Genomic DNA, 105,472 nt, shown 5'->3' on the forward strand with positions numbered 1-105,472 from the left:
TGCCTGCTTCTATAAGGTAGGGAATAAAAGGTCAGCTCCCAGTCAGGCCTGCCAAAGTCACCCACAGGGAACTGGAGAGCTGCCTCCCACTTCCATAGGTTAAGGGGTAGGGTGGAATATCAACTTCCCGGTTGGCTCTGCTGAAACTGTGCTGGGGGTTGAGGTTTGGGGAATGCAGTTGTTCCATTAGTGGTTGGTTGGACTAGGAAAGAAGCTGATGAGGTTTTTCGTTGTTGGGCCACACTTTTTTCTATTCTTTGACTAGGGAAAACAGGCTTTCCATGAGTCTTTGTTTTGTCTGTGCCTATTCATGGTGCAGGGCTGCAGAATTCTGTAGTGCCTTGTCCGAAATTTAGGAGGAAATGAGGAAACTAGGGAATTTACCACATGTCATTCCTCAGGCCTTGAGATCCCTAGACAGTCTGACTTCTCTCCACCTTTCAAAGTTTTCCTATGTTTGTTTTTTGTGTTATATCCAGGTTTTTCTGGGAGGGCCTAGGAAAAATGGGACTACTCTATCTTGGTGGAACCAGAAGTCTCAAAAGGCCATTTTTTTTTAATTTTATTTTTTGAGACAGGGTATGGCTCTGTTGCCTAGGCTGGAATGCAGTGTTGTGATTTAGGCTCACTGCAACCTGTACCTCCTGGGCTCAAGCTATCCTTCTACCTCAGCCTCCCAAGTAGCTGGGACCACAGGCACATGCCACCATGCCGTGCTAATTTTTATATTTTTTGTAGAGATGGCATTTCGCCGTGGTGCCCAGGCTGGTCTTGAACTCCTCGGTTCAAGCAATCTGCCCACCTTGGCCTCCCAAACTGCTGGGATTACAGGTGTGAGCCACAGTGCCTGGCCTCAAAAGGCCATTTTTAAATACTTGCTTTAGTTTACTGCCTAGAGTCTCCTCCAGGTTGTCAAAAGCCATGAATCCTGTACTTTATCAATTTACAACCCAAACCTTACCCTGCACAGATGCATAAGACATATAAACAGGCTGAATCAAATACATAAGAAGACTTCCGGTTTCCAGTTCATGTAAGGAGTTTGGAAGTCATCACTCCATTCTAACCACAAGCAAAAACTGAACAAACTCTTCTTAGATTTTGTTTTGTTTTGTTTTGAGACAGGGTCTCTTTTGCCCAAGTTGAGTGCGGGGGCACGATCATGGCTTACTACAGCCTCAACCTCCTGGGCTCAAGTTATCCTCCTGCCTCAGCCTCCCGCGTAGCTGGGACTATAGGTGCACATCACCACGCCTGACTCATTTTTTGTATTTTTTTTGAAGAGGTGTTTTTCACCATGTTGCTGAGGCCGGTATTCTTAGATTCTTTTTTTTTTTTGAGACAGAGTCTCACTGTCGCCCAGGCTGGAGTGCAGTGGCGTGATCTCGGCTCACTGCAGGCTCTGCCCCCCGGGGTTCACGCCATTCTCCTGCCTCAGCCTCCCGAGTAGCTGGGACTATAGGCGCCTGCCACCTCGCCCGGCTAATTTTTTGTATTTTTAGTAGAGACGGGGTTTCACTGTGTTAGCCAGGATGGTCTTGATCTCCTGACCTCGTGATCCGTCCGCCTCGGCCTCCCAAAGTACTGGGATTACAGGCGTGAGCCACCGCGCCCGGCCTCTTAGATTCTTTACAGAAGTGAGGTCACAGGGCAAACTGCTGCCTCCTAAGCTGGAGGGTCAGATAAGCAGATACAGAGAATTGCAACATGCTGGAGCAGAATCTCAGAAACAGAAATCTCTGAGTGAAGCAGTACTCATGAGGAAAACCTAAAAATTGAGGAAATGCTGAGACTCACAGTAGACAAGTCTGAGAGTTAAAAACCCTAGGATGGGGCAGTGGGGTGAGGCTATCAGAAGGTACTCACATTTGTGTGGGTTTTACCTCTTAGAGCTTTGGCAGGTTCTCACAGTGAATATCAGAGAAAAAAATCCATGCTTCTGGAAGGAGAAAGGAAAAAGTTATTTTGAAATATGCCAGAGCATTCAATGATAAAGAAAAAAGTCTTGGAAGAGCCAGAGGAGAAAAGTACCTTACCTATAGAAGAACAAAGATAAGAATTATATCAGGACTTCTCAGAAACTATGCAAGCAAGAAGGGAGTAGAATGAAGTATTTCAAGTGTTGAGAAAAAACCCTCCAAGGTAGAATTCTGTATCCTGTGGAATTATCCTTCAAAAACGAAGGAGAAATAAGCACTTTCTCAGACAAACGAAAATTGAGGGAATTTGTTGCCAGTAGACCTGCCTTGCAAAAAATGTTAAAAGAAGTTCTTCAGAGAGAAGGAAAATGATGTAGGTCAGAAATTCTGATCTACGTGGAGAAAGGAAGAGCAATAGAGAAAGAATAGTTGAAAATAAAGTAAAAAACTGAACTTTTTCTTAGTTGATCTAACAGATAATAGTTTATTCAAAATGATAGCAATGATGTATTGAATGATTATAGTTTATATATAAATGCAAAGAATGACAGCAGTTATATGAGGGACTGGAGGGAATAATGAGGAATATTTCATTATTATAAAGTATTTGCACTACCCATGAAGTGGTACAGTGCTATTTGAAAGTGGACTTGGATTAGTTGTAAATGTGTATTGCAACTTTAGAGCAACTACTAAAAAAAGTTGAAAAAAGAAGTACAATTCATATGCTAAGAAAGGAAAGAGAGAAAGTGAAATCATAGGAGGAAATAATAGCACCCTGCACTTCTAGGGGGCTTCATGGTTTATGAGCACTAAAAAAAAATCATATATATAAAAATATGTGTATATTTTTAAATATATGTGTAATTTAAAAATACATATTTAACAATGTTTACTTCACCTACCTTGCAACATTAATATATATTCTCTCAACAATGTTGCAAGGTAGGTGGAGTAGACTTTGTTATTGAAAACAAAACAAAACAAAACAGAACAATGAAGTTCGGTTAAGGTTCTTACCTAAGGTTAAAAAGTTGGTAAGAGAAAATGTTAACAATTTTTGTGAATTTTAGCCCTGTGCTCCTATTAGCAAACCATGCTACCTAGAATAAATTGTCCTCCTTTATTTTACTGGACATAGCATGCTTAACAAGTAATCATGGAGCATAATTTCACCTTTTGAAGTACAATGACTTACAAGTTATAGAGTCAGAAAGATTTGAATTCAACTTCCAACTCTACCACTTTATCAGCTGTGTAATCTTGGATAAATTACTAATCCCCTCTGTGCCTCAATTTCTTCATCTATAACACAGGGATAATAATCCAAATACTATTTAATTTTAAATTTTATTATTTATTTATTTATTTATTTATTTAGAGACAGAGATTTGCTCTTGTTGCTCAACCTAGGGTGCAATGGCATGATTTTGGCTCACCGCAACCTCTGCCTCTGGGGTTCAAGCAATTCTCCCGCCCCAGGCTCCTGAGTAGCTGGGATGACAGGCATGCGCCACTATGCCCGGCTAATTTTGTATTTTTAGTAGAGACAGGGTTTCTCCATGTTGGTCAAGCTGGTCTCAAACTCCCAACCTCAGGTGATCTGCCAGCCTCGGCCTCCCAAAGTGCTGAGATTACAGGCATGAGCCACCACACCCGCATTATTTACTTTAAAAGGTTGCTTTGAGGACTGAGATAATCACACATTTAAAGCAGAATGCCTAGCATGTTATAAGCACTCAATAAATTGTAGCTATTTATTAAAACCAAAATCAAAAATCAAAAATCCAAACCAAAACAAAAAAACAAACCTCATCGCATTTCCATAATGAGGAAGTAATGATTCAGACTCCAAGCTTTCAAAAACAGGAAAGATGCCTCTGTCTATTCCTGTTTGGTTGTGTTGCACCTCACATGTTACTTAATAAGCCCTGGCATCTCTGTAATTTTAGAACTGGAAGGAACTTAAAGGTCATCTATTCCAAGCTTCTCATTTTATAGATAAAGAATCTGAGGCTGAGAGGGATTGAATGAATTACTTCAAGATTACAGTGCTAGCACTCTTCCTGCTACAGCTGGTAAAGCACACCAACAGTGAGCAGGAAACAAACCTAAGAAAAACATCCAGATTCCAGAAAGGAAAAGACTCAGACAATAAAACCTGAGAGAGCAGGTTTCAAAAGTTATAAATAACCCCCTACAGGCTAAGCACCGAGGTACGAGGGCAGTGCCTACAAACTATACTCAAGGAAGTCTATGAGGTCCTCATGGAAGTCTATGAGGGGGTAATTTAACTGGTAGTCAACCAGACTAGAACTGCCCTGGACTTCATGAGTGGTGAAGGCCACAGTGAGGAGGGCTATGCCACTGAGCAGAGGCTATCTTCTACAAACAGTGGAGCTGAAAGCCGGGGATGGTGGACACAGACGTGCAATACTGTCAATACTGCATATCCAATCCCTAAGAGTCAGTCATAATGGCGAGCAAGTATCATTAATCCAGCCAGCAAACGGGCCCCAAACCACACGGGTGACATAAAAGATGTAGAAAATATTCAGATTAAGACTTTTTGCTAATAGTTGCGCTTTCACCCATTTCTTCAACTGGTCATAGCAGCAATTCCCAGAAATGTCTCAGATAGATATATATATATTTTACTTGAAAATGATAAAAATATGCCAGGCGCAGTGGGTAGCTCATGCCTGTAATCTCAACTACTTAGGAGGCTGAAGCAGAAGAATCGCTTGAGCCCAGGAGTTTGAGACTGCAGTGAGCCATAATTGCACCACTGCACTCTGGCCTGGGTGACACGGCGAGACACTGACTCTTAAAACACAAAACAAAACAAAACAAGATAAAAATTGATTTGTTTAAATGAGAAGAAATGCTATTTTTCGTAATTCAGTATTTCTTTTAATAACATTTTGTCAGTTTACTTTTACTTTTATATTAGTTTTGAGCTAGAGTAGTCAGGAAATTAGTAAATTCTTTGCCAACCTTGCTGATTCATTTTCATTAATAGAATTATAAACGTAGTCTTTCTTACCCTTATCTGAAAGTGTATTTTGCATAACAGCAGAAGGTTTTTAAAAATATAATTTCTCAAATTTAAGAGATGAAATTTTGCCTTTTTCTATCTTATCTCTCTCTGGTTTTAGTCTTCTAAGAATAATTCAAAGTGAAAAGAATATGTATGAGATATGTTGAATAAGCTATAAGCTAGTGTAACAGCTATTAAGCATTTTAAAAAGATGTCAAAAGCAGTTCTAAAAACTTTTTGTTGTTGGAGAAATGTTAAGAGGACAACAAAAGCTGTTTACAAAATAGTAAATACAATGAGAGCTTTCTTTCATAAAAATGTGCATATGAATTTATGTGTATGCACAAAAAAGAAAAAAAATCTGTGGAAATTCACCCCGAATGTTAAAACTGATTTTCTTTTTCTGGGTCTTGGGCTTTCATGGGACTTTTATTTCTGTTTACTTGTTTGTATTTTCTAATTTTCCTACAATTAATATGCATTTTGGCTGAAAGACAAAAGGTTTTCTTTTTCCTTTCTTTTTTTGATGTTTACTTATATTTTAGAGGGTCAAATCTGGAGTGGAGGGGAAGACAAGAGCAAAGTCCAGAATGTCAATTAAAGCTTCTCCAGGCTGAACAGCATGTGGGGGCAGGGGTCCACTTGATACTAAAGTGGGATTGTGTGTGTGTGTGTGTGTGTGTGTGTGTGTGTGTGTGTGAGTTCTTTGTTGTGTGGTGAAAATGCAATTATAGAAAACTAATTTGCATGGCGCGCGGTGGCTCATGCCTGTAATCCCAGCAGTTTCAGAGGCCGAGGCGGGCGGATCACGAGGTCAGGAGATCGAGATCATCCTGGCTAACACAGTAAAACCCCGTCTCTACTAAAAATACAAAAAAAAAAAAAAAATTAGCTGGGCGTGGTGGCGGGCGCCTGTAGTCCCAGCTACTGGGGAGGCTGAGGCAGGAGAATTGCATGAACCCAGGAGGCGGAGCTTGCCGTGAGCTGAGATCGCGCCACTGCACTCCAGCCTGGGCGACAGAGCGAGACTCTATCTCAAAAAAAAAAAAAGAAAAGAAAAAAAAAGAAAACTAATTTGCAGTTGCTCTGAAAACTAAATTTGTTTCCCTGTTGTTTCTAGAGGTGCTTCTTTGACAATTCACAGTTTAGGCTTAAAGCAATTAGGCAATTAGGCACTGTGTAGAAAGGGCCAATACCAAGTAAAGAGGCAACATAAATCTCTGCCCTTACAAGTACTATTTTTCTCTCCCAGTAAACTCTGAAGCCTCTTCTCCTCTAATTTGCGTATTCTTTTTCCTTTAACAAACACTTTTTTTCACGCTGATTAAATCATGGGAGATAAAAAGAAGTCAGCCCTGATCTGAAAACTGATAGTCTAGTTGAGTCAACAAGGCACATGTTGGAAAAGTTAACTAAAAATATGGGGGCAGTATGCAGTAAGGCATGAAATGACTTACACAGAGGTCTTACAGCAGTTAAAGGTAGGGCTGGTAACTACTGTGGTCATGGTCTAGATCAGCACTGTCCAACAAAACTTTCTACAGTGATGGAAATATTTATTTTGCGCTGATTAATACAGTAGCCACCAGCTACATGTGGTTATTTGATATGTGGTTAGTACAATTGGGGAACTAAATTTTATTTTATTTTATTATTATTTTTTTAATTTTATTTTTTATTATTATACTTTAGGTTTTAGGGTACATGTGCACAATGTGCAGGTTTGTTACATATGTATCCATGTGCCATGTTGTTTTGCTGCACCCATTAACTCATCATTTAGCATTAGGTATATCTCCTAATGCTGTCCCTCCCCCCCACCCCAAATTTTAAATTATCTAGTTTATATTTCAATTTAAATAGCTACATGTGGGTCAGGTGCAGTGGCTCACGCCTGTAATCCCAACACTTTGGGAGGCTGAGGCGGGTGGATCATGAGGCCAGGAGTTTGAGACCAGCCAGGCCAATATGGTGAAACCCTGTCTCTACCAAAAATACAAAAATTAGCTGGGCGTAGTGGTGTGCGCCTGTAGTCCCAGCTGCTCAGGAGGCTGAGGTAGGAGAATCACTTGAACCCGGGAGGCGGAGGTTGCAGTCAGCCGAGATCCCACCACTGCACTCCAGCCTTGGTGACAGAGTAAGACTCCATCTCAAAAAAAAAAAAAAAAAAAACCTGCTTGTGGCTGGTGATTATGGTATTGAAGAGTGCAGGCCTAGGTTCTAGAAGGTGTCACTAGTTAAAGTAAGACTTGTCTTGTTACTTCAAGAAAGGGAGGATTCAAAAAACAGAATAAAGAAAAGTGTTCCAGGAGAAGACAAAGTATGAATGAGCTGTACTCAGGTCACACTGAGGGTGGGAAAGTGCTTCATGCCTGGATAGGGGTTTGTGCTGTGTTGCTACACTGGGCAGACCACGTCCTGGAGAGAGGATGTGAAGCTGTACGTAATGAGGAGTCATTGATTATTTGTGATCAGTGGATTATCATGGCTCTTACCTTGTGCCAGGCATTTTGTTGAGTGCCTTAAATAGAATATTTCATACTATAACAACCCTTTGAAGAAGAAGAAAAAAAAAGACTGAGAAAAGGGTGACTGAGCTTATCAAGGAGATCCTTGAAGAAAAGGGAGGAATAAACATAGATTTGTCTAGGTAGTTTGGCAGTGAAAGAAATGAGTGCTTGAGGAGGGTTAAATGAAGGTTCCTCCCCCAAGTAGGTCAAACCCATTTGGGCTGAAAGTAGAAAGGAAGAACCTACTCCAGAGAAAGAGGGGGAAGATCTGGACAGGGGTGAGAGGCAGCCCGCAGGCCCCAGCGGCTGCCTTGGACAGGGAGAAGGGACTCCTGGTCCTTTGGGTATATGAGAATATTCACAAAATGGGTGGTACACAGCAATACTTGGAGAAGAGTGATAGAGGTTGCTGGAGCTAGATTTTTTTTTTTTTTTAATCTCAGTGAAGAATCAGAGACATCTGCCAAGAAAAGAGGGAAGAAAAATGGGGTGGGGAGAAGGGAGATCTGAAATAACATCAGTTGGGGCTGCCCTAATAATGACTACCACCAACTTTATCATGTGGTTATCATGAGCCTATTACGGGTATTTACATATATTCTCCTTTATCTAACAATTTAGTTAAGTATTAATTCCAATTATTTCTCAGTTATACGGAAGTTAAGGCTCAAAAACGTTATCACTTTAATTTAAGAAAAAGAATTGCCTACCACCTCACGCCAGGGGCTGTTCTAGGCAGAAAATTCAGACAGGCAGGGGGCCTGCCTTCATGGTTTTATGTAAGTGGTGCAGACAGAAAAATAAAACATCAGATCATTTCAGAGTTTAAGTGGTGTGGAAATAATAAAATGTGTTATGGTATTAAACGGTGGGGAGGAAGTACATTAGTGTGGTCAGCCAGGGGAGGACCCTGTAAGGGGACAAGTGAGCTGGGAACTTCAGGATGAAAAAGGTAGGAGGAAGAGTCTTCTGGGCCAAGGAAAGGGCAAGTGCAGAGGCCCTGAGGCACGAACTAGCTGGGCTCCTGAAGAAATGCAAAGGTAGTGCAGCCGACGCTGATCAAGGAGGTCTAGGCCAAGGCTGGAGACGCCATAGCAAACTATGGGAAGGATTTACCCGAGGGGGTAAAGCCGATCGGATACGATAGCATAAGGCTTCCTAGGGAGCAAGGGCCAGGCTGCCCGGCTCTCCAGCGCGTGTTCTTTCCACCGGCTAAGCTGCCCGGCACATGGCTCTGGGGCGAAGCCACCGTCAGGAGAGGTTCCAGGCCAAGGGGCCAAAGGGCCACGGCCCGCGGGGGATGGGGACATGACCTCCTGGGTGTCGCAAGCCCGGGGCAGCGCTGACAGCCGGCGCGGGCCTTTCGCGAGCAGCAAGCGGCTCCCCTCACCCGGGCCGGTTCACCCCCGCCTTTAATTCCCATTAGGGACCCCCACCCGACGCAGCACCAGCCCCCGGGCGGCCTGGCTTGGTTTTTCATCCCAGGAGATGGAGCCATTGCCCAAAATTTCGGAATGACGGTACCCCTTTCCCTTAAGAGCGATGAGGAGACGAAATAAATTGGGGTCAGGACGACGACCTATGGAAAACAGCCCTTTCTATTTTTGTCTAGTTTTCCCCCATGGCTTTCCAGAAACTACTCGTTTGTCGGTACGCTCTCCAAGTCACCCCCTCCAACAGCGAGCCCGTTGGTTTGCCCCTCAGCCCGGATTGGCTGAAGGCTTACGCCTCGGCCAGGGATTGGCTTCTTACCACTCCCCGCGCCCATTGGTTGGGGTTCCCCGCTTCTGGGCGGAGTGGTGATGGCCGGTTCCCGCCCCCTTGTTTACGGAGCGCGTAGTTGTAGCGCTCTCCGAGCGCTGGGGCTGTCTCCAAAGTTCCCTATTTAGCTCCTCAGGCCAATTGGGGCCTCGCTCCACCCTCGCCCTCTTCCTCGCACGCCTTCCGTGTGGTACGGCCCACACCATTAGAGCGGCGGCGCGTGTGGGCGCCCGTCTCGTTCCTCCGCCCGTTCTCCCCGGGTCGCACCCCCCACCCCGAGGGTGTACTTGGTACGGCCCGCGCCGCCTCCTTTCCTCGCCCGGGTGGCCATCCCCCTCCCCCCAGTCGGCGGCGCTTGGTGCCGCCCGGGAGAACCAGGTCATCGGTCGGTTCCCGTGAAAACAAAAACAATCGGCCGCGCCGTTGCAGGCACCCGAACGTCGCGAGCGGGGCCTGGGGACGCGGGGCCGAGTGGAGCGAGCGAACGGGAGCAGCGGCGACGCGCCGGGGGCCCAGGGCGCCATGGGGCAGGCGGGCTCCGGCTGCGCGGGGCTCCCCAGGCGCCGCGGCTAGTGCGCCCGCCGCCTCGGCCGCCTCAGCCTCCCGCGCCGCCCGCTTGGGGGACGAGGAGCAGGACGCGGTCTCGGCAGGGCCCGGGCCGAACGGCTGCGGACACCTGGGCGCCGAGAAGCCGAGCGCCGCCGCCTTCGGCATGGATCAGTGCGTGACCGTGGAGCGCGAGCTGGAGAAGGTGCTGCACAAGTTCTCGGGCTACGGGCAGCTGTGCGAGCGCGGCCTGGAGGAGCTCATCGACTACACCGGCGGCCTCAAGCACGAGATCCTGCAGAGCCACGGTAGGGCGGCCCGCGTGGGCGCGCGGGGCAGGGCCCACTGCCCGTGCCCCGGTCCCGGCCCCGCGGCGGGAACCCCTCACCCACCCTAGCGCCTCTGGCCCGGCCCTTGCCTCCCTTGAGGCGCGGAGGCCCCCAGACCTCTGAGACTTTTTCGCCTCTTTTCGTCCGATTTACCTCGAACCTGCCGCGACCTCGCTGCCAATTCAGAAGGAGCGCGAACCACCGGAAACCCGGCCGGGAGCCGCTGGCTCTAGTCTGGATAAACGTGGGTGAGGGGGCCGCCCACCGCACCTGCAAACTGCCGCCCCCGAGTGGGCGCCCCTCGTCCCCCGCCCCCAGCCGGCCCCGGGAGTCTCACGTGGTGCCCGCGGCGCGGTCCTGCGGGCGGTGAGCGAATCGCCTGGGACCCCAGGCTCTGAGTGATGAGGGCAGTGCAGGAAGCTCCCTTTCCCTCTGTGCCGCCCCGAATCCTTGGCCAGGGGACTTCGTTTCTTCGTCTTATTTTGGAAAGTCGAGCGTTATTCTTAGCTGTGGGTTAACAACAGCCGCTCCTGCAACTTCATGATTTGGCTGCTGTGTGGACGGAGCTCTTAACTCCGCAGCGGCTCTGACATGGTTCCTTGGAAACCGGCTCAAACCTTTCTGTTCTCCTAGTGTACCTTCTGATGACACCGAGGAGGAACGGGCGACGTTTGCCCAAGTAAATTGTGCACATGTTGCTAGTTACTTGCTTTGCCTGGCCAAGTCCTTTAAAAAAATTTTTTTTTTTCCTATAGAAGGTGTTTCACCTAGATTTTTTTTTTATTGCCCCAAGCCCTGAGGACAGGTACTTTTAAAGGCTTGGTTTTTTTACACTTTTTTTACACTTTTAAAATCACAGCGATGATTCCTTTTGATCAAGAAGTAAAGGACTTATTTAATGGGTCTTTAATAAGAGGCTGAGGGGGCTTCTTAGCTTGTGGGCTGAACAGAAATTTATGTAAAGGACGGTTTGGTAGCTGGGGGAAGATGCAGATTATTTGTGGCAGGTGAGATGAGGGCAGTGGCGTTAGCTGAGTGTCTCTCTCCTTCATTTTTTCCACACTTTCCCAGATTGCATTTCAGTTGAGGATGGGTGCTGGTCAATGGGAAAGGAGTCTTAACAGCAGCTTCTCATTCTGGACACTGCAGTCATTTTTGAACCCCAGGAAGGAAGCAAATCTGCAGTCATAGTGGATAAAGATATTAATATGGAAAAACCGTATTAATTCTCATAGGAGTTGCAATACTAGTATGGAAAAACGAGCAGACCTTGGTGGCTGCCTGTGAAGGGAAATTTGACTGACCTGGCGATGATGATATAGTTGGTAGATACAGGGAAGTGAAGGTGGAATGGGACAGGAATCCTGGGAAGACTTTGAATTTGGTTTTGGACATGTGAAGTAAAGTTGAAGGGCTTAATGAAGATAGAATCGAGGGCTCTCATATTTACTGGTGGCTGGAGATGCATAGGTCTAAGACTGTTTTCTGATGTCATTTCTAGGAGGACAGTGGAGGGGATCACTTAGATTGCACAGAAGAAAGACTAGGGTCTAACCACAGTCTTGAATTTTCCTTGGTGAATGGAGAGCCAAGGCTAGATAGAGCCAGCAGAAACCGAAAAGGGCGAAGGCTTAGAAAATGAGAGGTTGGTCGGCTTTTATTTGGCTTTTGGGAGTCAGTAACCCTCTGTGCTTGCAGTTTCATAGAATTGCTAAGACAAGCCAGATTACTGGGGGTTAAGAAGAAAAATGTGATGTGAACCGAGGTGTGGGAAATCCAGTACAGCGGTGGGAGGTATTCCCTCTGTGCTCCCGGCCCCGCCAAGGAACCAGTGGAGGAAGAGAATGAAGGGCCTAGACTTGGAGAGGTGGAAGGAACATTTCCTTTTTAGGGACCAGGTCATAGGCAGAGTTTGAGAGGAAAATGATGAAACAGAAAGTACCTTTCTTCCATGAGAGAGGATGTAAGTTGAAGGGGGATGTGATTGTGAGCTTTGTTTTAGAAAATTTAGGGCCAGGCTCAGATGGATAAAATGATGGTGAGGAATTGCTGAGGCAGGAATTTGTTTTTGACTCTTCACTGGGTACTAGGGAACTTTTCTCAGAATTTATGGTTTGAGGGGTATTGGCCACACAGTATGCTATGCTGTTAAAAACAGTCTGACTTGGTGAGTTTGTGTGTTCCTTTTTCAGCCTCCTAATTTTTTCCCTCTTGTCTACCAAATTGCTAGTCTTATATTGGTATTTCTTTGATTTCCTTTAATTCTTCAATAACAGGATTAAGTGACTAAAGGTAGTTATAAAACGTGAAAGAAAATAAATACTACAAGTGCCAGGTCTAGTTTCCCAAATAAAATCTTTCTTCTTTTGGTGTTTTTTTTTGTGTAAAGATAAACATCATGCTTTGGCATCTGGGCTATGGTATTTTTGAAAACGGATGATTTCTAAATTAAAGTTCTCGGCAGGTGATGTGGTAGATATTACATTGAAACTTAAATATACCCTTCTCAAAGGTATTTTACTGAAAACTGAGTTTGGAACTCTATTTTCAAGTTTAAAGGGAGGATTTTTGGGCTTCTGAATATACCTGTCTGGGCAAATGATCCTGATAACCTGAGAGGCTCTAATTGGGACCCCTCTGTCAGGACTTCGGACCTCATTCTCTGAGATTACTTGTGGTAGTAATTGCAAGAATCTGGTATGAATAAAACAGAATTTTTGAGGACTATATAGAACACATCATTGCATCATACTGGTGAATGACTGTTGCAGAAGCTCCTTTAGCCAACCTAAAGGGATTGATTCAGTTTCTGAGGATGAATGTTTTGTGTTTTTTTTTCATCTCTAAAGTTGTGAGCAGACAGCTATATACTAAATGAGCTGTTAGGATAGTTTGTGATGGAAACTGATCATACATAAATAAGAGTTTAGTTAGCCCATTGACAACCCTTTTCTAGTCTCAGCACCCTGATTCCAGATTGTAAATACTGCCTAATTGCTGTCTGGGAGATAGTCCTGCAGTGAGCCCTAAAATTTCTCAGGTGGTCTAAATCGCTTTTAAGTAGGCTGAAATTCTTTTACATGAAATTTCTCTCGTTAATCTTTTTTAAAATGCAAGTTTCTTAATGCACATACCCTTGGAGGAATGAGGATAGTATGGGCTGGTCTCTCATACCTGGTGAATTGGTTTGTGCTCTGCCGTTTAATCCACCTCTAGCCAAATCCATCAGCCTGAGAACAGGAATATCTTTTTTTTTTTTTCTTTTGAATGGGGTTGGACTGGTATCAGGCCTGCAGCAGAGAACAATAATGGAATATAAGGCTCTGAGAGGGAAGTACAGGCTTTGACTTGGTGCCATAGACAGGGAATATTGGTGGTTCAGGGACAACATAGGTGTAATAGAAATATGAAGAGGCACTAAGAACCAGGGAGAATACTGAAGAGCTCTGCCGAGGCCAAGACATTCCTCTCCCTGGAGACTGATTGACTCTAGACTTCTCTTCATGCCTTTGGAATTAGAATCCTTAGGGTTGTAGATAGGAGGGTAGGGAGTGATCCAGAGCCTGCAGTAAGGTGTCCAAGGTAAGAGGAATAGAGATCACAACTTCTGTCATTTAGTTGTGCCAGCCTTTCAGTGAGAGTTTCCCTGTGAGCACGAAGTTTGGTCTAAGATTCATTGTGGTTAATGTAGGCTGGTGGTCATTCCCAGTGTGCCTCGATCTAATTTGTATAGTGCACTGGTGCTTCTAAAACTTCACGCATACACATGTGCACTCTTATTTTTCAGATGGATTCACGATTTTACTTAAGTAGATTTAGGCAATGATATTTGTGTAGTCCTACATGTGGTATGTAGGTATTAGGTATAATAAACTACATGTTAAAATAAATTTGTAACAATTAAAATATTAGTTTACATACTAGCTAAAATTACCATTCGCATCAGTGGTATGGGAGCCGTGCTTTGGATAACTCTGCATTAACAGGGTTAACTACTGTATGGTTAAATTTTGGTGATTTGATTTGTGATTATATGCCTTTTAGCATTTTTTTCCTATTGACAAATTTATATTGTTTCCCATTAGCACCTCTGTGGTGGAAGGGAAAAACAGAAAAGAACTATTTATCATGTTTTGCTGGTGTTCTGAACTCATACTTTGTGAAAGAAAATTAGGCAGAAACAGTTGGTAATGGTTTCAGGACACATTTAAAAGTATACTTGGGAAAATTGCAGTTTTTTGTAAGAGTAAAGGACATGCAGTATTCTTTTCTGATTATTTTTAGACTAACGGAGTTCTAATGTGGTTTCTGAAAGTGACTTTCAAGGAATTTTCTAAATTTAAAATTTATTTATTAATTTTTAGTAGGTCATACATTCAAATGGTATCCATTCAAACAATGAAAAAGATAATCCAGTGAATAGTACATTCAAATGGTATAAACTCAAATGATAAAAAAGGACACCCAGCGAAAAATCTTTCTACTCTTGTTCCTGGACCACTTGGTTGCCCACTTCACAGACATAAATGCGAGTTTCCAGAAAAAAAAATTTTTTGTTGTTTTTTTGAGACAGCCTCCCTCTGTCACCCAGGCTGGAGTGCAGTGGTACGATCTTGGCTCACTGCAACGTCCGCCTCCTGGCTTCAAGCAGTTCTCCTGCCTCAGCCTCCTGAGTAGCTGGGATTACAAGCACCACCTGCCACCACACCTGGCTAATTTTTGTATTTTTAGTAGAGACGGGGTTTCAACACGTGGGTCAGGCTCGTCTTGAACTCCTGACCTCGAGCAGTCCACCCGCCTTGGCCTCCCAAAGTGCAGGGATTACAGGCGAGAGCCACTGCGCCCGACCTCCAGAACAAATTTTAAAAGAATCCAGTGAAATGACAATTTGTCACTTTTCCTTTTTTCTTTAACGTATCGGATATGTATTTCCATTTACTATAATGAAGGCTTAGTGTTATCTCACTTTGCAAGTTGGTAAAGATGTCTTCATCTGTGGGAGTGATCAACGTATACTGTATTAGCACCTAAAACTCCTTTGGTGTGTGTGTACGTTGTGACGTCTAGTAGTAAAACTCATGTAAACCATAACTCCTACCCTTATCTCTTTGGTGAATCAAAGAAACTGTTGAAACTTTGGTTACCAGTTGGAGAACTGCTTTCTTTTTAAGAATGTGAAGGTAACAAATGAGAAGGTAAGCAGGCAAGTAAAACACGAAAAGAAAAAAAAGAAACTTGTGGAGGTCACGTTTTTAACTCATTGCTGTGGTATGATATTGCATCAGTACACAGAAACCAGAGGTTGAGGGTCGCATGTTAGGTATAATCTTCCACTCTAGAATTTGGGTTGTGTATATTAAACATACGTGTTGAAAAGTATGCTTATTTGTATATATGAATGATCTGTGCTTTTTCAGAGCCGACCAGTGTTGAATATATTGTTTTGAATGAAAGTAAATGTATTATATCGGGGGTTGGTAGACTAGTAGCTTGTTTACCCTTTTAGCCTTATTCTTTGGTGTGCATGGAGTAGGCCACATAGCCAGGTTGCCCATTTGTTACCTAGACTTTTGCTAAATACTAACAAGACACTCTTGAGAGAATAGTGACTTTGTTTTGAATACAATTTGATATCTGTTTTTAACATCTAGCCTGGAAAATAGTATATCAGTAGGTCATAGATGAAAGTTTGGGTGGACATTGTTCAAATATTCTAAGAGAAGAACAGACTGGTTCTCAAGTTATTTAGGCCATTTTAGGTGGTAAGAATAAAAAGTCAGTATATTGGTGTTTCCAGTTGGGTTTAGAAGTAGATTTAACTTTGTTAGCCATTTTTTTTCCAGACGTACTCTGGAGATAATTAACTCTTTTTTATTTGGCACCGTATTCATTTAGACTGGCAGGTGACATAATAGTTTTCATTAAAATGGAATTTGTTGATGTATAAATAGGCTGAGATTAGGGCTAGGTTGGCTCCAGGGGCACCAGGAATGTCATCAGGACTGATCTTGTTCTCTTCTGTCAACTGTTGGCTTCATTTTCAGGGGAGTTTTCTTCACATGGGGTAGAGATGACCAATGGAGCTCAAAAGACAGGAACATGGCCATTTTGTTGGAGATACTCCAGGGAGTACCTTTATTATTCCGTTATGGATCCTTTCCTTGAATCAGTAACTGGGACCAGGGAGTGAGGTCTTCTGGCCACCTTGAGCTGTGCTCACCCCCTCAGGAGGTATACGGCCTTATGATACACTGTTCATCAGGTAGAGAAGAGACAGTTCTAGAAAGGAACACTTAAACCCAGACAGAGTAATTTATGTCTATTACAGTGGAACAGCTACATGTTATATCAGTAACATTCTCTGAGATGTTTTCCTGTCTAGCCTCGCCTTCTCAGCTTTTGCCTGGCCTCCTAACTATAATGCTCATATAATTCAAGTAGTGAGTTGTTAGTATGACTTAATCTATAGACTAGAGAATACAACTTGGTTCATGTTCCTCTTGGGAACTTTTTTGAAATTACTTTAATGCTTGACATAGTAAAGTTATTTTCCTAAAGTTATTTTATTTCTAAAGTAGTCTCTAACTCTGGATAATAACATTGGTAAGGAGAAACTTGCCAACACTTCTGTGATACTGTCATACTACAGCTAATAGAGAAGTTTCTGTTGTTTTCATGTCTTAGTCTCTTAGTCTTTAGGATGGTGAAAATGGTATTTTACCAAACTGTTCACTTGGAATATTAAAACTAACTTATTTTTATTTAGGGCCCTGCTTCTTCATCTGTAAGGCTTCCAAAGTCTTTAAAAATGATCCAAAAATGCAGTTTAGGGAGAAAATTGTGGAGGGCCCTGGCTCTGAGCTCTGTGTACTTGGAGACCCATGGTACTTCCAGGAGTTGATGCTCTCTAACTGGCCGTTTCCTTGAAAGCTCTAAGAGTGTCAGACACTTCTGGCCATTCTCTTTAGATTAGATGTTAACCCTTCAAAGAACAAAGATTAGACTGTCTGGCAGGACTCGAGGATTTTGAGAAATGCAGTATGCTTTCACCTTATATGGGTGTGGTGATTGTGTGGCTGAGCTCAAAATGGTTGTTTGGGAATGTCGCTTGGAGAGACCATAGGCTTATATTACCAAGTCTTTCTCCACTTAAGATGGAGGCCTGGATGGTGATTTCTTCTGTTATGGGGGCACAGTGTAGTGTCAGGTTGTGTGTTATTTATGATGAGTTTGTTGTATCTGCAGAATTCATATGGGTTTAATTCATCTTATTGATACATGAAGACATTTAGGAGGAGATGAGGAGAGAATATTTTAAAAGAAACATTATTCATGGCCCTGGTCCTCCAGGAACTTGGAGGCTAATTGAGAAGATGAATCTGTACTTGTGGAGTAGTACCTAAAATTTTGACCCTGGGCCCAGAAGGTCTGGGTTTGAATCCTTGCACTGCCAATTTACTGGTTCTACAATCTTTTTTTTTTTTTTTTTGGAGACAGAGTCTCACTCTTGTCACCTAGGCTGGAATGCAGTGGTGAGTGATCTCAGCTCACTGCAACCTCTGCCTCCTGGGTTCAAGCGATTCTTGTGCTCCCAAGTAGCTGGGATTACAGGTGTGCACAATGCATGGTTAACTTTTGTATTTTTAGTAGTGATGGAGTTTCACCATGTTGGCCAGGCTGATCTTGAACTCCTGGGCTCAAGTAATCCACCTGCCTCAGCGTCCCAAAGTGCTGGGATTACAGGCATGAGCCACCACACCCGGCCTGATCCTACAATCTTGCTTAGCCAGCTTCTCCTTCAGTAAACTGACATCACAGAATTATGAGAGTGAAATAGATAATAGATGTGAACTGGCTTTGAAATTTGTAGAACAGGGTAGACGTGTTATTTATAAAGTCTGTGCCTTAAGAAGTGTTAAGCTTTTTTTTTTTTTTTTTTTTTTTTCGAGGCTGAGTCTCGCTCTGTCACCCAGGCTGGAGTGCAGTGGCATGATCTTGGCTCACTGCAACCTCTGCCTCCCAAGTTCAAGCGATTCCCCTGCCTCAGTCCCCCGAGTAGCTGCGATTACAGGCGCATGCCACCAGGCCTATTTTTTTTATTTTTTTTATTTTAGTAGAGACGAGGTTTTACCACGTTGGCCAGGATGGTCTCGATCTCTTGACCTCGTGATCTGCCCGCCTCAGCCTCCCAAAGTGCTGGGATTATAGGCGTGAGCCACGATGCCCTGCCCCAAGCACTGTTTAATTGAGACATTTTGGGTATTATTTAGGTGTCTTTATTACTGGTTTATGTTAAATACCATTCTGTGTCCAGTGGTCTGCTTAACATTGTAAAGAATGCTTAAAAGGTATAAGAAAGAGTCTTTAAGGAACTTAGAAGTTAGTTGGAGAGACCAGACTCATATTTGAAAGGGGGAAAAAACAAGACCATGGCACAGTGTATAACAGTGCTTCTGGTTAGTACAGACACCAGTGAAGAGAGAGAGCCCTTAGAAAGAACTGCATGGGAGTAGATAGGCATTATTTCAACTGAACTTTAGATCACCTCATCAGTAGTTATTAATCACCATTTATAGGTAAAACTAAGCAAAATCTTCTAGGAGTTACAAAGAACAAGCATTTTCATCCGCTAAGAACTTTGTGTCCAGTTAGGGAGATAAGACTGGCATTTTTTAACAAACACACAAACAAAAGCAGTGCCCTGTAATGCACAGTTATGTATCTAGGCTAAATGCTACATGAGTGATGTGGACAAAAAGAGGTAGGATTTGAGACAAGGAGAGACTCTTTTCACCTATGGGAAGTTTTAGTAGCAGAGATTGAATATGGATAGTAGAAAGAGCAGATGGAGTGCCTGGAGGGGAAGATGGCGAGAACAAAGGTGTAGAGGAGTGAGAGGTGAAGGACCAGATTGCAGGGGAAAGGCGATAAGAGCATTAAAATTAAATTGGAATCAGGTTTTGTAAAGCCATGGCTACCAGGGAAAGTAGTAGACTGGGAAGATACTGAATTACTTGGGGGTGGGGTGGGGACATTTTGAATAGGGAGGGGAGAGGGACAGGATCAGAGACCAGTTGTCAGCAGTATTTAGGTTGGTTTAGAGTTGAGAGTGAGGTTTGACTAGAGGCAAGAAGGTTAGTTAAGGCTGTCAACCTAGATTTGATGAAATAGGGACCTGTCTTTGGGTGCTGGTGGTAGAAATTTAAAGGGACACATGAAAGGGATTTCTGTGGGAAGGAATGACCAGGAGTTGGTGCACAGATGGAGTCTGGCAGAGTAGGAGAAAAGGGCAGGAAAAAACAAAGGCTAATCCAAGGTTTTAAACATGAATGATCGGTAGATCATTATGGAACCAGGTAGAAAATAGGAAGTTTAGGAGAGGGGAAGGTAGAAATCTGAGTTTGATTTTTTTTGTTTTTGGTTTTGTTTTTTTGGGGGATAGGGGAGGGGGGGTCTCACTCTGTTGCCCAGACTGGATTTGCAGTGTCTCGGCTTACCACAATCTCTGCCTCCTGGGTTCAAGTGATTCTTCTGCCTCAGCCTCCCGAATAGCTGGGATTACAGGCATGCGCCACTGCCACCTGGCTAATTTTTGTAGTTTTAGTAGAGATGGGGTTTCACCATGTTGGCCAGGCTGGTCTTGAACTCCTGACCTCAAATGATCCACCCATCTCGGCCTCCCAGAGTGCTGGGATTATAGGCGTGAGCCACTGCACCCAGCGTGAGTTTGATTTTTAAATATGAAATCCAGATTCCAATGCTAGGGGAAACCTAGTGTGGTTCCACCATTCATTTCAGAGATAAATGAGATGCCTAGAGATTAAGTCTTTATATTTGGAATTTGATTTGAAGGGAGTGAACAGGTTCTCTAAAATGTGACTGTCACAGACACATGTTTAAAATTTTGTGCCTGTATCTTTTTTCTTCTCTCTGCAGTTCTTGCCTCATATACTTTGAAGCCTTTTCTGTCTTCTCTATGATAGTCATTGATACTATTCTTTGCTCCAGGAGCACTATTAGTCTGTACCATGTAATTTCGCTCTAAATATTAACTTTATTTCGTTTTTTTTCTTCCTCATTTTTGGTTTTGCAGCACACTGTGCCTCTGATTTGATGCAGTGGTCTTTAATAATCTGGATCAGAACGCGTGTCTGTCAGTCTACCGTTCTCTGAAAGGTCAGGAGTTGAACACCAAATACCATACTTTCTTTTACTTTGCAGATTTACCAGCTACTAATATACTGAAAAAATTTTGTTTTCAGTGTTTACCTCCTCCAGAAAAAAATGAATGTGTTCTATTTGTGCCTTTTCTCCTTCCTCTAAGCAGCTGCTGTGTCCTAGGTGCTGAAGTAGCTCACAAGAATCCCAAAGTTTCAGTGGGCCGCAGTGTATTTTACTACAGACAAAATGAAATAGTCCCTTATTTTTTAAAAATACCAACCTTACCTTTTCAAGTTTCAAGTTTTTCTATTCTAGTACTTCGCAAGGATATCCATGGTCACCTTGTCAGTGACTTTTCTAGAGTCAATCTTAGATCTTTTTATCCTTTATCTACTTTATTCCCATTCTAAATTTCTTAAATCTGTGTAGAAATTCATAACATGGGAAAAGTATCTTGAACATTGCTGACACAGGCCTTCAGCACTCAATAAATGTTAATTGACTCTAAATGTCATAGTTCTCCCTTTTATATTTTTTTCTGTTTTTTCTTGGTTTCATTTTGTATTTTAAGGCATCATGGCTTTTATAAGAGTAGTATATCATAGATTTTCACCCCCACCAGCCTTCTTAGTGATGCCTAATACTCTTTTAGCTTTCTGATTTTAATGTTTTTATTTAAATAGCTAATCTAGAATGAATTCTGGAGTATAGCTCTATGAGGTCTGAGTTTTCATTTAGGTACAGTTAGGTTTGTTTCCTAAATGGATTTCTTCGTATTTATCTCCATCAAAACTTGTGTTCCATTTTGCTTTCCACTTAATTCTAAATTTAAGATCTCTGTCCATCTTATGAAAGTGGAGTTAACTTTTCATAACTCAGAAGAGCTCAAATGCAATACATGTAATATTTATAAACTTGGATATTTTAAATTTTTCCTGCCTACACGATATTCATTAAAATGTCAAGCCAGGTCTTAGTGATTTCTGGGGAATCTTATTTCTCGAAATATTCCAGTCTTAGCTGGTGATATTTTCAACCTTTTTGAAAATCATCACCATAACAATACTTTTTTATATTGTGCCTCCCTATTTTTTTATAGAGTGTTCTCAAGTATGGTGGGTCTCATCTCTCATGTGTTTGACTCGTGGGCAGCATGTATTTCATGGTGTAATTGACACCTTTAAACTGCCTTTTATAGACCAAATTAGAACTTATTATCTCCTGATGGCAGACATTTCGGGCTACAACATGGTGTGCTGCCTACCAACCAGCTGTTTAGTTTTAGCAATGCTATCTTTAACAGTGTGTTTGTGCAGTTGAACCCCCTCCCCCCATCTCATAAAAATAAGTGGCAGACGGAAAATTAAAAGTGCAAATACTGAGTAGGGATGAGAAACATACTTGTCAATATTAATGATATATTTGTCTTGATTGTATTAAGGTGAGCCAAAATAGTGGGCAAATCTTGTCACGGAGCTGGACACGAGACGTGGTTTTTTTGAGCCTTGTGATCAGTAGGGAAGAAAGTAAAACAAATGTGTGTACAAAATGCTAAAACTGTATTGAAGGTGTAACCAAGGTATAACTAGGGATTTTATAGTTTTTAGCTTTGTGCAAACCAGTCACCCTTTTAATATGTAAGTTTGTTCTACCTTCCTATATTCTGACTTAGAATATACTTTTATAGGGTCACATTATATATTAGAGATGTTTCATTGCATCTTTGACAAATGTGGAAATAGTTTTGTAAAAAAGAAACTGTCTCAAACGTGACTTGAGTCAGAGCACAAGCCCATTAATTCCTGGGGTTGGTGGGAGAGGTCGTTATTTGGAAGAGAGAAGGAACTTATAATTGATGCCAGGGGACTCTTTTGTGAGTGTGTCTTATTTGAAAATATGTGTGCATATGTGTGTTTGTATGTTCGTGTTGATCTTGGATACTGTGACCTTGTTGAACTCTCATCTATTCTTGGATTGTGGTTGTGTGTAGATTCTTTGGGATTTTCTACTTAGGCAATAATATTATTGACAGACAGGAACAGTATTATTTCCTAACTTAACTTGGTATTTGCAGAACTTAGGCTGCAGTGTTATTGTGCAGCAGACGCTAAACATTCTGTGAGAGAGTGAGGGATCAGTGAACTGCTGAGTGAAACTGCTGGCAATTTCAGAGGGTGTTGGTAGTACCAGACAGTCTTCAATGCTGGGTTTGAAATTGAGATTATGTAATACATAATTAATTATTTTCATATTCTTTTGGTAACTAGTTACTGAATGTGTAGTATTTGTCAGTTACTATACTAAACGTTGGGGATTGGTCATATTTCCTACTAAAGTTAATTTTATGGGCGTAATGGACAAATAACTACAACAAAGTGTGAAACTCTGATAGGGAAGTATAGGATACTATGGAAACAAACATTTTTCTAATTTATTGTTTCTGTGAAACTAGTGGGCATACATCCTAAAATGGCAAAGCAGTGAGGCTCAAGGGCAGAACTTGAAAATTTTGAGTGTCGTGCTTAAAATCTGTTTATATGATAAAAGGTGCTGTTCTATTTTATTGAAAATTTTAACTTAATAAAGCAACACATGTAGATGGTCTACATATGTTGGTTCTTTGCTTATATTGAACATGCTAATTCTTACACTTGTTTAATCATAAAAGTGACTTTAAAAAGTATTTATGACCCTCCAGTGATGAGTGAGCATTGCGTCAGAGTTGTTTCTTTCAGGCTCACGTATTGGGCCTGGGTTCCGTGGGTTTATTACATTGAAAGACACAGTTAGTGCAGGACTTTTTCCTGGGTGACAAGTGACCACCGCAGTGGCCAACCTGGATGTAGTTATGGTGGAGATGGCTGTCACAGTAATTCCCCAGCTTTTCTTCTAGGAACTGAATCCAGTTTCTTTCACATAAAGGTTCTCCTAGAAGCAGGTTGTGTTTTCATACAGAGAAATCAAAAGAACATTAGAACTCTCCCAGTAGGACTTACAGAAGTTTGGTTGACTGTCAGTCTGATCATTATAGCAATTTTCAAACCTGTTTTAAACCTTTGGCTGCTTTCCACTGAATCCATTTGAAAATGCATTAGTGAACTCTTTCTCTCTTAACAGGGCTTTCCCAGGGTTCTCTTTCAGATTATTCCATTCTGCTTTTCTTGAGTTTCCAAATACCTTATAGAAATTATTTTTCCTTGGAGCATTCTGAGAACTCTCAATTAATTGGCCATAAACTGCTTGTATCTGTCATTCATAAAATTGAAAACCAAAAATTAGAGGAATTTGTAGATGGTAAAGGAAGAAAAGGAGGTAACAAATAGCACCAAACTCCAGATATGTAAGTTACTGCGATTTGAAAATATCAGTGGATTTCAAGGTTGGTGCATGGAAATTCAGTGGTAAATTCTAGGTGACCTCTCTCCTCCAGCTTGGTTTCTCCTTTTTTATTTTTATTATTATTATTTTTGAGACTGAGTCTTGCTCTGTCACCGAGGCTGCAGTGTGGTGGCGCAATCTCAGCTTACTGCAGCCTCTGCCTCCAGGGTTCAAGCTATTCTCTTGCCTCAGCCTCCCTAGTAGCTGGGATTACAGGTGCTCACCACCACGCCCAGCTAATTTTTGTATTTTTAGTAGAGATGGGGTTTCACCATATTGGCCAGGCTGGTCTCAGACTCCTGACCTCAAGTGATCCGCCTGCCTCAGCCTTCCTTAGTGCTGGAATTACAGGCGTGAGCCATCGTACCTGGCACCCTTTTTATTTTTTATATTTTTCCTACCTTGTTGTCTGCTGATTGTAGAAATAAATGTGTCTGGATGGATAGGAGGTATGACTTCTTTTTAAAAACATTTTCTTTATTTCCAAAAGAAATCCAGTACTTATTAACAGTCACTCTCCATTCCCACCCTGCCTCCTCTCACTCCAACTACCATTAATCTATGTCTGTCTCTATAGATTTGTCTATTTTGTACCTTTCATGTAAATGAAATGACACAATATGTGGCCTTTTGTGTCTGGCTTATTGAATACTTAGTGTAGTATTTTCAAGGTTCATCTATGTCATAGTATGTATCAGTACCTCATTTCCTTTAATGACTGGATAATCCATTGTTTATCTGTTCATTCTTTGGAGGTTTGGTTTGTTACCAGTTTTTGTCTTATGAATAATGCTACTGTGAACATTCTAATTCAGGTTTTTGTGTGGACATGTTGTTTTGCGTATATAACTAGGATATAACTAGGAGTGGAATTTCTGGGTCATATGGTAACTGTTTAACGTTCTGAGGAACTGCCAAATTGTTTTCTATGGTGTCTGCACCATTTTATATTCCACTAGCAATGGATAAGGCTTTGAATTTCTCCACATCCTTTCTAACAGTTATTATTGTGTTTTCCTGATAGCCAATCTCGTGGGCATGAAGTAGTATCTCATTGTAGTTTTGATTTTCATCTCATAATGACCAATAATATTGAGCATCTTTGTGCCTTTGTGCCTGTTGGCTATTTGTATATCTTCTTTTGAAAAATGTCTATTCAAATCCTTGACCCTTTTTTTTTTTTTTTTTTTTTGAGTTAGGGTCTTGTTCTTCATCCAGGCTGGAATGCAGTGGCGCAATCGTAGCTCACTGCAGCCTCAACCTCCTGGGCTCAAGGGATCCACTTGGCCTCGGCCTCCCTAGTTGCTAGGACTACAGGCATGAGCCGCTGTGCTCAGCCACATTTTTGTGTTTTTTTTTTTAGAGACAGAGTCTCGCTTTGTTGTCCAGGCTAGTCTCAAACTCCTGGGCTCAAGTGGTTCTCCCACCTTGGCCTCCCAGAGTGCTGGGATTACAGGCATGAACTGTGCCTTGTGCTTTGCCCACTTTTAAATTGCATTGTTTGTCTTGTTTTTGTTGAGCTTGAAGACTTCTTTGTATATTCTGGATACTAGACCCTTATCAGAATGTGATTTGCAAATATTTGCTCCCCTTCTATGAATTGTCTTTTCACTTTATTGATAGTGTTTGCAACACAGAAGTTTTTAATTTTGATGAAGCCCATTTTAATTATTTTTTCTTTGGTTGCTTGTGCTTTTGGTGTCATATCTGAAAAGCCATTGCCTAATTCAAGGTCAGAAATGCATCTGTTTTCTTGTAAGAATTTGATAGTTTCAGCTCTTACATTTAGGTCTTTATTCCATTTGAGTTAATTTTTATTTTTGTTTTTATTTTTTTGAGACAGGGTCTCACTCTGTTGCCCAGGCTGGAGTGTAGTGACATGCTCACGGCTCACTGCAGCCTCAACCTTCTGGGCTCAAGCAGTCCTCCCACCTCAGCCTCCCTAGAAGCTTGGACTATGGGCGTGCACCACCACCCCCTGCTAATTTTTGTATTCTTTGTAGGGATGGAGTTCTGCCATGTTGCCCAAGTTAGTCTCAAACTCCTAGGCTCAAGCAATCCACCCACCTCGGGCTCCCAAAGTGCTTGTATTACAGGCTTGAGCCACTGCATTTGGCTCATTTGAATTAGTTTTTATATATTATATGATTCTTTTGCATGTAGATATCTTGTTGTCTCAGCACCATTTGTTGAATATGGCTCTAACAAAAGCAAAAAAAAAAAAACTATTTTTCCTCACTTTATTTACCATCAATTCAGATACTTACATGTCTTGCACATTTGCGGGCACTATTAATATAAAACCAGAGTATACCATTTATAATAAGGACTTGGTCTTCCCTTGGGGGATTATGTTTAGTAGAGACTGATGATGGTATATATACATGAAATTGTTAAAATGGGTTATAATTAAGTGCTGGGGGAGTAGGGGAGAGATCAGAAGTTACCAGGAATTCAGAAGAGGGAGTGAGTCTGTGGTCAGATGGGTTCATAGAGAAGATAAGGCTATTGAGGTTAGGTGTGCTTTAGGTACAGAAAGATCGGAAATGGCCAGAACAGAGCTACTGAAGCAATCAGATGCTTTTGGTCCAAGAAATCTATGGAACACCTTTTAAACAGATTTTGAAATTTTCTTGAAGTACCAAGTCTTGCCTTAGCCTAAATTATGTTATTAGAAGTTGGAAGCCTAATTGTGTTATTGGAAGTTGGAAACACTTGATAGAAACTTTGTGCAACTGTATTTAGAGATAAGGAAAGCTTTTTTCTTATCTTTTCATTTATCTCAGTAGTTGTCATTGAACCAGACTTAATATAGTCCCTCTTCACAGTTCCCTGTGACCTTCTGGGATTTCTTTTCATAGAATTTTAGAGAAACTATTCTTGTCATCATCACTGATTACTTCCACATTGTAAATCCAGTGGCCAATTCTCAGTCCACATTTTACTTGACCTAGTAGCACATCAACACAGCTGGTTACTCCTTCTTCCTTGACACATTTTCTTCTCTTGGTTTCCCCAACATTATACTTTTCTTGAGTTTCCTCCTCCATCACAGTTAGTGCTTCAGTAGTCTTTGTTAGCCTCCTTTTCCCGTTCTATTTCTTCCCAGCCTCATAAACTTGGAGTTCTCAAGACTCAGTTCTTTTATCACTTCTCTGTGTCTGTACTGACTCCCCTGGTGATTTCATATAGTCCCATGCATTAAGTGTCATACATATATATATATATATATATGTCAGTGACTCACAAATTTGTATCTCCAGCCCTAACATTGCTGTTGAACTCCAGGTTTGTATATCTCACCAACTCCTCCACTTATGCACTGCGGTGCCTACTCAATGTCTCAAACTTAACAAGCCCCAAACTGAACTTTCTCTCTCTCCTCACCCCTCATACATGCTTAGCCTTTATTCTTTTTTGACAGGATGGGGAGTTGAGGTCTCGCTCTGTCACTCAAGCTGGAGTGTAGTGCTGTAGCCCCCTGCAGCCTAGACGTCCCAGGCTCAAGTGATCCTCACACCTCAGCTTCCCAAGTAGCTGGGACCACAGTCGTGTGTCACCATGCCCAGCTAATTTTTGTATGTTTTGTAGAGACAGGGTCTGACTCTGTTGCCCAAGGTTGGTTTCAAACTCCTGTGCTCAAGTGATCCTCCTGCCTTGGCCTCCCGAAGTGCTGACATTGTTTTTGTTTTAATTGAAGACAACTCCATCTTTCTAGTTCACCCAGGCTAGAAATCTTGGAGACATCTGTGAGTCCTTTTCTTCACTCATGTCCAGTCATGAAATCCTGGACTGAGCCAGTGTCATTTCTCATCTGGATTGCTGCCACAGCCTCTTATTTTCCTGCTCAGTTCTGGTACTCCTATTGCCAGTTAGACTGACCATATTGAAATGTTTTATCGGCCAGGCATGGTGGCTCACGCCTGTAATACGAGTACTTTGGGAGGCCGAGGCGGGAGGATTGCTTGAGCACAGAAGTTTGAGACCAGCCTGGGCAACATAATGAAGCTCTGTCTCTGCAAAAAAATACAAAAATTATCCGGTGTGGTGGTGGGCGCCTGTCATCCAAGCTACTTGGGAGGCTGAGGTAGGAGGATTGCTTGAGCACAGGAAGCAAAAGTTGCAGTGAGCCCAGATTGTGCCACTGCACTCCAGTGTGGGCAACAGAGTGAGACCCTGTCTCAAAAAAAAAAAAAAAAAAATGTTTTTTGTGGGTTTTTTTTTGTTGTTAGTTTACATGCCTTCTCTGCTCAAAACCTTGCAGTGGTCCCTTTCAGTCAAAGTAAAAGCATAAGTCTTTACAATGCCAAAGAGATCCTACCAAACCAGGACCATTATCTCTTGGACCTCTTCTTCTATTTTCCTTGGCCAGAAATCCACTTTTGACACACTGGCCTCTTTGTTGTTTGAATAGTCTAGGTGTATTTTTGCAATAGGGCTTTTCTCCCCTCAGCCTGGCATGCTTTCCACAAAGTAGCCAGCCACATGGTAATTCCTTCACTTTTTTCAAGTCTTGGCTCCAGTGTCATCTACTCAGTGAAGCCTACCATGCCAGCACTGTTTTAAAGTTGCGGTTGCTCCACCCACACACACTCCCCATCTCTCTTACCCTGCTTTTTTTCCCCAGGTAACATGTATCATCTTTTGTCTTAGTATATAATTTGCTTATTTTGTGTGTTACCTCTCTTGCCAGAAGTTAAGTTCTTGGGAAGCGATTTTTGGTTATTTTGTTTCACTGCTGTACCTGTCATATATAGTGAGTGCTCAATAAATATTGGTTAAATGAGTGGGCATCCTAGGGGTGTTGTACTCTTGGGCTCCTTGTTCAAATTCTCAGGTTCCATCCCAGACCTATTGAATGAGAAACTCTGGGGATGGGGTCCAGCTACTTTGTTTTAACTTTAAGTGATTCTGATGTAAATTAAAATTCAAGAACCTCTGCTATATAATGTTGGTTAGGATTTCAGAAACCAGGCCTGTTGCTTACAGGTGGGAATATGTAGATAGAGAGATAAATGACAAATACCATAACTGGGGTTGTTTTATCTGTCTCTTTTTCTCCCTTCTCCTTTTTTTCCTGCTATAGGAACAAAATTTGGAGGGAGGTGGCTCAGGGAAAGGATGTAAACTGTAGTAACTTTTGGTTGATCATGTGTGTCAGGGGCCTTCAAAACCACCTTTAGGTTCCAGTGATTCATTAAAAGGAGTCACATAATTCAGCATATAATCATACTCTTAGCTAAAATTTATTACAGCAAAAGGGTGTAAAGCAAAATCACCAAAGGGAAAAGACTCATGGGGCAAAAGTCCAAAGTCCAAAGTTAGGCAGTCCAGAGTTACGCAGTGGGTGCCCTGGTGACCAGCCCCCAATAAAAACCCTGGACACTGAGCTTCTAACGAGCTTCCCTGGTAGGCAACACTTAACTCTTCTCGCAAACCATGGCTGCAGGAATTAAGCATGTTCCGTGTGACTTCACGGGAGAGGACTATTGGAAGCTTTCTCCAAGCCAGGAGAAAGCCAGGTACTCACTGCCTAGCATGTATCAAAATTCTAGATTCCCAGAAGGAAAGCAGATGTTCACCATAAATCACACTGTACAACAGTTTAGGCACAATGAGCCATTCTTTTCAGCTAGGGCAGGGGTCCCCAAACTCCCGGATATGGACCAGTACCCCTCTGTGGCCTGTTAGGAACCAGGATGCACACAGCAGGAGGCAAGCGGCGGTGAACGAGCATTGCCGCCTGAGCTCCACCCGCTGTCAGATCAGTGGCAGCATTAGATTCTCATAGGAGCATGAACCCTGTTGTGAACTGCACATTCGGGGGATCTGGCTCACGTGCTCCTTATGAGAATCTAACTAATGCCTGATCTGAGGTGGAACAGTTTCATCCCGAAACCATTCCCCCCCAGCCCTCGTCCGTGGAAGAAATGTCTTCCACGAAACTGGGCCCTGGTGCCAAAAAGGTTGGGGAACACTGAGTTAGGGAATGATGGGAACACTCCCCAACTCCCAAGTTTCTATATGCCAGCCAAGAGGCGACTTTGTAAGCAGGACTTTCTAAGGGTAGTAGTCTATGACCTGCTGTGTTAACTCCTTTCTGCACATCGTGGTACCCAGGAAAGTTTGTTTTCTTCTACCTCTTTATATGGAATATGAAGCATTTGCACTAAATCATCTCTCTTGAGGAAATTTACTAACAACCAGAACGTTTTGAGATTGACTTGAACAGTGTAACTGGGTTTAATAAGTGAGTTTATTCACTTAGACGTATTTTCTCAAAAATAATACTGCCTTGACAGTATTATTCACAGCCTGTGCTGGTTTTTATAATGATAAAACTGATTGCTTTCACAGTAAAATTTTCTTATTTCCAAAAATAAAAAAATTATATCTTTCTGAGTATCCATTTGAAAAATTACGTCTATGAATGTGACCATCAGCTTCAAAGCAGATACTGATTTTTCTTCACTTTTCTTCCATCTTTCATGGTCCAAAAGGCCCATTAGAAACTTGCCATCTTTGGGTTTGCTTCAGTGAGTAACCAGTCCTTCCTTTGTTTTTTTTATAGGCCAAGATGCTGAATTATCAGGGACACTTTCACTTGTTTTGACACAGTGCTGTAAAAGAATAAAGGATACTGTTCAAAAATTGGCCTCAGACCACAAAGACATCCACAGCAGTGTTTCTCGGGTTGGAAAAGCCATTGATAAGGTATGGTATTGAAAGAAGTGTTTTGTATTTTTTAGCATAATTCTTTTTCTTCTGTCAGTACTTTGATAACTCTAGCTTTCACAAATTACTTTATGCTATTCCTGTCATGCTTGCTTTTGATAACTTTTACAGGTCTAGTTTTACTATGTTATTCTTACGAAAGTTCCTTGTTGCTATTATTTAAAAAATAAAAGCAAAATTAAAACCCTCTGCTTTTATAGCTTTGTTGTTTATCCATTTGCATACAAGACTAGAGCCCCTAGGGTCATGATAAATAAAGTTCCAAAGAAATTTTAACCCAGTATGTGGGAGTTTGTTTACCAGAAGTAACTTTTCCTAATTGGTGAGTAATTCCCTAGCTGTGACTCTGTCTCTGTTATGGGATGATTAGAATAACAGCCTTGTGTCAGTCTCCCCTGCATCATCCTAAGTGTTTTCTTCCTATGGGCGTCCCAGCTACCTTTCAATTTTGCCTTCTGTGTGAATGAGTGAGTGGGTTGGTTGCTAGGCAGTGAGGCTGGTCACTTTTATTTGATGTTTTTTTTCTTGTGACATTTTTTGAGTAAGCCATCTTTGACCTGGTGGTTGACTTATAAGCAGTTATCATTGTTAGTACCAGCTGATTTTATTCATGGAGTTCATAGTCCTATTGGGGCCTAAGAGAAGTAGTTCAAGGTTACTGTGTGATACCTCTGACTGCTTCAGACATTGGGGAGATTGTGACTGGTCAGGGTGTGTCTCTTCACACATCATAAATTTCTGGGAGGGTAGGAAGAACTTTCGAGGAGTGCCCTTTGTAGCAAAGGCATCTTCTAAACAGTCTTATGAGTTACTTAGTCTGTACTCACAAGAGTGATAGTTGTAACAGAGGTAATAGAAGCTCATTGAATCTGGAGAGTGGTTCATGTAACTCATGGGTAGACCTAACTGTTAGAAATTATCCTGTGAAAAGGCTAGGCTTGATGCTGCTTGAGTCAGAACTAAATGCTTCTAAGGCAGTACTGTTCACTGGTAGGTGTGGTATGACAAGACTGTGAGTGGCATGGGCTCAGAGGACTTGTTGTGGTAGTTGTGGCTTACAGAAGTGTTAGTGGTCTTTCAGAGAGTTCTCACCATTCCCATAGTGGTGTGAGGGGTTTGACTTGGCCAGAGAGTCGGAGGGTGGTTTTGGCAGCAGCAGAGTTCCAGCCACGTTATGTCAGTGATGGCAGTCACCAGCAAAGTCTGGGAAGGCAGACTTTGGGGAGATTGTGACTGGGAAGATTGTGGGGAGATTGAGACTTTGGGGAGACTGTGAAATGGCTTTGAGGTTGTGAAGCCTGTTTGGTAACTCCAAGAGAGTAAACACAGTTTTAGAAGTGGGTTTGGCATAAACCCTATCTGGTACTATGGTATTTGAAGTCTTCAGTTGGTTCCTGGAGTGGTTGTTGGTGTGTATGAGCTTAAGAACTGTGGGAGTGGTGGTGGGACACTTTATTTTCTTCCAGCAGCTGTATCCTTCTAGAATGTGATGGGGCACTTTAGAGATGGTCTTAATCACTGTGGGTGAAGAACCCTCAGTTCCTCTAGAGGTACAGTAACTACTGGTGGTGTCTAAGAAGATTCAGATTTTGATGTTGACAGTGACCAAGGCATCCTGGTGATTCTAAATGGCTCAAAGTTCAGAGAGAACCCCAGGAAGTTCCTGGGGACATCTGTGTGACTACCAGGCTGCCTGCAGTTATAACAGAAGGTCAGCATTTGGACAGTAGAACCAAAGGTGCTATGACAGTGAGAAGAGCTAAAGCTTCGAAGGCAGCCAGTCAGAGATTCTTGGAATAAGGGGGGATGGGCTCAGCAACTATAATTCTAGTGTGTGGGCTACTGACCAGGATCTGGAGCAGTTGGGCAAATAATTCACCGATTATGCTTTCTGCAGCTGGTAGGGTGACCATATATGCCATATATGTCCCTGTTTCCTAGTTTATGTTTGTTGTCCTGTCATGATGATCAGAACCTTCTTTTGCTGTTGTCCTGCTTGCTAATGGTGCCTGACTGAGCATGTCTTACTCCAGACCTAGCAGGTCTTTATAGCTATTCATAAGGGTTGTCAGATATTTTGACTAATCTTTAAGGCAAAACATTATCTGGATGTACTTGGTGCCAAAAATGGAAGTATCTTTTTGGAAATGGATATCAAGGGAACACATTTATATTGAATAATCTACATTCTGGCTTATTTGGGCAGGGGGATGTGTTTGAGGTAAAGATTCCTAATTACATATTTTAATGTACTCGTTGCTCTTTTGAGGACTTTTTTTTTTAATGCCCTTGGAAGTTACAAGGACTTTTTCAAGTAATTCTTATACAGTTTCTTTAAAAAAAAGCGGTGTTTTTGTTTGTTTGTTTTTGAGAAGGACTCTTGCTCTTTTGCCCAAGCTGGAGTGCAGTGGCACCATCTCAGCTCACTGCAACTCTGCCTCCCAGGTTCAAGCAATTCACCTGCCTCAGACTCCTGAGTATTGCCCAATCCAAAAAATTGTTTTATGTTCCTGTGAAAGTAGTTTTGGTTCTAGGTGACCTGGATTCTGGATTCTTCTCATCCGTCATATGAAACTGTATTATTTAGTCTGCTGGGCATGGTGGCCCACACTTGTAATCCCAGCACTTTGGGAGGCCGAGGCAGGCGGATCACCTGAGGTCAGGAGTTCGAGACTAGCTTGGCCAACATGGCAAACTCCCATCTCTACTAAAAATACAACAAAAAATTAGGCACATTCCTCTAATCCCAGTTACTCAGGAGACTGAGGCAGGAGAATCGCTTGAACCTGGGAGGTGGAGGTTGCGGTGAGTCGAGATTGCACCACTGCACTCCAGCCTGGGCAGCAGAGCGAGACTCCATCTCAAAAAAAAAAAAAAAATACATACATACTATATTATTTAGCTGACACTGAATAGTGTTTGTGGTACTGTAGTCTGCCACCACAGAGGAAAGCCTGGATCTTTTAACTCAGTTCCCTAATATCTTTCAGTACACACTCTCCCCATATTTTTGGCATCTATTTGGCCTCAGTTGAAGAGGAAGCTGTTTCCCCAATAGAAGTACCTAGACGTTGTGAATGGGCTTCTCACATACATCAGGAATTCCGTGTAGGCTGTTTCACATAAGACTCCATTGACTTGTTAAGTCCTCTAGGAGCTCTTTTAATTTGAACCTGGTAGTTGTGTAAGCTCTGGGCAGCCTGTTGTAAAGGCTGGGTGGACCTGATTGGTGGTGACCAAACAGGATAAAGCTGAATCCAGTGTGGCACAAGGCTTTTAAGAACCACACCAAACAGACCTGAGTAATAAACTGGAATGTCCATCAGCCTGTGAGTACCACTTTATGGACACATGCTCCCACCCTCACAGGGTGAGGACAAAGAAGCCAGTGGCTCCTATATGAGCAGGCTGGTTTTGAGTGAGAAACATTAGTAAATTTTAGTCATGCTCAGTGGTATTTTTCCTTTTATATTTTAATACTTATGTTTTAAAATTCCCTACCTATCATGTCTCTGAAAATGTAAGCAGAATAGAAGTTTCTGGTGGTGGTAGCCAAGATATTGTTTGACTTTTAGTTATTATGAACAGAGTCTCGCTCTGTTGCCTAGGCTGGAGTGCAGTGGCACCATCACAGCTCACTACAGCCTTGACCTCCCTGGGCTTGAGTGGTCCTCCCACCTCAGCATCCAAGTCCCAGCCAAGTAGCTGGGCATACATGCGCTTGCTACCATGCCCAGTTAATTTTTTTCATTTTTGTGTAGAGATGTGGTCTTGCAGTGTTGCCCAGGCTAGTCTTGAACTCCTGGCCTCCCAGTGTTGAGATTATTGGTGTGAGCCACTGTGCCTGGCCCATTATTTATTTTAAATAAATAATATTTGCTCTGTGACAATTTTTTTTTTTTAAGTAAAAATAATGTGTTTGGGCTGTTCTTAATTTCCTCTCCCATTTTTAGATAATCTAGAATTCAGTCCAGTTTAGGGTATTTTATTCAGTATTTTATTTAGTCAAATTGACTTTTAAAGTTTACTTCCTAAGAAAAGTCAATAAAAATGATTATTGCTTTAGACTTCTAGGTATGTGTGCATATATGTTAAATAGTACTAAAGATTTTAATATCTAAAATCTGGTGTGGTATAATTAAAAGCTGACCACATACTACATGTCCTTTATAAGATTGCTGTTTTGTATATGTAAAATAACTGGAAAAATTCTGAGGCTACATGAAAGAAGTTTGCATGGAATAGACACTGCTTATTTTAAAGTAAAGGTAGTTGCTATCTTAAATTTGCCTTGGAAGAATGGGTAAGATTTAGAGCAGCAGAACAGTGAGATGAGATTTTTCCTTGAGGCTGGGAAAGGGCAAAACAGCAACTGAGAATATGCCTGACTCATGTTTAAGATGCTTCAAGATTGACTTGATTAGAGTGACAGCTCCTGTTGGGAATAGGGAAGGGCAAATGATGGAAGGCCTGAGAGGTGTGGATTTGATCAGATGATGAAAGCAGTTGAGGATTTACTTGACCTCATTAAGTAGGATGAAAACAGACTAAGTAGTTAGTCATAGGTAGGAGGATAATAGCTATCACATATTGAGTGTTGACCGTGTTCCAGATACTGAGCTAAGTGCTTTACATACATTTATATCTATCCCATGATGCAGGGACATTATTCCCATTTTATATGTGAGGAAACTGAGACTCAATGATATGAAATAACTTACCCCAGGTATATAATTTGGAAGTAGTGGATCAAGGTTTGGAAAAAGTTTTCACTCAAGAATCTGTTCTTAAACACTGTGCTATACTAGGAAATCACTGAGGCCATTGCAGAGCTGGTAATGTTGAAGGGGAACAATAATAGTTAAAAAAATTTTTAAACCTCATTATCTAAACAGATCTTTTGCCACTGGGTGGAGTATCTACATTGGAGAGGCAAAATGCTGACTGTATTAAGGAGTGAATGGAGTAATGGTATAAAAAAATGACATATAGAATATTTTAAGATAGTTCTGGATGAGCAGTCCAGAACTGCCTTTTATGTAGGTGTGGGGTAAACAAGGTATGTGTATTGGGTAGAGAGGGACAAAAGGACTTAATATCCATTAAACTGTGCTAGCTAATCCAGTCTGCAATTGCATTTAAGTGCTTTTAAATTAATGAATATTAATATCTCTGTATGCTTTTGTGTATTTGTTTTTATTTATATTTTCTAATAAGGATTCTTTTAAATACAGAAGCAGAAGGTTTGGTGGCAACCTGACCCTCAGATTCAGGTTTGGTTAGGTTTGGCCTGGCTCTCAGATTCAGCTACTGTGTATTAAAGGTTTACTGATGGATGGATACTCATAGAGGTTTTCGTGTACATTATTTACCTTAATCTTCACCAAACACTTGTAAGGTCGAGATTATTGTCTCTAGATACAGATGTGAAAACTTAGATTTGTAAGTAACCTGCCTGAAGTCACAGAGTTGGGATTAAAACCCAGATTTTAAGACTTGGAGGAACCTTTCTCAACTGGAGTTCCTTGAGAGAATTCATATGAATTTCTCTCCTTTCCATAGAATGGTAAGAGATACATATCATCCTTGGGACAATTAATAAAATAGCCACAGAAAGGCAGATAACTGATAGTGGAGGGATAGGGATGCAAATGTGACAGAAAGGCCTGGCAGAGTGGTTCGGCACATTACTCCCTCACTTTTTTAAATAAAGCAATAACATAACAGTGTGAATCTACCGTTCTCTTAATGTTGATAACCAAAGAAGAGGTGTAAATACCGTAAGGAGAATAATGGAATGTCTACATCAAAAAATGCATCTACAAAATGCTGATTATGACACACTACCAAGTTTATTTTCCAGCTCTTGGCTTGTAAAGCACTACTATCTGGTATATGCCTAAATATGGATTATTTCGTCATAGGACAGGTGCCTCATTATCAGCTTTACTAGGTATTGTAAAATTTTCCCCTGAAGGGTTTATACCAGTTTACAGCCCTACCAAACACCTGTAACACTTCCTGCTTCCTCATTTCTCACCTATACCTGGTATTATCAGACTTTAAATGTTTAAAGATTAATCAGATGGGTGTGAAGTAGTATCTAGTTGTACTAATTTTGCCTTTCTTTGACCATCTGGAAGGTGGGGCATCTTCTCATGTTTAACATCAGGAATTTCCCATTTGTGCATTTCATGTTCTTCTGTCCATTTTTTCTGTTAAGTTGTCTTTCTTATTGAGAGACGTGTGTTTGTTTCAAACTCTTCTGAATACTAATCTTGTGTGGTTTGTATGTGAAGTAGCTATCGTCTGTTAGTCTGAGGGGAACCAGAATGCAGGTCTTCTTACTCTGTTAAGTATCCTTTGCTGTCTGCCTCTCACTGCTAAACCAGATTAACTGGATGCTTAAAGGGAAATTAATTCTTGATAGGTGCAACAATGGCACATTGTTGGTTCATACACTAATTCTTCTTCAAAGTAGTTGGAGAAGTTTCAAAATACATGTTAATACTATTAGGGAATTGGTACTTAGGAATTAAATACTGAGTTTTATATATATATTGTGACCACTGTCTGCTCAGTCATTATAATTTTATAAAATATATTTGAGAAACGAATTGGTTTTTGACGGTAAACAGTGAAAGCCATTTCTGATTGATTTATGTGTTCATGATACGGCCACAGAGGTAGGGTGGCGTGTTTAGATCTCACATTTTCATAATGATGTTGTATCAAAGTTATTTACTCCTCTTCTGCCTCAGCTTCTAGATTTAGTATGTCCTGGATTTCTCCTTCCAAGTCAGAACATCCTCTCCGGATGGACACACCCTTGGATGTGTGCTTTTTTGCTTTTGGTTCTTGTTTGGATCCTTTCTTCCCAATTAAGAACAGGATGCCAAAGCTTTTCTTTGCTTAAAAAATATGAAAAGAAAAAGTATAGTAAGACAGAAGATGTTAATTATAGATGGTATTTCTCTTCATTAGCCACCTCTTGGCTGGTTTGCAGTGCTGTGGATTTTCTGGGCAGCCATGCAAACGAGTTTGGTTACCTAGCAACAGAAACTGGAACTAATGCTGGCTCTGATGCAACAGTAAGAACCTGCAGTTATAACAAAAGGAGTTTGACACTGTATTGCATTTCCTCAACCTCTATACATTTTATAATCTTAGCTTTAATTTTTAATGCATGTGACCAGAAAATAAGCTATGGAAGTTTACTTATCTACCTCAGTAGTTTATAATGGAAAATCAGAATGGTAGAAGGGGAGCTCAGAAGTGTCCAGAAAACAATCGAATGCATTGCTCATTCATGCTTCTTTTCCAAGAGCAGCAAATAAGTCATGAGCTTGAATGTAGTTAGATTTTGAGTGTAAAGGTGTTTGACTTTTCTTACCTATGTAGTAGTGACCATAGTAAGCCTTAAGAAAATAGAGATACACATAGGGCATCATTGTAAAACTTTGTAGCAAACCCAAAGAAAATTGTTTAAATATTAGACTTTTTTTGTAATTTTCTAGGTGATGAATATTTACTTTTAATATGTATATTAAGGAAAGAATTCAAGGGATTATTTTGTTTGATCTGAGCAAATACTGTCAGATGGTAGCTTATTAAAATTCTGACCTAATATATATACTACCAGATAAAATTGTTTCAACATGATCTGTGCTTTGAGCTGACCAGCGTGTCTTCCAGCGTTGTTTTATTTTATTTTTCCCTAAGGAATAGGCACTAATTTGTTGTTTGGGGAAAAATCATTAAATGAATAAGCAGAAACCTGAAGGTTGTATTTGGATTTAATGCAGTTGATAAGTTAGGGAGAGAACTTTCTTAATTAATCTCTTGATTCTTTGCTTATACTGTACATTTAGACATTTAGAGAGTTATGGGCAGGTTCCTGAGTTTGTAATAAACTGTCATCTTCAGATCTTTAGAAACCCATTCCTTTATGCATTTGAATGGCCCTTTGGGAAGTAGAATTTGGGAGAGAATAGCACTGATCAGCCTCTGAGCCTCTATTCCAGAAGAGACAGAAAGCAGTACCATCTCCAGTATTCTAGTTGTCATAGACAGCATAAAGATAAAATAATTTACTTAAAAATACTGATGAACTGTTATAAAATTAGCTCTCAACAGGCAGAATCTGATAAATAGAAATTAAACAGGATAATCTTGTACAAGCAGTTGTGGTTCTTCAGTGCTAGGTAACAGTTTTTTCATTATATGCATGGATGCTGTTGCTTTAGCATCTAGGTACTTTGTATTATTTCTTTTTCTTTCTTTTTTTTTTTGAGATGGAGTCTTGCTCTGTCTCTCAGGCTGGAGTGCAATGGCATGATCTAGGCTCACCGCAACCTCTGCCTCCCTGGGTTCAAGCGATTCTCCTTCCTCAGCCTCCCAAGTAGATGGGATCACAGGCACCCGCCACCACGCCCTGCTAATTTTGTATTTTTAGTAGAGACGAGGTTTCACCATGTTGGCCAGGTTGGTCTTGAACTCCCGACTTCAGGTGATCCTTCCACCTCAGCCTCCCAAAGTGCTGGGATTACAGGAGTGAGCCACCATGCCCACCTCGTTATTTCTATTCTTTAGGTTAAATACTTCGCTAAGAAAAATGTCTGTGAAAAGAAAATGAATAAAAATTAAGACTGACAACACTCTTGGTTTTTTTTGTGTTTGTTTTGTCTTGAGTGATTCCAAACCTTAATGTATGTATTCAGTTTTAGGCTACTGTTTTCACATCTAGAAATAGGGTAGATAGCTCTTTTTAGGGAGAAAAATGTGCTTAATTTTGGAGAAAAGCACTCCTGCATTGTGACTGTAAATAGTGGATTGTTTGCAGTTGCTGTTGCTGGTTACTTACTACCTGTTCTTGTACATCATGTAAAATAATTGTGTATTGGTTGGACTGTATATTTAAGCAGTGGTTGACCAGGATTGCAATTTTAGTTAAATCTAAATGGCCTTGTCTAGTTAAGTTTATATATTTTTAAAAAGAAATGCAAAACATTTATTAGGGAGCAATGCCTATGAAAAATAAAGGGTGCTGAAGTGGAATTAGGCTGGGAAAGCTTTCACACTGTGATGTACGTTTGCTCTTCTTTCACTCTTGATGTTTCATGTTCCTTCTGGTGTCATTTTCTTCTGTCTGAAGACTTTAGCAGTGCTTTTAGAGCAAGTCTGATGGCAGTAAATTCAGTTTCTCTCCGTCTGAGAATGTCTTTATTTCATCTTCATTCCTGAAGGATATTTTCATGGGATATAGAATTCTAGGATGACAGTTATTTTCTTTCAGTACTTGACAAATGTCATGCCACTTCTTTCTGGCCTCCATAGTTTCTGTTGAGAAATCTGTAGTCATTTGAATCATGGTTCCCCTGTAAGTAACATGTCACCTTTCTCTGGCTGCCTGCAAGATTTTTTGCTTTATCTTTAGTTTTAACAGTTTAAATGTGAGATGTTTGGGTCAGATTTCTTTTAATTTGTCCATGTTGGAGTTCACTGACTTTCTAGAATCTGTAGATTTATGTCTTTTGCTAAACTTGGGAAATACTCTTCAACTATTTTTTTCTATACCATACTGTTTCTCTTCTCCTAGTATTCTGATGACACACACGCTAGATCTTTTGTAATTTTCCCACAGGTCCCTGAAGCTCTGTTTTGTTTTTTTTTGTTTTTGTTTTTTTTTTTAACTGGTGTTCAGATTGGATGAATTCTATTGATCTTCACTGACTTTTTGCACTGCCACTTTGCTTCTGCTGTTGAAAAATGCATCCAATGAATTTTTTATTTTGGTTACTGTATCGGCTTTTTCCTTGCTAAGTCTCTCCCTTTGTTTCAAGATTGTTTGTATTTTTATAATAACTACTCTAAAGTTTTGGATGGTTCCAGCATCTCTGTCATATTGGCATTGGTGTCTGTTGACCATCTTTTTCCATGTGAGTTGAGATTTTCTTGGTTCTTTGTATGCCAAGTAATTTTGCAGTATCTTGAACATTTTGAATATGTGTTATAGTACTCTGGGTCTTGTTTAAGTTCTGTGGAGAATGTTGGTATTTTTGTTTTAGCTGGCAATCAACCTTGTTGGATTCAGGCCACAAGTTCTAACCAGTCTTTTCTGGGTTGTAGTTTCAATGTTAGTTTTGTTTCTAAAGCCATTACAGTTATTTAGATTTGTCCTGTGTGTGTACCACCTGGTAGCCAATATGGGACCTAGGAATTAGGTCTATTCCCTAGTTCAGTTTTCAAAATCTGTAGTATGCTGTTTAGAGTCAGGACCATGCATGTATAGCTCAAAGGCAAACCCAGAGGTGTACCTAAACCCCTGTCTTAACTACTTGGCCATGCCCCCACAACCACTTTCAGCCTCAATACTGCAGTTGTTGGGATGTGCCATGGATTATTATATTGATAGGCATATGTGTTTTTTCTCCTTTTTTCCCCTCCCATTATAGACAGTGCTGCAGTGAGCATGCTTTTACAGGTCATCATTGCATTCCTCTAAAAATATTGCTGCATATAATGCCTAGGAATCAGTTCATTCGCTTGATTTTATTTTATTCATGGACACCATTATTAAATCTACTTTAAAAAATATTATCTAAAATTATACCTATTTACTCTTCTAGCACGACAAGTTTTAGAAAGGAGCAGTGGAAAAATTCCTTCCTATGGTATGCTATAAATTGCAGTTGGGTACTTATTGGGGTATCTCAGACTGAAACAAAGACCATTTTTTTCCTGTTAAGTGGGGTGAAAATAATCTATTTATGATTCTCTTTCTCTTTTTTTTCCCCAGAATTTTGATTCTGACATTAGCAGTGTGGGAATAGATGGCTGCTGGCAGGCAGACAGCCAAAGGCTTCTCAATGAGGTGATGGTGGAGCACTTCTTTCGACAAGGAATGCTGGATGTAGCTGAGGAGCTCTGTCAGGTAACAGTGTGCCAACTGGGAGGATATGAAAAAGAAACAAGGGAACTCCTTGGAGTTTACAGTATTTGCAGGATGGGGTTTTGAGTCTTCCTCTAGCTATAGATAGATTTTTAATATTTAAATTATCAGAGGTGACCTCATTTTACTAGGCATATTTTGAGGAATTTTTTAAGTGGCAAAAATTATAGTTCTAGAACTTGTTATCCAGATCGTTTTTTTCTTGTTCCCGTCCCAGAAGGTTAGTCCCAGTTCATGAATCAAAGGGCTCAGAAGCGATATTCTTTCTTTATTTCCATTTTTGATAGAGAAGGTTAGTATAGCAGATAAGAGGAAAGGGACAAAAACATTGATGTTTGTTCTTCTGTTCTAGCCCAGCTTAAACGATTTTATCAAATGAATTTCCAACCAAAATTTTTTACTTCGCATTAGCAGCATTTGTCTTTTATTTCTATCACACGAGTTAGAACTCTAGAACAGTTTACAAATACCATGTAGTCATAATAGTAGCAGCTGCCATATATTGAGTGCTTACCTTAAGCCAAGCCCCACCTTTATTCCTTGCTGCAATCCCATGAAGTACAAATTATTGTTTCCATTCTACAGATGAAAAATCTAAGGTCTGGAGAAGTAAGTTGCCCGAGGCCTTAACAGGTTCTTTTTGAAAGAACTGGGATTCAGTTCCTGATTGATGTCTTCACACTCCGTTCTAAGCCACCATGTGCTGTTGCATTTTTGTTTAGAAACATGAAGGACCGAAAGAATTAAATAGTTTAAAATCAGTCTGTAAACCAAACCTCTAATCTAAGCCTTTTCTATTTTAAACAATTCAGATAAATGATAACTCGGTTTTTCTCTGTACCTTACAGGGATTTTGTGTATGTCTCCATGTAATTTCCTGCAGTAAACTGTCATTGAAGATTGTTTGCTTTTAAGTAACAAAAGACCCACAATTACAGTGGCTTAAGCAAAAGTGAAGTTTTTTTCTTGCACAGAAATCGGTAGTAAGACGTCCACAGCATGTTTGGTAGCTCTGCATCGTGAAACTCTTAGGGACTTAGCACCTTGTACCTCTGTTATTCCCAGGGTGTCTCCTGTCTTCAGGGTCCAGGATAGCAGCCACAGCTCCAGCCATACATTTGTATCCCAGGAAGGGGCAGAGTGCATATTTATATTTCACTGGTCAGAACTTAACTTCTTACAAAGCCATACCGAGCTTTATTCTATTTGCTTATGTACCCTGCTGAAATTTGGGGATTCTACTATGGAAAAGAGGGGAAGAATGGTACTAGGGGTCAGTCACAGTCTCTACTATAGGGAATTATCTTTAATGGCTTGCCCCATATTTTACAATCTAGAATATACTTTTACCACTAGCTCCTTACCCTGATTACTGCTAACAAAAGTTCTTTCTTTCTTTCTTTTTTCCAGGAATCTGGTCTTTCTGTAGACCCAAGTCAGAAGGAACCATTTGTGGAGTTAAATAGAATATTAGAGGCATTAAAGGTCAGAGTTCTGAGACCTGCTCTGGAGTGAGTATTGAGTTTGCTTTCTTTTGAGTGCTCTGAGAACTCTCTGTAAGAAAACTCAATCAGAAAACACAGTAGAGATTTTTAGATATATTTGTCTTACCTGTGGTAGACTTCAGAGAAATCAAAGGAGAATTATTTTATTTATTTCGGCTAAGTGAAATATGGGGGGTGTGCAATATGAGAAAATGGTTGGAGCCTATTTCACTTATCAGTTGGTCTGAATTCCCATGAGAGAAAAGGGTTTTCTGTTTCCAGGCTACACCACCACTTTGTGTGGGCTGACATTACAACAAGCACTATTGTTCAGCCAGTGCAAGTTTGATATTTAAGCTTCCATAATGTGCTGGGTTTTGCTGGGTTTTATGCTAGCATTCTAGGTGGTGTGGATGAAGAGAACAAATATTTTTATAAAGGTACTCTATTCTTAATTACTGTGGATTTTGGTAATTGACCATGAACCTCTCATTGATAAGAATTGTCTGAAATTACTGAGTAAGCTATAATAAATATTATTCTAGAGCAGGGTCAGCAAGCTTTTCCATAAAGGACCAAGTAGGAAATATTTTAGGCTTTTCAGTCCACATAAGGTCTCTGTCGCATATTCTTCATTTTATTTTACAACCCTTTAAAAATTAAAAAACCCATTCTTGGCCATCTGCTATACAAAACAGGCAGCAAGCTGTATGTGGCCTGTGCCATAGTTTGCTGGCCCCAGTCCTAAAATTTTTTACTGTGAGGATTACCAGGTTATTTGTAATAAATAGCTCATGAAATAAGGGAAAGAAACTGGATTATAGAAGCAGTGATTTGTTGTGAGGTTATACCTTTGGAATCCTGGTATTTTAAAACCAGAAAAATTAACCATCAGTGTTACGGGGTTAGTTGGGAAGTTGACTTTTATAAATGTACACTTTTTCCCTTAAAATTTAGTTCCACTAACCCATTTAATTCTTCATAGCTTAGATTTTTCTTTCTGATCATTTCTCAGTTCTTTTTCCTTTTTGAGACAGGGTCTCCGTGTCATCCAGGCTGGAGTGCAGTGGCATAATCATGGCTCACTACAGCCCCAACCCCCCAACCTCCCACCTTAGCCTCCCGAGTAGTTGGGACTACAGGACTGTGCCGTTACGCCCAGCTAATTTAAAAAAAAAATTTTTTTTGTAGAGACAGGATCTCACTATGTTACCCAGGCTGGTTTCGAACTCCTGGGCTCAAGCGATTCTCCCACCTCGGCTTCCCAAAGTGCTGGAATTACAGACTTGAGCCACTGTACTCGGCCATTTCTCAGTTCTGAGAAAATTTGTATAGTTCTAAAACCAGCGCAGATGACTAGATAGAAATTCCTGTATAAATTTATATAAAATTCTTGTATAAATTATAATAGATCTCACTTAAGAACTGTACCTCTGTGCAAGATGCATATTACCTTTGTAGAATTTGTTTAAGCAAATTTCAGATTGTGACACATCTGGGAGATAAATTCAACCAAATACCTCTAACACCTCTTAAACAAAATATGGCAACAACTACTTTTTTTTTGTCCCCCCCAGAGAGACAGAGTCTTGCTCTGTGGCCCAGGCTGGAGTGCAGTGGGTTGATCGTAGCTCACTGCACCCTCCCAAACTCCTGGGCTTAAGTAATCCTCCTGCCCCAGCCTCCTGAGTAGCTAAGACTACAGGTGCACACTGCCACACCTGGCTAATTTTTAAACATTTTATAGAGAGAGGATTTCTCTATCTCGCTTAGGCTGGTCTCAAACTGCTGGCCTCAAGTGATCCTCCTGGAGGGTCAGCTGCCCAAAGTACTGGAATTATAGGCATGGGCCAATGTGCCCAAGAAAGCCTACATACATATGAACATGTAATGGGTTTCCCAGTTGTTTTGTAGTGATTAGCAAATAATATTTGGGTTGTTATTCAAGGTAATATTCACTTATCTATGCGTTTCTTATGTTTTTTCATTAAACTTTTTTCATATATGCTAGTCATGTACATACTATGACTATATCTATAGTCACTGGCACATAGTATTTGCTACCCTAGCCTTCAGAGTACTCCAGACTTTTCTCCTAAGACCCTTTTTAACTTTGTGCATATATAAGATATGTTTCTTATTGATAAGCATGTTATGTATATTGATTATTTCTGTAAATTTTGTCTATTATTTGTTTCCTTAAGACAATTCCTCTCAGGCAGAGAGAGGACTTGTTCCGTAAGTAAAAATTTTCTCATTTCATGTTTCTGGGAATAGTGTTTAATATCAGCATGAGGGAATGTAGTGGTAATTATAGTTAACTCTTCTTGAGTGGTTATTATATGCCTAGCTAAAGGCCATTGAGGGCCTAGGGGAATGGTGGTATTGTGGAGAGAAGTGGCAGAACAACACCTGATTACATAGATCTAATCAGGACCTTGCCTGCTCCTGTGTTCCCTGCCCTTGTACCTCTGAGTTTGTACAGATTTTCCCCCTTATCCAGATTTCTTTTATGCCCACCCAGATTGTTTTATTTGCTTTTTGAATTTCTCTTGGTGCCTAGAGTAGTGCTTACCTCATAGTAGGCCCTCAATGAATAACAGTAATCCGCAGGAGAATTTAGAGCAAACTTGTCATCCTCTTTCATGGTGGCAGATAGAAAGCCAAAAATAGTGTTGTGTTAACGAGAGAATAGTAACTTAATACAACAAGGTGGGGGAAATATTAGAAAAAATAGAAACTGTCCTTGTAGCTATGGCATTATTAACATCATATTGAAAGAAAGCACTATCTTTAGGGGAAGCTGCTTGGTTGCCTTCCTAAACGTGTCTCAAATAGTAATACTACCTTGCTGGATTTGCCACAGTCTAGTATCTGACTTTCAGCCTTGCAGACTTGGAAACTTGTTTTTGGTGTCCTTATTTTTTTTTTTTTTTTTTTTTGAGATGGAGTCTCGCTCCATCACCAGGCTGGAGTGCAGTGGCGCGATCTCGGCTCACTGCAACCTCCGCTTCCCAGGTTCAAGCAATTCTCCTGCCTCAGCCTCCCGAGTAGCTGGGATTACAGGCTCGTGCCACCACGCCCAGCTAATTTTTCTATTTTTAGTAGAGATGGGGTTTCACCATGTTGGTCAGGCTGGTCACTATCTCGTGACCTCGTGATCCACCCGCCTCGGCCTCCCAAAGTGCTGTGATTACAGGCATGAGCCACTGCGCCCGGCCCCTTATTTTGTTTTGTTTTCGCTAAGAACAGGCCTTTAAAAAACGATAAAAACCTGAATTGCTAAGCTGCGTGTATAGTTTGGATTATTAGTGGCTGTGAAACTAGCTTGTGGTAGGCAGGTCCATGTGGAAGGCACATGAGCTTGCTAAGCCTAGAGTTGGAATAAGAGGAGATTGTTCTAGAAAATGTTCAAAGTTCTCAGGCTGAAATGTCCTGATGCCATTATCTCCACCATGGAGGTTGTGTTGCAGAGCCTTTGGGCGGTTCAGACTTCATTCACTGACTCCTTTTCTCAAAATTGTCCTTGGCTTGCCTTGGTTGAGTTTTGAGTCAGCATTAAGTATCCCAATAGGTAATAAATAAGAGTACAAAATCAAAAGGCACAACAAAGTAAAAATACAGTGAAAAGTAAATCTCCCCACCTTTGCCTTCTAATCACAGTTACTCTCCAAACAGGCAGCCACCATTAACTGTATTATGTATATGTACATTTTTATGCACAAGTGGTTGCATACTATACACAGTGTTCTGCTTTTTACTTGAAAAATTTTGAAGTATTTGCCTATATCAGAACATTTAGAACTATCTTTTTTTTTTTTTGGTGGCTGCTTAGTGTTCTCTTTTAGGGATTATACCTTAATTTTATTTAACCAGTTCCTATGGATAGACATTTGTAGTTTCCGATCTTTTGCTTTATAAGTGATGCAGCATTGAATATCCATTGCACATTATTTTGAACATGCCTGCTAGATATGTAGGGAACATTTCTAGAATATTGGGTTAAGGTACATTTAAAATTTGGATTGATCTTACCACATTTCTCTCTATAAAGGTTGCCCTGAAATACAACCCTACCACAAAATAGCAAAGATCATTTCACATCCTTGCTGTCACAGCTGATTTTCCTTCCATTAAAAACAAAAACAAAAAACTTTGTGAGCCTGATAACTGATAGGTATGTGTGGTAGGGGAAGAATGACATGTCATATTTTTAGTTTACATTTATCATATGAGTTGAGTTGAGTTGAACCACATCTTTTCTAGATATGTTCACACCTTCACTGTGGCAAAGGCTAAGTCCACTAGACTTCTGGCCTGGGCTAAGTCTTTGACTCTGAGGGCAGTCTTAAGGCAGAAGGGACCAGTGCTGAGATATGTGACCACGTATACCACAAAATCATTTCCATGGGCCTGTGAGAGCGTTTCATCACTGCCTCTGGGGAACTTTGTAACACTTTTTTCAAAGAATTTGCTAATAGCAAAGCCTCAGTAAAATGCCATAACGAAAGCAGCTGGCCGGGCGCAGAGGCTCACACCTGTAATCCCAGCACTTTGGGAGGCCTAGGCGGGTGAATCACCTGAGGTCACGAGTTCAAGACCAGCCTGGCCAACATGGCAAAACCCAGTCTCTACTAAAAATACAAAATTAGCCGGGTGTGGTGGTGCATGCCTGTAATCCCAGCTACTTGGGAGGCTGAGGGAGGAGAATCCCTTGAACTGGGGAGGCGGAGGTTGCAGTGAGCTTAGATTGTGTCTGCATTCCAGCCTGGGTGACAAAGTAATACTCTGTCTCAAAAAAAAAGCAACTGAATGGTTATGAGAAAGGGAAGAGAGATGTTACAGCATTTTTCACAGAAGAGAAAAAAAAATTACTTCAGACCACAGAAGGGTTTAGGTTGGACAGGCCAAGAACAGTATCAGGCAGGCTGCTGAAATATGGGAAGACTCCATCTCCAAAGCTAGCAGATAGGTGGGTATAGAAAGAAGCCACAGGTTTCTTCGTGGTGTGTGTGGCCAGTAGTCCTAAAGATGTGAAGATGCTTGACAGACTTAATAGAAATTCTAGTACCAGTGGGTAAAACAGTTTATAAGCAGGAAATAGTTGTAGAAAATGAAATTGGAGGAAGCAGGCAGAGGTGCCTGATCACAGGGCCTTGACTATCACTGGAAATGAGGGTAACGGTGATTCAGCAATTTCTAGTGTTCCCTCCCTCCCCCGCCACTTTTTTAGTTGAATAGAGGAATAGATAGAGATGGGGTCTCACTATGTTGTCGCCCAGGCTGGTCTTGAACTCTGAGCTCAAGCGGTCCTTCCACCTTGGCCTCCTAAAGTGCTGGGATTACAGGCATGAGCCGCAGTGCCCGGCCTGGTGTCTGTTTTCTTATTACTACTCGTGGCTTCCTGTAGGTGAGTGGTCTCCCTGACTCAGGCACATTTTAATAGCCACATAGAACCACAGAGGAAACAAGGCTCTGATAGATGTGCCGGCCTAACAGAAGGAACAATCAAGGCTTGAACAAGTTGGATTTTTTTCCAGAGGTTCATTTTTTTTCTTTCCTCCCTCACCTTTTGGTCTTAATTTTGAAAAGGCAGAAGAGGAAAGAGTTAATGGATACATTTTAACTCACTCTCTATGCCCTAAGTCTGGTGTAGAAAGCATACCTCTTAAAGAGAAGCTAATTGAAAGTAGAAAGAGGTGCCATTTTTCAGAAGGATACAGAAAAGAAGGAATAGAAAAAAGCCAGAAGAGAAAAAAAAATTGCGTTGATAACACTGTTTTCTATTGTCTATTTTATATTTGTTGCTGGTGAAAGTTTATAGAAATTCCAAGACTGTAGGTATTCCGTAGGAGAAAGAATAGACATTATCTGAATACATCCTCACCAAAGACTTGAGCAGTATTGGAAATAAGTGGGCAATCTGTGACTAGAGAAATTGAGAGTCTTCACAGAAAGAGAAAATTTAAATGGTCCCTGAGAATAAATGTTTAAAAACCTAAGGAGCTAAACTAGCTGGGAGGCTAAACACACATGATAGAAAAGAAAAGGGAGACCTGGGAAAGACACTGTACATGTGCTTGTAAAATGCAGGTCTAGTATTAGGTTTATAAAATATCTTGTTTTTATTTTTGTGGTAGGAAACTAGCAGTAAATAAGGCAATGTCATATTAAGTACTTTAAAAAGATCACTAATCTGTAGAGTTGTGTTGTCCAATATGGTGACCACTCCTGTGTGTAGCTCTTACTAATCTGTGCATTACTGAGAACCTCATATAAAAGGGTGTGTGTGTGTGTGTTTGTGTGTGTGTCTTAAATAGAGTCAGATATGCAATACCATAGTTTGTGTGGTTTCTTAAATAGCATGTGAAAAGGACAGAGACTCACACCAACTCTGAGATGAGTTTAATGGTAGTAGTTCCAGCAATGGACTCAGCCCATAGCTGAAAAATTACCATTTGAAAATATCTAAGAAATGAAACATTGAGTGTTCTTTTCAGTCTCTAAAGCAAAGTTATAGAGTTCCTCACTTTTTTGACTGAACTTTGATTTTTGTCAGGTTTGCCATTCTCTGAATTTTTAAGCATTTGATTCATGTTACTAAGGACATTTCACCAGGTCCACACCTGTGGAGTAAAAATAAATGTCATTAATTCCCCTGGACTTCAGCTTTTACCTCCAAGAGTATAGCCTTAAAGGAAATTAGAAAAAGAGGTTTTTGTAAGCCTTTAAATGCTGTGAAAGGTTATAGTGGAATGTGCTGTGGGATTGGCAAGAGGCTTTTTTTCCCTAGTATTACTAGAAATAGACACCCACCCAGGCTGGCAAAATTGTAAGATGAGAGAGATAAGACTACTAATGCTGTCTGTTAGTTTCCTGAGGGAGAACCACTAACTATGAAGGTAAAATCTTGTATTTATTTTTGGAATGATGTAGAAATTCTAAATATGGAGGTAACTGCGTGCCAAGTCTTTTCACAGGCCTGACAATTAAGATAATTAATGCTAATGTTTCTGCTGGGTAATTGTATACATGTGGATTGCTTCTAAGTTAGTCTTCTTATAAATAATATTGTTTTGGGGTTTGTTGGTGGAAAGGCCCCAAAAGGCTCTTCATCAGAAGAATGTAGTGGCAGTGCACAGAGATCAGTGTAACACTGTTGATCTTACTGTCATTTTTGGGGTCTTCAGTGTTTCTCTAAATGGAGTAATTCCAAAGGTGACAGTGTTCTCGTGGTCCATGCTGGAAATTTGGGATCAGAATTTTTAAAAAAAAAAATATAGAGTTAATAATTTCACTGTGTTTTTAGTTTGCTTGCCCCCCGCCCCACCATCTCTACTAAAAATACAAAATTAGCCAGGCGCGGTGGTGAGCACCTGTAACCCCAGCTACTCGGGAGGCTGAGGCAGAAGAATCACTTGAACCCGGGAGGCAGAGGTTGCAGTGAGCCGAGATCACGCCACTGTACTCCAGCCTGGGCAACGGAATGAGACTTTGTCTCAAAAACAAAAACAAAAACGTGGGGAGGAAGGAAGGGGGAGGGGCAGGGGCAGGAATCATTTTAGTGAGAAATAGAAAACTAATTTTTCTTTGTAATTCTTTAAGATTTATGAGAATGGGCCACAGACACCCTGACTTGCTCAGGTTCTCAAACTTTATGTCTTTCCTCATTATATCAATCTGGAACTTCCTTGTCTTTATAAAGTAACCTCTTACCACTGAGATCTCTGTGTTCTTTCTCTCCTGTTTGTATTCTTTTTTTTTTTTTTTTTTTTGAGACGGAGTTTCACTCTTGTTGCCCAGGCTGGAGTACAATGGCGCAATCTTGGCTCACCACAACCTCCGCCTCCCGGGTTCAAGCAATTCTCCTGCCTCAGCCTCCCGAGTAGATGGGATTACAGGCATGCGCCACTACAGCCGACTAATTTTGTATTTTCGGTAGAGATGGGGTTTCTCCATGTTCATCAGGCTGGCCTCAAACTCCCAGCCTCAGGTGATCCACCCACCTCGGCCTCCCAAAGTGCTGGGATTACAGGCCTGAGCCACTGCACCCAGCCCTTGTATTCTTTACTGAACCTATGGGCGGTCTTTGCGGGTTTCTAACATACATAAATTCGTTTTTACCACAGTTTAGTTAAATAACACCTGGCTGCCAACAACACAGTTCAGATTTCAGTCACCATGATGTATTAACTGTGAACAATTGTATAAAATACGGACTTCTCTGCCAGCTCTTCAGTCTACACATCAGTACATAACAGGTGCATCATGGTCATGACCAGTTCTGTTACTTCGCTCTTGATCGCTGCACATCTACTGTCAGTTACCCTCAGGCAACACCTGTGTGGTTGTGTCACCTCCTTAACTCCCAGGGGTAAACCCACGTGACATTTTACAAAAATGGATAATTGGAAGACGGACTTGGCAACAAGAAAAATCTCTAGAAGTGAAATTGAATGTGATTAGAAAGGTTTGAAAAGGACAACAGCAAGATGAAGCTAGGGCAAGACCTAAGCCTACAGGAAGCTAATGGTACAAAGCATATTGGAAAAGTCCTGTCACTATAAAGACCAGGGTAAAGTCACTTCACCATCTTTTCACTTATATTGCACTAGAATAGAAAGGTGCTTGTGGTTTAGATGGAGCATTTACTTCTACTTTGGATTGAGAGAGAGAAGTGTGTGTGTGTGTGTGTGTGTGTGTGTGTGTGTGTGTGTGTCTCAATCAGTTTGGCTACTATTTGGGCCAAATTGATAATAGTTGCCTTATTGAAAGAAGATGGTAATTACAAGGATATTGAAGAACTTCACTGCCAGGAAAAGATGCTTTTATCATGTTCAGAAGTTGTGAATTGACTAATGTAAAGCTATCTGAAGAAGCTGCTATTGTAAGAATGCTACTGTGAAATTTGTACTCAGATTTCAAGGATTTGTTAAGGCAGATGTTAACGATGATCATCACAGAAGGCAACTCTTGATACCAGAGCTTAGCAAAAGGCATAGAATAGTGAAGAATAGTGAATAGAGTTAAAAATAGATTGACTTTCTTATTAGGAGGCAGCTGCGGAGAGTAACTTTGAATAGAACCTATGCTTATTTGGCCAGTTAACTGTGGCCAGGGAATTGAGGTCAAGAAAATACAAATGTGGGTTTCTGGGTACAATCCTGGAGTCTGTAGAGAGGTCCTATCATGTCAGGTGAGGATTTCACCTTAATTGCTTACATGTGCTTCAATGTTTGGGAGAGTTAAAAATGGGGTGTCTCATCCTTGGTTTAGAAAATGACATTTTGCCCGGGAGGGAGAAGCTTGGAAGTCCCTTGCCTTGTACAATTTAGGCTTAATATAGTATTAAGAAGTTAAATGAGGACAGTATTGTTTCAGAATAGGATGAAAAGAAATATGACTTTTAAGAAATTTGAAAACTTGTATTCTATGAATTTGGGTTTTGTGTTGTCCTCTCCTCCCAGTTCCTTTTTGTAAAGGTATCTACTTACTTTTCTAAATATTTCTTGGCAAGGAGGGGGGAGGAATTAAGCAATGCTAGTTTTTTTCTTATTTCATAGCCTTGTTTACAGCAAAATTTGAAACTGTGCAAACATAAATTTAGTACATTAAAAATTATATTTGTCTAAATAAATGCCTCTCCAGGTTAAGTGGAGTACAGGTGTTTATAGCTTATAAAGCTTAAATTGATAATTCATAACTTTCAGGAAAAGTAATTTATAATTACTCTATAGGCCTGTTCATTTAAAAAAAAGGAAGGTAAGAAATTTTACTTTTACATTAGCTTAAAAAGTTACTACCTTTTAAAGTGTAAAATTAATACATGTTCATTACAGAAAACCTGGAAAATATAGGACAGCGTAGACTGTTATAGAAATCACTGTAATATGGACTGCTGGTCAGCTGGTATTGATTGGTGTGTCTTCCTGGTGGTTTCAGACCCCTGGTGCTGATGTAAGAGTTGGTGCCTTGTTCCGATTAGTCATGGCCCATGGTATAGCAGTTGATAAATAATGCTTGAAATTCCAGAGTCATTACTGCTAAACATTCTGGTGTCTAAAAGTTACTTTTAAAAATATATCACACTTTTGGCCGGGCATGGTGGCTCATGCCTGTAATCCCAGCACTTTGGGAGGCCAAAGCGGGTGGATCACCAGAGGCCAGGGGTTCAACACCAGCCTGACCAACATGGTGAGACCCTGTCTCTACTAAAAATGCAAAAATGAGCCGGGTGCAGTGGTGCATGCTTGTAGTCCCACCTACTCGGGAGGCTGAGGCAGGAGAATGGCTTGAACCTGGGAGGTGAAGGTTGCAGTGAGCCCAACCTGGAAAGAGAGTGAAATCTGTCTCAAAAAAAAAAAAAAATTATATTATATATATATATATATATATATATATTATATATATCATATCATATATGTATCATATCACATATATATATAGATCACACTTTCAAGCTGAGCACGATGGCTCACGCCTGTAATCCCAGCACTTTGGGAGGCCAAGGCGGGAGGATGGCTTGAGTCCAGAAGTTCAAGACCAGCCTGGGCAACATGGTGAAACCTTGTCTCTACAAAAAAAATACAAAACATTAGCTGGGTGCGGTGGCGTGTGCCTGTGGTGACAGCTACTTGGGAGGCTGAGGCGGGAAAATCGCTTGAGCCTGGGAGGTGGAGGTTGCAGTGGTGAGCTGAGACCACACCACTGCACTGCAGCCTGGGCGACGAAAGTGAAACCCTTTCTCAAAAATAAAAATAAAAAATAAAAAAATCACACTTTCCTCCCATTTAACACTATATCATGAACATATTCCTATGAAAATGAGATTTTGTTTTTTTTGTGAATTGTCTATTTATGAATTTTTCCTCTTTTTCTATTGACTTTTTTAAAATTAAAATTTGTAGTTACTCTATTAGCTCCAGTCTTTGACTTTACAAGCCCTTACACATACATCTCATATCAGAAACAGAAAAAAGAAAAATCTTACTGCCTTTCCTTATTTGCTAGTAGGAAAACATACTCATGCTTATATGATTGAAGGGGTGTATAAACTTTTGGAAAGTGATCTAATTTAAATGCACTACTTGGAACTGGAAATCCATAAGGTGCCTGGCAGGTTAGACTGCAAAAAGCACAGTGCTGTTGGTACTGTTGATTGATGTGGGGCATTGACGAAAGACCACTGCCATAAGTACTTTGCTGGTTGACCAGGCACGGAAGCTCACACCTGTAACCGCAGCACTTTGGGAAGCTGAGGCGGGAGGATCACTTGAACCCAGGAGTTCAAAACCAGCCTGGGCAACATAGTGTTTACAAAAACAATTTTTAAAAAAATTAGCCAGGAATGGCAGCATGCACCTGTGGTCCTAGCTACTTCAGAAACTGAGGTAGGAGGATCACTTGAGCCCAAGAGGCTGAGGCTGCAGTGAGCCACATTTACACTACTGCATTGCAGCTTGGGTGACAGAGTGAGACCCTGTCTCAAAAAAAAAAAAAAAAAGTACATTATTGTCAGCAGGTTTACTTGACTTGGTGTTACCACTTGACTGCATAATTTTAGTGCCAGGCAAGGAACCAAGGCTTACAAATTTAGGTAAATATTTCCAAGATCCAGATGATTAATATTTTTAAAAACCACTTTGACTTTGAAGTCAGAGATGCCTCATGATTTGACTGTAAGATGTGAATACATCAGCAAGTTAATTAGAATGTTTATATGCTTGTGCAGCCCTTTCTGGGAAGGTTAGGACCCAGTAAAGTGCAGCTCTGTGAAGTCCAATCCCAATCAGCAAATTCATTATAAATAATTTGAAAGGTTTTACTCTTGTAGTTTATGGAGTTACTGAGATTTTATATTCTTACCCAGTTCAGATTCTAGTGGTCTTTGGTGAATTAGGTTAGGTGGGAAGTATTTGTCTAACTGATGGTCAAATTAAATAATACAATGCTAACAACTTCTATATGTTAATATATTTAGAGAAATAAAGTAATGTTTCCTTATTGCCTTATCGCAAAATTTGATTTTAACAGCTGGCTATATACTTTCCTGCCTTTGCCCTCACCTGACCTGGTAGTTCCAGTTCGAGATTGATTGTTCCAACTGTTCTATAGAAGCCTGAGGGGCTGTATTTTGGCTCATTTAAAATTGAATCTTGTTTTTTCCCTTATTAGAACTGTTTGTACAAATCATTTTGCAGAGTAAGATTTACTGTATGATACTTGTCTAGCTTTATCTTCCTGATCAGATTGAAAGCACCTTGGGGGGAAATAATGGTATTTACTGTTTTTAATCCCAAAGTGAACAAAATTTTGGAACTGTTGAAAGTTTAAAAGTATAGTTCCCGCCGGGCGCGGTGGCTCACGCTTGTAATCCCAGCACTTTGGGAGGCCGAGGCGGGCGGATCACGAGGTCAGGAGATCGAGACCACGGTGAAACCCCGTCTCTACTAAAAATACAAAAAATTAGCCGGGCGTGGTGGCGGGCGCCTGTAGTCCCAGCTACTCGGAGAGGCTGAGGCAGAAGAATGGCGTGAACCCGGGAGGCGGAGCTTGCAGTGAGCCGAGATTGCGCCACTGCACTCCAGCCTGGGTGACAGAGCGAGACTCTGTCTCAAAAAAAAAAAAAAAAAAAAGTATAGTTCCCTTTCAGGATCTTTGATTCATGCTTGTATATATTAGGCCAGTTTTGTAGGAAAAGAGCAGTGGACCTAGGCAATCTGATTGTGAATCTCATGGCTGACACCGCTTCAAAGTGTGGTCCTGTGCAAGTTCAGATGCATCATGTGACACATCAGAGTCATTCTAGTGATTGTCATCTACCTTAATGCTGTTTCTTTCACTGGCTGAAGGGCCTCTGCAGGTGTAGTTATTGGTGGTTACTTTCCTGACAAAAGTCTCAGCCCTAGAGATTGATGTTACCATAGACTTCCACAAGATGGCAGACCAAGCCCCTTTTTTGTTTTACTGGGTTTCAAATAGTTTTTAAGACACCTGGCGTATGCTTTTGGTTATTCTTAAAGTCTTTTTTGCCTTTTCTTTAGGTGGGCAGTGTCAAACCGGGAAATGCTTATAGCTCAAAACAGCTCCTTGGAATTTAAGCTACACAGACTGTATTTTATTAGCTTGTTAATGGGTGGAACCACAAATCAGCGAGAGGCATTACAATATGCTAAAAATTTTCAGCCATTTGCCCTAAATCATCAAAAAGGTGAGTCTGGAGTCAGATGTTATTAATGTTTGAAACAGGGCTATAGCCACCACTGTAACTTAACAGTTCTTAACTAGAGCTAATACATGTTTGCCAGTAAACAGTTGTAGTTGATAATCACTTACAGGAAAAGCTCTGACTGGCTCTAGAACAAAAACAAAAATATTAAAGCTCTTAGAAGTCAGAGATGTTGCAGATTTTGGAATTCCATAATAAACTAAGAGGAGATCTGAGAAAGAGCAAGGTGTGCACTTGCTCTTTTCTTCCCCCACCTGGCTGTGTGCTGCTGCTCTTGCCACAGCAAAGTGTCAGAGAGCCAAGGTGGCAACTGTCAACCCCATGAATCTGTGTAGGAATACATTAACTCTGCAGTCAGAGATAATGTGATGACATAATTGTTACTCCTCTAGGTAATGGTAATTATACTATGCTGTAGGTAAGAATTTAAATTATAAGTTCAGTATTTTCACTACTTTCCTTTTCTTCCCTTTTCTCTCCATGCTGTTTAATTTAGGATGAAGGAAGAAACCAAGCTTAAGGACCGGAATTTTAAAAGACCTGTTAATACATTATTTTAGGCTGTATCAGTATGGGTGGGGGTATTCTTGCTTTTCCCAGCTTATTACTGCAAGCAAACTAATGCTTTCTTGCTGGTGCTTTTTTTAGACATTCAGGTTTTGATGGGAAGCCTTGTGTACCTGAGACAAGGGATTGAGAACTCACCATATGTTCACCTACTTGATGCAAACCAGTGGGCTGATATCTGTGACATCTTTACACGGGATGCTTGTGCCCTCCTGGGGCTCTCCGTGGAGTCCCCTCTCAGTGTCAGGTATGGAAATTGGCCCTGTCTGTTATTGAAGTATGCACTGCATTATCACCTTCCCTTAACTTGTTTGGTTCTTGATGTTTAAAGGCAAAATAACTTTTGTCTTTCTGAAGAAGAGTGCAATTGGTATTTCAAAAGATATCACAATTGGCAATGATGCTGTTTTAGAGAAGCGGTTTTGAAAGTGTGGTGTATGAACCTCACAGGATCCTGAGAGCCTTTTCCACTGTGTTGACATTAGTACAGATGGTCCAGAAACAGTAGTGGACTAAACTGCTAGAGCCTTAGCACAAGTCGGGGCAGTGGTACAAACTCCACAAATACTTGCTGGATTCCTCACCACCACACACTTGCAGTTTAAGAAATGCTAGTTTTACTTAACCACGCCTGTAATCCCAGCATTTTAGGAGGCCTAGGAGGGCGGATCACGAGATCAGGAGTTTGAGACCAGCCTGGCCAACATAGTGAAACCCTGTCTCTACTAAAAACACAAAAAATTAGCCGGACGTGGTGGCGGGTGCCTTTAATCCCAGCTAGTCGGGAGGCCGAGGCAGAAGAATCTCTTGAACCCAGGAGGCGGAGGTTGCTGTGAGCCGAGATTGCAGCATTGCACTCCAGCCCCATGCAACAGTGCGAGACTGTCTCAAAAAAAAAAAAAAAAAAAAAGAATATTTTTGGACTGGTGTGGTGGCTCACATCTGTAATTCCAGCACTTTGAGAGGCTGAGGTGGGGGAATCTCTTGAGACGAGGAATTCGAGACCCACCTGGGCAACACAGCTAGACTCCATTTCTACAAAAAACTTTTTTAAAAAAGGATGTTCTTGGTGAAACATTAAAATTACTAGTTTTATTAAATCTTGACCTTTCAGTACACATCATCTTAATAATTTGTATGACAAAATAGGAAATCCGCATAAAGCACTTCAGTTTCATGTCAAAGTATGGTAATTGTCTTGAGAAAAAGTATGTTGTTTTGAGTTATGAGCTAGCTAGTCACTTTTTTTCATGGCATACTTGTTTTGTTTGTTACTTGTTTTTTTCTTGTGTTTGCTTTTTTGAGATGGAGTCTCCCTCTGTCCCCTGGCTGGAGTGTAGTGGCGCAATCTCAGCTCACTGCAGCCTCCACCTCTTGGATTCAAGCAATTCTCCTGCCTCAGCCTCTGGAGTAGCTGGGATTACAGGTGCCTGCCACCACGCCCAGCTAATTTTTGTATTTTTGGTAGAGACAAGGTTTCATCATGTTGGCCAGGCTGGTCTCGAATTCCTGACCTCAGGCGACCCACCACCTCAGCCTCCCAAGGTGCTGGGTTTATAGGCGTGAGCCACCGCACCAGCCATGGAATAGTTTTTACTTGGAAAAATCATTAACATAGTTACTCACACTCAGGTTTTTGGCAGTCTTTTTTCTTTTTCTTTTTCTTTTTTTTTTTTTTTAAATCTTCTTTCTTAAATTTTTAAGACAGTCTTGCTATGTTGTTCAGGTTGGACTCAAACTCCTGGGCTCAAGTGATTCTCCTGCCTCAGGCTCCTGAGTAGCTGGGAGTACAGTTGTGTGCCACATCACCCAGCCATTTTTTTAAGTGAATGAAGCAAGCCTGTCACATTTGAAGGGTCTTAATTAAGTATGATTTTACGAAAGCATGCATGAGTAAAAGAGTCATTCAAAGTACAAGACAGACAAATGGATTTCAATGTAGCAGGGTACAAAAAGTTTAATGGTAAAGTTTCAGATTCTGCTCTGCAACTAACCTTAGAAAACTTTACTACCTATTTTAGCCAAAACTACGAAAAGTCAGTTTTGGTGTGGTATTAAGGAGGAGTATCCACAGTGATCCAAAGCGATCAAAGTAGTACTACACATATGTGTGAAACAAGGTTTTTTTTTCACTTACCTCAACCAGAAGAACATATCACAATAGATTTAATGCAGAGTAAGCTATAAGAATCCAGTTGTCTTTCTGTTAAGGTAGGCATTCAGGAGAGTTGTGAAAGTGTGCAACAGTGCCACCCTTCTCACAAATATATTTTTGTTTTGGAAACGGTAGTTATTTTTTTATAAGAATGTTTGCAATAATTGCATGGTATTTTATTTTTACATGAACTGATCGGCACCTTTTACGTTTCTCATTTTAATTTCTAATGCATTAAAGATATAATCCACAAAAAGAAAAGCTCTTTGAGATCCTTAATACTTAAGCATATAAAGGGGTCCTGAAACCAAAACATTTTAAGAAACTCTTGTAAGAAAATAACTCTTTTTTAGCTCTTCTATTCATTTAATTCCACAAATGTTTTGCATACCTGCTATGTGCCAGGCACTGTGGGCACCGTGTTGGATATGAAGTTGAATAAGGTGCATTCCACAGGGTGCTCCATCCTAGAGTAGGAGTGGACAGATGCAATTAGCTATAATGTGAGGCGTTGATGCCATCAAGTTCTCTGAGGAAGACTGTGAAGTGGGAATGTACATTCAGAAAGTTTATTGACATCAGCACCTGTGGGAGAATGAAAACAGCAGGATTGGGCAGAGAGGAAAGTTGGACTGTATTAGAGTGGCAACAAGGTCTCTCCCATCCCTGAGGAGCTCTGGAGCTGCTGTGGGCCTGTGGAGTTGTCCCAAATTGGGCCTATAGGGCTGGGCTTTTGTACCCTCACATGGAGCAATTGCTGGATGTGACTGTGGTCAGATGACTCTCTTCAACTGAGAACAGTACTGAAGAGACGGACACAGCTGAGAGTTGGCTGCCAACACTTCCAGATCTGAGAAATGAGTGCTTCCACCCTGGACAGGGGTGATCTGGGGATAAGAGGAACTATGCAGAAAACATGTTTCAGGAGCAAGCATGTCATTTGACTGATAAGCTGAGCCCATTAAATCCAGTTGTTTTGTGCAATATAAAACCTTTTTTGGCACTAATGTAAGATTATTATGAAATTCTTTATATTTTACTTTTTGAAACAGGGTCTCATTCTGTTGCCCAGGTTGGAGTGCAGTGGCACGATCGTGGCTCACTGCAGCCTCAACCTCCTGGCATCCTCCCATCTCAGCCTGCTCAGTAGCTGGGACTCTAGGCACACGCTACCACACCTGGCTAATGGCTAATTTTTATATCTTTTGCAGAGATGGGGGTCTCACTATGTCCCAGGCTGGTCTCAAACTCGCAGACTTAAGTAATCTTCCCACCTTGGCCGCCCAAAGTGCTGCAATTACAGGAGTGAGCCACCACCATCTGCTGTTATGAAATTCTCTGAAAACCTTATTCTCAATTCTATACTTCTTTCCTATGGATTGAAAATGGTATATAAATCAGCACCATCTGCAGACCACATTTTGAGTATCATTGTTCTAATTAGCGTATACCTTGGAGCACATTTTGTAAGAAAAATAAATATGGTGGTATATGGTCTGTAAGGAAGGGAATAGGAAAGGAAGTTATGTCTTGTATATTGCTGAGTGAAGAATTTTGTGCAAGAACATCTCTTTTTCCTTCAAACTCAGATGCTAAAACTACCGTATTTGGAAGAGTAGTAGTTCTTAATTTCTGCTCTTCATTTGAATTAATTGGTTCTCCAAAGTTGCTTTCTTTTTTAAAATGCATGTTTTAAAACTTTATTTTTCTATTTTGTGAGGAAGTAAGCTAAAGTTAAATTACCCTAGCAGATGAGTTTTTTTTTTTTTTTTAACGTCTGCATTCTTTAACTGCATTTACCCCCATATTGGTGAGGTTTATTTAGAAAATTTAGAGTTTTATTTTTTGTTTTGTTTTTTAACTGGGTTTGGTTTTCAGTAACTTCAGGAAATATACCAGTGGGCCTGGGGAAGAAGGGGAGGGAAAACAAGTTATTTTTCTTCTAGTGGAAATGGCTGGATTTACTTTTAGCAGAACAGAAGGCTCTCACCCTGTCCAGTGGCCAGGGTCTGTGGCACACAGAGTCTGGAGAAATTGATGTCTCCTTGGACCAAGCGGCCTGACACCTGGCCTGGCACTGACATTTCTTCTTCTGCTCTCCCAGTTTCTCAGCAGGTTGTGTGGCACTGCCAGCTTTAATTAACATCAAAGCCGTGATTGAACAGAGGCAGTGTACTGGAGTTTGGAACCAGAAAGATGAATTACCTGTGAGTTCCATTTTCTATTGGCTATTTACTTTTACTGCCATTAGAAGAATATGGCGTCTTTAAATGTTCATCTTACCTTTTAACCAGGAAACATTGTAGCCATTTGACAGGAGTTCTTTTATGGATATATAAAAGATTAAACAATACAAATGAGGAACCTAGTACATTTTGGGGACCCTGGAGGAGGAGTATTATAATTTTGACTTGAGGTGCCTTTGAAAGCTGGTGAAGGGAAACATCAGAAGTGGGGAGGGTTGTACATACAGTAGCATGCAGTGTGTTCAGTGCAGTTCACAAACCACTCCTGTGATTGTTTTTCTAATATAAACGCAAATTTAATTGGATTTACTTTTGTCTTAACTATTGGTGTCGATCAGATCATGAGTTTGTTCTGGTTACATTTTCCTAATGCCAATAGAATAAGTATAGAGCTCTTAAAGGTCATAACACTTGCAGTCATCAGTGGGTCTCTAGTACTGTATTTCTACTGCTCTCATAGAAAGACCATGGTTTTAAACATCAGCGCAATCACTTGCCAACTCTAGAACTTCTCTAAGCAGTAGTGTATTCATCTCTAAGACAAGGACCAGCTTTCTCTTTATGGTGCTGCTGAAGGCTAGAGATAACATAAGCATGCTTAGAACAAGACGGGATACATGGTAGGCACTCAAATTGTGGCTGCCATGGTGCAGTTATGATGTGAAGTGGCAAAGGTCATTGTATGTATGTTTCCACCAGGTCTCTGACAGGCACTGAGGCTCTGGCCTGGAATTGTCATTCCTGTCATGATTGTGTCACAGACCCTGAAAAGCTAACATACGCATTTGTTTTTTTGCCCGTTTTATACCACACCTGTACACAGGTTTATTTGCAGTTACCTTGTTCTTCCAGTGGGTAACCCTGTCAGTTGGTTGCCCCAGCTTCTCCTCAAAGATCTTTTCTGATTAAAGGCACAGGTGCAGTCCTGGTCCTGAGTGTGGTCAGGACACAAGTAGCACTCCTGCTCTACTGCTGCTAACTTGAAGAAGTGAAAAGAACTTGAGCCTTCACTTGTTTTGTGGAGGCAGGTGCCTGGCATCTGGCAGTTTCCCATTTATGTTGTAAGCATCTCTGACATGCACTAAGAGCAGACTAAAATCTGAATTCACCTAAAGACTGTGTGTCAAGCCACTAAAGCCATTAGAGGTGGTGATCTGGTCATTGTTTGTCAGACTTGTTTTTACACTTTGTCAGCTTTCTTGAAAATAATCTTGAAGGCTAATTTAACACTTTGAATCACTAAGACTGTCCATCTGAGTCAGAAGAGTGCTATAGAAAGTTACATTCAGGTGAATAGATCTGATCAGTGTTCTTTGCTGCACAGTGTATATTACCATGTGGATGGTTTTGTGAAATGTGACTTCAGCTTTTTTACTTTTTTTTTTTTTTTTTTAACAGATTGAAGTGGACCTTGGTAAAAAGTGCTGGTATCACTCTATATTTGCCTGCCCCATTCTTCGTCAGCAAACAACAGATAACAATCCACCCATGAAATTGGTCTGTGGTCATATTATATCAAGAGATGCCCTGAATAAAATGTTTAATGGTAGCAAGTAAGTGTCTGACTTTTAAAAAACGTTAGCAAATAAATTTTGTTTTGGAACTTGGTAGGAGAATAAGAAGTGATGAGGATTTAAAAAATGTAGCTAGATTTAGAACTAAATAAATTTCTTAACTATTCATCTGGCAAAGTGGGTGGTATCCGAGTTGAGTATTTTTAATTTGTCTATGGATTTGGTGATTAGATATATAAGCATGTCTTTAACTTAACTTTTGGGGTAGGTGATAGATTTTCCCCTTTTCTATACAAATGGTCACATACTAAAAAATGTTCTATACTTTGCTGTTTTCACTTAGTGATGTATCTTGGAGATCTTTTTCTATGCTGCAGAAACAGCCCTCATTATTTTTTTGTTAAAGCTACAGTATATTCTACTGTATAGAAATATGATTGGGTAGCCAGTTCCCTATTGATGAACATTTGTTTCTCTAAACAGTGCTAAGTGAAGGCCGGGCGTGGTGGCTCATGCCTGTAATCCCAGCACTGTGGGAGGCCGAGGCAGGCGGATCACAGGGTCAGGAGATTGAGACCATCCTGGCTAACACGGTGAAATCCTGTCTCTACTAAAAATACAAAAACAAAAATTAGCCAGGTGTGGTGGTGGGCACCTGTAGTCTCAGTTACTCAGGAGGCTGAGGTGGGAGAAGGGCGTGAACCCAGGAGGCGGAGCTTGCAGTGAGCCGAGATCATGCCACTGCGCTCCAGCCTGGGTGACAGAGCAAGACTCCATCTCAAAAAAACAAAAACAAAAAACAAAACAAAACAAAAAAACAGAGTGCTGAATGAATTATCTATACCTAATACATAAATTCGTAGAACTGAAATTGCTGGTTCAAAGGATATATGCATTTGTAATTTATTTTAGTTAGTGAGCTCAGCTTTTTTTTTTTTTTTTTTTTTTTTTTTTTTGAGATTGAGTCTCACTCCATCATTCAGGCTGGAGTGCAGCGGTGCTGTCTTAGCTCACTGCAACCTCTGCCTCCTGGGTTCAAGCAATTTTCATGCCTCAGCTTCCTGAGTAGCTGGAATTACAGATGCACACCACCATGCTTGGTTGATTTTTGTATTTTTAGTAGAGACAGGGTTTCACCATGTTGCTCAGGCTGTTCTCAAACTCCTGAGCTCAAGCGATCCATCCACCTCAGCCTCCCAGGTGTGAGCCACCATGCCTGGCCAAAATTGTTGACCTTAGTTCAGGCTGTACTGGTTTCATGTGTCACTGTGAGGCATGTGGACCATTCTTGGTGTGGGCTTGTAGCTGCCATCACATTTGCTGCCCTTGAATGGATTGTGTGACCAGTACGTTTGAAATTCATTTAAAGACTGATGCAACCTAAACCTTTGGGAAAGATAAATTGAATTTATTTTCGAAACCCCAAAAACAATTTCCAGAAAAGTTACCTTTGTTTTGTTTAAGAAACAATTTAGGATCTGGCATGGGTGGTATGTATTTGTGACCCTTCAAATCTTGGCACTTATGTTAAGGGAAAGCATAGTTCATCCTCAATGCAAAATACAAACAGACTTGTTTTTGTGTGTTCTTATATGTGTGTATGATTGTTAAAGATACTCTATAACTAGATAAAAATTGAATACACAGTACTGAGCCTGCTCCTTCACTCAGTGTTTCCTTCTTTGTCTTTAGATTAAAATGTCCCTACTGTCCAATGGAACAAAGTCCAGGAGATGCCAAACAGATATTTTTCTGAAGAGATAACTTTAGTTTGCAATTTGTAAGTGAAACTGAATCGTGGGTGCATTTCAGAAGAGAACGTTCCATATAATGCAGCTAACCAAGGACTCCTGTGTTTCTATAAGCTAATGCTCCAGAAACTTTGCCAACCTGTTAGTGTACATACACTGAGGGGAGTGCTCCCGGTGAATATTATCATAGGGCTTTATTATATTCTTGGTCTTCATTTCTGATCAAGTAAATACACCAGCAGTTGTCATTCAATGCAGGTTTTTGTACTTAATTATATGGTGATTTTTTTACTTTTTAAGAGCAGAAAAGGAAATTGACCTCCCCGCCATGTGTTTAATATTTCTCCTGCTTTTACTTTTGTCATTTTCTTGATAATCGTAAGCCTTGAGAGTGTTTGTGAAAAAGTTTTATTTCTTGTTATGTATACATAATTAAATGAAAATTCTTCAGAAAAAGTTTGATAAATGGAATTGTGGTTATGAAACTAATTTGCATTTTATTTGCTTAAGAAAGAAAGCTGTGATAGATTCCAGATTTGCTTTTTGATGTTTTCCTCTGCTCCAGCTCCAAGAAGTCAGCACACCTGCATTTTAGCTCTGCATGCAGCCCCAGCAGGCTGCGTGTTTAAGAATTTCATTGTTTAACCGGCTGGTGTGAGAAGTCTTCCGTTAGCATAGAGTGGAAGGAGTACTATTGTTTGGTTGGGGTTTTTTTTTTTTTTTTGCTTTTATTGCCAAGAGGTGCTTGTTTTAAAAGTATGTTTAATAAAATGAAATTCTAAAGTTAGAAGTGTTCTTAAGTTGATATTTGCTCTCTTGGTCTTGGTAGCCCTATTATATCATTGCAGACACAGTGTTGTGCATGTGTGTATTATATATGTGCACCAGCATCAAACATTGTGTATCTGGAAGGAAAGCAGCATGTTCCAGTTCTAAAATGCAGTTACCAGACCCATCACTTTAAATCCTTAAAGTTAGAAGCTAGCAAATTTTCTCTAGTGCAGAACGTTTATTGCTGTTTTTGTGTTTGAATAGTATAATGTTTGATGCCTCTCTTCTGCAAAGTGTATCATCTCATTGACTGTGAATCTGTATATTATTCTAATGGATACAGATAATGATCTTTTCTCTTGTGAGGTATCTTGATTTAATGCACTGTCCAAAAAATAGCCATGTGTAAGAGTCTCTCTGTATGACGAACTACATGGAAAAAACTTCTGTGGACATAATTCTGACCGAAACCCATGCAGTTACTTCAGTATAAGAAGAATGTTACACGGAAATCACCAAATATTTTGCAACTTTATTTCATCTGACATAGAGTGAACATCAATAGGAATACTTTCAAAGAAAATGAAAAAAAGAAAACACAGAAGCAAAGAGAAATGTGGCACTTCACATTTCAAACTACAGATGGACTTGGTTCGAGGGAGGGGGAATCACAGATTTGGTGCTAAGTGAATTAGAAACTGGCAGCGTTTTACAGTAGTACACCAGCCTGGATGTTTTTTCTGAAATGTTTACCTGGGAGAGCTGGGGTTGGTTTGTGAGGAGAAAGAGTACTGTGGAAAACCTCTGCGTGAGTACCATGTGGCCAAGTCTATGTGGATGGCTACTCCGTGCTGTGCGGGTTCACCAGCGCTTGGGATTGGCCCAGCTCGGAGTGCTTGTGTGGTCCAACCTCAGTCTGGCCCCATAGTGACTTTTGCCCCATGATTCTGCTTCACTGTTGGAATCTTCTTTGAAGTTCCCCCTCTCTTTACTAAAGCAGTGAAGGAAGAGAACAGAGACAAACTCTTTGGACTGTGAAAGAGAAGGTAGAGAATTCCAGGCAACGGTCTGACCAAGGGTGTAAACCAGTTTATTATATATATATTTTTCCTTTGAATTAAAACCTAGAGTGTTGTATTTTTGTTTCTTTTTTCTTTTTTTTTTTTTTTTTCCCCTTTTTCTCTTTAGGCCAAGTTTAGCTTATTCTCATCTTTCCACCACCCCAAACACCTACACAACGTTTAGGCTTCCTGTAAGGTTTGAATGAGACAGGTGTACTCTGAAGGCTGGTGGTAAATGTGTTTGATGACCAGACACTTCATACAGTTGGCTCGGGCCACTTCTAAGGACAAAAGCCAGAGCTCAGCTTTATGCCTCTCCCAGTGCTGGGAGCCAAAAAACTGTTGATGGTTTTTTGTGCAGCTCAAGAAAACTTTGAAAAGAACATGCTTTAACTGAAGCATTGGACTCTGCAGCTTTCTATGTAAGGCCTGTGTACTCCCACTGGGCAGGGTGAGGACCAAAAATCTGAAACTGTTGTGAATCTGACATATTACATGGAAATTATATCTTGTGACCGTCTTTAAGTGCATGGACTTAAAATTCATGAGAGACTAAATGTGAGGGAGAGGTGGATTTAAAGAGGCCAGACCTTAACCAAAGATGCTGAGATACAGCATTCTGTCCTCCCTACCCTAGAAACTCCATAAATGCTGTCACAACCCTATCATCACTGATGCTTTCTGCATGTCAGCAGTCCAGGAGGATGCTTTTTGTCTCTCTTTGCCTCCACTTTACAAAAGATAATATGATAGAGGCAACGTTTATAACAGTCACATTTAATTATAATGTACATCAAAGACAGAATTTCAGAATGGTTTCTTAAATTTCCTTGGGAACCATTTCCACATATCAGTTATAGACAAAGGCCATGGGACTATGCTAAACCAATAAAACCTTATTAGCAAATCTTTAGATTCTGACTTAGCCAGAGCATCTGAGTGCTCAAGTACAGTTTTACAGTGGCTAAGGTTGTCTCTTGATCTTTTTTCTCCGTTGTGTGATCACAGATGCTATTTCTGTTTTATTGGTGATTATACAAGACTTCTAATACATAAATGAACGGGTATTGGTGCCTCTTTATTTTAAAAATTTTGAAGAAAAGAGCCACCTCATATTCATAGGGTGTGTATTTTTTGAGTGTGTGAGCATTTAATTGAAAATAAGAAAGTTATGAAGTAAATCTTAACTTTTCTGTAGCAGCTAATGTATACAGAGACACTAAAACCCACACCACATTTTGTGGGAAATGAGGATCCTCTTTTGTCCTCTCCAGGTAGTCTCGTAGGTTATGCAGCTTAAGTTCAGTCTTCTTTATGCTGTGTTTGATTTCCACCTCAGTGGCTTAGCCTTTGGAACAGTGGACACTGCAACAGCCAAGAACTTGGTTATCCACACAAGCTGCTGGTAGACTACATTAGCCCTCTGGTTTTCCAGCTCAACCTCTGATAAAGTGGACTGACAGCCACGCTGCTCAGTCTGTTTAGTCAGCCGACTCAGGTTATTTTCAGGGAAGGCATGGAGGCATAGTTTGGTTAGTTTCATCACTAGGATGTATAAGGTGACGACACAAACCAAATACCTTTCTTTCATCACTTAACTATACGTACTTTATCTCTGGTAACACTAGAATGCTGTGGTCTTGAGGGAATGTTAGCAACGAACGCATAGAAGGTTTGGCGTTTCATAAGCCTGTCTAGCTGTGTCAGGTTTTGTGTGGTACACTGATGTTTATCATAAGCAGGTACAAGCTTCATGAACCGTTCTTAATGAACTATAATTGAATAGATACCAAAAATAGAATGACACATGTATTTTAATAGCAGATGAGGCAGTTTTAGGATGAATTTTCCACTGTTGATTTTACTTCAAGACATAGCAAGAGAAACAAAATTTTGTTTTCGAGACATTTCCGCTACAGTTTCAAGCTGTAGTGGGCATATGCTTCATTTACTTCCAAAGAGGCAAAAGCAGCTGGAATTGGCTTACAGCACATGCTTTGTTTCATGTTATGGGTGAGGACCTACATACACTCTTATTTTAGCAGTCACTTAACCTTCTCCAGCAAGGCAGTTGTGGGGTTCACTAGGATTTAGTGCCTGATCTTTTTTTTGGGAAGGGGCGGGAATGAATGTGTTGGGGCTGGGAGGGAAGCAGAAGAAAATGGGAGCGTGAGTGAGTGTGCATGTGTCTGAAGTTCACCATTGCCCCCACCTGCACCTAGCAAGGAACAGGTGTTTGATGTATTTTGCTCATGACTGCAGTATGCATGTATTTTTTTCCTTCTCTGTGTTTTCTAAACTTACACTAAAGGATTCATCAAATCATCTTGTTCAGATGGCTCAGGATTGTATTTATTTTGCTTACCCCGTGCTCTTGGGTTCTATAGTATTTCTATAATTATGTAACGAGAATAGTGTTGCACTGTAATCTATCATATAGAGCTATATGTATGGAAAATTTTGATCAATTTTTTAAGAAATGTATCCTGTTTGCAAAGGCACAATAAAGTTGCATCTTATAGACTATAGGCAATAAAGCTAACAATAAACCTTATTTAACACAAACCACATCCATATCCTCTGTTCATTTGATTTTGGAAAAAGTCTAGCATATCCAGTAGTTTCAGGGAATTCATTTTAACTTTTAAGAATTCTGATATATTTAATTTATAAATTTCGGACTGATACAATAGAGTTTTGGAAAACTATAAGAAATGCTTTGTTAATGTGTGTATTCCTATGTAAAACACATGGCTTCTCCTGTGTATATTTTTAAAAATTAAAGAAATGCACATTTAAAAAGTGTTTTGTGGAACCAGTCTGTATAAATGTGCCAGGTGTCAAAGATATGAGGGAGGGAGTAGGGAGGTGCTGACTGTGAGAAGAGAAAATTGCTGTCTGCATTTGCTAAGGGTCTGCATGTCAAGAATTTAAGAAAATATCTGTCCCCATCTTAACCCTGTTTCTATGCCACCAACAGTGAGAAGAGAAGGTGACTGGGCAGTGTCCCGAGTTGTTTTTTGTTACTGTTTTGAGACAGACTCTCACTCTATTGCCTGGGCTGGAGTGCAGTAGCCCAATCTCGGCTCACTGCAACCTCCACCTCCTGGGTTCAAGCGATTCCCGTGCCTCAGCCTCCCGGGTAGCTGGGATTACAGGCATATGCCACCATGCCTAGCTAATTTTTATTTTTAGTAGAGACAGTGTTTCACCATGTTGGCCAGGCTGGTCTCGAACTCCCGACCCTCAAGTGATCTGCCCATCTCAGCCTCCCAAAGTGCTGGGATTACAGGCATGAGCCACTGCGCCCGGCTGAGTCCCAAGTTTCTGAGTAGGGATTTGTTTTAATGTTTCCAGGCTGCTGCACCCTCTCGCCCCTCCAGTGCACAGTGGGGACCCTGCCCTGTGTACTGACCAGAGTGGCAGTGAGTGTATGACTGGTAAAGTGGAGCCCAGAAACAGCTTGATGTCCGGGCTGCTGGAGTGGGTGGAACTTGTGCTGTCAGTATTACCAGGGAAGACCAGAAACTGAATTGCCTTGTCCTCTATGGCAGGCCAAGGTGGTAGAGACCAAGCATTTATTTGTACTCCTTTTGTATATTTTTTAAAAGAAAGACTTGGTGTTACCTGAGATTTTAGAATGTTTCTTACCTATGGAAACCCTTGTGGTCCCATCTAGTCAGGTTGCAGCTAGTGGCCCAGGTAGTATAGAAGAGGCCTGGCAGGCCAGGCCAAGGTCTCACCACCTTTCCCTCCAGCATTTGGGCTCCTCAGGACTCAAAGTGTGGTCCATGGACCAGCAGCATCAGCATCACCTGGGAGCCTGTGAGAAACGCAGAATCTCAGGCCTCAGCTCAACCCTGCTGAACCAAAATCTGCATGGTCATGAGAAAACGGGCTTCCCTTATAAGGAGTGTCCTGGATGCTTCCTATTCAGGAAGTATCCTCCCTCTTAAATGCGGCAGGTCAAGATCACACATACTGAACAGAATTTACCCTTGAGGACTAAGGGTAAATCTGTTAGTCATCAAGAAAATTTTAATTTAGTGTGCTTTGAACTCTAGTTCTAATTTTAAAAATCAGTGTATTTCTTGAAGCATGTAGGTAATTGAGGGAGTACTGTATTTGCAGTATGGTAAAAAGCATTTTCCACCCCCTCCACCAAAATGGGGAAGGTGAGCATCAAAGATGAAAAATAATTTTCGTAATGACAAAATAAGGACTAAAAATGCGTCTTTAAACCAAACAGCTTGATGCTTCTCACCCCCCAGCAGGGAAACTTGATAATAAACAATATCCCAGCAGAAGATAGGCTTTCTTTTCTTTTTCCTTCAGCACCTAGTAAGAAGCTTAATAATATAACTCTGTGTACACAAAACTTAGAATTCTGAAACATTTTACAAAACAATATTTAGTGCTACAAATGTGTGATTTTATTTTTAATGCTCACCAAGACTAATTTGATTTTGTGGACTGCTAATGAGCCAGTTTTTAAAACCTTGCATGACGGGACAATGATGCAGTGGTCCACTTATCCACCAAACTTCTTTGAAATCTGTCAATATATCTATGATAGAAAGTACTTAAAAAAAACACTTTCCTTGTAGCAGTAGGGTATTTCATACCTTTGTGTGAGCCTCCTATGCTAGCAAATGTGGCGATACATCTCAATGTTAGAAGGCTTGTATAATCCAGAGCTACTAATTACTGAGCTCTCCTGTGTGTCAGGCAATGTTGCATTTATTTAGCTATACTTCCTTTTGGCTTAGAAAAGTACAAAGTGCTTCATGCTAGACATTGGCATGTAAAGTAGAATCCTTTAATAAAAAGACATGTATTTTAACATGTGGTATGACATCTTAGCAGTCACTCATCTAACAGATTTTTAAAATTCCACTCTGCTGGGCACTGAGATGAAACAGCCTACAAACTGCTGGAAAATACAGAAAAGTAGAGCCAAGGTCCTGTAATGAGGTTAATAACAAGAGGGTGTTGGAAGAGAAAGGAGAGCTGTAATCGTGTGTTTTTAAGGCCCACTCTAGCTACAATGGGATGAAGGGTGGTTGGGGAGGGGATAAGGCTAGAGCCAGGGAGGACAGTAGGTAATTAAGGTCAATGTGAGTATTTATTGAGTATTGGTCTCGGGTACTCTTGGAGGTCTCGGATAGAGTGGTAAATGAGGCAGACTTGTTCTCTAAGTGAGAATCAAGGTCATGAAGGAAATACAGGAAGGCAATGTGCACATCACACAGTGCTCTGAACCTCCCATTATTTAGAGAAGCAGTATGATGTTCTTGTCTCAGGTGATAGTGGGCTTCCTTGCTCTAGCATTTTACCTGTATTCCCACTTCTTTCTTTATCTATGTTTTCTAGAAGGATGAATTTCTAACTTCACCAGTCTCTGTATATTGGTCTCCTACACTGTGTGGGTTGCGTAAAATTCTCCCAAATTCCACTTGGGATTGGCCTTTTTACTCTATTTAAAGACATTTAGTGGCTGGGCACAGTGGCTTATGCCTGTAATCCCAGCACTTTGGGAGGCTGAGGTGGGGGGGACCACTTGAGGTCAGGAGTTCGAGACCAGCCTGGCCAACATGGCGAAACCCTGTCTCTACTAAAAAATACAAAAATTAGCTGGGCACAGTGGTGTGCACCTGTAGTCCCAGCTACTTGGGAGACTGAGGGAGGGGAATTGCATGAACCCGGGAGGTGGAGGTTGCAGTGAGCTGAAACTGGGCTACTGCACTCCAGCCTGGGCAACAGAGCGAGACTCTGTCTCTAAATAAATAAATAAATAAATAAATAAATAAATAAATAAATAATATATAAGACATTTAGCCATCGCTCAAGTGTTGGATCCATTCAAATGAAGGATTCTGGTGTGTCATTTCCCCTCTGAAGTAAAAATGTTTCTTAGAAGACATGTCCTCAGCATTCAAGGCCAAGCTCTCCCCTTCAGAATAGATTAGAAATGCATTTTAGGTTTTCTTTCATTCTTAATTAAGCACAAGACTATGTTGCCTTTAGTTATTTCAGATTAGTGAGCTAATCTGCCCTAAAGAGGAATTTCATGAGACATTAAATTGTCTTGAAAACTTTCAAGGGTAGCTCAGGAAATACGGGGCTGAGGGCCTCTGTCCTTCCTAGGGTGTGCCGTTAGGACTAGGCTTAGTGACAGGTGTGGAGTAGGTAGCGTGGGGTTTGTATGGTGGCTTCATGACCATCAGGGTCCCAGACTCTTTTCTGCTCCATGGCCTTAACATACGACCTCAAATTTACCCTTGTCTAATCCTAGTTGTGTTCCAGGCAGGAAGGAAGAGGAAGTGGGTGGGGAAAGAGCAAACTTCCCCATTGAGATAGCCCCTCTAGGAGTCCTTCCTGGAAGCCCCACCTGGCACCTTATTCACTGTGTATGGCTGCAGGTTGTCTGGGAAACGTGGTCTTTTAGGTGGACACATTACCACCTTTTCAGATTCTAATTGTGTGGTCTTGGGCAAGTGATAGAAACTTCCTACACTTTTGCTTCCTCATCTGCAAAGTAGAATGATAGTAGTTCCTATATCATAGTTTTGATGAGACCTAAATGAGGTACTGACCTATGGTGAACGTTGAATAAACTGGTAGTTTTATTAAGTCAATAAAACATAAATGACATTTGCAGAACACCGTCAGCTAAGGGGGAACAGAAAAGGGGGAAATAGTAACTGGCACTCAGAAGTGAGATGTGTCTGAAGGGATGGAGGGGCCTTCAGTAGGTGCCGAGATGGCAAGATGGTATAGCACACTTTTTTCCTCCTCCGCCTTTCCTCAGCTGCCCAGAGGATGACAGAGCTCCCTTGTAGAATCAATGGCCATAGCCATCAACAGCAGAAGTGGGGTGGTGGCACTCAGGATTCAAGGCTGAGGGGAATTTCAAATGACACAGTGCTGTCAGGGGCTGAGTCTATCTGGGATGGAGCTTTCCTGAGATGTTGTCCTGCCGTGCACTGGGTGCTGAGATCCTGGGGTATATGTAATAACATATATACCGGTCAGAAAGGGCTACCGTTTACCCTTTTGGGGGAAGAATAGAAATGAGAAGAATCAGACTCAAGTAGCTACATTCAGAGTATAATCAATACGACACTGGTTTGGAAAATTCAGTACAAGTTCATTTTTTCAGCATATATTTATTATTTGCTTACCATGTTCCATGAGCTGTTCTAGGCAACTGAGAAAACATGTATAAACTCATGTACTTTGAGGTAGGGACTATTATTAGTTCCATTTTATAAGTGGAGAAACTGAGGGATCAAGACATTAATTCGCTTGCCAGAGAACATGTAGTTAACAAGTAGCAGAGCCAGGAGGCTGGTTTATTTTGTTTTTGTTTGAGACGGTCGTGCTCCATCACGCAGGATGAAGTACAGTGGCACCGTCTTGGCTCACTGAAGCCTCAAACTCCTGAGTAGCTGGGACTACAGCTGTGTGCCACCATACCTGACTAATTTTTTTGTATTTTTTGTAGAAATGGGGTTTCACCATGTTTCCCAGGCTGGTCTCGAACTCTTGGACTCAGTCGATCTGCCTGTCATGGCCTCCCAAAGTACTGGGATTACAGACCTGAGCTGCTGTGCCTGGCGTCAGGAGGCTGGTTTAGAGCCTCTGCGTTTAACCACTATGCTACTGAGGCATCCTTTAGTTCCCTTTGGTGGAGAAATGCTGCTCAACCCTGCTTTTAGGAGCAGCTTAAGTGGTGCTGCCCCCAGGTATTTATAAAATTGCGTGCAGAGAAGTATTTGCACACAGACCCAGGGCAGGAATGGGGGCAGTTTCTGGCTGATAGAAAAGGGAGATTTCTTCCTAACCCACTTGGATAAAGATTCATGGGGAATTTTGAAAGGTAGAATGGGCTCTCTTAAAACCAATTGAAAGCTGGAGAAGGAAAATGACAAATTTCTCTCTGGCTTTTCTCTTCCACAAATAGGATATGTTTTTATTAAATGAATGAATGTTAAATGAACCACACTGAGGCTGGATTCCAGCAGCTGATACCAAGTTTATAGCATAATAGAGGAGTCATTTCTCTCCTTTGTGTTTTTCGGGGTCAAAAAAACCTGTTATGGGCATCTTCCACATAGTAAGAGGGTTTGTAGAACCAATGTCTCAGGCTAGCAAGTGGCAAATAAACATTGTTGGACCCGAGGCTGGCAGGTCTGAACTGTTGGGTACTCCTTCTGCATGTGTAGAATGAACAGGTTGGAGGTCTGTGGTTGTCAGTGATTGCTAAGCCTGAATTCACAGCCCACCACGAGCATGCTTTAGGCCTGCATGGCTTGCAGATTTGTTTTCTATTTTCTTCCTGGTCCAGAGGGCCAACTCTAATGAATGGGTGTTCCTATATTGATATTTTTAATTTCCAAATTATTGTTTACCATTTTACTTGTGGCAAGTGAAATCCTGCTTGTTTTGAGGGTATAAAAAAAATCAGTAAGTATTTGGCCCTCTCCAGAGCCTCCCAAGGGTGGCCCCTCCACCGCTCACCAGCACCAACTTTGAGCTCAAGGTTGAAGAGGAAATGCTGCTTTTGGCAGAAATGCCCTTTTCCTGTTTTTGCCCTGGCACAGATTCTTTGACATTCATTGGTGCTCCAGGGTCAACTTCACAAGTTTCTCCCATGAGAAGGGGAGTGACCTGTTGTGAGATGCTCATCCTTCCCAGGGAATCCAGAGATAGCCCCGAGCCCAGGCCCTGCTTCCACAGGAGGCCTCAAAACCTGGCACCTGCCCTGACTGGGTGTGCTGAGCACCTCCTGCCCTGTCAGCTGGGCTCAGGGAGGAGCGACATGGAGAATTTGTCTCATGGGTAATTTATCAGCTTTCTCTTCTGCTTGCACACATAGGCTACTTCATTTAGGGAACGGAAAGCCACTCTTGCTTTCTGTTCTCTAAAAGTATCTTGGTTTTAAAACTAACGACAGACTTCTGGAGGGCTGATTACATGGGTGTGTTTGCTTTATGATGTCATCGAGCTGTACATTTACAACTTAAGCAATTTTCAGTACAAATATTTTACCTCAACAACAAGATGACTTCGTGATTTATCATGAAAGGAGCATCGTCTCATCTGTTACCAAGAAAGAACAAAAGGAAGAAGGGTGATGCAGGATGAAGCTAATCTGTTTTGATTTATGTGAAAATGGCAGGCTCAGGTGAAGGTGGGGACTGATTCAATAATTTTGCTTTTAGGTTTTTATCCTAAAGAAACAAAGATATATGCAACATTTTAATAGTGTTATAGTAGGAAAAGGTTGGAAACAACTAAATACCAGGTAATAGTTAAATGATGGCACAACCAAAATCGGATGCTGTTTACCCATTAAAGAGGATGCTACAAATGTTTATTCATTAAAGCCACTTATAACAGCATAGTACAATCCCATGGTAAAAAGAAAGACATATTTTACATGTATGTGTAGAAAATAATCAGGAAGAATGTACACCATATTAACAGGAGATTATTCCTAAGGTGAAGAATTCTGAGTGGTTCTTATTTCCTTATCTACCTAAGTTTTTTTCTCTCCAATGGGCAGGCATTGCTTGTACCATACCGTCAGCAAGGAAGTGCGTGTTTGGGACAGCAATTTGGGCTCTCAGCCTCCTTAAGAGAGTCAGGTCTGCCTCATCCCTGTATCTGCTAGTTGAGCAGAGGCCAGGGCTGTGTGAGGGGCTCTCCAAAAATTGTCTTTACAAAGTATAAAAAGTCATCAGTGATCCCAGGAGCATGTTTGTATCTCAAATTCAGAGATTCAAGAAGGCCTTAGTTTAACCTCACTGATGCTCAAATTCTATTTGTAAAGGAGTGGCCTGTCCTCTTTCACGGGCCCCTCTGCAATGCAAAGTCTGGGAGAGCAATTCCGCCTCCACGTAGTGGTTTCACGGAGATTTTCTTTAGAGACAGAGGGATTCATTTTCCAGGGTTAAGCTCACCCCTTCATTTTATTTTAGGTCTATACTATTTTAGGCTTGATTATTAAAAAAAAGTCTGATATTGTTTAGCTACATTATAGAACTCTGCCAAAGGCAGTTCTCTTCTTTAATTCATTACCTCCTCGAGGCTCTGGACACAGTATCCCAGGTATCAAGAAGTACTTGTTCCCTTGCAGTTGGAGACTCAAGCTCCTCACCCTGAGACAGGGGCCTCGGAAAGAAAGACCTGAATGGTGTGGAGCAAAGAGCCGTGAGCTGGGAGACAAGGTCCCTCCAGCTATTGCTCCAACCCTGACTTGCTGTGTGCCTTTGATCAAGCTGTCTCCGAGCTTTAGCCTCCCCCTTTGTAAAATGGGTGGGGGAGAGGTTGAGACGGCATGGGTGCCTCTAGCTCTGTCAGCATGATTCTGAGAACTCTGCGGGTAGCTCTGGCCTGCCCCTTTCCACACCCTAACCCGGTGTGCACACAACAGTATTGTGACCCTTGTGGTGTACTGTAGATTTTACCTAGTTTTTTTCCCGTCAAACACATAAAGAAAAAGTAATCTTTCCCACCCACCCCCACTAAAATAATAATCATGAGAATGAATACATAGGGAGGAAGACTGGAAAAAATGAAAGGGAAGGACTTGCTCCCTCAAAAGGAAGGATCTCAGTTTGAAATAATGTAGTGGCTGTAGCACGGGGTTAGACGTATCTCTCCGAAAGGCTGGGCTTGCCTCCCGATTTGACCACAGGCCTGAAAGAGAGGAAAGCGACCATCATTGCAACATCAGTGCAGCATCCATCCAGCCATGTCCGGCCTCCCAATCCCCCAGCCTTTGAAAGGTCTGAGAACCTGTTCCTGGGGCACCAGCATGGGACTGGGTGAATGACCTCAGCACAGCACCCCTGCTAAATGCCTTACTTGCACCATCTCATGTAATCCTCACAGCAGCCTTAAGGATGGGCACTGAGATTGAGAAGTTAAACTTGCCCAAGGTCACACATCTAGGAGGTGGCTGAGCCAGGATCTAAACGGAGTTAGTCTAGCTTCCTGGAGCCCTTGTCAAGGTCTCCACAGAGGTGTGAGAGTGAGACTGATAGCCAAAGTCGTTAGCTGACCTGATTCTCAGCCCCGGAGGATCACAGGGAGAGAGGAGGATGTGAGCAAATCACCACCATCAGCCAAATGATGTTACGCTAAAAACATGGTTAATTCAGCACCAGGCTAGCACCTTGTAAACATGCTAATTCATCACGAGTGTCATGTCTGCACTCTCAGCCCTCTAAAACCTCTCTGCTCAAGCTGAGCGGCCCGCCATCATCACTGAGTATATTAACTCAGGTGTTGGAATTTCCCAGATGTGTTTAATCTGTATAGCTTTGTATTTTAAGGCAGAACCTTATTCTCAGTTATTCATCTCAAAATGAGAGTTTTCAGAAAAGGGGTGGTTCTTCTGCAAAAGTTTCCAAGTGCACCCTGAATAATAAAAATGCTAAAAACTGGCCAGGCGCAGTGTCTCACGCCTGTAATCCCAGCACTTTGAGAGGCCGAGGTGGGCAGATCACCTGGTCAGGAGATCAAGACCATTCTGGCTAACACGGTGAAACCCCGTCTCTACTAAAAATACAAAAAATTAGCTGGGTATGGTGTCGGGCGCCTGTAGTCCCAGCTACTCAGGAGGCTGAGGCAGGAGAATCGCTTGAACGCAGGAGGCGGAGGTTGCAGTGAGCTGAGATTGTACCACTGCACTCCAGCCTGGGTGACAGAGCAAGATTCCGTCTCCAAAAAATTTTTTGGAGACGGAATCTTGCTCTGTCACCCAGGCTGGAGTGCAGTGGTACAATCTCAGCTCACTGCAACCTCCGCCTCCTGCGTTCAAGCGATTCTCCTGCTCAGCCTCCTGAGTAGCTTGGATTATAGGCATGCACCACAACACCCGGCTCATTTTTAAAGAGTCTTTATTCCCTTGGTATATCACCTGTAACATATGCATTGGAAATTCAGTGCATTTCCATTGCTAAAAATAACAATGTGTAAAGTCCTGAACTTGGATTTCCTCAGAAAAATGTAAAGGAGTACAAAATGCAAACTCCAGGTATAAAATGTAAAATATTTCATCTACTGAAAAGAACTAATGTACATAGTCGGTTATCCTTAACACTTCAGCCTGCAGCCATGGGGAAGGTGTCTGAGCTTTGGATGGAAGTTGCAGCTCCCCGGCAGTATGACCTTGGACAAATCACTAAATGTTCTAAGCCTCAGTTTCCTTATCTGTAAAATGCAGGTAATCATGACTACTTTAAAAGTTGTCATAAAACTTAAAATTAAAAAAAAATCTATAAAGCAAGTAACGTGCATTGTAGACTTTCATCAAATGGTTATTATTATTGATAATCTGAGTTTAATTGTGCCTTTGCCACTTTACTAATCCCTGAGCCGTGAGACGGGACAAGGTTGCTGTGAGGGTTAAAAGAGATGGGGAGTATTACCCCTACCACAGTGCCTGACTAGAGCAGGCACTTGTTAGATGCTACCACGGGGATGCCTCAGCCAACGGGTGAAGAGAGGTTTTTAACAGACGATGTGTGTGTGTGTGTGTGTGCACGCGTGTGTGATCATGGGCTGAAACTGGATGGGGCAGTCACTTGAGCTGCCAGATAGCCAATTGTCCCTGCATCTCATTCTCCTTTTTTCTACTCCAGTCCTTGGCAGCAAACCAAGGTCCTACATGACACACAGAAGTTAGGAACCAAAGCCATTATTTTTTTGGTTCAGCTGATAAAAGATTGGCTCTCCCTCAAAAAACTAGACCAGCCAAGTAGGAAAAAAAATTGTTTTCTTCCGAAAACAACAAAACCCAGATGGAATAATCAGAATAAAGAGGAGTTCAGGTCCTATGAGGAGCTAGGATGAATTGGGGGAATCCCTCAGGTTTTTTTTTTTTGAAGTGCCAGTCCAAATAAGATGGAGATTTACTGGAGTCACACTGCTGTCGGCACCAGCCTAACCCGGGCCTCCTTTTTCTCAAAGACACAGGCCAGATGCCAGCCTTGGTCTCCCTTTGCTCAGGAGCTAGCTGACTCCCTGCTCCAGGACTCCACCGCCATGACCTCTCTCTGGGAAAAGTTCCCACTATTTGCTTCTGGGGAAACCAGGACCCCACCCCAGGGCTGGCCAAGGTGAGCAGGCTGAGAGTTCAAAAGAGACTCACCGGGGACATTTGCAAACACGTCTTCGGTTCCCTGGATAAGGAAAAAGAAGGGAAAAAGTGAGTGCCCCATCCATCAATAGTCCCCAAAGACCGTGTATTTTGTTGTTGTTGTTGCTGTTTTTTGGTTTTACAAAAAATCATTTCAGAACGATCATGGGCTGAAATTGGATGAGGCAAATAGGGAATTGCCTCTACGAATTCTCCTTCCTTTCCCCTATTTCCTTGAGGATTATAACTCTTGAGAGCCGGGTAAGGGCTTCTTATCCATCCTTCGTCTCAAGCATCAATTTAAAAAAAAAAAAAATTGCAACCACAGACGCGGGCGAAAGCGGTGAGCCTGCAGACCTGATCAGGCACCTCCCTTGCATGGGACCCAAAGCAGGGTGGGCGGTTCGCCGGAAGAGGGCCAAGGACGAACCTCAAACTGGTCGTAGTTTTGACTAACCCTCCTGGGCACTTGACCCAGGGCCACAGCAGCCCCCTCCCGGCGGGCGTTTGTCGTGTGTCCAGACATGTGCGCGCGCTGCGGGCTTCGTCGACGGAACACACACGCTGCAGCGGCTCTGGGAACTGGGCTTTGTCTCCCAAAACCTCTCCGAGAGCGCGAGGAGCGGGAAGGGCTTTCTCGCATTCTATCTCCAGGAAAGAAGTGCCTGTACCTGCGGGGCAGCTCGGGAGTCCCAGAAAACTCAACCCCAAGCCCCCCCCCCCCCCCCCCCCGCAAGGTCCGCCTGGAGCTAGCAGAGCCAAGCGCAGGAGCGGGGCCGACTCCTCCCCGCCGCGATTCCTCGGGACTTACTGTGGTTGCAGTAAAGGGTGATAACCAGTGACAGGAGAAGGACCCCACAGGTCCCGGCCAAGGGCGCCCAGATGTAGATATCACAGGCGAAGTCCAGCCCCCTCGTGTGCACTGACGACACCAAAGACGCAGACATTTAGGAGCGGGCCGGGGACCTCCCAACCGCCCCACCGTCCCAGGCACGTCTCTCCGCCTCAGATCTCGGTCTCCCACCACTTGGACAGCCCTTGACCCTCCCTACAGTATCAGGGCTGTCCCTGGCATGGGCTCTCCCCGCGGTCCGTGCCGCCCCCGCCCCGGGCCCCCGCACGCCTCACCTGCGCCCCCCGCCGCTGGCCGGCACGCCTCTGGGCGCAGGGACAGGGGCTGCGACGCGGTGGTGGCCGCCGGTGTGGGTGGTCGCGGCGCTGGCGTCGTGGTGGGCTTCGCTGCAGGAGCAACAGAGCGTGGTTGGGGGCGAGACTGGGGTTATGGACGCGCCCCCGCCCCAGCCCCGGCCTCGCGCACCTTTCCCCACGGGGACGCCTCCCCCCGGTTTTCCTGGGAGAAGGGATGGCAGAGGAGACAGGATGGGGACCCCAGGATGCGCGCGGACCCCTGTGCTCGGGCCTCGGCTCAGCCCGGCGCACGCGGCGCCCAGAGCCCGAGCGCAGGAGCCGGCTCCCCTGCACCTGGCCTTTCTCCCGGGCTGAACCAGCAACCCTGGAGAGCGGGTTGATTGCTGTCCGCATTTTACCCACGAGCAAACGGAGGCGCAGAGAATTTAAGTCATTTGCCCAGAACCACACAAGAATCCGAACTGGAGCCCAGATCGGCCGGACGTAAAAAGCCATCCCCAGTCCCTACTCAGCCGCACGTTAGCCTCAGTTTGCTGTGTCTGTGAAATGGGAACAGCATCTAAATCGCTTCCAGGTGCGCTAACAGGCTTGAAAGTAGGACCCACGTGTGGAAAACAGGTTGAGGGGAATCCCAAGCACCACGCGGAGTGGTGCCGCACCCGGCGCCCGGACCTGGCAGGAAGACCGGCACGAAGTGGCTGAAGTACATGATGGAGTTGCTCAGGGCCGAGCAGAAATAGTAGCCCTCGTTCTCCCGGCGGAAGTCGCTCAGGGTGAGGACGAAGGTGTCCCCCAGCCTCTTGCCCGAGAACCGCTGGGTGTCCAGCCCCTCGGCCGCCTTGGGCTTGTTTTGGGAGAGGTATAGAAGGAAGGTGGGACTGGCGGCGGCGCCGCGCGGCTGGAAGAGCCACGAGCAGCCCGACGTCGGGTTGGACAGCAGCACCTGGCACTTCAGCTCCACTGTCTCGCCCAGGTTCCAGGTCCGATCCAGCGGCGACACCCGGAACTGGCTCGGCCTGGCGGCGTCTGCAGGCGGCAAGCAGCGAGGCTGAGCCCCGAATCCCGCGCCCCCCGTCCCCCGCCCGCCCCATCCCCTGCCTTCCTGGGGGTCTCAAACTCACGGAGCATCAAGGCCAGCGGCAGGAGCAAGGCGGTCACGGGTAAGGACATGACGCGCCCCCCAGGACGCTGCTAGGCTCGAAGCTCGGGCGCGAGGGGAGGCGCGCGGGAGCCGGTGGGGCGCCGAGCGGGGGAAATTGCGCCCTTCGGCCGGCCCGGAGCCTGATTTCGCATTTGGAGGATGTGATGTCACCCGAAGCCCCCGCCGAGAAGAGTCACCCTCCTTTTCGCGGTTGTCGCCTTCCAGCCCAGTGAGGAGGCTGGGGCCCGTGAATAGGGCCGTCGAGGCAGCCTGGCCAGGCAACTAGGGGCAGCTGAAAAGTGCGGGTTTGGGGATAAGGAAAAGGGCTTGGAAATAGTCCTTGGAAATGGTTGTCTTGTGAGAGTGACAGAGTGGGTGAAGGGAGACCAAAGATTTCAAGAAGTGAGGGCGAGAGTAGGCAGGAAAGGAGGGGGAGTGTCCCTTCTTTTGCCTTCACTAAAGAAGTCTCTTGTACTGTCACCTTGGGGCTTTTTGTCGGCAAAATGGGCACTGAGGGCTGAAAAGGAAGAGGAGCTAGCGACCTGCCCGCTTCTCAGGAACTCGCGTAGAGCAGCCCCAGTGTTCACCGAGGAAGGACCCTCTCCCTTCCCCCAGGAGATTTCCATGAGGGCGGCAGCAGCCGAAGCTTTGGGTGGCGGTGTCAGTGCGCTGCTGACCTCATCCTTCCGGCCTTTCATCCAGCGGCTAAACTCACCACACAGCCTCATCTCTTCTTGGAGCCATTGCAACAGCCTCCATACCAGTCTCTCTCCTGACCAGTCCTCCAGCCACGTTGTTACAAAAATTATTCTCACCAAGGGGATCTGACAGCGTCACTCCTGCAGCCTCCCATGGCCTGCATTGCTGGATGGAAACTCAACCCCTAGCTTGGTTGACCAGCCCTTGGGTGCTGGCTCCTCCCAGCCTCCGCACAGCCCCCTGCCCTGCCTTTCCCATACACCTGCAGCTGCAGCTGCAGCTTCACAGGCTTGAAGTCATTCAACCCCTGCGCTCTGTGCTTTCACGTCCTTGCACTTGCGGTCCCTCCTCATGGAATGCTGGTCCGTTTAAGCCCTGGAGGCAGCTCCTGTGCTGTCTCATTTGGACCTCATTTCTTTCACCCCAGCTCTGGGTGCTCTGCAGGGAGGTGTGGGTGACGTGGGTGAATGCTTGGGTGGAGGCGGTTTTCTCTTTTCTATCCCTAACACATGTGTGTCCCCTTCCTTTTTGTTTCTTTAAAAAAAAAAAAAAAAAAAAAAAAAGACTAGAGTCTCGCTGTTTTGCTCAGGCTGGCCTTGGGACTCCCGGGCTCCAGTGATCCTCCCGCCCCAGCCCCCGAGTAGCTGGGACTACAGGCTCATCTTTCCTTTTTGCCTGTTGCTGTCCTGAAACCTTCCAGCTCCAGTGGCATGCCCCCTTCCCATTTCTTCAGGGTTTCTGAGTCTTTCCACTTTGAATCCCATAGTGGCTGCACCTCACATTGCTACTGCTTGATCCTAGAGACAAGACACCTGGCATTCTGTGTTCCATGTGTCTGCCCCACCCATGAGTTCTGCTGGGCGAGGACCATGCCCCAGACTTCATGATGTGTCCTCCATCCCCAGAAACACAGCATGGGCTGAGTTGTGCTTGTTGAACTGCATTCTCCTTGTCCTTGTGAGGTCCAAACTTAAGTGTTGGATGGGTTCTTTGTTGTTGTTGCTATTTTTTGTTTGAGATGGGGTCTGGCTGTGTTGCCCAGGCTGGAGTGCAGTGGCACCATCTCGGCTCAATGCAGCCTCTACCTCCCAGGCTCAAGTGATCCTTCCACCTCAGCCTCCCAAGTAGCTGGGACCACAGGAGTGCACCACCATGCCCGGCTAATTTTTTGTATTTTTGGTAGAGATGGGGTTTCACCATGCTGCCCGGGCTGGTCTCCAATGCCTGAGGTCAAGCGCTCTGCCCCACCTTGGCCTCCAAATTGTTGAGATTACAGGTGTGAGCCACCATATCAGGGCCTGGATGGGCTTTTTTTTTTGTAATTATTTTGATTTCAGTACCTCCTTCCAGCTCCCTCAAAGCATCCAAGATGCTTATTCTAGCATGGAACATGTAACATTTTATATTCAGAATTTTTTTAAAATGTCTTTTAAGTGACAACAGTGCAATATATTCTTGTACAAAAACAAACACGAAGTCCCCTGTCTCAACTCTCCTCACTGTCACCTGCTCCCCACAGAAAACCACTGTTACAGTTGAATGTGTCCCTCAGATATTATCTGTACATAAACAGATGTTTATACATCATCTTAGACACATAGGATTGTATGAGATATATATATTTTTGCAACCTATGTTGTTTCACAGTAGAAGCAGAGCTTTCAGCAGATGAAGATCCACCCCATTCTTATAAATGGGCACATTTTATATGGGTGTTCCATAATTTAATTCTGCTGTTAGTGGTCATTTAGGCAATTTCTCATTATTGCAACACTAGCAAGGCTGTGGTAGATATAATGTATCTGTATCACTGAGGGCTTGCACCAGTACCTGCAGCTTTTTCAAATGGGAGATAAGGGGGTTGGGGAAGAAAACACCTTTACAATGATGGTTATAACTGGCCTATCGATGTATGCATGTGTGTGTGTGCATGGTACATGGGTCCCTCGCTGTGTAGACACAGTGCTGTCCCTCAACTCACATGAATGAGGGAGACAAGGAAGCAATCAAGTCCAGACAGGCCACCAACACATCAGTCCTTGCTGTAGATGGTAGTTTGCCATTTTGCTCAGCACCACCAGCACTGTATCAGGAGTGTCAAATGGCCCTGCTGGCCAAAGGCTACAATCAAGAGGGTGGTAAGGAAGATGGCCAGACACGAAACTGCACTCGTCCAGTAGTGGAAGCATTGAGGGGGCCAGAGTCAACCTCCACATATTTGGATCTTGGGAATCAGGACCCTGAGTATGATGATGGCCAGATTTGGGGGTGTACTGCTTTAAAATGGAGTAGTTCCATCTCAGTCTCGCGGAAATCAGCTTGGGGGCCTTCTAGCCCTGCAGCTCAGAAAAGTGTCAGCCGGGGGGTGGCAGCCCCTTTGTACAGAGCACCATGGGGGTTGGGGGGGGAGGACAAGGCAACATGTCAAACCCATCAAGGAGGCTTTGTGACCCCAATGATATTTTTTGCAGAACGTGGTGGATTTTCGATGTAACCACAATGACATCCGCCTTGCAGTAGGCAGAACAGATGCAATTGCACAAGATCTGGAGAAACTTTCTGTAGACCAGGTGTGCAGAGGGCTGGGTTGGGCCTGTCCATCACTGCCAGGTAAGCTCCCAAACCCCACGCTGTAGCACTCACTTGGGATGGCATGAAGAAATGTGAATGACTGCACTCCTTTAAGGAAGCCCCTTATTTTAAAAAATATCCAGAAGTAGATAAAGATAGTAACCAGTTTCTATACTGATTTAAACTGGTCCATGGAAAAGGAAAATTTTAATGTAGACTAAAGACATATTCAAAATGCAAAACCGGGCAGAGCAGCGGTAGGAAATTCATCAGGGTTCTGTGCCACTGCTTCTAAGACATGAACTGCAGGGACAACTTGGAATCATGGCTGGGAAATTGCCTGCTGTGTCCCCATCGCCAATTCAGGTCTATGGAGATGTTACTGTTCTTGGAAGGAGTTAGCTTGTCCAGAGCTAGAAACTGTAGAGTTATCAAGGACTTTGTTTTATCTTAATTAGAAATACCAATCAATTTGGCCTCATTTCTGTCATCTTTCTTTTCCTCCACCCCGAGTTCCCCAAGTTCATCTAGCTGCTGTCCTTCTTTCCTGGACTTTTGCAATGGCCTCTTAACTTGCCAACCCCATTTCTACTCTGGTCCCTTCTAGTGAAAATCTCATCATGCCAACCCCCTGCTTCAACCTGAAAGGGCTTCCTGGTGTCCCTAGTAGAATGTCAGCGATCCCTAATGTTGCCTGTGAGGCCCTGCACACTTGGTTTCATAGTCTCTGTCCTCTCGCCCGTCACCTTCTTCACTCCTCCTAGGCTCAGCATCTCTCATTTCTCAAGGGGGCCCTAGTCCTTTCCACTTCAGAGACATTAAACATGCTATTCCCTCAGCCAAGAATGTTCTCACCTCTGCTCTCTGCTTACCGACCTCCTCTCCCTTAAGACCCACCTCAAGCATCTCCTTCCTGTGGGGTTCAGCTCCTTCCCCCTCCCACTCCCAGACAGTACAGACCACATCCTTCTCTTCTCTGTGTCACCCGGACCTTGGGTATCTGCAGACTGGAGCACAATGGTTTGTTTGCCTGTCCAGCTTGACAACCAAACCCTTGGTCCCTTGAGGAAGAAGCCTTGTCCCTCTCATGTTTACACCAGGGTGCCAAACAGCAGGCTTGGCACACACTTGAGTGGCACACACTCAAGAAATTCTTGCTCAGTAAAAGCTAAAGGAAGGTAGAAGTAGGGTACAGCAGACCAGAGGAGGCTGAGATAGTTCATTCCAAGTAAGAGTGGTCAGGAAAGGCTTCACACATAGTTGGGTTTGAAGATAAAGGAAGAATTAGGAGAGAGGTTGTTTAGAATAAGGCATTTTATATGTCTGATCAAGATCAGCTGATACAATGCTTTAACACATAGTAATGGTATAGTTAAAAACAAAAGGAAGAGGAGGAAGGGGAGAAGGCAGATGTACTCAAAAGCAAGATAAACATCTTCAAGGATGTAATTGCAGGGCAATGGCTGGAATCAGGGGCTGCCTTGCTGGGATCTGTTCTTAGCAAACCATTCTTGGGCCTGGGTCTTGAGGGTCTGTTCTTAGTGTAGAGGTACCAAGAGTTTGACTCCTTCAGCTAACAGAGTTTCACAGTGCTTTGCCTATAGAGGAAGGCTGGAGCCAGGCTCTCTGCTTGAAACAGGGATTTGGATCTGGGTTTCTCTTGATTGAAAGAGAGCCCACAGCCACCCATGTAAGGCCTAGTTCCGACTGTGGGCCCTGGAAAGTCAGACACTACTTTAAAACACTCAGGAAAAGAGAGAGTAAAGAGAGGAAGAGATTTTCAAAAATTTCTATTCAAGATAACCCTGCACACACACTCAAAATTCAAAGTATACATAAAAAAGACTCAACAAGTGGAATGTGAATTCACTTCCAAAAAGATGCAAATTATTGAACAATTTGAAAAAAGTTTAAAACAAAGAGAACAACAAATGTAGAAAACGCAGAAATTAAAGAAGAACAGTTGAAGATGATAAATACTGAGCATACTAGAAATGAACACTCTACATATTAAACTAGGATATACTCTAGGTTGGACATAGTTGAAGGGATAATTAATGAATTGGAAGCTAGCATTGAGAAATTCACAGAGAATGCAACACAGGGAGATGAAGACAGAAGCAGTTTGAAAAACCTGTTCAGATGTATATTAGCATGGTGAAGTGTTTAACAGGATTTCAGAAAGGGGAGAACAAAGGGAATGTGGAGAAGAAATATGGGAAGAAAGCATGGCTGAAAATTTTTCACAATTAAAGACAAACATTCTCAGATCAAAAATACTTAGTGCCAAGAATAAAAACATATACATCTTTGCACATATCAAAGTGAATTATAAACATCAAGAGTAAAGAGAAGAGGGCATCCCTGGAAGCCAGGATGTTTGAAATATACTTGAGAGAATGCTTGTTGCAGTTTGGATTGGACAGAGAGAGTAAGGAGCTGAACCGTAATGGGGAAAAATATACACATTTTGGTTACACCCTGCATTGACTCTCTGTCATCCCCTCCCTTGGTGCTGACACATGCTTACTGTAAAACTGATCCAATGGTCCCATAGAGTTGATGTTTGTGGTTTCTTTGAATAAACATATAAATTGATCCTTGCAGTCTTAAAACCTGAGAAAGTTCCATTTGTCTTATCTGAGTTCCTTTCTAGAGAAACCAACTATCAGGCCTCCCAGATAGTAGCAACGAGCTGAAACTCACCAGATCACTTATTGTGAACAGTAAGACATCAGACTCTTCACCTGGTATGATGGCCTAACCAACCTCCTGTTTCCTGTTGTCCAACTCCTTTTCCTTACTCCTCCCGACTTCCTGTTTTCCCACACATGGTTACATGTCTTCCCTGCTATATAAACCCCTTAATTTTAGTCAGGTCAGAGGGATGGATTTGAGACTGATCTCCCATCTCCTTGGCCGCAGCACCTGACAAAACTCTTCTTCCTTGGCAATACTTGTCTCAGTGATTGGCTTTCTGCGAGGTGAGCAGAAGGACCTTGATGGATCCCCTGGTGTTTTGGTAACAAAATTGTTGTGGATCTTTAATCTCAATAACACTGAAACAGAAGCATTCTGAATGCAACTGGAGAGCCAGGATTTGAGTTCAGGAGAGGGGCCAGGGCTGGGGATGTAGCCTTGGGAAGGAGGTGATAAATTGTGAGAGTGGGTGTCATTGCAAAGGAAGGTGGTGTGGAAAGAACATACAGAAGAGGATATGGAACCTTCAGGGAAGGCTCACATTGAAGAGCAGGAAATAAAACATTGGCAAGGAATCCAGGTAGTGCAGGAAATTCAGAATGGGGCTTGAGAAGGTGCAAAAACTTCACAGGGGAGGTTTGGGCTATAAGAGAGGCACAGAGAGGACATCAAAGCCTGTGGCAGGTAGAGATTGTAAGCTCATGTCTGTCCCTGACCCACATGAGGATGTCCCACATGTTTGCCATTGGTGGATGATAAGATGAGGAGGACTCATAGGAGAAAGGCCAACAAGCGAGGGTAGGGGCAGCATGGGGAACTGTGGAGGGTAATGTCAGATGAACTGATGTTGACTTCCGAACTTCATTCATTATTCACTCATTTAAATATTTCTGCTCTTCACTTAAAAAAAAAAGTTTTGAAAACATTTTAACATAGAACAATATGCCAAATAATATAAAATGCCCACTCTTTATAAGTTGTTAGCATTTTGTCGCATTTCCTTTGTATGAACATTATAGATAAAATTGTACCCTCCCAAGTACCACCCCACCTGACTTCTCACCAAAAGCTAAATTTGGAGTTTTGTTCATTAATTTTGACAGAAAGATGGTAGGTTTTTAAATTTTTAATTTGTTAACCTTTCCTATGGAGCTGAGAGAGAAGGATGCCGAATGTCCAATGAGTGTGGATTTGTCTATTTCTCCTTTTAATTTAGTTCATATTTTGTCTCCTATATTTTGAAGCTTTGTTATTAGGTGCATACACATTTGGAATTGTGTCTTCTGGATGAATTTACTTTTATCATTATGAAATGTTCATCTTTACCTCTGCCTCTGGTAATACTTTGTTTTGAAGTCTACCTTTTATTCATAAGGAACACAGCTTTCTTTTTTTTTTTTTTTTTGAGATGGAGTTTCCCTCTTGTTGCTCAGGTTGGAGTGCAATGGCATGATCTTGGCTCACCGCAACCTCCTCCTCCCAGGTTCAAGCTATTCTCCTGCCTCAGCCTCCCAAGTAGCTGGGATTACAGGCATGCACCACCAAGTCTGGCTAACTTTGTATTTTTAGTAGAGACAGGATTTCTCCATGTTGGTCAGGCTGGTCTTGAACTCCCAACCTCAGGTGATCCACCCACCTCGGCCTCCCAAAGTGCTGGAATTACAGGCATGAGCCACCGTGCCTGGCCAGAAACACAGCTTTCTTATGCTTCCCGTTTGCATAATGTATCTTTTCCTTTTTCTTTTTTTTTGAGACAGAGTCTAGCTCTGTTGCCCAGGCTGGAGTGCAGTGGTACGATCTCATCTCACTGCAACCTTTGGCTTCAGGGTTCAAGCAATTCTCCTGCCTCAGCCTCCTGAGTAGCTAGGACTACAGGTGTGCGGCACCATGCCCAGCTAATTTTTATATTTTTAGTAGAGATGGGGTTTCACTATGTTGGCCAGGCTGGTTTTGAACTCCTGACCTCAGGCAATCTGCCCACCTCAGTCTTCCAAAGTGCTGGGATTACAGGCATGAACCACTGCGCCCAGCTTGCATAATGTATCTTTTTCTATCCATTTACTTTCAACTTCCCCTTCTGTGTTTTGAAATTTTTACTAGATATGTATACATGTATATATGTATATATATCTATAAATGCTATATAATTTTATTTTCTGAGAGTTTCAAAATACAGAAATGTCATCATATTGTGTGTCTTTGAGCTATGTTGATACATATAGATTTATTTTAAATGCCTTGTGGTGTATTATCCTGTGAATGTGCCACAGTTTCATGTTCGGTGGTTCTTGAACCAGAGTGTTCATCTCTCTGGAGGTATATGGAGGCTGTCCTTGGGGATACACATAATTTTAAGGAAATTGTTTTCCAGATTCTCAACTCCCATTGGTTCTCTTTTCATAAAATGGATCTGCCCAAGAACAAGTCTCTGTGTTTAGGCTTTGAGCTGGTTCTCCATTCTGGCCTATTCTTTCATGATTGTTTTATTTCCCACTTTAAAACTGAAAGGCAAACTTCCCACTCTCCTGTTCCTTACTATGCCCCAGAGGTGGATGCATAATCCTCTGGGCCACCAATAAAAAGACAAATCCAAACATTCTTCATATAATTTCCATCCATTAGAAATTGCCAAAGAATGCATTTCTCCTGAGCAGAGTCCCCAGTATCCAGGTAGAGTCATCTGGGGACCGGGCATGGTGGCTCACGCTTGTAATCCCAGCACTTTGGGAGGCCGAGGCGGGTGGATCACAAAGTCAGGAGATCGAGACCATCCTGGCTAACACGGTGAAACCCTGTCTCTACCAAAAATACAAAAAATTAGCCAGGCGTGGTGGTGGGCGCCTGTAGTCCCAGGTACTCAGGAGGCTGAGGCAGGAGAATGGCATGAACCTGGGAGGCAGAGCTTGCAGTGAGCCAAGATTGCGCCACTGCATTCCAGCCTGGGCGACAGAGCGAGACTCCATCTCAAAAAAAAAGAAGAGTCATCTGGTAGGGGATGCAGGAGGCAGAGTGCCTCACAGCAGAATTTGGGGCCTCATCCCTCTACTCAGCTCTCTATCGTAGAGCTAGAGTTCAGATGTGAGACAGTCATTATGAGGATGCATATTAACATGTTCATTATGATTACAAAAGGAGCCAGACTTCTTTTTTTTTTTTGAACAGAAAGTAAGTATGATTTGTTAATTGGTTTGACATTGAAGACCAGCTTTGCCAATGAGGTTAATGGCAGTATTTTAATTTTCTTGAATCCAATAAGCCAAATCTTTAGCTCCAAGGTTTTGATGAAAATCAAGTTTAGCACTTAAGAAACAGCTTAGAAAAGGGGAAAAAAAAAAAAAAAAAGAAAACAATTTTAACAAGTTTAAAATCTATGATAAGATCAAAGCATTTGGCCAGGTATAGTGGCTCATGCCTGGAATCCCAGCATTTTGGGAGGCCGAAGTGGGCGGATCACAAGGTCAGGAGTTTAAGACCAGCCTGGCCAACATGGTGAAACCCCATCTCTACTAGAAATACAAAGAAAATTTAGCCGGGCATGGTGGCACATGCCTGTAATCCCAGCTACTCAGGAGGCTGAGGCAGGAGAATTGCTTGAACCCGGGAGGCGGAGGTTTCAGTGAGCCGAGATCACACCACTGTACTACAGCCTGGGTGGCAGAGCAAGACTCTGTCTCAGGAAAAAAAAAAAAAAAGATGAAAGCATTATATCACAATATAATTGTGCTGGAATTTGCCTTGAAATTAAATTAAAGTATTTCTAATATCCCAACACTTTCCAAGTTAATTTCAGCAATGTTTTTAGGTGGAGGAAGAATGGTGTCATTGATGGCTACTTGGTAGGCTTCTGTAAAACCTAGTTTATGGCTTCCAAAACCTGAGAAAGTGAATAAATCTAAAGATGGTAACAAATCCATGTGCAGGTCAGTGGTTCCCAAGTCTTGCTTTCAACAAAATTGGAAGAAGGCCTTCTAGATTTGGCAACTATCATGGGTTGAATTGTATCCCCCCAAGTACATTTGTTGAAGTTTTATACTCTAGCATCTCAGAATGTGACCTTATTTGGAGACAAGGTCCTTACAGGGGTAATCAAGTTCAAATGAGGCCATTAGGATGGGTCCTAATCCAATATAACTGGTGTCCTTATGGAAAGGGGCAATCAGGACACACATACGGAGAACATCATCTGAAAACAAGGCAGAGATGGAATGATGTTTCTACAAGCCAAGGAATGCCAAAGATTGCCTGCAACTGACTAGAAGCTAGGTAAGAGGCATGGAACAAATGCCTTCTCTAGCCCTCAGAAGGAACACACCCAGCTGACACCTTGATCCTGAACTTCTAGCTTCTAGCACTGTGAGGCTATAAATTTCTTTTGTTGAAGCCACCTAGTTTGTGGTGCTTTGTTAAAACAGCCCTGGCAAAACAATACAGCAACTAATAGATCATTAAAATTGATTTTTGATGATAGATAACATTGTCTCCCTTCCTTCCTTCCTTCCCTCCTTCCTTCCTTCCTTCCCTCCTTCCCTCTCTCTTTCTCTTTCTCCCTTTCTCTCTCTCTCTCTCTCTTTCTTCCTCAGAGAGAGGGTCTTGCACTTTTGCCCAGGCTGGAGTGCAGTGGAGTCACTGCAGCCTCAACCTCCTGGGTTCAAGCAATCCTCCCACCTCAGCCTCCCAAGCAGCTGGGACTACGGGTGCACACCATCACACCTGGCTAATTTTTTGTAGAGATGAGGGTTCACCATGTTGCCCAGGCTGGTCTTGAACTCCCAGACTCAAGGAATCCATCCATCCACCTTTGCCTCCAAAATGCTGGGATTACAGACATGAGCCACTGCACCTGGTTCATGCTTTTGTCTTTTTGAAAAAAAAAAAAAAAAGGAAAAAGTTAAAAGATTTAGTGATTCTGCTATAACAAAGCCAACTATTTATTTATGGAGACACAATTTCTCAGTACTTACATTGTATGACAAACAAAAACAAAATAAAATTAATGCTGAACTCGTCTCATTCTAGCAATCAATAAATCCTATTATTTTATGGGTTCATTAATTAATCGGACCCCAAAATTCATTTGTGGGGGGTCCATTTTCATTAAGAGCTGAATTTTCCCCCAAAATTATTTTTTAAAAAGCTTTTTTTGAGATAATTGTAGATTGACATGCACATACAAGAAAGGGTACAGAGAATTCCATACCCTTCACCCAGTTTCCCCTAACATTTATATTTATTTATTTATTTATTTTTAGAGACAGAATCTTCTTCTGTTGCCCAGGCTGGAGTGCAGTGGTGTGATCTTGGTCCACTGCAACCTCTGCATTCAAGTGAGTCTCCTGCTTCAGCCTCCCTAGTAGCTGGGATTACAGGCACCCGCCATCATGCCCGGCTAATTTTTGTATTTTTAGTAGAGACGGGATTTTGCCATGTTAGCCAGGCTGGCCTCGAACTCCTGAACTCTAGTGATCTGCCTGCCTCGGCCTCCCAAAGTGCTGGGATTACAGGTGTGAGCCACCATGCCCGGCCAAAGGTTACTTTTAATGTTCATTAATTTTGAAGACTTGCAGTTTATTTATGCTATAAAGGACAATTGTGCACTATTAATAGTCGCAATGATGACATAATCTAAGACTTTTAATATTTAGAAACTTATGGTTGCAGGAAATTAAAAATTCATCTCATAAATATGCTTTTTTGGCAGAGAAGTATGAAATATTGATCAATATGAGGTCCTTAAGCATATGCACCTATTATATTAAACTTTTATGGAGGAAGTAGAATAGAATTCGTAAGTCCATTTGTTTTTACTCTTTATTTTTTTGAGACAGAGTCTCACTCTGCCACCCAGGCTTGACTGCAGTGGCACAATCTCCACTCACTGCAACCTCTGCCTCCTTGGTTCAAGTGATTCTCGTGTCTCAGCCACCCGAGTAGCTGGGATTACAGGTGTGCACCACCACACCCAACTAATTTTTGTATTTTTAGTAGAGATGGGGTTTCACCCTATTGGCCAAGTTGGTCTTGAACTCTTGGCCTCAAGTGATCTGCCTGCCTTGCCTTCCCAAAATACTAGGATTACAGGTGTGAACCATCACGCCTGGCCTAGAATTCATAAGTTTAAGGAGAAAAAGGAGTGACGAAAAATTTCCAAAAGTTAAGAACTTTTTCTTACATTTTAAAAATGAGTGATGCTTGAAATAAAATTGATATATTATTTATGTGCTATTAGAAATAATTAAAAAGAATAAGCCTTTATTTTAAAAATCAACATTTACTTTGGAAATTATATCCTTTATAGTGATGAAAAATGTTTTATGTCAAGTTAAAAGTGAGTAAAGAAGTACATTCATTTTATAACAGCATTTTTCACAATAGCTAAAATGTGGTAGCAACCCAAGTGTTTATTACTAGATGAATAGATAAACAAAATGTGGACTCAGGAATCTCTCTTCTGGGCTCATACCCAAAGGAAATGAAATCACCACCTCACCAAGGTATCTGTACTTGTGTATTTATTGTAGCATTATTCATAATAACCAAGATAGGGAGACAACCTAGACAACCATCAATAGACGAATGGTTAAAGAAATTGTGGTATGGATATATACAAGGGAATTCAGCCTTAAAAAAGGAGGAGATACCATTGCCATAATCTAGACGGGCCTGGAGGACATTATGCTAAATGAAATAAGCCAGACGCAGACAAAAAATATTGCATGATCTTACTTGTATGTGGAATCTTTTATTTATTTATTTTCTTAGACGGAGTCTCACTGTTGCCCAGGCTGGAGTGCAGTGGCGCAATTTTGGCTCACCGCAACCTCTGCCTCCTGGGTTCAAGTAATTCTCCTGCCTCAGCCTCCTGAGTAGCTGAGACTACAGGCACCTACCACCACACCTGGCTAATTGTATTTTTAGTAGAGATGGGGTTTTGCCATGTTGGCCAGGCTGGTCTCAAACTCCTGACCTCAGATGATCCACCTGCCTTGGCCTCCCAAAGTGCTGGGATTACAGGTGTGAGCTATTGTGCTTGGCCTGTAGAATCTTTTAAAAAGTTCAAATATATAGAGAATAAAACAGTGGTTATCAAGATTAGAGTAGGAGAGAGGAAATGGGGAGATGTAGGCCTAAGGATACGAAGTAGCAAACATACAGGATGAACAAGTCAAATAAAGTACAACATGAAGACTATAGTTAATAATAGTGTATTATTCCAGGATTTTTGCTAGATGAGCATAGTTGCTTTTGCTACAGGAGGAAATAAATGGGTAACTAAGTGAGATGATGGATAAATCAATTTGTTTCACTATAGTATCCATTCTACTAAATATGTGTGTCTTATACCATTATGTTGTATATACCTTACATATACACAATAAAATTTATTTAAACAAACAAAATGTGGTATATACACAGAGTGGAATATTATTCAGCCTTAAAAAGGAAGTTCTGACACATGCCACAATATGGATGAATCTTGAGGATATTATGCTAAGTGAATTAAGCCAGTCACAAAAAAAAATACTGTATGATTCTATGTATTTGAGGTATTTAAAGTAGTCAAAATAATAGAGACAGAAAGTAGAATGGTGGTTGGGACAGGCTGGGGAGAGGGAGGACTGGGAGTTATGTTTAACGGTTATAGGGTTTAGTTTTTCTAGATGAAAAGAGTTACAGAGAAGGATGGTGGTGAAGGTTGCACAACAATGTGCATGAACTTAATACCACTGAACTGTACACTTAAAATGTTAAAATGGTAAGATTGTTATGTGTATTTTGCCACAATAAATTAGTATTTGTTTTTTTTTAGAGACAGAGTCTGGCTCTGTCAATCAGGTTGAGTGCATTGGTGTGACAACAGCTCACTGCTGCCTCCAACTCCTGGGCTCAAGCAGTCCTCCTGCCTCAGCCTCCCAAAGTGCTGAGATTACAGGTGTGAGCCATTCACTGTTCCTTGCTAAATCTTTTTTCTTTTTTTTTTTTTTTGAGACAGAGTCTCACTCTGTCACCCAGGCTGGAGTGCAGTGGTGCGATCTTGGCTCACTGCAAGCTCCACCTCCTGGGCTTAAGTGATTTTCCTACTTCAGCTTCCTGAGTAGCTGGAATTACAGGCACGCGCCACCATGCCTGGCTAATTTTTGTATTTGTAGTAGAGACAGAGTTTTGCCATGTTGGCCAGACTGGTCTCGAACTCCTGACTTCAAGTGATCCACCTGCCTAAGCCTTCCTAAGTGTTGGGATTACAGGCATGAGCCACCACACCTGACCTAAATTTTTTTTTTTAATGAGTGAAGGAGTCCCTAGTCTTTCATACTTTGGGGTGACACAAGAACAAGAAAAAGGTTTAATGACAACTGCCACTTTTATTTATTCATTCCTTTGTTGATGTACTTTTCGGCTGGGTTTTGCTGTTATAAGCTAAACTACAATGGACATCCTTGTATACATTCCCTAGAGTCCAAGTACAAGATTTTCTCTAGGGTGTTTTCCTGGAAAAGGAATGACTTGAGTATGGCAACCTTGTGAGAAATGACTGATTCGAAAGATGTGCCCCATAGCTTTTGATACGCTTTTCTCCAAAGTCATGGTTCCAGCCCACACTCGCACCAGCTGTGGAGGAGTTTTCATTTACCCACGAGCTTTGTTATTTCTGGTTTTGTCAGTCTTTTTAATTCTGCCAATCTGATAAGGTGTGATGGTATCTTGTTGTTTAAACCTGACTTCTCTTATTAAGGTTGAGACCGAGCATCTGGCCCCATGTTTGCCGGCTATTCAGCTTTCCTCTTCTGCAGACTGCCTGTTTGTCCACTGCTCTGTTTCAGTAACTTCCATATACCAAGAAGTCTCTGCCTTCCATAACTCACATCACTTAAAATACGAATTTTGTTGATGCTTACAGAACCTGATTTCCTTCCAACCAATTGTGCTCTCCTAATTCCAACAACCAAATGAAGCTTCAACTCTTCTTTTTGTTCAGAGCCCTCCTGAGTCCTGTCCTACTCACAGTAAAGGCTCTGGCAAAATAACTAACTAACTAAATAAATAAATAAATAAATCATGGGGAAAAATACACTGCATCCAAAAAAGGCTCATTTCTTTTTCTTTCTTTCTCTCTCTCTCTTATGTGTATGTGACAATTTGTTATCTTAAAACAGTTTACCCAAAATAGAAACCTTGCAAAGCCAGTGGAAATTTTTCTTTTTGCATAAGATGGTTAATTCTTTTGAGTGCTGGCCTGGGATCCATGAAATAACCTCAACTCGACCATAAAGCTTTTCACTCCCACGTTATGCAAACAGTGACGACCTTGTTGGTGGCAAGCCCCCCGTGTGACTTTCCGAGGGGATCTGAGTGGTGCAAGCTGGAGTATGCAGTGATGGAAACATTGCGAGAGGGAAGGCGACTGTTTCCACCCACTTACCCTCAGAGCATGAGGGCTGGGTGAAGGCTCTCACTCCCGTAGGGGGTGACCCATTTCTAGGACTATAGAAGCAGAGGTGTGGACCTGGAGAGAGGAAAGAAAGACCACGGCAAGGAAAGTCAAGAAGTGGGAGAAGTCAAGGGCTCTCTCCTCCCTTCCTCCTTGTCCTTGGCCTGCAGCAACTCCTCTTTCTCTTTTTGTAGGGACAGACTGGAGAGGATTTCTTAGTATGGTTTGTACCTTCCCAGTAGAGCAGGAAAAAGAGGAACGAGCTGCTCCCTCCACACCTCAGACGCTGAGGTCAACTGCCCTTTGGGCGGGGCACGTTGGCTCACACATGTAATCCCAGCACTTTGGGAGGCCGTGAGGGGAGCATCACTTGAGCCCAGGAGTTGGAGACCGGCCTGGGCAACATAGTGAGGCCCCATCCTTCGGCTTGCACCACGCAAATTCCCTCATAAAGTCACACGGGGAGCTTGCCCCCAGCAAGGTCGTCAGTTTGCAAAACATGGGAGTGAAAAGCTTTATGGTCGAGTGTAGGTTATTTCATGGATCCCAGGCCAGCACGCAAAAGAATTAACCATCTTGTGCAGAAAGAAAATTTTCCACTATTTTTTTTCAAGTTTCTATTTTGGGTAAACCGTTTCAAGATAACAAATTGGAGAGAGAGAGAGAGAGAGAAATGAGCCTTTTTAAGATGCAGTTTATTTTGCCCCATGATGTTTTTGTTTTTGTTTTTACCAGAGCCTTTACTGTGAGTAGGACAGGACTCAGGAGGCCTCTGAACAAAACGAAGCGCTGAAGGTTCATTTGGTTGTTGGAATCAGGAGAGCACAATGGTTGGAAGGAAATCAGGTTCTCTCAAAAAAAAAAAAAAAAAAAAAAGCCAGCGTGCTGGCGAGGGTCCATGGTCCAAGCTACTTGGGAGGCTGAGGTGGGGGGATCGCTTGAGCCCGGAAGTCGAGGCTGTAGTGAGCCGTGACTGCCCCACTGCTCTCCAGCCTGGGCGACAGAGCAAGACCCTGTCTCTTAAACAAAACAAAACAAACAACAACAAAAAAATTCATTTGGGAATGTTTCTGCCCGTGCCCAAAAGTAGAGCCATGCTATAGGATCTTCCCTGTGCCCCACAGTCAGCTTCTTACTTGGAGGGTAGAGAACGGTGCTTCCCCACGCTGCTGTGCAATGGAGAGGAGCTATGTGAAACTGGCGTATGGGTGGGGTTTGCAGGCTTCGTCCGGCTTCATCGCCGGCTGCTGACCCCGCACCAATTCCTGTTCTGCAGGTCCCACCGCAGAGGGGCACGCCAGCCAGGAGGACAGATGAGGGAACACGTGATGCCACGATGGGGGTGCCAGGATGCGGTGGGTGCGGTCGCGGACAGGCGCACGAGGAGCCCAGCGGAGCGCCACCCGGAGCAGGCGCGGAGGAGGGCTGGGGAGGGCCACCAGGGCGACGAGAGCCGGTGTGCCTGAATCAGCCTAAAGGAGACGGAGGAGGAGTGTGGTGGGCGCAGGGGCAGGGAGCTGGGGGAAGGGCGGGGGGCTAGCCCAGGCTGAAGGCAGGCAGGAGCAGGGCCGCGATGTCAGACCAGAAACGGCAGCAGTGTGTTTGGGAACCTAGCACCAACCGCACCGGTGGAGACAGGGTCGGCTGTAGAGGAGGTGGGGCCGGGTCCCAGCTAAGTAAGGCGGTGGATCTTGCGGCCCTTCCATCCTCAGCCGCTCATTCTGCGCAAATCTCGGGGCCAGCGTTGGTGGAGCTGTAAAGCGTCCACCAGAGCCTGGATCCCTCCGCCACCTTTCCCACGAATTCACCTTTCTGTGCACAGCAAGTCCCTGAGCGGAGACGGCCGACACGTTTCCCACTGTTACCCCCGGAAACCGCGGCTCCTGAGGAGGTCAGGGCCTGGGCAGGGGGCAGAGCTCAGCGCGCCGTACTGAGGCAGAAACGGGGTCCAGAGAGGTTGGGGTGGGGGTACACGGAAGGGTCTCCCGAAGGTCCCTGACGCAGGGAGGACAGAGTAGGGATCTAGAATTCGTAGGGAGAAGAGAACTCAGAAAAGATCCGGCCCAGCGCATTTATTTTACAGAGGAAGAAAAAGTGAGGCCCAGGGAGGGTGAGCACTGCAGGTAACTGGAGGCTAGCAGCAGGGACACTTCCTATCTCGCCCGTCACCCGCGTCCAGCAAAATCTGATGCCCTGTCGGCCCAGCAGGGGGCGGTGCTGCTTTAGTTTTGGCCTGGTGGCGGTTGAGCGGAGGAGGGAGCGACTTCGAATTCAGTCTGCACCTGACTGACCTCGAGCAAAAACGAAGCGGGTGCACGTTACCGTCCTCCAGCTGGGAGCCCAGCAGCCTCCATCTTCGCCCCAGCCCCTACAGCCTCGCCCCTGGCTGGGGCTCCAGCTCCCCAGTTTCTCACCCCCACCACCAGGAGCTACCTATCTTATCACAGGCTCACTTAGATTACCATTAGGAGATTACCACTCGGGTGGGGTGGAGGTGCGGCGGAATTCGCATTTTGCAAGGTATCAAAAGAGCGGCTAATTACGGCATTTCTAGACCAAGACACTGGCCAGAGATATTGCGGATAGGCCCCTTAACCTCCCAGCATCTCGCAGTATCTACCAATTAGTGCTGAGCCTCCTGTGCAATGCATCCATCTATAGAAATGGCCAGAATGGGCCGGGCGCGGTGCGCAGTGGCTCACTCCTGTAATCCCAGCATTTGGGGAGGCCGAGGCGGTCGGATCATCTGAGGTCAGGAGTTCGATACCAGCCTGGCCAACATGGCGAAATCCCGTCTTTACTTAAAAAAAAAAAAAAAATTAGCCAGGCGTGATGGCGCAAGCCTGTAGTCCCAGCTATTCGGGAGGCTGAGGCAGAAGAATCGTTTGAACCCTGGAGGCGGAGGTTGCAGCGAGCGGAGATGGAGTCACTGCACTCCAAGCTGGGCGACAGAGCGAGACTCCCATCTCAAAATAAAAAAAATAATAATAATTCTTTAAAAAGAAAGAAATGGGGCTGGGCGCGGTGGCTCACGCCTGTAATCCCAGCACTTTGGGAGGCGATGAGAAGGCTGAATCCGGGGTGGACTTGCATGAGTGAATCCCCCTTTATTCACTCGGGCACTCCGTCAGAAATGGCCAGAATGTCAAAGCTTTAATGCTGGGTAGAAGTTCCCAGGCTTGAGAGTCTCGTTCTCCCAACTCTCCTTCCCTGTCAGAAAGTGCGAAGGGACTGGAATGGAGATCCTGAGCGGTCCTGGGTGCCGGGGCCCCGACCGGGGCTGAGCTGGTCCCCTGGTCGGGACGGCTGGGCAGAGGTGCCGAGGGGCCGCGGGCGGCCCTTCACTGGCTCATTCGCATCCGCAGCCCCTGAAGAAGGCCCTGGGCCCGCAGGGAGGAAGAGGTGAGCACCCGGCAGGAAGGAGATGGGCTTGGGCGCTCGGGGCGTGCCCGGGGGCAGGTGGAGCGTCCGGCCTCTGATGTCCCGCGCAGGACACTGAGGTCGCGGTGCAGAGAAGGGTCGGCGTAAGGATCTGACAGCCTTGCGCGCTAGGGACGGGGAAAGGCTCGCAGCACTAAGGTGCGGGGCGGGGGTGCGGGAGCCAAGGTCCCTCTGAGGTTCTTTTGGCTTATTCACCGATTTCATTCCGCTCTTGGTTTTAGTTTACCTGGAAGGTCCTCTCCTGCGCTGGCTCTGGGGGTGCTTGGAACCAGAGCCCCTTAGTCGAAGCGTGTCCTGCTGTCAGCCACCACCAAGTCCTTTGGCCGAGCCCGTTTCTCTCCTGGTGATGTGAACCCTCGTTTGTTGTTGTTGTTGTTGTTTACTGAAGTCCCGGGCTGATTAGACACAGCAGTGGAAGCTGGGGGTGGCCTGGGCCGTGCATTGAATTTGTGACTTTAGCAAGTCCCTAAATTCCTCTCTGCCTCACTTTTGCTGTCTTTTTTAGGTTAAAAATATTTTGGAGAATAGAAAACAAAACAAAAATAATGGCTTATAGTGCCAATATGGAATTATAATCACTCCTAACATTTTGGTATATTGTTTTGTATTTGCTTCGTTTTTATCTTATGCTTATGTATTTTTAATTTTTTTCCATCACTGTCATCATATTTCCTACTCAGGTCTCCAGCCTGCTTTAAAAATTTTTTAATCGTAAAGTTCCATAAAAATTTTATTTCGGCCAATTTCTTTTATAACACGTTCTTCATGAATCTTATCTGATATCTGCATAATATTCCACTCATACTTTGCCCAATTAATTAGACATTAAGGTCGTGTGTACTTTTTAAATTATGATACAGTAATTTCTAAATAGTGTATAATTTCAATTTTTGTTTCTTAGTTATCATAAGAGTTCTTAAAAGGTGATAACAAATTTTTAAGTGGATATATTTTTTCCCCCTTCCTTGGTTCATAATTTTATTGCTCTGTGGTCTGAGAATGTGGCTGTATTTACGCTTTTTGAAATTGAAGTTTTTGACTGATGGTTGATTTCGTAAATAAGTTTAGGCACAGTTTTGTATAAATGATTGGGCACAAAATTCTTTATATTAGATCAAGCTTTGTAAAATGTATTATCCATATCTGCTATGTCTTTTTAAAATTTTTATCTACTTGATCTAATTTCTGAAAGAGCTGTAAGTTTTTCAAATGTGTTTGTGGATTTACTATTTCCTCTTTATATTTCTTTCTTTTTTTTTTTTTTTTTTTTTTTTTGAGACGGAGTCTTGCTCTGTCGCCCAGGCTGGTGTGCAGTGGCAAGATCTTGGCTCACTGCAGGCTCCACCTCCTGGGTTCACGCCGTTCTCCTGCCTCAGCCTCCCGAGTAGCTGGGGCTACAGGTGCCCACCACCACGCCCGGCTAATTTTTTGTGTTTTTGAGTAGAAACGGGGTTTCACCGTGTTAGCCAGGATGGTCTCAATCTGCTGACCTCGTGATCCGCCCGCCTCGGCCTCCGAGAAAGTGCTGGGATTACAGGCGTGAGCCACCGCGCCCGGCCTCCTCTTTATATTTCTAACAGTTTGTGCATTATATATTTTAAAGTGATGTTATGGAATATAAAAACCACATGACTGTTAAAGTAATAAACAAAGAAACATTTTGGCTTATATATCTTTTTGTGCATTTGAATTATTTTCTTGGTTTGAATTTTTAGAAGGAAATGGCTGTTAAAGGCAAGTTGGCCTTTTAAAGATTTGACAGATGTATACTGTTGGCTGCATCAGAGTTCTTCTTTCACTAACCCCTGGTCAGCCCCAGGAATTAAAAAAAATTACACACACACACACACACACACACACACATGCATATAGTAAGTCTTCACTGTCATCCATAGGTTCTTGGAAACTGCAACTTTAAGCCAAACAACGTGTAATAAAACCATTTTTTCAATCAACATTGAATGAAAAAATACTTTTTGAGGATCTGCTGTATGTTATTTTGCTGAAAATCAGTTTCCAAAAACCTATACATGAAGTCAAGTGAGGACTTAGTATGTGTGGAGTGTGTGTGTGTGTGTGTGTACATGCATCAACATTATTTTGAGAGAAGCAAGAAATGGGACAATTTTTACAATCTCCTTTGATTTTTATTGTGGTTGACGGTTTTTCTGTAGATCTGTAATCACTTGAATTATCTTTTTTGTTTGTGGATTGTCTGTTCTTGTCCTTTTGTGCTTCTGTTTTCTAGCTTTTAACTCAAGGAGGTTAATGTCTTTCAGCTCTTACACTGTAGGAATTACAATGCTATTTCTTCAACCACAAAACACCTTATTGAAAAAGAAAAACTCCGGCGCACCAAACCGATGCCTCAAATTCACCCTGACTGCCCCTGCTACCCCCCTGGATCTTAGCAGAAATTTCAGTGTGGCAAACAAAACAGATAGAGTTCCTATGGGGCCTAAAGCTTATGCAATTTAGGAAACTTCTTTAACCATTTTTTTTTGAGTGGTGAGATTTTAGCATATATTTTGGCTAAAATATGGGAAAAAATAATGCCCAGTGAGATTACATGATTTTCCTGGGATTGATAGATTCATGTCTCAATTTCCCTCAGAGAAAGGGAGTGGGGTGGTGAGGAAGGGAAAGTATTATGGAGAGCTAGGACCCTTTGCCTTATTTCAGGATAAGAAAGAAAAGGAATAACCAAGCTTGCCATACACAAGTGGCTCCATTCATTTGTAATATTCCTTCAGTATCCTTTTATTGTCTATGAGATCCATAGTGATGATCTCTCTTTTGTTTCTGATATGAGTAATTTTTGTCTTCTCTCTTTTTTTCTTGGTTAGGTTGACTAGAGGTTTACCAATTTTATTGATCTTTTCAAAGAAACAGCTTTTGTTTTATTTTCTCTATTGTTTCCTGTTTTCAGTTTCGTTGATTTCTCGAATTTTTATTATTTTTATTCTTCTGCTTGCTTTAGGCTTGTATTGCTCTTCCTTCTCGTTTCCTTATTTTAGATGGTCAATTTTAGATCTCTTTTTAAAATATATGTATTTAATGCTGTAAGTTTCCCTCGAAGTACTGCATTGCTGCATCCCATGAATTTTGAGAAGTTGCATTTTCATTTAGTTCAAAATATTTTAAAATTTTTCTTGAGATGTCTTCTTTGACCCATGTGTTATTTAGAAGCACATTGTTTAATCTTCAAATATTTGGAGACTTTTCAGCTCTCTTTTTGTTATTAATTTCTAGTTTAATTCTGTTGTGGTCTGAGAGCATACTTTATATGATTTCTGTTAATTTCACTTTGTTAAAGTGTGTTTTATGGGACAGAATGCAATCTCTTTTGGTAAATGTTCCATGTGAACTTGGAAGAATATGTATTTTGTTGTTGGATAGAGTATTCTATAAATGTCAATTAGATCAAACTGGTTGAGAGTGCTGCTGAGGTCAATTAAATCATTACTGACTTTCTACCTGCTAGATTTATCAATTATTGAGAGAGAGGTATTGAATTATCCAACTATAATAGTGACTTTGTGTATTTTTCCTTGCATACCTATCATTTTTTGTCTCAGGTATTTTGATGCTTTGCTGATACATGCATGCATGTTAAGGATTGTTTTGTCTTCTTGGAGAATTGACCCCTTTAATATTATGTAATGTCCTTCTTTATCCCTGATGATTTTCCTTGCTATAAAGTCTGCTTTGTCTGAAATTAGCTGCTCCAGCTTTCTTTTGATAGTGTTAACAAGATGTATCTTTCTCTATTCCTTATAACCCATCTGAGTCTTATATTTAAGGTGGGTTTCTTGTAGACAGCATATGGTTAGGCCGTGCTTTTTACTACTCTGACAATCTCTGTCTTTTACTTGGATATATTTAGACCATTCACATTGAAAGTGGTTGTTGATATAGTTGGATTAGTATCTACTTTGTTTGTAACTGTTTTCTATTTGTTACAGTTGCTTTTGTCTCATCTTTCCCCTCTCCCATCCATTGTAATGACTATTTATCAATGTTTTCCCAGAGATTGCCTGAGCTCTCAACCAATATCACGTCTAGCTCTGTGTGCAGCAAAATATACTTCCTCATACCTGAGCATAATAAGGCAGGTGCGAAGGTGTTCATGCAGCACTGCCTTTAAAGTGGGAAAACCCAGTCTTCATCAACGGGACAACAGGAATCTAAATTATGGTTCACTGACCTACAGGAATACCAGGAGGCAGTCAAACATAAGCCAATACATCTATGTGTCCTGGAATATAGCAAATTCTGACATATATTGTTAAGTAAAAAAAGCTAGTTGCAGACCAATATATATATTATAATTCTTTTAGGTAAAAATCGTGTGTGTGTGTGTGTGTGTGTGTGTGTGTGTGTGTGTGTGTGTGTGTGTGTGTGTGTGTGTGTGAATGTCTAAATGCACAGAAAAATGTGTGTCTAAATGCAGAGAAAAATCTCTAGGTTTATACAAACTGTGTGTTTATACAAACTGATGGCAGATTTGGGAAAGCAAAGAAATATTTTATTTTTTCTGACAAAACATATTCATGTATTTGTAAGCTTTAAACACACACACACACACACACACAACTTGTTTAAGACCAGACTGGCCAACATGGTGAAACCCTGTCTCTACAAAAATACAAAATTTAGCCAGGCATGATGGCAGGCGCCTGTAATCCCAGCTACTGGGGAGGCTGAGGTGGAAGAACTGCTTGAACCCGGGAAGGTGGAGGTTGCAGTGAGCCAAGATCACACCACTGCACTCCAGCCTCGGCAACAGAGCGAGACTCTGTCTCAAAAAAAAAAGAAGAAAGAAAGGGCTGGGCATGGTGGCTCACGCCTGTAATCCCAACATTTTGGGAGGCTGAGGCAGGCAGGTTGCTTGAGCCCAGGAGCTCAAGACCAGCGTGGGCAACATAGGGAGACCCCGTCTCTACAATAAATACAACAATTTGCCAGGTGTGGTGGTGTGCACCTGTAGTCTCAGCTACCCAGGAGGCTGAGGTGGAAGAATCGCCTGAGCCTGGGAGGTCAAGGCTAGAGTGAGCCGTGATTGCACCACTGCACTCCAGCCT

At 42.4% G+C, this 105,472-nt stretch overlaps 2 protein-coding genes across 3 annotated transcripts; one reads left to right on the plus strand and one right to left on the minus strand.

Moving 5' to 3' along the window:
* The first annotated feature begins 9,491 nt into the window (after positions 1-9,491).
* On the plus strand, positions 9,492-68,672 carry RMND5A (required for meiotic nuclear division 5 homolog A). The gene is made up of 9 exons (XM_032177115.2): positions 9,492-10,084; positions 30,216-30,358; positions 41,178-41,312; positions 42,741-42,841; positions 55,858-56,024; positions 56,691-56,856; positions 60,869-60,971; positions 62,409-62,563; positions 64,217-68,672. The coding sequence occupies exons 1-9, from the start codon at positions 9,943-9,945 to the stop codon at positions 64,278-64,280; spliced, it is 1,176 nt and encodes a 391-aa protein (XP_032033006.1). The 5' UTR covers positions 9,492-9,942; the 3' UTR covers positions 64,281-68,672.
* Positions 68,673-75,451: 6,779 nt separating this feature from the next.
* Positions 75,452-98,679, minus strand: CD8A (CD8 subunit alpha). Of its 2 annotated transcripts, none has more exons than XM_058428296.1 (8): positions 98,574-98,679; positions 98,084-98,419; positions 92,231-92,377; positions 81,531-82,414; positions 81,082-81,435; positions 80,389-80,499; positions 79,273-79,303; positions 75,452-76,814 (listed from the first exon to the last, which is right to left on the minus strand). In XM_058428296.1, exons 4-8 carry the CDS (start codon positions 81,577-81,579, stop codon positions 76,763-76,765), a joined length of 597 nt encoding a protein of 198 aa, XP_058284279.1. In that variant the 5' UTR covers positions 81,580-82,414; positions 92,231-92,377; positions 98,084-98,419; positions 98,574-98,679; the 3' UTR covers positions 75,452-76,762. The 2 variants fall into 2 exon arrangements, with proteins under 2 accessions (XP_058284279.1, XP_032033008.1); XM_032177117.3 differs by adding an exon at positions 80,072-80,182 and having other exon boundaries at positions 98,084-98,679.
* Positions 98,680-105,472: the final 6,793 nt, after the last annotated feature.

This window comes from Hylobates moloch, unplaced genomic scaffold (genome assembly GCF_009828535.3).
Source record: "Hylobates moloch isolate HMO894 unplaced genomic scaffold, HMol_V3 SCAFFOLD_15, whole genome shotgun sequence".
NCBI lineage: Eukaryota > Metazoa > Chordata > Mammalia > Primates > Hylobatidae > Hylobates > Hylobates moloch.

Bases quoted from the DNA above. Each gene is read 5' to 3' on its own strand.
- RMND5A (XM_032177115.2), top strand. From the start codon at position 9,943: ATGGATCAGTGCGTGACCGTGGAGCGCGAGCTGGAGAAGGTGCTGCAC. The intron at 56,857-60,868 runs GTATGGAAATTG...CTGCTCTCCCAG, and splicing joins GAGTCCCCTCTCAGTGTCAG to TTTCTCAGCAGGTTGTGTGG. The intron at 60,972-62,408 runs GTGAGTTCCATT...TTTTTTTAACAG, and splicing joins ACCAGAAAGATGAATTACCT to ATTGAAGTGGACCTTGGTAA.
- CD8A (XM_032177117.3), bottom strand. From the start codon at position 81,579: ATGTCCTTACCCGTGACCGCCTTGCTCCTGCCGCTGGCCTTGATGCTC. The intron at 80,500-81,081 runs GTCCGGGCGCCG...TTGCTCCTGCAG, and splicing joins CGTGCCGGTCTTCCTGCCAG to CGAAGCCCACCACGACGCCA. The intron at 76,815-79,272 runs GTGAGTCTCTTT...CCTCTCTTTCAG, and splicing joins CGTGTTTGCAAATGTCCCCG to GCCTGTGGTCAAATCGGGAG.